General features: G+C 34.4%; 5 protein-coding genes and 1 long non-coding RNA gene across 10 annotated transcripts; 3 read left to right on the top strand and 3 right to left on the bottom strand.

The window, feature by feature from the left end:
• Positions 1-7,932: 7,932 nt before the first annotated feature.
• LOC123563284 (uncharacterized) lies at positions 7,933-17,912 on the top strand. Of its 2 annotated transcripts, none has more exons than XM_045356001.2 (3): positions 7,933-8,084; positions 11,270-12,785; positions 13,352-17,912. In XM_045356001.2, exons 2-3 carry the CDS (start codon positions 11,649-11,651, stop codon positions 14,654-14,656), a joined length of 2,442 nt encoding a protein of 813 aa, XP_045211936.2. In that variant the 5' UTR covers positions 7,933-8,084; positions 11,270-11,648; the 3' UTR covers positions 14,657-17,912. The 2 variants fall into 2 exon arrangements, with proteins under 2 accessions (XP_045211936.2, XP_045211937.2); XM_045356002.2 differs by having other exon boundaries at positions 7,959-8,048.
• Positions 17,913-53,180: 35,268 nt separating this feature from the next.
• LOC123563282 (uncharacterized) lies at positions 53,181-101,983 on the bottom strand. 4 transcript variants are annotated; one of them, XM_045355997.2, is made up of 4 exons: positions 101,599-101,983; positions 74,922-75,057; positions 55,364-57,248; positions 53,181-54,894 (listed from the first exon to the last, which is right to left on the bottom strand). In XM_045355997.2, exons 3-4 carry the CDS (start codon positions 56,552-56,554, stop codon positions 53,605-53,607), a joined length of 2,481 nt encoding a protein of 826 aa, XP_045211932.2. In that variant the 5' UTR covers positions 56,555-57,248; positions 74,922-75,057; positions 101,599-101,983; the 3' UTR covers positions 53,181-53,604. The 4 variants fall into 4 exon arrangements, with proteins under 4 accessions (XP_045211932.2, XP_045211930.2, XP_053386655.1 ...); XM_045355995.2 differs by lacking the exon at positions 74,922-75,057; XM_053530680.1 differs by lacking the exons at positions 74,922-75,057; positions 101,599-101,983 and adding an exon at positions 80,465-80,610.
• LOC123561984 (ADP-ribosylhydrolase ARH1-like) lies at positions 71,118-72,242 on the top strand. Its single transcript, XM_045354645.1, has 2 exons — positions 71,118-71,147; positions 71,709-72,242. The coding sequence occupies exons 1-2, from the start codon at positions 71,118-71,120 to the stop codon at positions 72,240-72,242; spliced, it is 564 nt and encodes a 187-aa protein (XP_045210580.1).
• LOC123561983 (ADP-ribosylhydrolase ARH1-like) lies at positions 94,133-94,654 on the bottom strand. The gene has a single exon (XM_045354644.1). The coding sequence runs from the start codon at positions 94,652-94,654 to the stop codon at positions 94,133-94,135; it is 522 nt and encodes a 173-aa protein (XP_045210579.1).
• Positions 101,984-116,274: 14,291 nt separating the features above from the next.
• Positions 116,275-120,607, bottom strand: LOC123563280 (uncharacterized). Its single transcript, XM_045355994.2, has 2 exons — positions 118,778-120,607; positions 116,275-118,393 (listed from the first exon to the last, which is right to left on the bottom strand). Exons 1-2 carry the CDS (start codon positions 119,963-119,965, stop codon positions 117,104-117,106), a joined length of 2,478 nt encoding a protein of 825 aa, XP_045211929.1. The 5' UTR covers positions 119,966-120,607; the 3' UTR covers positions 116,275-117,103.
• A 9,255-nt stretch (positions 120,608-129,862) lies between these two features.
• Positions 129,863-135,168, top strand: LOC123563281 (uncharacterized). Its single transcript, XR_006688774.2, has 3 exons — positions 129,863-130,026; positions 130,993-132,149; positions 132,670-135,168. It is a non-coding gene; the product is annotated as an uncharacterized LOC123563281 (long non-coding RNA).
• The last annotated feature ends 411 nt before the right edge of the window (positions 135,169-135,579 follow it).

Below are 135,579 nucleotides of genomic sequence, written 5' to 3'. Positions count from 1 at the left end.
GCGTTTTACAAACCACAATATATTTTTGTGGCAATTCCGAAGGGAGTTTTGTAGGAATTTGTTTTATGTGTAATAAATGATTACCATATTTAATTGTCTTCATTTGCGACTTAACAATATATTAATTTTGTAGAAAGGAACCATGAGGTGAACATATTAATCCTGGTTTTGAAAGGTGAAACTTTAATTAAAACTGACTGACTTATTAAGATTAATTCAAATTATCTTTAATCACAAGCTTAGATTGAACTTTCATATTTTGATATTACAGAACTTGTCTGAAAACAATAAACGAACACAGCAGTCAATAATGTATCTATAGTTTTAATCAAATCAGCGATAATGGCACTCTTAAGTGGCCTTACATGCCACAAATGGCAGTGGTACAGTATATGTGTCAGTAAAATACAGGCTTGATACAATCTCATTTTCACATTGCACTATGAACCTTCTACACCATAACAAGAATAAGCTGAGTTTGAATAATACCATGACTTTTTTTGTGACTATTACACCCAGCTTTTACTTTCATGCATACATAAAATACAAAGGACGTGGCCTTGAATATTTTACAGTTTTAATGCACTGAACATTTTGTAAAACATTTTGCAAAACAGCAGAATCTAAATGGTAAATTTCTTCTCACAAAATTCATTGAGATACATTCATCTATTGTTGACAAAATTACAAGTGCACGGGACTACGCATTTCTAACGGAAGTTGATGGTACGATGGTGAAAACGCGATGGTACGATGGTGAAAACGCGATGGTACGATGGCGAAACCACGACGGTACGATGATGATAACGCGATGGCACGATGGTGAAAACGCGATGGTACGATGGTGAAAACGCGATTGCACGATAATGAAAACGCGATGGCACGATGGTGCGATGATGAAAACGCGATGGTACGATGATGAAAACGCGATATTACATCGACATTTCACCATCGTACCATCGCGATTTCACCATCGTGCCATCGCGTTTTCACCATCGTACCATCGTTGTTACATCATCGCCCCATCGCCTTCATTTCTTGTGTTCGAAGCCAATGTGAAGCATTTGCTCACATTTGTTCCGTCTGTGAGACTGCCTATTGAAAAAGAAAAACAATGGCAATAAGGGACACATGTACTAACATGAACCTTAGTTTTGTCTCCATATTTTCAAATTTTTTACTCTTATATACTATTTCATTTATGATTTCGGATGAAATACTGAGATTTAAGTGAAAACAAATCTAATAAATTCAAGGTGAATGATATCAAATATATTTTTCAGTACTCCAGTTGGGACTTAATTAAAAATATTTTCCCTTTGGGTGCCTCAGGCACTGCCATCCATTGTGATAATAACTTAAATAAGAGTAGTTTTGGGTGCACAAATAAAATTCATATTGAAAGCAAGTTTTCCTTAGTTTTCAGCTTCCGACTCGCCGTTATGCGCCGTGTATTAACCAGTTAACAGGAACGAAAATAATATCACAAGTTTAGAATGGTTTTGACTTACCAGTAGCTGTATCCGATAATATATCAAAAGTGTGTGTTCTGTAAGTCTTCTTGCACTAAATTTGAAGATTTTCGGGCAAATTCATGTACAACCCAACAAAAACGTTCATTGAACTAATAAATCACAACAGTATATTGCCAGGCATGTAAACAAATCACCCATTTTCTCATTCAGTGCACATACAGCAGTCAATTTCTCCAGCTGTCCGATTCCAACTACGCTTTCAGTGAAATATTATCCTCATCCGCCATACCCTTGTAAATTTTAACACCTAGAAAGTTTCCTTGTACACGCTTAAATAAAAAGAACAGAAGCACTTTACCCTTGCCACGAATTAAAATAAATCCAGTTTTTGTTTCCAAAATGTCACAAAATTTCTTTCCTCCCGCCGCCTTTCTTGAGAATACTACTGTTTATTCCGTGCATGTGTTAACACAATTAATAGCATCACGAGAATCTCGGGCTAACGAAAGTCCACTATTACGATTGCGAGAAGCACGAGAAAAACGCAATCGTGCATTATGAGAAAAACGTGCGAAAAATTGTCATGAGGATCTTCAGGGTATTTCCTAATCATATAACAACTGTTATTAAATGCGGTAAAGTGAATAAAACCCGAATTAATTTATGAGTAGTTTACGTCAATGGTTTATACGTAATTCTTTATTGGTTATGTCATAAAAACAATGTTTTAAGTAAGATATAAGCCTCAAACGATCCAACGCGCTTCGGACAGTCCAGTATTTTACATATTGGATCGTTTTCGTCTTATATCCTATACTGAAAATATCAATGGACCAAACGAATAATATAAGTAATATTTTTACCTTCTTTTACCTATGTTTAGACAGATAATTTCATGACTTATTGTGCACTTTATCAGCATTTGAACTGTCGGTGAAAAAGCAAAAATATGAGTATAAACATGCAACAAGGCTAAACAAAGGTCACTTTCAAAAATTACCTGAGCAGTCCAAGGCAGTGCCCCGTGCCGTTCCATATATTATGTATGTTGTCTCATCTGTCTGTTATGTTACCCCAATCTATCCATTTTTAAGCTACCCTCTCCCCCGTTCTATACATCCTTTTTTATCCACATGCCCATTTTCAAATCATTTTCATATGATTAGAAAGTATCTTGCCAATGGGTATTTGAAGCAAACCGCCTGCTATATCTTTCTACATCAGTTTCTACTTATTGGGGGCCTGTTTTTTCTGATTGTGTTGGTTTGTTTTGCTCAACGCTTCCGTGTACTCCACGCTTACTTTTCAATTTTATATGCATTTGTTTATTGCTGGTGTTGCATCCATTAACTCAGTGCGATTATGATGGGCATAAAAAGCAATAACACGATCTAAGTTTCAGTCCGTCTTCAGTTTATTGTAATGACGTGTACAACTTGCTGTCAATGCATGTTGCAGTTGCAGTTAGTGAATGACTCGGTCTGATCAATTTTTGGAGCAAACATCTATTTTTGACTTAAGTAACCATTTAGACTGTATTACCTTATGAAAGTTAGATTCTGCTGGAAAAATGTAGTAAATTTAGTGATATAATCAATTTATACGCGCTAATAATGAGGTCCCTCACTATTACGTGGCGCCCTCAGTCTACATTTGTTTTATATTTTAGTTACAACGTTAAACATAAATAATGAAACCGCGTAGAAAAATAAACATCTTCATTTTGTCATGTTAAAATAAAAAAGTAATATTAAAATGAAAAAAAAAGTAATTTGAAAGGACGCTATGACATCATCGGTGCTGGCAAATCAAATCATGTGACACGAAACAGCATTCCTATTGCCATCTTGTTGTTTGTAGACTGAAAATAGTAAGAGCCATTGTAGGGAACTTTCACTAATGTTCCACAAAATTTGCGCCCTATAACGGGGTACAATGCACTGCCATAGCATCTGGACAGAATTCGACATCCCATAAAGCATATGATATAATATATATAAGGAGGTTTATTATGCACCAGTCCCGTGACTTGGCCTTTTTAATTTCTTGTACAAACACATCCTGACCTAAACTCATCCGCAGTTTCTGTTTGATCTTTTAGCGGCGTATTAACATTCAACCTGTCTCAACGCAGTATGAGTACTTGCAGTGTAAAATAGGTTTTTACGATTTGACTCCATCTTTAAACCGGTTTGTGCTATACGAAGTGGCGTATAAAATGCCTTACAGCACAGTGTGAAGCCGTTCAATAAAATGAAAGAAAAGTGTACAGACTACATAACTGATCCGCACCACGAGATAACCAACATAGTGCGTTTTAGACCAGCATTGATCCAGACCAGCCTGCGCATCCGCGCAGTCTGGTCAGGATCCATGCTGTTCGGTAATGGTTTCTCTAATTGCAATAGGCTTTGAAAGCGAACAGCATGGATCCTGACCAGACTGCACGAATGCAGTCAACTTTAATAAAACTTGCACACAACTTGTATTGGCATAATATCTCAGTTCCTTTCGAAAACTGGCCAGATCGCCTCATTGGTTCCAGAGTTATGGCCTCTTAAAGGGCCAAAATTTGCTATTTTGGCTTTTGCAGCCATATAGAGACTTCATTTATGGTTTGATTTGAAAGTAACTTGCAAAATATCTTCAATAACAATAAATTTTGGACTCCAAAATGAATCTGTCAGATCCAATCATAGTTACGGCCCCTGATTGTCCCCTGAAAGAGTAAAAATTTGTTAATTTTTACCTTGTGAACACGCTAGAAGTGACATTTTATATTTGATTTTAACCACACATACAAACAACTTAAGTCACATTAAGATCTCGGTTCCTTTCGAAAACCGGCTAGATTCCATTGTGGGTCAGAGTTACTGCCACTGAAAGGGGCAAAATTTTCTATTTTGGCCCTTTTAATCATATAGAGGTTTCATTTATGCTTTGATTTGACACAAACTTGCATAGAATGATTAGCGTGATGATCTCTAGGCCTGGATCGAAACTGGGTCACGTTGGGTCAAAAACTAGGTCATCAGGTCAAATCAAATGAAAAGCTTGTTAACAGCCTAGAGGCCACATTTATGATCCTATCTTCATGAAACATGGTCAGAATGTTTATTTTGATCATTGCTAGGCCAGATTAGAAACTGGGTCATATTGGGTCAAAAACTAGGTCACCTGGTCAAATCAAAGAACACTCTTGAGGTCACATTTATGACCCTATCTTCAAGAAACTTAGTAAAAATGTTTATCTTGATGAATCCTAGGCCAAGTTCAAAATTTGGTCATATGGGGTCAAAAACTACGTAACCTGGTCAAATCAAAGGAAGCTTGTTAACACTTTTGTTCATTTTATGTGCATGAAACTTGGTCAGAATGTTTGTTCGATAAAATATCGGATGAAATTTTAACTAGGTCACCAGGTCAAATCAAAGAATAAGCTTGTTTACACCCTAGGGGATAAATTTTTTTATTCTGTCTTCATAAAACTTGATCAGAATGTTTGTTATCATAAAGTCTTGGATGATTTGAAATCTGGATTACATGGGGTGAAAAACTAGGTCACTAGAACAAATCAAATAAAAAGCTTGTATACACTCTAGAGGCCATATTTTTGTTCCAATCTTCCCAAAACTTTGTCAGAATGTTTGTTTTCATGAAGTTTTGGACACTTCAAATCTGGGTCATGTGGTATAGAAAACTAGGTCACTAGGTCAAATAAAAGAAAACGCTTGTTTACACTCAAGAGGCCATGTTCTTTGGTCAAATCTTAATAATGAGAATTGGTCAGACTATTTGTCTCCATGAAATCATTCGGTAAAACATATTTACACTGTTATGGTGTATTACTCAGATGAGGGATTTAGGACCATCTTGGCCCTCTTGTCATGTAATTTTGGACAAGTTCGGATCTGGGTCACGTACTGTAAAAAATAGGTCACTAGGTCAAATCAAAGAAAATACTTGTTTACACTCAAGAAGTTTTTTTGGTCCAATTTTAATGAAAATTGGTCAGACTATTTGTCTCCAAATAACTAGGTAAAACATGTTTTACACTGTTATGGTTTGTTACTCAGGTGAGCGACCTAGGGCCATCTTGGTCCTGACCTAGGGCCATCTTGGCCCTCTTGTTGGTTAAGTTTTGTACGTAAGCTGATATCGCAGAAACTTCTAACAATTGTCCATTGTCAAGTGCTGATATGCATTGTATATGTTTCATAACCCTGTTTTGCAATTTTGCAAAATAATGCCCCCTTTTTTTATTCAATCAGTTGACAAGACTGTTGAAAAGCCGAGCTTTGCTGTCCTCCAACAGCTGTTGAATCTTAATGTTTCCTTTCAATTAAAAAGTACACATAGTGTTCATGGCTAATAGTTTACCAGGAATATATAAAATTGCACACACACGTCTATATATAACTTTGTGTGAGAAATGACGCAGTAAACATTTATCTTTGGTATCAGTTATCAGTGAAAGGTATTCTTTTTTTATACAAGTCATGAGTGATATTGAATACAAGGACATGTCTTAACTAGGCGGAAACAATTTCTAGAAACCCGTAAAAATCTTTACTAGCTCGAAGAAACTATAACGAAAGTGAAAGAAATCGTGAATGTAAAATCGAAAATGAACTTCAAAGCTTTTACGATATTTCTGTGACCAAGTGGTTAAAGGTGGAAAATCACATTTAAGCAATATTTTATGATATTTTCCATTTTAGCGTATTCTGTTTTTTAAGATTTGTTTAATGAACACAATGACCCATTACATAGAGTAAGATCCCTATTAGAAATATATGCTTTAAAATGTTTATGAAATTTTGTTATTACTCCCCTTATACAATGTATATGAAAGTTTTCAAAATGTGGACCATTTCATTTGATCTCATTATAATTTCTAGTTTACGCTTGCATTTGATAGACAGTTTAATAATCTTAAACATAAAGTTAAGTTTTAAAATAGCATGAAGCTTCCTAATTCGTTGATTTCTGTGCAACCAAGATAGGTAATGGAGTTATTAAAACTGATTTCTAATGATTTCGCTAAATATATTTGATGTGACCTAACAATATAGATATATGCTGTTAATATATTATAAATTATTTTATATAATTATATTAATATATATATATATAATGTATATAGATATCATATAATACATATTAAAAAAGTCAGTAAAATCCTTGTGTAGGTATAAAATATATAAAAGTTCAATTTATACATTATTTGTACATTATTTCAAAATGTAAACTGATTGTACATTATTTCAAAATGTAAACTGCCTGAAGATATATGTATTGAAAGCGCTTGCAGTGAAGAATTAAAATAATTGTAAAACACAGAAGTCTGCTGCTGTTTATTCCTTACAAATTGAACTTTTATATATATCATTCCTCAGGTAAAGTATTTACATTAAATCTATGCATATGCTAAAATGACTCTATCTTTGTTGGGCAACCAGGATAGGGAAATCAAAGTTTGAAGATACTTCCAGTGAAAATCGAACACGAAATACATAAAAAAGAATAAATGATCGTTTGTTAAACTTTCGATCCAATCCATTACTTGATCAAAATCTGAAAAACCACCTTTAAAGGCACTGACACTGAACCAGAAACGCAAGGGGACCCAAAACTCGTGGATAAACATATTTGCAATATATTCTTATTGAAAGTTTTTTTTTTGCGAGCTATATACTCTGCTCGTATTTGTCGTAGCTCTTTGCACACAATTATCTTTTTTTCTAAAAACCTTAAAATAATATGCCTTAAGAACTATATCCTATTTTGTATAGATCAATGACACACTTAAAATCGACCCGTCTAGCTATTGAATCGATATCGCAAATAGAATAGGCTGTCACGTGTCTGTTAAAACTGATTTTAGAAAACAGCTTGCTAATGTTTCTTTCAAGTATTATATATCTTTTGTTTACTTTGACAAACAAATTACTTTAAAGTTTCATAATGCTTTAAAATCTGATGTTAAAAACAGATGAAATAGCTTTCCAAACAGATGTTATGCATAATTATATGGTTAGAAAAGCGCTATTTTTAATACTGTACATGAAATTTTACATTTAGAGTCATAAAGGGAGGTAATCATAAACAATAGGTTCAATAAAACGTTCTGCTTTGTTCATCAATATTCAAACCTTCGACAAATAATAGAGAAAACGATTATGAGAAATAGGATTTAACGTGAAATTAATAATTTTATGTTCATAAAGGAAAAAATTGGCAGCCACATTTTAAACAAAGGCATTATAAGCCTTTAAACACCATGCATACTTGAAGTGTAAATGACAACATTTTGCAGTCATAAACCCTACCAAGATAATACGATATGCCACATTTTGTATAGATCAATGATGCACTTAAGATTAACCCGTCTAGCTATTGAATTTGATACCAAAAATAGAATAGCCTGTCACACATCTGTTTTTAAACTGATTTCGGAAATCAGATTGCTAACGTTTCTTTGAAATGCTAAATATAGTTTTATTTACTTTTACATTGACATTAACATTCTTGTGTCATATTATTGCGCTGTTAGTGGATTACTTAATGAAAGTCAGTATTCTCTTTTGTTAGATATATGTTAAAGAGGTACGTTGATATATAATATATCTGTATGCAATTCAAATCTTTTCAGCTGTTATATCATTTTGATTAAGAACTAACTACACATTCACTCCGGGAGAGGTACTAATACATTGCAACGTAAATTAATATGTGATAACATCTCATTTGGTTACGATCTCGCTCAGTGTCATCTGGCTGAGATTATTTACATACATATAATAATTAAATTGATTACATGTATTTGTGTGCTTGCATTTAATTGTTGTCAGATTCTAAAAGTAAACGGATCAAGTAATCGAAACTTGAAGATTTCAAAATAATACGTCTGTTTTTTCAAAAACAACAGACAAAAAATGTTTTAAATTACATATTCCACACTCAAATCAATGATCTGACAATCTTTAAACGAAGTCAAAAGTAAGTGTGACAAACTCTCATCGAAGCATTGCGGCTGAATATACATAAATTAAACTTACCAATAAGTCTAAATACGATTAAAAAGAAAAGAGTTATGATGAAAAGTCAGAATCAGTTAAAGTGCGTAATAGGTCATTTTGATATCGTGTTTATTTGATACTTTTATATTTATAACACTTCCAGTTATAATGTATATTAATCTAAAGAACTCTTAAGATATTTTAGACAAAAATTAAGCAAAATGTACGATAGTACAGAAATGACATATATTATTGTGGGCGCAAGTATAAGTTATAACGTGAGTACGTAATAGTCAATACGTGTACATAAACTTACTTATAAACTTACACGTAATAAGTAATATGTGCAACGTATGCACGTAATACCGAAAACATGTGCACGCAATAGCTACTGCGTGCGCAGAGTTCTAAAACAAATGTTTCACTATCCGGATTATGAATGTTGCAATCTTACTATTGTGTATGCACGAAATATTTATTTCGTGCTCACGTATTAGCTATAATGTGCACTCGATTTATTTATTACGTGTGTACGTATACACTTTTATGTGCCCACTTAGCAGCATTTTTGTTGTGTTTAACATAACCCCCAACAGAATTAAAAGTATTATGGCCACGTTTCAGTTTTTGCATGATGAAGGAATACCTCAGGCATCCATGTGAACATCATTTCATGTTCGGGCTGGCACCTAGGTAGAACCACTGATCTTATGCAAACCAACTAGATGCCTTCCTCAAATGAAAGAATTCAACACGCAAAGCAAGGTTGTTCTATCAATCAAACTTTAAGATTATAAGGAAATCCTTTGGGAGCATATCTAACGCAAACAAGGAATAAGTGTTCATACGAATTAAGGAAAATGCAAAACTACACAGAATTGTTGTAATATTATCAAGATTTAAAATGAAAATAGCTTATTTTCTTTCCCTTATAGTATTTCCTTGCAGAGGATCTCTGCAACTTCCTGCAGAATGCTGGAGTCAGCTAGGGTCAGTGTAGCCCCATAAACCTCTACGGTCTGGGCTATCTAGCTGGCAGGGTTAATGCTATCATTTATGAGATTCCATATTGGGAGATAGCTTTCTTTTTTTTGTAGCAGGTATAAAAGGGATTATTTTGATGTTTTCTGGGCTGATTGGAGGGTTTTTATGTGAAGAAGTCGCAAATATGTGAGGGATTGAGAACTTATCGATTTAAAACAATAACTGTACATATTCCTTATTATTAATTTAGTGTAGATTAAAAAATGTAATCAGACTAATTATTTGGGATTTTTGTTGCAGATATTTATATTTTTGTAACAATATTTCAGTAAATTCATACGTTAAAACATTACAGCTTTAAAAACGAGTGAAGAAACAGACTCAATAAGATAGCAAAATCATAAGTATATACAGGAGTCAACTGCGAAAGTACAAAAGTTTTGAGCAAATGCACATGTTTTCACTTCAAAGTTGTTGTTAAAATATGGGACACAGCTAAATGCAAAATTACCAGAGATTTGAATAAATGCACAATTTTTCATGACTTGAAGTTTAAAGACCCCACCGAACCCAGTGATGAAATGAAATGCAAAAGTATCAGAGCATACGTTTCATAAATTGCATTTTGAAACAGAAAGGAAAAAAGAGATGCAATTAGTTGTAAACATATGAACATGAAACAATATTAGTAAATGGATGAGTAGTGTGTGTGTGTGTGTGTGTGTGTGTGTGTGTGTGTGTGTGTGTGTTGTGGTTGTTGGGTAGGGAGGGGCGGGAGCGGCGGAGAGTGACAAATGCACTAAAGTAAAACATATCAGAGAGTTATGGAAATGCATGAAGAGATGTTTATACGTATTTTTTACCATATTTTCAAATGACAGTTTGGATGTTGAGACTTTGCAACACTCTATGTACATTTGAGTAGAGTTTAAAATTTCATTTGTAATTTGTCCATTTGATTTTTGAAATTGTCAGTAATAGTTAATGTAAGTATCTCGCTTCAAAATGGCCTTTTTACTTATGAAAACGTAGAAATAATGCTTTATTACATATAATAGTTGAGTTAAGACGGTCGCACGGAGCGGCACCGTAACAGTTTTCGTTAAGATGTTGTCACATGTTATCAGTGAGACTTAACGTAGGAACGTTCCTCTCCAATTGTAATACTATGCTCGCAAGAAAGATATGAAATCGTTATAATGATTTATGAGACGAAAGTATTCAAATATTATACTACGGACGAAACTGCGTCTTAAATTCATGTCTTAAAATCAGCTATCAAGTTAAAATATGCTATGAATATAACTATAACAAGGTCCTTTGGAAGTGCATAACACAACTAGGTAAAACAATGGAAGACCCGGTTTTAGTAATATAAAACGCCTCGTAGCACAAACAGAAAGCAGGACTTCTTTTCTAATAGACATGAATGAACTCCAAGACCCCGATAAAAGCGCTAAATCCAATTATGGGGCAACGGTGTTTAATTACAGATGGTGTGATATAGTTTTATAAGAAGCTACTTGGGAAGTATCTAACACAATCAAGCAAAGTAACAACATAATTGAATGCATCTGTCCATAGGAGGCAAAGTTCAACTTAACCATTTCCGCTACTAGTTTAAGTATAAACTGAATGGACCCCATGATCCCAAAGAACCAGAAAGAGAACAACGCTGACTTCGAGCTTTAGAGAAATACTTTACCATAATGGATCTATCTAGCTAACAATGTAAACAAGTTTTCAAATCAAACCATACTGTTTTTAAACTGTAACATTTTATTTCAGTTTAGACCGGCTGACGCCATAGCTGGACATTCCGGATATCTTTGACGTACCAATATTTAGCAACACAAAATGGCAATTCATGCAGACATCCTTTCATGATATATATGATACGGAACTTACCGTTCGACAAAACGGAGAACAGCAAATGATAAAAATTGCAATTGCTTTGAGCAGTTGTATCAACTTCAGATCATTATTCTGCACAAGTTCAAAGTCTCAAGTATAGCTAGGTTTACACTTCAAAATCAACGTTAGCAGCGCTTTAGATGTGATTGAATATAAACCATATTCAGTCGTTTAATGGATATTGATTAAAACACTATCAAAACATAACTGCTCGTATGAAATATTTTGAAAGGTAGTAAAATCTCTACTCAGAATGGCCCCTTTGGAGATACGATATGAAGCTGCAATGGTATTGAGTGCCGTTGGTGATTCATTAGGGTATAAAAATGGAAACTGGCTTGAATGTACAAGAGGACCTCATATCTATAAAGAACTAACAGAACTCGGGGGAGTAAAGAGTATAAATATCAAACCTCCGGAGTGGAGACTTAGTTACTGCACCTTGCTGCACAGACACACTGCCCATGCACTTACTATAGACAAGTATAAAACAGCAAATGACTTCGCATACTGGCGTTTAGCGAAATATTATCAGAGTGATATATATGATATTGATAAACGCCATCCGGACGAAACGTTTTTTGCGTCAAGGGAACTTCTCAATCCTGATATTGACGCAGAATGCATGGTTCCTTTCAACGACGATGGTGTAAGTTCTGCAGCTGCTGTAAGGGCAATGTGCATAGGTTTGCGACATCCTAATGATTGGGACGTAAACAATCTGATAAAACTCAGCATAGAGAGTGGTCGAATGACACATCATCATCCAGTTGGTTACCTAGGTTCTCTAGTCACTGCGTTATTTACATCATACGCTATCCAGAAGATTCAAGTTCGACAGTGGGGAAGCAGACTGATGAAAATATTTCCAAAAGCGTTAGAATATGTCAAAGAACAAGGCATTGCTGTAGATGAAAACGTTAGGACATGGGACGAATTCATAGACAAATGGAAAACCTACATAAAACTGAGAGGAATTGAGACCGGCACAGCTGATCCAATCTTTCCAGACGGTTATAATAGTGACATGAGTGAAGAATTTTACAAATCAATTTCCACTGATCGACCTGGTAGAAGTGCTTGCGAAGCAACATTAATCGCATATGACGCATTTCTCTCTTTTGACGGATCTTGGGAAGACTTGTGTGTCAGGTCCATATGCCATGGGGGATTGAGCAATGTTACATGCGCAATAGCTGCTTGCTGGTACGGAGCCATGTATGGATACGATGAGGTTAACAAGTGTAATTACACAACAGTTGAACTGATGAAACAAATAGCGGGACTTGGAGAACTGTTATACCACCACTCAGATCATAGTTTTCTCCACAAAGTAGAAGAACTTCCGTTCACTTTACCAACAGAAAACCCAGTTGAACTTAACGTCGCGGTAAGTTATTAGGTATCTTTAGATAAGCTGGCTGATCATAAGAAACTATTATAATTAATACAATTTTTATAACTGTCCATTAAAGTGAATGCTTCGTGCATTTAATATTATTTCATCCTCATTTGCTCCCACATTAGGATCACATGTTGTAAAAGCGAAGTTAGAACTTCCCACTGTTTGTTAATCTCACTGTAATCAGTTGTCGTTAATACTAAAAATTTGTTTACTAAATTCACGGAATCAATATTCAATGATTTATAATTTAGTAAATCCTTTGTTATGAGGCTAAAACATAAAAAAGTCGTTTGCATGTACTTCTTTGAAATAATATGCTTGCAAAACTATCACTTATTTTGTCCGAATACCAAAAAATAATTATGACAAATATAAAAAAGCAACAAAAACAACAACAACAAAAAACAGCAACAACAAAAACACACACACACACACGCGCACACGCACACACGCACACACACACACACACACAGAGCTTGTTCTTTTATAGTCAAAAGTGTATCAAAAGACTAAATATTATGTTATCAACTGGATTCTTATTCTTATTTCAGTTACCAGAAGTCGATGACTATATATACGTAAGGGAAGGGAAGAAGAATTTGAATAGTTTGATAGACGAGGAGGTCGATGAAATAAGAAAAGATGTTACAACAGATGAAGCTGTTAGCATAGGGAATGCGATTTACTCTCATCTTCGTCATTTCCTTGATGAGCTTGGAACAAAAGACCCTGAGTGCAAGGTGTCAGAACTATTAAAAGTTGGAAGTTTTCATGAGGGCACAAAGATCTTCTCTCCTGATGAGTTTGATTTCATTGCAATTCTTTCGGAACTTTCAAAACCTGGTGCTTTCACCGTTATAAGTAGCTTAAATGAAGATGATAGAGTGGATCTTCACTTTGGGAACGATAGTATAGCGTCAACACTAGACAAAGAAAAAGTATCACATGCCGCTTCCGTAATGGAACGATTTAGTACGAAATTGTACAACACCATTATGACAGACAGAAAATCTAAAGCAAGCGTTAGCCTTTTCTGTCATCACGATCGGACAGAATGGATTGCTCTTCCACCTATGAATAAAACTGAGCTATCGGTGCGATTCTGTGAAGCAAGACTTCCAAATATGGTCTGGGAGTTTCTCTACCAGAATCGAAGAATTTCTGTTGATATTACCATAGCCATTAAGTACAGTAACGTGGACGAATTGTACAATCCAGAGGTTGCCACAATTCCCACAATAGGTAAAGCTGTCACAGAAAGGGGTTCGCTTTTACTTGTAGCATATATTGAAGGATTCAGGAAAACCTTTACTGAAACAGAGGTTCATTATGTCCGCACATGTTTGGGTAAAAATCACAAAACCCTATACATGTTCTTGAAGCACTTGAGTTACAAATACGGGGAACACCCTTTCTTACAGCTGAATGGATATCACCCGTTTTCGTCATATATGCTGAAAACGATATGTATATATCACGACCAAAACTGTAAGGCTGAAACGGCTGAACACGAAGCATGTCTTCAGGATATTGTCGCAATAATGGACGAAAGCATAAACAATGGATATCTTCATGAAGCTGAAATGTTCGAGGAAACCGTTATTGGGTATCTTCCAAGTATGTTCAACAAATCAAAGAATTTGTACAAAGAACCGGAAAAACCTGTAGATCGTCTGAAAGAACTAAGGAAAGTAATGATACGCGATATACGACAGATTTATCTTTCTGGGAAAAAATGGTCCGGCCTTCGTCAATTTATGAAAGAAGCGAATGATGTAACTGCAACGTCTGCAGAAGAGGTATGCAGCAAAGATTGGTCGGATTCACATGGCCTTATTATGATGAAAGTGAAATGAGATCATAAATCAAAATGATCATCGAAAAACATTCTCTGCCGGGACAGACAGTTGTTTAAGCGGGCAAGAAATATTTGTAGACATATGAGAGCATATGTTATTCTATTTTTTGTATCATAAATATGTTAATCGGCCAATACAATTTGATGCATTTTTTCTTCCCTTTTTGCAATATTTTCTGATAATTGTTTCGCAATTTAGTCATTTAAATTATAACTGTTCATTATCACACGAAATGACAATATAAATTTCAAATTTAACACATTTGAAAACAAACTTTCATCACCTACCTGACCATGTCAAATATAAATCTACTAATCATAAAAGTGAATATTTGCTCAGGAACAAGTTTGATTTTAAATTTTATAAAGTATACAGTACAGTAAATTAGCTAATTGTATAACTGTTGATCAGAACTTTAAGGTATGATGCATCCGTCGTCTGTCGTCTGTCAACATTTAGCTTGTGTATACGATAGAGGCTGTATCTTTTAACTGATTTCTAATGAAATTTGGTCAGAATGATTACCTTGATGAAATCTAGGCCGTCTTCGAAAATGGGTCATCTGAGGTCAAAAACTAGGTCACTAGGTCAAATCAAGGAAAAACCTTGTGTATGCGATAGAGGCTGTATTTTTCAATTAATCTTCATGAATTTTGGTGAGAGTGATAATCTTTATGAAACCTAGGGTGAGTTTGAAAATGAGTTATCTGGAGTCAAAAACTAGGTCACTAGGTCAAATCAAAGAAAAACCTTGTGTATGCGATAGAGGCTGTATTTTTCAATTGATCTCCATGAATTTTGGTCAGAATGATAACCTTGATAAAATCTAGGCCGATTTTGAAAATTGGTCATCTGGGGTCAAAAACTAGGTCACTAGGTCAAATCAAAGAAAAAGCTTGTGTATGCGATAGAGGCTGTATTTTTCAATTAATCTTCATGAATTGTGGTGAGAATGAATGCCTTGATCAAATCTAGGTCAAGTTCGAATATGGGTCATCTGGGATCAAAAAGTAGGTCACTAGGTCAAATCAAAAGAAAAGCTTGTGTATGCGATAGAGGCTGTATTTTTTAATTGATCTTCCTGAAATTAAGTCAAAATGATAACCTTAAGGTATTAGACCCGCTAAAATAGACTACCTCCTTTTTGAAGAATTTAATTCATACATTAAACCTACTTTGACTGCAGGGGTGCGTAGGTTCAAGCCCCACTGGGACCAAATTTGTTTTCCTTATTTTCATTTCTTTCTAGTAAGTTTTTACTTCTTTCAAGACTTGATTTATTGTACAAAAAATGACAATTTTCATTTGATAAGCGATTTCTTGCTGTTCAAAGGGAATTTACCTCTGAAACAGAAGGGGTAGAGTTAGACATCTTTAAATATACTGAGTTACATGCGGTTAAAGTTCGCACTTTGGCCTTCACTCTTTAGACTACATATTGTGGAAGAAATGTAGGTAGGTTTTACTTCTGCCTCATGGTTATTTTTGAATGAAGTGAGCAATATCCAAAACAGACCCGCAGGATTCGACCTTAATTTTTCAATGTTGGAGTTAGAATTCTGTCTCATTAAATCCTTTTACTTGAGGTACCCTAAAAAAATGATATTGTTAGTTTTATTTTGTGTTTTATAATTGTTTACCAATAGTTTGATGTCTCTTTTATGAAAATTAATGGTATTATGAATCCTCTGCAAACGTTTTGGATAGTGGCCATCACTTTGAAATTTGTCTCTACTTGAGCTTGAGGAAATACCATAAATTACACAGTTTACCAATTATTTTCATATATGTGGCTGGATAACACCCACGTAGGCATTTTTTGAAGATGCACCTTTTATGTGTTATATGAGAAGTATATGATATAAGTAGTTCAATGATGCCGGTAGTCACAATTCTAAGGTTATATTAATGTCAAGAAATTAGGTCAAAGGTCATTAAGTGCAGTTTTTACAGATTTCACTTATATTGCGTTATATCTTCGCCATTTGATGAAATAAGTGAACAAAAACGGTATTTAATTGAAGCCAATGTATTTAACTATGAAATAAAATCACTATATGCAAATTAGCTCATTTGCATATTTATAAATATTAATGAAAGTGACAAAATCGTACAAAATTACGATAAAAAATTGGCATGTATGTACAGCTGTGCAATATTTTTTTAACAAATAATCAAGGCCTTTGAGTGGTTTATCGTCTAGTTTACCACGGTTCAGAGTTCAGATGCGTAGGATTTTAACCACGATGGCGTTAGCCTGAGTGGTTAAATGAACCGTGGTAAATTAGACGATACATCACAAGAAGGCGTTGGTTGTTTTCATTTTGGCATGCCAATTGACATATTTTAATAAATATTATGCTGGACTTCATTTAACCGAGGAGTAATGTATCGTACGTCAGGCGGCATTTTGACGTCATAGTTGTCGTCATAATTCTCTCTTACCGGTCCGCGCGTCAAGCGTTTTTTATCGCAGAATATGCAGAGCTTGATTTCCTTCTTTGTTTAACTGGAAATCAAATCGAGCCATGTTAGAATGTTTTATATATAATGTTCATGATTTGAACAACAGAAAGGTAACAAATGATATGTGGGATACTTATCTATTGACGCCATCATATGTGTTTTATGTGTAGATACTACTTGAAGTGGATGGGGTGAGCTGACTTCTGACCAACTGTTATCTTCAGCACAAGTGTATATTTGTTTTCACAATTGCAAGGCAGTTATTTTGTATTAGGTACATATCTGCCGGTTTGTTCAAAATGTGAACCTATGTCACACAGCAAATATGACTGCCATTTTTTTCAAGGTAAGAATGTTCAAAAGTATGCATATTATATGAGCGTTTACATATGTTTTAACGTAATGTATTGCAGTATTAACATTGATAAATACAATTGATAATAAGACCATACGCTGCCATGTAAGAAGCCTCAGATAACCAATATGGTGCTAATTTTTCAAAACGACTGCCAAAAGTCAATATGTTAAGGTTTCTTTGCATATGTTATAGAGTCTACAGAGTTGTTTTATGTAGCTTAGTATAGTATTGTGATTAAAAAACAACATTGCTATTTTAAATCAGGTTGACACCATCTCAAACAACCAATAAGACAGCCACTTTTCACAATGGCCGTCAAGAAGTCAGTATGTTCAGTTTTTTTAATATACTGGAGAATGTACAAAAGGTTTTATGTAAGGTTTTACAGTATTTTGACGGATAATTAAACAATATACTTTTTAAAACATATATTGGGTTTACAGACAGGATAGCTTAAATTGGTATCAATAGTATTCTTTGTATAACGACTGGGCACCCAATGTATCTAGAGGTATAGAGAAGGCAACTATGGATATCTTCGGTATATCGGCAGGCAAACTTTGCTTTTTATACAGGCCACTATGGATAATCTTAGGATACAGACAGGCAAACTGTGTATCAGTGATATAAAGTCAGCCATTTTTGATATCATTTGTTTTCAGACACGCCATCCAGGCTAAATAATGATGACACTATCGGTATCGAGGGTATACTGATATGCCACTCTGAGTATCCTGTATATACCGACTGGCCCTTCTTGCTATAATACATACAGAAAGCTAGGGAAAACCTGGCTATAAATATAGTCAACAATAGGTAGCCTGGATACAGTGACAGATAAAATGGGTATCCTAGAAATTCTAGGAAAATTATCCTGGGTACACATACATGTACATTCCACTATGGGTATTTTAGTTATACAATCATTCACTCTGCGTGTTTTATGCATACATGTATAGCTACCCTGGCTATACATACAGTCCTCTAAGGGTACCTTGGCTATAAATTCAGGTCACTATGGGTATTATGGATATACAGAAAGGCCTATCTGGGTATTCTGTACATACAGACAGATCATATTGGCTACACTTGTATACATACTGGCAAATACTGGTATACTGAATATACAGACACGCAATTCTGGGTATTCTGGACATACAGAAGGGCCAACCAAGTTTCCTTCCAACTCTGGATATTCTGGGTATACAGGCATGTCATCCTGGCTATACAGTTGTATATATAGGCTACCAAGGGAAACTTGATTTACATACACGCCATTCTGGGTATCTTTGGAACATAGACATGCTATCATGGCTATACATTCAGATCACTTTGGATGGCATTGATATATAGACAGGTTATCTATGTATCCAAGGTATAAGGCCATGCCACTTTGTGTAGCCTGGATATACAAACATGTCATCGTGGCCATATATACTGGCCATTATGGATATCCCGCTTTCTAGGTAAAAAAAAAACTGGGTATACAGGCAGACCATCATTGCTATACTCTAGGCCTGTATATTCGTTGAGTACGCTTGGTATATAGACAGGTCACCTGAGTGCATCCTAGGTAGGCCACCATGAGTATCCTGGGTATACAAACAGGCCATCCTGACCGTTTACTTAATGTAACTACTATGAATATTCTGGGAATAAATACATGCCACCGGTATACCCTAGCTATAGAGGCAGGTCTATCCAGGTGTCCTTGGCATACTGTCAGGTCTTCTTGGCTATAAATACAGGCCAAAAGTGGATCCTGGCTACCGCTATATGTAAACTTGCTTTACATAAAGACCACTCTCGGTATGCTGGGTATATAGGTCTTCCTGGTTATATATACAGAAAACTATAGGTATCCTAGGTGTACAAACAGGCCTCCTCTCGTGGTATCCATTGTATACATACAGGCTATCCGGGCTATATATGTATGCTAATACGTATACCCTTGGTACACAGAGAGACCGCCAATGTATCCAATGTATACAGATCACTCTGGGTATCATGGAGATACATACAGGTCAGGTTAGCTATAGATACAGATACACTATGAGCGTCCGTGGCATGCAAAGAGGCAACTATCAGTATATTAGGTATAGATGCAGGCAATTTTGGGTATCAGGGTTATACAGGCTGACCACATGTGTATCCTGTGTATAAAAACATACCATCATACCTATATATATATGCCAGTTTGGACATATACTAATTACGCTTCACAACTTTGCATCGATAGTGTAAAATAATGGAGCTAAGTTTGCTTGCATTCAAAGGATACCACGGGTGAAATGTATGACTGTATTTCTATAACACCCAAAGTAATATATCATATACTAATGTGGATTGCAAGTCGAAATGGGGCAGTTAAATGTGCAAATGCTACCGATCCAACCAGGTTTGCATGTTTGAATGTGCATACGAGGCTATTTTTATACCAATTGTAGAAACGTACATGGCAAGGAGGACGTTAAAGTTGTGACATTTTTAGAACAATGTCATCTGGTATTGTGTATTATAGAGAAAAGACTATGAGCAAGATTGAACTGTGTGAACTACGTTGTACAGTATTTGAATAAGTGTTAAATACTCATCATATTCTTAATGCATGGAATATTTACATGCTTTACTTGGACATTTATAAAACTGATAAGATTCTTATCAATGGTTATAAACAGATATATTGTACAAAATGAACGTTTTAACCGCATATTTGATACATTTTAATTAATATTCATGAGTATGCAAATCAGCTGAAAAAGTCTTAATTAATATTTAGGAAGAATATTATTCCAAAATCAAAACATCTTACTATCTCAAAATATGGTTTATATATAATATATATGTAAATATTGTTAGTTTTTTAGATATTTGTTTTTTTAATGATTAACATACCCCACCAACTTTTGACAGTATTTATCCTTACAAACAATGAATAATGCTACAAACAGATATATATTTATATAAAGTAATGTTTCAAACGTATTATTGCTAATTTTTGTCCATTAATAAGCAGAAATAGTGAAGATTTGATCTTTGTATAATCTAAAAATATCATTTTTAATGAATTGTCTCCCCATTTTCTTAATTTTTCATGAATATTCATAAGTATGTAAATTAGATTTTTTCTTGATTAAGTGTTTGTAAATAAATGTTCAAAGCTTCATTTTGATACCTTTATTGTTATTCTACACCGATAAATGTCCAAGATACAAGGTATTTTATGTGCCACGCATGAAAAATGCACCGAATGACCTTTGACCTCGTTTATTTCACTATAAAGGGCCTCTCAAGCGTGACTACCGGGCAAGTCTTTCTTGTGGCACCTAGTAGATAACGTTTAACATGGTAGTCGTCCATCTTCAGAGAATGCCTACGCAAGTCACAATTTTGAAAACTCTAGGCATACTAACACAAAATTTATAAAAAAAACGGCACGGTAAAAGTTGTTTAAAAATTGCAACACAGTGCGAAACACGGTCAACTTTAAGAATATACCAAGCAAATGCCAATTATTAAACATTACTATTAGGGGTCTATTACCTTAATAAAATCTAGGACGAGTTCGAAAAAGGGTCATCTGGGGTCCAAATATAGGTCACTAGGTCAAATCAAAGAAAAACCTTGTGTATGCGATAGAGGCTATACTTTTCAATTGATCTTCCTGAAATTTGAACAGAGTGATTGCATTGATGAAATCTAGGTCAAGTTTGAATATGGATAATCTTGAGTAAAAAACTAGGTCACTAGGTCAAATCAAAGAAAAACCTTGTGTATGCGATAGAGGCTGTATTTTTCAATTGATCTTCATGAAATTTAGTCAGAATGATTGCTTTGATAAAATCTACGTTGAGTTTGATTATGGGTCATCTGGGGTCAGAAAGTAGGTCACTAGGTCAAATCAAAGAAAACCCTTCTGTATGCGATAGTGGCTGTAATTTTCAATTAATCTTCATGAATTTTGGTAAGAATGATTGCCTTGATGAAATCTAGGTCAAGTTCGAATATGGGTCATCTTGGTCAAAAAGTAGGTCACTAGGTTTAATCAAAGTAAAACATTGTGTATGCGATAGAGGCTGTATTTTTTCAATTGATCTTCATGAAATTATTTGAGAATGATAGCCTGGATGAAATCTAGGTCAAGTTCGAATATGGGTCATCTGGGTTTAAAAACTAGGTCACTAGGTCAAATCAAGGAAAAACCTTGTGTATGCAATAGGGGATGCATTTTACACTGGATTTCATTAAATTTGGTCAGAATGGTTGCCTTGATGAAATCTAGGTCAAGTTTGAATATGGGTAGTCTGGGGTCAAAAACTAGGTCACTAGGTCAAATCAAAGAAAAACCTTGTGTATGTGATAGAGGCAGGCTGTATTTTTCAATTGATCTTCATAAAATTTGGTCAGAATAATAGCCGTGATGAAATCTAGGTCAAGTTTGAATATGGGTCATCTGGGGTCAAAAACTAGGTCACTAGGTTAAATCAAAGAAAATACTTATTTATACTCAAGATTTTTTGCTCCAATTTTAATGATAATTGGTCAGAATATTTTTTTCCATGAAATCACTAGGTGAAACATGTTTACACTGTAATGGTATGTTATGGTGTGTTTCTCAGGTGAGCGGCCTAGGGCCATCTTGGCCCTCTTGTATTGTTTTATTTGCTAGAGATCTACATATTACTATGCAAGAAAATATAGTCAATTATATCGGCATGTTGGGACAGGACTCTGTATTTTGGAAAATGACCCTTCAAAATTTAGACCCAAGGGTTCTGGGACCCTTGGGTTTTCAGGTCTAGTGGAACCCCTGGTTAGAGAAAAGCTTAAAGAAAATTGTTGCATATTGCAAAGTATAAAAGCTAGGCATTCATTGAATTTAAAACATCATCAACACGTAGACTGATTCTGTTGGATATAATTCCCATCATGCCGCATATAGTGGAACATCCATTCACTTAGGGCTTTTTCATTAAATGTTGTAAACCAGAATTTTGATACAATTTCCACTTTCGTTTTAAGCTCACCTGAGCGCGAAGTGCTCACAGGTGAGCTTTTGTGATCGCCCTGTGTCCGTCGTACCTCGTCGTCGTCATCAACAATTTGACTGTTAACACTCTGGATGTCACAATTTTCAATGAAACTTGGTCAGAATGTTACTCTCAATAAAATCTTGGACGAGTTTGATATTGGGTTATCTGGGATAAAAAACTAAGTCACCAGGTCAAATCAAAGGAAAAGCTTGTTAACACTCTAGAGGCCACATTTATGACTGTATCTTCATGAAACTTGCTTAGAGTGTTAATCATGACAATCTTTAGGTCAAATTGAAATCTAAGTCATGTGAAGTCAGAAACAAGGTCACCAGGACAAATCAAAGTTAAGGTTTTTAACACTCATGAGGCCACATTTAAGACTATATCTTAATGAAACTTTGTCAGAATGTTAATCTTGATGATTTTTAGGTCAAGGTCAGATCTGGGTCAGGTGGGGTCAAAAACAAGGTCATCAGGTCAGATTTTATTGTAAAGCTTGTTAACACTCTAGAGGCTACATTTATGATAACATCTCTATGAAACTTGGTCAGAATGTTAACCTTGATGATTTTTAGGTCAAGTTAAGATCTGGGTCAGGTGGGGTCAGAAACTAGGTCACCAGCTCAAATCAAAGGAAAAGCTAGTTAACACTCTAGAGGATTTATGACCATACCATAATAAAAGTTAGTCAGAATGTTAATCTTGATGATCTTTAGGTCAAGTTCAAATCTGGGTCAGATTGAGTCTAAAACCTGGTCACCAGGTCAAGTCAAATGAAGAGCTTGTTAACACTCTAGAGGCCAGAATGTTAACCTTGATGATCTTTATATCAAGTTCGAATCTGGGTCATGTGGAATGTGACATACTTGCCTACTTTTTTGTTTTTTAAGATACAGCCTTGAAATTTGGATGACTTGTACAGTTTTGCATACCGATCTTAAAACAGACTTCATTGACCAAGAATGTGACCTACTGACCTACTTTCTTCAGGTGAGCAATACAGGGCCTTCAGGGCCCTCTTGTCTGTACCTGTACAATACTAATATGACATAACTTGAATTTTGAATGAAAGTTAAACAAGAATTCCGCACGTGATGCATAGTTTTAGAATACATTTTACTGTTGTTCTTTCAAAAGCATAATACAACAAATTAAACAATTATCAAACTTCATTTGTTTGTTGTTAACTTTGGGGTTTTGGGGTAGCCGACAAATACTACTTATCCCTCATCGTGGTTGGTTTGCGTTTCTCCTAGCTTTAGATTAGTGGACTGTGTGTAAAGATGCCGTCAAATTTACATACAGAGTTTTACTGATGTATTTTGCTTTGGCTTTATACTCGAAGCTTATGAACATTCTAGATATGTTTTATGAGTACAGAATGAATAAGTGAAATAAATATTCGGTGAAAGACTCACTTTTTCTCACTAAATATTTTCATTATAAGGACACTTTACCAGTTCAATTTATTATTTGCACATATACAAATAGACAAATGTAAAGTATGAAAATGACAAATGATATCGTTCTTTCTCTTGAGAAGGAATATTGTTGAATTGGACTGTCAAACTTATCTGAAACGAATCAATAGGACAACGTTCAAGTCCGAGGAAATTACATAGCTACTATGTTATGAAACAACGCTCGTGTACAGAAAACATTTTTTTGCCATTGAATGTTTACTGCAAACAAAGATAAAGAATTTGAAGGAGAAAAACGAGCAATAGATAAGTGGATACAGATACGGTTTTATGTGAATTGTCCTTTTACACTCATTTTGTATACTGCTTAAATCTATTAAATATTTTACCATATGTAAATAACCATCATGCCATTGTTTTTGGGGGCTAGAAAATTTTCTAAACATATTGATATATTCTGTTGTTGTCGTCGCTGAATAACTACAAAATAGGATTCTAAATATGCCATAAAAAATCCAAGCAGATCTGGTGTAACACAAAAACGTTCTACTGCACGAGTAAACAACGCATTATCGTGATTGCAAACGTTATCGTGCTTTGTATTCTAACAATATGATTTTATCTCTGGATCTATTCATCTCTCTATAATGCCAATCCCTCGCTAGCTACAAGTATGAATATTAATATTAACGTTAAAAGCTGAATAAAAGAACCTGGCAATTGACATTGTCAGGAACCAAAAGACTGGAAAATATAGTATTTCAATCAGTATTTAAACAGTAATGTAATAAGTAAGAAGAAATTAAACTAAGAAGGGAAAACATCTATCACTTCATTTACACTATTTACCACAGCCTTGTTTCAAGAAATGGACAGGGTAGAATATGACAGCAATGTTACTAGATTCATAATTGTGATACTGTATGTGGGAAAACTGCTACTTATGATAGAGGTAACTTGTAGCTGTCATAAGAATAGTGGATGCATTTGCCTGGTTGGTCTAATCAGACCTTTCCAACACTGAGAGCAAAATCATTAAAAAACGAAAATTCGGCGCGTAAACGTGTTTACTTGGAATTAAAAATATAACATTAAGTATATATATGAGCCGTGTCATGAGAAAACCAACATAGTGGGTATGTGACCAGCATGGAGCCAGACCAGCCTGCGCATCCGTGCAGTCTGGTCAGGCTCCATGCTGTTCGCTTTTAAAGCCTATTGGAATTGGAGAAACTATTAGCGAACAGCATGGATCCTGACCAGACTGCGCGGATGCACAGGCTGGTCTGGATCCATGCTGGTGGCATACACACTATGTTGGTTTTCCCATGGCATGGCTCATATTAAGTAATTAACGCACACATTTAACAAAAAGCCATCCCTGTGCGGTATTATTTAATGTGTTCTTTATTTGGCTGGGTTTTCACATGCATTAACACCCGGAAAAAGTTATCGTTAAATGGATCTTGTGACCTCAAAGGTGGAGCATTTCAGAAATAACACCGCCCGATTTTTTAAATCTGTCATATTAATATGAAAATGTGCGATTTCCCCGAAGTTGCCCGTGGAAGGTGTGTTGTGATGCGACGTAAGAACGTTTGCTATTCCAAATGCCGCCGATATTTTCGAGTTTTTAATTTAGAGTATGCAATATTCGATTAAATGAATCCATGTGAAGGGAAAAGAAAACGAAGCTGTAAATATAATTATTACTTGAGGTTATATAGTTACCGTCTGGGTAAAAATCTTTGGGTTGCATAATGTACCAACATACAGTTAACAGTCTAATGTATTTTATTTCCAGACTGGGATTACATAATCACTATTTGTCCCTTAAAAGGTTGAAAATATCAAGACTTATGGAAAACCAACGCAGTAAACAGCTACAGGAAAAATACAAATTAATTGACTTGCCGATAACATTTCGTATCAGAATCTGGCCGTGCGATATTAAACGATTTCTTGAAAACGTACAGGTAAGTAAAATGAAATAAATATATGAAGATAACCTTCGCAATGAAACATAAAGTTGTTTTATTATAAAACTACTTGTATTCCGAGATCAAGCTAGTAGTTAAGTGACTGCCTTTGAATCAGAGGACAAACCTTACTAAACAGTAGGAAATGCGAAAGTCGTGCAAAATATTCTTATTGATCTCGAAAGCTTGTTTTTACCATGAGATGTATATCAGTATGTACATATGTATTTTGCAAATCTAAACTTCAGTCTCCCCTAATTATTGGCAATACCTTTCCTATATAACAAGTAGTACATTTATAAATGTCCCTCGAGTTGACACAGATATGTTGTTAATAACAATGTAAAATTTCAGCAAAATCGAATTATTCAATGATAACATTTCATTCCTATTTAAATCTTTATCCATTTTAAAAAAGCTAAAAAAATATTCAATTGATATGGAGCAGTTGTTTCTTTATTTTTTATATCTGTAAGAAGATCCCATAAAAGCGCAGAACGCAGCCAAGCATAATAATAGCAGACTCGGTTTGTCTGTTCATTAGAGGTAATGGATGTGTAATTGTGCTACACAGATACATTGAATGTACTCCAGATCCCAAACGGACGAGAAATATAACAATTCTGAGTTCAAGTACGTGGAGGCGTTTTACAGCCACCACACAGGAGAATTATATGACCACTTCAACCGTATGCGACAAACTTTGAGATGAATTCAGTATATTTTAACTTTAAATTGTTGTGTTATAATGTGCTACTGAGAACTTGATGATGAGGCACATATTTATACTTTTTGTAATTTACCTGCATTATTTGAGAGAAATGTATTTTTTCTGTAAATTTATGTTTGATTATTTGGCAAAGCCATGTATTTACATAATATTATTTGAATTTATTTAGGGCTACATAAAATGCATGGAATATGTAAGGGTCATTAATGTATTGCTTGTGCCTATTTTATCTATGGCATCTTCGCACAAGATACGTCATATGAGTTATGTACTAGTGTCTAAGATTAGTATAAGTTCATCAGTTAATAATTTTGATGCAAAATGGAAAATGAAAAATGTTTACATTTAATTGCACTACATATAGAACTGTGTAGAAAATGTGATGTGATGCATTTTATATATTACCCTTTACGATAGTTCTTTCTAAAGCTTAAAACTGCAAATTAAAATAATTTATCATATCTCCATTGTTTATTGTTCTTTGTTACTTTGGAGGTTTGAGGGAGCTTACAGGCATTATAAACTTCTGACTATAGTTTGTTACAGTATCTCTAAAGCCGAATTACTTGTATGTGTAAAGTCATCTAGTGTACTTGAAGATTATAACCGATGTATAAGTAACTGCTTTTAACATGTAAAAGCAATGTTTCTTTTCATACCTGACTGGGATTTCGTGGGGACCAGTTTTTGTGGTTCAGCCAATCCACGGAATTAAATCCAAACAAACAAGTAAAGCTCCCGATCATTTCATGTCCAAAAATACACGGATTCATATCCACACGAAATAGTTGTCATGATAAAAAAACACGAAATTAAATGAATTTACAGTATTCAAGTGAGTACCAATTTAGCTGTGTTAGTTTAGGACTGAAAAAAAACGTCTACGCAAAAGGTTTGTGTAATGTAAGGATATGAGATGTATCTTTTTGGAATTTGGGGGATTCCGGGCCGCCAGATATGGACGACCGGGATCATGTTTTAAAAAGGTATGGACCACATATGTTTAATATATTTATTCATGTATTAGTGTGCGCCGGCATTAGGATGAAAGGAAAAGTTGTTTACGATTTTGATGCTTTCTACATTCGTTTCCTGAGAGTAATAAGCACATGCCATTTTCTAGGACTTATTATCAATAAGGTATAAACAGTTTTAACCTTTAGCCAGATTTTGCCTTCCGTGCAGGCTTATCATGGTCTGCACTGTTCGCTATTCAGTCAGTAAATTTTCAGTGAACACCCCTTCAAATAATAAATGGTACTGCCCAAATTGAATTATGGGCCAGTCCATTATAGAAATTTAGCAGGGTAAGGGTTAAAGAAAGTAATTATGCTTGGACTTTGGTATAGAATACACGCACGTGTTTACAGATTTTGGAGGCCAAAGGTGTTACTAAACCACGTTTTATTTACTTCACATTGTTAAGAACTTCTGCAATTTTTCATATTTTTGAAGATATACATATCTGGTCAACTAACGGCAGCTGTAGAGTAGCAAACGAACTAACATCGCGTCACAACGCACGCATTTTGAGTCAATATATTTCATGGGCATTTGACACTGTACCATCGAATTTGTACGTTTGTTTAAAGTTTAATATTAAATGGGTATGTGATACCGGTTTTCACTACCTGGGTTATTTCTTACTCTCTTATCATACAAATTGTCATGAAATCAAAGCAGGTAATTTATTCACAAATTTTGACACTGTTCTTTAAAGCATGAAATATCATATAAAACGCAATTAAACATATAGGCATTGTGGTTACCCCTGGCTATAAATCTTGTTCATACATTTATGATCTGGCATTTTATTCCCTTTCGTGACCTGCATTTTTCTGTTGTTCTGTTGTCATATGCATTATCAATTGTCAATGGGTTTTTCTCAAAAAAAAAAAAAAAAACAAAAAAACCCCACCAACTCAGTAATAGTAGTTTCTTTCTTTAAAATGGAGATTTAGTAGAAGTGTTGATAAGAACCTCATCAAGGGACAAAACTGCAGAAGCAAATCCACGCAATTTTGCGATTGTTAAAGTTTTACATTATTGACAAGCAAATTTCATTTGTACAATAACGTGGAAAATGTACATGTAGGCACTTTTAGAATGTGTTGTCTCTCCTCTCTCTGCAAAGAAGAGCTTATGTCTCAAAATATTGTTAGTAAAGACTGTGAATCATAAGATTTTTGTGCTGCCCGTGAAGCTCAATCGTAGCCGGATTAATTTCGTTTGAATATACACTTTTAAATCGATCTACAGTTAAATGAATTCGCCATTACTTCCAATGATTTAAGGTTGTTCTGATTTTTAAGTTTGAAAACTTAGGTGACTTTGGTGTAATTTAAAACGTTAACGTGATGTTGTCAAACGTGGAATGCGCTACAGAGCAGCCTGTTTAGTATACGTTCGGTGATTACCAAAATATCTGGATGTAATGGTGCTTTCGGTCTTGACCCGTTATAGCATTTTAATAAAATATTTTGAGGAACGCCTACACCTGACAAGAATAAAAGCCGATAATGGATTTAATAAATAGACGTTTATTTATATAAAATATCGGCAAATATTGACAACAATGGTTGTTCATGAGTTTATTATCGAAGTCAACATATAATAACATGTAATGTTTGTACATTTTTGTAAAAATGCGCTGAGAATTTTGTAAGAAATGAATACCAACACCCGCTCGTTGTTTCTCAAAAGAAACAACAATATTGGATCACATTAAATGTATGATACTTAATGAATATCAACGTGTTTGTAAATAAATTGCGAAAATGAAATAATTATTGTATATAGATGAGATGCTTTTAAAATTTATATGTATATATACTGGTATTCAAAAACGACGTGTGGAGTAACAACACTATCGAACCTTTGATTCGATCTTTGAAAACGGTCATAAAGTTTTATTTCTCTTTGTAGACACGTGAGCAATAGTATCTTTAAAATGTCATGACTTAAATTTTGCAAGTGTTATGCAAACTAGAGGCAATTAATATTATTCATATTCAATGTTGACATTTCCAGTTTAAAGAAAATTAAATAATGACCACCATGACTACATTTCTTTTCTCAGAACTGAGAAATATATTTAGAACATAGCTTTCTTGATTTGCTTAAACTAGGAATACATCATTACATATATAAACAATTAAATCGTAAACGTAGATAGTCGGAAAGCACTTAATGACACAAATGTTAAACGAAACCGCACATACGTCCACAGAAATAAGAGCTTTGATCTTATTTTAACTTCACCTCTAAGGCGTATTTTGAATCAGAACATTTTTGGTCACACACCTCTTTGGCTGATGTCATAATTTCGTCATGTGTTACTTTCAACATATCAGAAAGGCATTGCCACTTCCTTCCAGAGAAATGTATCGTTTTCATGTCCCGTACCATAATCTCCCTCAGGGCTTTCAGACGATCTACTGATTTGAATGGCTCTTTATACAGGTTTTTCGTCTTGTTAAATATACTTGGAAGAAAACCTACTACTATACCGTTGACAGTCTCTGCCGGAAACTGATATCCTTTGCCCAAACTTTCCTCCATTATGGCTACGATATCATGCAGACATGTTTCATTTGTAATGGTCTCTTCAGTGTGGGGAATCACGTGACTTACAAAGGTAGATTACACGGAAAAATGGCCGATAATTTCTCCGATTTGTCAGGAAAATCAAGGTATTTCAATTGATAAACATTTGTTTTAGATGTTCTAATATGTCCTATCATATGCCCCTTACCTTCCGATATCCTGTGGTACCTTTCCTTTGTTCCATTCACCTATATTTTCCGAGAACACTTGGGAAGTTTGAATACATTCGCAGTTTTTGGGATGACGGTATCCACGGACCGACTTTATTTTGTTCAGAAAATACTAATTACTGAAGTAAACGACAGTACACTGACATTAAAACTTAACAAAGTATCCAGTCCATCATAAACATGTAACGGACTGGCAAAATCAAAGCTACCAAAAAGAGAATGTCGAAATATACGAAATGGCGCTGAACACGGACATAGTCTTCTAGGGCGCTGTGCACGTACAAGGTCAATGATTCAATCTTATATTATAGAAATACTTATATTGCCACGAGGCTTCTGTGTTTAAAAGTGTTTTACACATTTATAATGTCAAAGGTTGAATCGCATTTTCTGAAAAACAAGATCTACGAAAGTTCATGCACTTAAGCAGGCATGCTCTATATTTGTCCGCATAATTTAATTCTGAACGTGCATGAAAGAACATGCAAATGAAAATAAAAAGAAAACCTTTTAACAACGTCTTTATAGGTGGACTGCAATTTTTCCCATTTAATTACATAAACGCAGTATTTAGAGTAATATCAATGGCAACACAAAGTCATACTTACATAATGTTATATAACGTCTCGGAGACACATATAGACACTTTAGACATATGACTACACATTTTCTTCAAATATGAGAGAAAAAAAAAACACGAAAGTGCCATAAAAATGCAGTTAGAATACGAGGGTGAAAAGGATGATGAATGTTACATAATTTTTCCCTAGTTTATGTAAATTCATATGAAAGTCATGTTTTTATTTACATATTTTCAGTATGTTTGTTGGCGGTAGGAAGAAAACCTTCATATAAGAGCTACCAGTATTACACAGATTCGAAGAATTTTTTCACCTGGCTCAAAAGATGTTATACAGAATCCTAACACCACGTTTCGTCGGTCCTAGAGGGAAGTTATTTTGCGACTATCAAGACAGGAAAAAAAAAAATTCGGCAAGCAAGAAAATATCTGAATCAACAAAGAATTTAGTACAAAGAAAAAGATACGTAATAGGAGAAATAGTAAAGGTTACTGTTGTTTGTATTTAGCAGAATATAGCGACTCATGGATATACGGAAGAGGGTACAACTTCATGGCAATGTTAAACATATTTGCGCAAGATGGTGAAATTCAAAAGGAGCTTTTGGGCAATGCACAGTATAATTTAAACAACAACAACAACAACAACAAAATCTGACAAAACACATATAGAGATCTAATTCAAAATACGCATCTCCTGACATTCAAAATGAGATAATGAGAGTTTGCTTTAATCAAATATGAGAAAAACTGTAAGCGGACTGTATAAATGTTGACGATGCAACTAACAAATCAACCAAAAAACACCTCTCGCTATGCATTAGGATTAGACCGACTGGTGATAAATGTGCCTCTAAAAAGACTTCCTATATGATTTATTGACTGCAAATCTATCAAAGGTGTAAAAGTTAATCGCAATATCTTGGATTTCTTGTAAGAAGCTGATCTAGGTATTCTAAAGTTAAGAGCGCAATGCTATGATGGGACATTAAACATAAAAATACCGTGGTGTGCAAACGCTTATAAAAGAAAGAGCTACGGACGCAACTGATATACATTGCAAAGCTCATTGTTTGAATTTAGACTTAGTACAGTTTTAAAATCCCATGCGTCAAAACCTTGATGTCAGCTGTGCAAGATATAAACTTTCTGTTCGATTACTTAGCTGAATGATCTGTAGAGTTTACCGAAGAACTGGCAAGGGACACAGTTCCAAGGGAGGAATTGGAACAACTCATTAAAATGCGAATCCTTTCTGAGTCTCTGTGGTCAAGTCGGGCCTTCTGCATAATCAAGAGCACGTTTTCAGTGATAATCCATGCTCGGAAAATATTGCAAGAAGATGACACTGACAAGGCAGACTAGTATCTTGCTTCAGTTCTTAGATTTGACTTTGTCATTTCTCTTGTTGAATCTGAAAATGTGTTGAGTATCATCGTAGCGCTAACGAGCCGTTTTCTCAGAAGGAAGATATGGACTTACTAAATGCCGTTACAGAGATAAAGATACAAGTTTTCTCGACTGAGCGGAATGACTCTGCAGTGTGACTTGCTTGATACAAAAATGCAATGCGTATAATCACAGATTTCGGCATCAAGGCGTGTTGGAAGGTAAATGCACACAGACAACCATGATGCAGAATCTGTCTTGGATTACTTTGAGTTTATGATATCAATGTATTTTTCGACCATTTTGTCTAGAAATGGCAACTCACATTCTACAAAACGAAGTCCGTTTTGCTGCCAAAATCTACTGAAAACAAGTCAGAAGTGCCAGTGCCTATTTACACCGAATATTCACCAGATCTTCATGGCACATTTCAGATATTTAAAAATGAGGTAACGAAGTAGAAACTACACTTGAATATTGCCAGTCAGAAACCACAGACTTAAGACCACTCTTATACATCCCTCCGTGTGAAAACACTATTCTGTTTGTGCTTCTGGCTATGCCTCCAACATCTGCATTTTGCGAACGCTCATTCAGTAAAATGAAAGCATTCAAAAACTACTTTCGTTCAACAATGACAAGTGACAGAATGTTTTACTAGTTCTATACACATTTTAAAGGATGTTTGCAAAGATGTAGACCACGTCTTAAATGCTTTCTCTTCAAGAAAATGCTGAATATGGACTTTTTCTGACCCAATGCCAGCTCTTTACGATTCTACAAATTAGACCTTTTCCCTCTTTATCAGACAAAAGTTACCGAATAATTATTATTAAATGCGAACAACATATTGTAGCGGTCGTTAGAAATGATTAATAAATAACTGAACCCAATGGTGAAATTTGAATAGCTAAAAGTCAAGATAATTATTGGGATGCATGGTGTAGTATTTTTAACTGAGGGAAATCAAATGTAAAACTCTAGTTTTTTAAAAGTGTAGTCCAAGATGTTTTTTCAAATATAAAAGAGTTGTGGAAATGGTCGCTGAATTAAATAGAGGCAAATAAAAACCAGGTCAGTTCTGCCTATGTTGCATTGTTATTTCTCAGTGCCTCTAAACCGTACTTAGTCGTTCTTCGGGAAACTGTGAGTGAAATAGGTCAGTACCGGCTTCTGACCACAGTTTCAAAGTCTGGAAAAAAGTCAAAATAAATTTATAAAATAAATTGCCAATTATATGTTACTGGAGAGGTACTCAGATTTGCCCAGAATGTATCACATGGCATTTGAATACCAAACAATTTTCCGGGAGCATGTCACCGAACTCCTAGATTATGTGCCAACACATGTATGGCGGGAAAGGAATGTCCCTGCAAAAGAAAATAAATCTGACAAATCAGTTTCCTTATTCATTACTCGAAGGCATAGTAGATTCACTTTATATGATAAATAGTGTTGTGTATTCAAATGTTTTCCAGTAAATTCTTTTACACAGCTATGACTGAGAGAGTAAATCAGGGTTTTCTGCCAAATTGAATATTCTCTGCTGTGTTTAAACAATACAATCATATTTTGTGCTTTTATCTACCCAAAGACTTTTGAATCTTTGTGAATTCCGAAAGAATATTGTTTGACATCGGTGCGTGAAACAACGGTGAAGTATTAAAACTTTAAAGCTGAGACGACACAATGTTATTTATTACGAAAAACAATCATATAGTGTGTTGTAACTACAGAAGCCTCGCGGCAACTTTAGTATTTCTGTAATATAAAATAGAATAGTTGCTCCTGTACGTGCACAGCACCTTCGAAGACTATGTACATGTTCGGCGCCATTTCGTAGATTTCGACATTTTCTTTTTGGCAGCTTTGCTTTTTCCAGTTCTTTACATGTTTAGGCTGAACAGGGTATTTGGTTAACTTTTCATGTAATTGTACAGTCATTTACTTCAGTAATTTGTATTTTCTGGACAAAACTGTATCCGTCCGTGGATAGCGTCATTCCTAAACTTGCGAATGTATTCAAACTTCCCAAGTGTTCTCGATAAATATAGGTGAATAGAACAAAGTATGGATACCGGAGGAAATCGGAAGGTAGGGGGCATATGATAGGATATATTAGAACATCTAAACAAAGGTTGATCATAGAAATACCTGGATTTTCCTTGCGAATCGGAGAAATTATCGGCCATTTTTCCGTGAAAGCAGTCTTTTTTAGGTCACGTGTTCCCCCACACTGCTCTTTATCTTTAGTACATCGTAGATCATGGTAGATGCACAATGTTTTCAGCATATATGATGAAAATGGTAAGCATCCTAACCTCTGTAGCCAGGTGTAATCACCATATTTGTAGTAAGTATTTCAGATACAAATACAGATGTTTGTGTTTTTTGTCAAGTCTCTTGCGAACATATTCTACTTCAGTCTCTGTTATTGTTAGCCCGAAACCGTCTCTATAAGCCGAGAGTAAAACATAGCCCCTTTGCAAAATTGCTTTTTCCTACTTCGAGTACGGTTGCATTTCCTGGAGTAAACAATTCCTTCACGTTACTTGACCTCACTGCTAGAGTAATATCTACAGATATTATACGATCCTTGTAGAGAAACTCCCAGACCATATTTGGGCTCCTAACTTCACTAAACCGTACCGACAGCTCAATTCCTTTCACAGATGGTAGAGCCAACCACTCTGCACGATTTTGGTGGTCATAAACACTGATAAGGCTTACTGATTTTCTGTCCGTCATCACCGTATTGTAAAGACGAGTACATACTTTTTCTCTTATATTACTAGCTTGTTGTTCTTTTAGTTCATCATTGTCCCAATTTTCATTTACGTAAACAAGGTCGCTGCAGTCGTTGAAACGGATATTAACCTTACCCCCGTCATCACGATTGCTTTCTATGACAAACATACCAGGTTTTGAAAGTTCTGACAGTACTGCGATGAAGTCAAATTCGTCTGCAAAGTAAATTTTTGTACCCTCATGAAAACTTCCAACTTTTAATAATTCAGAAACTCTACAACTTGGAAATTCGTCTCCAAGTTTGTCACGAAAATTTCGTAGGTGGGAGTAAATTGCATCCCCAATGCTCATACTTTCATCCGATGTTACATCCTTTCGCAATTTAGCAACTTGATCATCTATAAGATTATTAGTACTTATGCCTTCTCGCACGTAAATACATCTTATATCATCATTTGTTGACTGCAAAATAAGTGAATAAATATATAATCATTAACTTTAATATAAAAGCTGAAATACATTTCATTGTTTGACCATCCAAAATTTCGTTAAATTATATTATTTAATTTTTTGTATTTTAAAACTGAACTCATATACTGATCTCGAGTATAAGAGAAGATAACTCATTTTGTGACTTAGGGTCAGAAATTTCAAAGAATATTGATATTCATTTTTTCAATTAATCATTGGCTACTTTAATTTGATATCTGCGTCTCAAATGTTTCTGTGCAAAATTTTTCATAATTCATATTTTAGAATTCATAAGAATATTGCCTCATAACTCTTACCACCATGTCTTGATTTTCTGTATTTTCTACCTCTGCAAGACCCTTACAGGTTATCTGCAAACTTGCATTATCCGATTGATAGTACAACTGGTTTACTAGCGTTTTGAAAAGTCTCAAAAATTCTATCTTTGAATAATTGCATTTCTGGATGCCTTTATATCCATACATAGCACCGTACCAACATGCAGTGAGTGAGCATGTGACGTTGCTCAATCCACCGTGGCAAATTGACCTGACACCCATATCTTCACAAGATCCGTCAAAACTTAGAAATACGTCATACGCAATTATCGTCGCATCGTATCCATTGCTGCCTGGTGGTGTCTCGTTTTCTGAGATGGACTTATAAAATTCTTCCCTTATTTTGGTATCATATGGCCATGGGAATTCAGGACCATATTGGCCTGTCTCGATTCTTCTCAATCTGAGATAACTACGCCATTTATCTTCAAAATCATTCCAAGCTGTTAGGTTTTCCTGCACGGCAATACCACGCTCTGTCACATACGACATTGCTTTAGCAAGAGTTTCAATCAGTCCATGCCCCCACTGTTTTACTGGTTTCTTTTGTAATGCATATGACGTGAATAACGCAGTTGTCAAGGTACCAAGGAAACCCGATGGATGGTGATTAAGAAGACGACCAATTTCTATGCTGAGTTTAATCAATTCATGTAGATGCTTTGGATCAGGATGTCGCAGACCAATACACATTCCCCTTACAGCTGCCGCGCTACTTATTCCGTTAACATCAAACGGTACGATTCCTTGATCACCACCAGGATTAAGTCTTTCTCCTGCTGCATAGAATCTTTCGTCAGGATGTCGTGCTTTCATATCCCAGCTATCGGTTGTAGTTTTGTACATCTTGGCAACGTACCTGAGAACGGAGTCATTTACGGTCTTGTATGACACGTTAGTGAGTGCAATTGCTGTGTGTAAATTTAGCAGAGTGTAAGAACTTATTGTCCATTCTGGACGTTTGATATTAAGGTTATTTATTCCCCAAAGTTTCTCAAGTTCCTCATTAATTTTTATGCCACTTGAACAAAAGAGCCATTCTCCATTTTTGTAACCTAGCGAATCCCCTACACCGCTCAACTGCATTGCAGCTTGTTAGCGTGAATCTAGAGGAGCCATTTTGTTTGAATTTCCATTTATAACCTGTAAATAATTTCAATAATTACAAAAGCTGATTTTATTAAATACCTCATGTAATTATTTGTAAGACTGCAAATGTCATACTGGTATAGAGAATATAAGCCCCGACTGTGGCATGTCAAACGTTGCTAAATTATATATGTATGTTATTATTATTGTATGTTTGTTATTGTTATTCAATGTCTTGTCATTCATATTCTAAAAGTCATTATTGTTATTCTATATTTCGTTATTGTTATTGTATCTTTGATATTATTATTCAATGTCGTGTCATTCATATTCTAAGTCTTACCATTATTATTGTATATGTCGTTATTCTTATTGTATGTTCGATATTCTTATGGTAAAAGTCGTTATTGTTATTCTATATTTCGTTATTCTTATTGTATCTTTGAAATTGTTATTCAATGTCGTGTCATTCATATTCTAAGTTATACCATTGTTATTGTATATGTCGTTATTCTTATTGTATGTTCGATATTCTTATGGTAAAAGTCATCATTGTTGTTCAATTTCTGACGATTCTATTTACAAAAAGTGTCATTCTTATTCTATGTTATGTGATTATATTTGTATGCTGTGCTATTTATATCGCGTGTGCTATTTATATCGCGGGAAATCCCACATACAATAAGAATATCAAGCTTACAAAAACAATCATGAATATACAACAACAATAACGTCTTTTACAATAAGAATATCGAACATACAATAAGAATAACGACATATAGAATAACAATGGTAACACTTAGAATATAAATGACACGACATTGAATAACAATGACAAACATACAATAATAATAACATACATATATAATTTAGCAACGTTTGACATGCCATACCCGACTGTATTCAGTTCAACTGGGATCAATTCCTTCACAAAACGTTAGAATTCAGGGTAATTAATGTATACTGTTACATACTTCACTAACGGCAATGTGTTTTAAAATATTCAAACAAACTTGATCAGTCAAAGTACTGCCATATAGAAATATCATAAAAAAATCTTCTTTACGTTGAATCCAAATTTTATTTGCAAATTTTGCCAAGAGATTTCAGAAGAGTAAGTTTGAGTGAAATAAACAAAGACTTCTATTTACGATAAAGATATTAGATCTTTAATTGTTTTAAAACTGTGTTATTATTATCTATACACTTAATGTGCTTTTCTGACGGTTATATAAATCTAAAGATGAGAGACCCGATTGTGTATTTTATCATTAGATAAATGTTAAATGTATAATGTTCTCTTGAACAGATAAAGTTAAGGTAAATAATATTGTGCATACACGAGGCAAGTATTATTAAATAAACAATAGCTTTCATTTTACTATCGTAAAATAACGCTATAGTTGATGGCGTGTGACAAAAAATCGGCCATAGAATCATTTACCGTAAATAAGCACATTTTAAGTAAATACTAGTATCTCATTTACATGCCTTTAAGGCAAAATTTTTCTACTATAGCGACACATATTTGAAAACGTCACACAAATATTAGCATGGTTCTCCTAAAATTTGGAGTATATGCAGTCGTTTGGCATCGTAAATGTTACCACAGACAGAAGAAAATCGATACCTCATGCACAAAAATTGCGACGCGTAGCTCGTCTGTGATTATTCATTGTTAATTGTTTTTACTGAATTCTATAGATAAACATTCTAACTTTTCTCAGTTATTTTCTCTATGATGTATTTGTACTTTGTGTTGTATATCAGTCAAGGGCCAAAAATATAGCTATAGCCATTTATGTCATTCTGTTTAAATAAAGTCATTATAAATATAAGCGATTTAAATTCAGACACCTCGAACCAAACTCTCTTCTTACATAAAAATAAACGCCCTTGTACGTACGCTGAAGGCCGGGCCTATTTATGTTATGATACCTAGAAACATGATGTAACGCAGAAGTACGTGAAATGTTTTCCTCCTTCCTTAACAGAGCGTCCTTCAATGCATGTATTTAGAAACATGATGAGAATAGTGTCCTAGTTTTCCTCATTTGACAAAAGATGAACGTCCTTGAAGATATCACCTTACTTACGTTGAAGTATAAATAAACTGTTTACCTGCACGTTTTTATGGTCTATCCGTGTACGACTAACCTGTTATCTAACCGAGACAGACTTTACATGCGTGATCAAATTAATTTGTTGAAGATTCAGTGTTTTCATCAACAGCAAATATTTACAAACGAGCACATGTCCGTGTTGGCGTGTTGGCGCGTTGGCGCCCTAACCCTAACCCCCGCCAACGCGCCCACACGCCAAGACGACAAGTGAACGCGCCAAAACGACAAATATGGATTTTGTCGTCTTGGCGCGTATAATTGTCGTCCTGGCGTCTTGGCGCCCTGCAAACGCGCTAAGACGCCAGAACGCCAGGACGACAACTTCCCAATTTAGCGTGTTGGCGCCCCCGCCAGAACGACAAATGCCTTGTTTGTCGTCTTGGCGCGTATAATTGGCGTCCTGGCGTTCTGGCGCCCTGCAAACGCGCCAACACGCCAGAACGAGATGGCAGAAATCAGCCACCATAGAATCTAGAACTTGAGTTGTTTGTATTATAATAGGAAAACAATGCATTAGACCATTTACTTTCTGAAAACAAGATAAATACTGTCGTTTCATTAGTAACCCGTGTATTTTCAAATTTGGTCCAGTTCAATGGATGTTTAAATGTCAGAAATGTTTAGATCAACTAAGCTGAACACCTTGCATTTTCTTGCTTCCAGGGATACACCATTCCTAAAATATAGACAGTGGTGTAATGAAGTTTACAGAAATGTTCTCAACATCTATATATTAACAAAAGGGTCATTGACCCTTAAGCGCTGACCTGTGTACAAGGCTTCAAGCGTGTTTGTATAAGTACAGAGTTACAGTAATCGAACGATAATTTGATATTTGTAAACAAACGCAGTCGACCGTATTATTTACCAATTTAGATAAATCACGCATAGACGTTTTGTTTTAGTATCTCAATTTGAGACACGATGAACGAAGTACTGTATTAGCGCAACGCTTTAGGCCGCTAGGTCCGGAGTTCGATACTGGGTTTAAGGAGGTAGGTTACCTTCATATTTGTATGTGCGCATGTCAAACCGGAAGCTAACGTGACGATTTACGGCGACGTTTACGACAAACTAAATGTGTTTGTATATTCATTCTTCTGAAAACAAATCATGAACTTGTCTTCGATCTGATGCTTTATGGTTTAATAATGTAGAAATAATGAATAAATTGCCGCAGAAACGCTTCCAAACAATGTTGCCTTAAAATGACGTCATTGACGTCATGACGTTACGTGTCAGTTACCGCGCAAAATTAATAGCTTTTATCTTGAAAGTACGTAATTCTGTACATTTTCTTTATTTTAACTATTTTCAAATAACCATTATTTGCTGAAATATTTTTTATGAGTCTTTTGCTCTGAATAATAATCAATATTTTGCTTCTTTTATGTAGTTATATTGAAATGTTATGCGGAATGTAAGAAAATGGATGATGGCAACCAATGTTATTTTGAATATAGTTGGGTGAAAGGTTACTTGTTACGGCCATTTTCAAATAAAAAGTCTAGCAGTTTGATTTGTAATACCTATTTTTCAGGTTCCATTGATAATTTGTTACTTACATACTAAAACTAAGATCTAAAATTGTTCAAATTTCAGTAGAAAATTGTGGTTTCTTGAATTGAATTGATGTTACCATGGAAACGAAGCCCGTGACCTATGTATCTAAATGTAAAATTCAAAAGCGTTGACACTGGTCTATTTAAGAAACACAGCTTCAACAATATCCATGAGAATAATAGCAGCACGCTGAACGATTTTTCCATCAAAAATGGCAGACGAGGGGTACTGCTGTACGTATTCTAAGCTGTGAAATTTGTTTGAATAAATGCAAATAACACGAAAATGTAACCTACGTTAGAAATAATATGTTTTAAAGCTACATCAACTAAAAAGATAATCTTATTCAATATTTTTTTTTAAGAAATCACGACAAACAGCAAGATATAAGCTATTTTAAACATCTCTGTTGCCATGGTTACTTTAAAATTTAAGGAAAATAGGGTACCATGTAAAGTGCTTGGTATTTTGCTAATAATATTACCCAAATAGTTCATGTTGGTCATTAACAGAATGGCACTGAAGCCGTCGAAAACCCCTATTTTTATACATAGCTGTTTAAAAATGAGAGAAAATGCGTTACCATGGAAACACGAGCCCCGCGACATACACATTTTAAGCTTATATTAGAAAGATAACGTGCATACCAGTAAAATGATCAATTATGCAGACTTCTACGGATATAAATGAAACTAAAATACACTGAAAAGTGTTAAATATCCGTATTTTCCTTCTTCTTTCAATATGAAATACCTTTGGAGGGTCATGTTCTTCAAACCTAGATAAAAATTGAACTTGAAGGGACAGAGACAAACGAAATTGAGATTGTAACAGTTAAAACTTCATATTACACGAAATACAAAAACATGCTACGGTTCAACTAATTCGAATTTACCCTTGTAACAAGGTATCCTACCTCCTTAAGTAAACTTTTTCAAACATTTTTACAGCATAGATACAATGCGTTTTTTTTCCACTGGCTTTGAAAATTATATGGTAATACAGCATACACGGGTTTTTCGTATAATTATACGGACAAAACATTTGTGCACGTAGCACATACGGCTTGAAATGCTGGCAGTCGGAAGATGTTGTTCTCGCTGTTCCATTTAATAAGGGCGATCGATCCTTCATTGTACATGCCGGATCTGAAACTGGCTTCGTTAAAGGTGCCGGATAAGATTTTAAATCGAAATCACGATTAAACTTGAAATAAGTCTCTTCTCTTGTTGAGGAAGTTATCACCCAACGACTGGAAGTCATACTGCGAACATGTGAAAAGGGTGAAGGAGGAATTTTGGCGACAGGATGTTGCCAGAGATATTGAAATGGAACGGTTGTTGATTTCTGTGAGCTCTGGCAGTGACTGACTCTGACACAGAAATCACCAACCGTTCAATTTCAATATATCTGGCAACATGAAGGTGAAAATTCTGAAACGGACACAGCTGACGATTCTGCAACAGATACAGCGGGCGAGCCGGAAATGAATTGTAAATTGTATTGATCAAAATATCATTAACATAAAACAGAAAAAGAAAATAGAAAAAAAATATAAAAAGTAATACACGTAATAAGAAAAAATAAAAAAGAGAAGACAAACTGAGAATCAAAATGAAATAAAAACAAAAATAAAGCAGGGCTACATAAAACATTTCCTTCGAAAAAATAAACCTGTTGCGAGTTTCGAACTCGTGATATTTTTCGCACTGCATTTGAAAACCTACAGCTTAGCCACCTGAGCTTTTTCACCATTCAAGTAAATGTTAATTTTTATTTGACAATTACCATATGAATGCATATCTAATTTACCGTGATAACTGACCAACCAAAATATCTTTCTTAGACTCGCCTGACATTTTCGCGCCATTTTTATTATCGTTCGCCGACTGTAGGTTAGTCAATGTTATATACATGTCAAATAGTTTTAACCTAGGGCAATAATTTGAATAATTACGGTAGACATTACAAATATGAAATCGCACGCCAAATATCAAGACTCTAGCTATTACTGATTCAGAAAAGAAGATTTTCAAATTTTGTTATATATAAGACCGCGGTTGGTTCGCGTTTCTCCTCTAGTCTTATTACTGGTCTGTATGATCATGCAACCTTTACCGAAGTGTCTGTGTCTGCCCTAATGCCCATAGAAAGTCAAATGGAGTATCTGAAAACAGACCTTTTTGTTGTGTGTATCAAAATAGTTACGTTATAGTTACCGGTCATGTAGCATAAGTCAAATCTCCGTTATTCTAGAGTCTGCCAGCCCTGATGTGTTTGGGCTCCAGACTGAATCATCAATCTGAGAAACGACCAAAGACTGATATGCCGTATTTAACTTTGAGATAGTTGGGAGTTACCTTACGTTCGTTTATTAGAACGTACTTATTGAATAGCTTGCCTGTACGTTGTCAAAAACATTGTCAGAGTTCTGAAGACCGAGGGTCAATAGTTCTGTCCGTTGAAAAGCAATCCATTAAACATGTTCAATAGATATTTAATGACACAGCATCAGAAATTTATTTTCACAGTTTTAATACCAAATTTTTAACTAAGCAGCCAGTTTAACGTGCGTTCAATAAAGTAACGACCTATCCATTATCCCTAAACTCCAGATATTAAATACATCTATGATGTTACTTAGTAAGCTATAATTTTCGCGCATTATTTCCTTTAGCCGATACCGGTGTTCATGGAAAGTTAGCTATTCGTCAGCTTATTTAAAATGATTATAATATCTATTATACATAGTCCATGTTAGACTCACTGAAATACTCTTGCCATCTGTTGCCTACAATCAATGCCATTTCTAGCGAGCACTAAATTTCTATCACACTAGCTTGGCAATGACGTCATTTACTAGATGGCAATTCTGCCATGACAACCATGCCAAGCTAGCCACTATATGCCAATATATACAGACTTGATGATGATCTACTAGATGGTGACTCAATGACAACCCTGCCAAATTAGGCACCATGTGCCAATCCGAGAGTATAGATACTTGGCAGACCTTGGCAGTTTTGTTAGTTCCTGGTTAGAACTCACAGGACCGCTTATTTACACCACACATATAAGCATGCCAAAATACCTTATGAATGTTTTCAAGTTACCTTGATGGTATACAAGAGTCACATTTGAATGACAGTGCTACCTTCCCAGCCACGAAACCATAATAAATCCCTTATAAACTACATTTCTCCTGACCAGATATAACAATATTCTCAAGCCAAGAATTATGTTTCTTATTCCCAATAGACAAGGGGCCCTGAATAAACTGATTACTACTACCAGTACAAGACTACCAGATTCCTTTCAATTATGTAGCTTAACTCATACATCCTAGAGTCAGAACGCAAGACCACTGTTATTTATACTTAATCACAGATTCCTTTCAACTAAACAGCTGAACTCTATTTATCCATCCGAGAGCCAGAATTATCTACCAGATTTCCTGACAAGTCGTATAGGCATGACATGACACTGTTATTGTAAAGCATTTCTTTTAGTATTTCCTGAAGTACACCTAGATTACTCCCTATCATCTAACTTTTTCCCCCATGTGTGTTTGAGAAGACTCCACGTTTGGATATTGATTTGTGCGCGGGCAAGAAAATCTCGTGTACGTTTCAATATTGACCGGTGATGTATATATGGAGTCATGTTATTATATTGCTATCATCAAAATGAGGGTGTTATAGTATCATTAGAATAGATATAGTCCAATAAAGTTGTCAAGGAACTTTCGCTACGTGACAAGTCGATATTACAGTTTTGGCACGGTAGAAATAGTACAGGATTACGATAATTCTGGTCACTCCACAAGTTAGATTTGACAAGCAAGTGTTATGTAGACTTATTGGCCGGCAAGTCATTGAATAAGCGCTTTTTAACATCACATCGGAAAATAGTGTTCGCAATTTCCAAAAGTGTTTAATAATAATCGGTCATACAGCACAAAGTATTGACTGGTGATTTATACAAGAAATCATGTAATAATGGTAACTGTTTACTATCCAGACAAAAACTATGTACAGCTATTGCATTTCATGTCCCTTAAAGGCCATTGAACCGGAAGGTGAACATTTACAAAAATTTTGGCCGTTAGGACATACGATATTAAACGATATCCTGAAAAGGAAAAGATAACGAAAGCTAAAATCACAATAATGAGGTTAACATCAGCAATGAAAACGTAAAGCTTCTGTCTTCACAATGTAAAAACGTGTATTCCGTGATCGAATGGTTAGGGCACTTAGAAGACAAAATCTTACTCAATAGCGGGAATAATTACAGTACATTCGCACTGATGTAACAGTACATTCGTACTGACCTCGGAGAGTTGTTGTTTTTGAACGATGTCTATGTTTGTAAAGAATAAAACATAATCGCTTCAGATGAAAACTTTGGAACATGTGACGAATTATAGACAATAAGAATTGAAATTGCTACTGCAGATCTAGTCTTTCCTAAAGGTTACTATATCAAGACGAGAAAAGACTTTTACAAATCAGTTTCCATTACTTTTTGACCTAGTAGATTCGTCTGCATTGCTTAAGATGCGTTGTTGTTGTTTTTTTGCCCTCGACAAATACTGAGAAGATCTGTGTGATTGTTCCATATGAGATGGTAGATTGAGCAACATAACTTGCGCAATTGCTCAATGCATGCTGATATGGACCAACGAGATGTATGGTTACAGCGGTGTCAGCAAGTGCAATTAACAAAAAAAAGAAAGATTAAATGTAACAGTTAGAGGGCTCTGGAAAACAATTATACTGCCAGTCTGACGATAGATGTCTTCACAAAGTAGAAGAACTTGTACAACACAGTAACGATGGAAATCAAAATTAAAGTAAGCATTGGCCTGAACGTTTATCAAGACCGGGCTGAATGGATGGCTCTTATATATATTTAATATTTCGTTCCCTTTAGTGACTGTATCTTTCTGTTATTCGAGCACAAGCAAAATCACACAATATTTTACATTACTGGCAAAAAAAAACAAAACAGTTTTATAACAACGTCTTACATAAGAAATTTACATGTACGTACTATTAGAATATATTGTCTCCTCTCTGTAAAGAAGCGAACAACTGCTTATACGTCATCTGAAATAGTATCAGTAAATTAGGATGGGAGGTATTTCTGTGCTACACGAATCAGAACTACCGCTCATAAAGCTCGTACTCGGATTAGTCGTTTTCTCAAAAATACGGAAATTTGATGGGCAGGAAAGAAACCGAATATCCGTTTAAGTAGCTATACCGTCATCAGATGAAGGTTAATCTGAATTTAAAGCCGTATAACATAGGACAATGTAGTATAAAAGCTTATCACACTTGGACTAAATGAATAATAATAAATGGATAAGAAATTATTTGCATACAAGTTCCAAGAATAAAATAGTTTCCATATATGGATGGGGTGTTTTTAAACAACTTTGTGTGTATATGTACCGATATTTTAAACGTGTTCAGTAACTTAGCTATCGGACTTTTTGAAATAATCAACGGCTCCGCCTTTTGTTCTTTATTTCACTTTTCCAACTTTTACATAAGACAAGAAGACACATGAGCAAAAGTACCTTTAAGTTAACATTAAGTTAGAACATGAGCTAAATTTTGCAACCTTTATTCAAAATACAAATAATTTTCCCTGATTATTTTCGACATTCCAAATTTTGAAAAGGAGTCGAGTCCACTTAATACGAACTCGCTTGATACGAATTTTCGGCTATAACGAACTAAATCTGGATTCCCCGGCTGAGTCCTTTTATTTCTTTGTAAAATTATTTCGGTAATAGCGAACTCGCTTCATACGAATTTTCGGGAGATACGAACTGATTTTGAAAGTCCCAGTGAGCTAAAATGTTATAAGTTTCCATTTTTTGATACAAACTAATTTTAGAAGTCGGCGGCCATTTTTTGCTACGCTTGATTTTTTAACAGTTTGAATCTTCTGTACAGTGTTGATATTTAATCAAAGTAATTATTACCTGTAATTGATAAATATATAATTAAGAGATTAACACTATGTATGCAGTTATTTTATTCATTACAATCGAGTCAAAGTAATTATGTCTTCAGCAATTGAGCGATAATCACTTTCATTAATACACCTATCCATAAAAATATAATTTCATTGTATGTTTTAGGGCCATGTAGTGTACTGTGTAGTTTTGATATCAGAATGGCTACTCCTAAGTCTGGCATAAGAAGAAAAGCAATTTCTTTCAAATATTGTTCAGAACTAGAGGAATTATGGATTCAGGAACTAAATAATTTATTATAGTAAAATTCAATAAAAAATTATGTTTTTTTTTCAAGTAAAAATTTTAAATGCCATGTTTAAAGTATCTGTTACAAAAATGCATTGACGTATACACCTAACTGTATTCCTATGCATCTATATGTGCTAGATCTATATTTGCTATAAACACTTGATGATACAATACATTTGAACATTAAGTTTATTTTCATACATTTTTACGTGTTTACGTATGAAATTTGTTGAGTTATTTTATTGTAACCTGAATACACTCATTTAATCAGTTTAAAATTCACGATGAACATCCATTATAATACATTTGTACATTAAGTTTATTTTCATACATTTTTACGTGTTTAAGTATGAAATTTGTTGAGTTATTTTATTGTAACCTGAGTACACTCATTTAATCAGTTTAAAACTCACAATGAACATCCATTCACTACTGTTTTTAATACGTCGGAAGCTATTCACCGGCGATACCGGAGATACTGCCGAACTTGCTCGTGCAAATTATCCGGGTGTCATACATTCGTTAATACGAATTTCGTTTGATACGAACACATGTCCCAGGTCCCGAAGAGTTCGTATAAAGCGAGTTTGACTGTATATCCATCAAGGCAACATTTCTCTTTTAAGAACTGAGAAAAAATTTAAAGATATAAGCGTCCTTGTTTTGCTTAAGCGTCGCATCAAATAATTCATATTTCAGGTTAATTTAATTTCATCTTTAAGGCGTATTTGGAATCGGACCATTTTGGTCCATAATTTCGTGGTGTTCCTTGTAAACCTATCAGCAAGGCATTGCTCCACTTTTTCAGAAAACTGTGTCGTTTTCAAGGGCTACTTTCAACGACAAACATACCCGGTTTTGAGAGTTCTGACAGTACTGAGATGAAGTCAAATACGTCGGCAAAGTAAATTAATTTACATTGAGTTAGATAATTAATAAATTCTGCCCTTTTACTATACTGTAGAAGTTAACCCCTCGGAAGTCTTACGTGGTTGTTTTCAATTTACATTAGGTCATAATATTCCTCCAAATTGAACCTTAAGGAATCGTCATCAAACTATATGCCTCAATAAAATTTACGAAAAGTTTTATTCTGGATAATCTGGGGTTGAAAACAAGTACACTAGGTCACTTACACAAGACCATTGTTACTGCTTTAGATGGTACATTCTCTACCTGGTCAAGCCAATGCATATGCAAATTCAAAATCTAAGTCGTGGAAGCGATACAGGGCCTGTGTGGTCCTTTTGTTTGTTTTTGTTTGTTCTTTCTTTCTTTAATAGGGAACAAAGCTTATTTCCCCAACACCAACCTTAGTGCTTGTGTCCCCTTTATTTATTCAACTTCCTACTCTAAAACATAAGGCCACTAGTTCAAACTTTAGAAAAACAAAGATACTCTAGAATTATCTTTATCTACCCGATCTACATAAACCATAGTCAGAAAGCTCATTTAAAGTTCCAAACTGGGTCACTGAACCTCAAGATTTTGAAGTTTAGATCAAATCACAGAATTATATGGTTAACACTCAAGATTTCAAATTTTCAATTTGATTTAAATGAAACCTTCACATATTAAACAACGTTATTTGGGGTATAAAACTATATCATTAGGCTAAATAACAGAAAACCCATGTCTTTACACTAGATGCTACCTTTTAATTGATCTACATGAAAACAAATTTGTGAAATCTAGATTTTAAAATTGTGTTATCCAAAGTATTCAAAGCAAACTAATTAACGGTGTCAAATAAAAAGAACATGCACACCAATTTTTCTGCTTGATATACAAGAACCGTGGTCAGAATATTTGTTTTGATGAAACTTACTTCAGTTTGAAACTGGATCTCCTAATCAGTAGGTCAAATCATGGAAAAATCTCTAGAGACAACATTTTCACCTGATCTAAATGAAACTGTGTAAGATATTTATTTTATATATCAGATTAAAAACAAGGTTACACGGTCAAATCATAGACAATCTTATTAAGAGGCATTGTTTCTACGTAAAACTTGGTCAGAATATTTGTCTTAATGAAGTTAGAAATGAAGTTCAAAACTTGGTCACTTGGAGTCAAAGTAGATCAAAATCACTACATATTAATGTGTTAGTTGAAATATGTTTTAAGTCAGTGGATATTTTCGTAAGCGTGGTAAATCGCCGCTTTTCATGGAATCATTGAAGGTTCCATGTGCACCGCCGTATGAATACATCTGCGGACGACTCTAGATTATAGTCTGGTACTAATAACATTTGTAAATGTTGCGTTCTGCTCAGCCCGGGGCTAGAGGTCGTGGACGGTAGCTTGCACTTCCACTACCGTCCATGAACATGCTCAGTCAAACCGAGCCTGCAACAATTTTGTCAATGTCGTGTTAGGCGACCTGTGGTTTTCCATTTTTTAAATTTTATTATCACAGCAGCGTTTTGTGCCGTGTGGCGGCCGCAAAATGTCTCCCCTTACCTTCAATCAGAGCTCTTATATTTCGATCTCTTCAGATCGTTCAGCACGACATTTATGTTGTGTTAGTACTGATTATATTTTTTCAGCTTGAACATTTTGGCTGGGTGGTTCTAATATTTCCGCTTTAAAATTTTTGGGTATTGTTTAATCCCCCATTGGATGTTGTGACTGCTTTTTAATTTTGTCTTTTGGCAGTTTCCTTGATATGCAGGCTCCATAACCACATAACCCCTCTCTAAATTCCGGTTTGTTTAGTTCTGCCCATTGTTTTCTGGTTTAGGGCATAACCATTATTTTACCTGGGAACCATACGCCGCTTTTCGTGGAATTGCACGCTGTGCATCATTGAAGGTTCCATGTGCACCACCATACGAATACATCTGCGGATGTCTCTAAATTACATTCTGGTACTTATAACATGTGTAAATGTTGAGTACTGCTCAACCCGGGGCTAGAGGGTTCAACTACCGTCCATGAACAGGCTCAAACCGAGCCTGCAATATTTTCGTTTATGTCGTGTTGGGCGACCTGTGGTTTTTCATATTTTTTATTTTATCATCACAGCAGCGTTTTGTATCGTGTGGCGGCCGTAAAAGGTCTCCCTGTACCTTCGATCAGAGCTGTTATATTTCGATCCATTCAGATCGTTCAGCACGACATATATGTTGTGTTAGTGTACTGATTCTAATTTTTCAGCTTGTACATTTCCGCCTGGTTGGTTCCATTACTCCCGCTTTGAAAGCTTTGGGTATTGTTCAATCACCCATTGGATATGGTGCCTGATTTTTTATTTTGTCTTTTGGTAGTTTCTGTGATATGCAGGCTCCATCACCATAGATCCCCTCTCTTTATTCCAGTTCGTTTAGATCTGCCCATTGTGTTCTCGTTTAGGGCACAAACTACACTCTGGTACTTATAACATGTGTTAATGTTGAGTACTGCTCAACAGTGGACTGTAACTTGCACTTCCGCTACCGTCCATGAACAGGCTCAAACCGAGCCTGCAACATTTTCGTTTATGTCGTGTTGGGCGACTTTTGGTGTTCAACTTTTTTATTTAATAAGCTGTCATTAATAAATACTGATGCAGCTTTATATGAATACACTCTTGTAATATCGTGAAATAAATATTTTCTAAGAGCACTAACTGCACATCCAGAAAAAAAACAACAAATATTAAAATAAAAGGATAATGAGATAATTCCTAGAAAAGTACCGGTCATTTGTTTCTTGTAACAATATTAAGAATTGTGATATAGCACTGAGGCTATAACATATCATTATCACATAGAAATGGTAGATTCTACAATTCGTCTACCCTATAATCTTATTTGAAATTTCAGTTTCCAAATATGTATTTAATATTTTACCAAAACTTGGTAAGTTTGAGTTGTAAATAACAATGAAAGGTACAACATATTTAATATAAAAAATATTACTGTTAATTTCTGCAAATATCAAGGCTTCCTCCTGATTCACTGAAGAAAAAAATCAAAAATATTAAAGAAATGTTGTAAGTGTACTTGATTTATAGATGAAAATTGTTAATATCATCTATGATGTTTTATAAGCATTAGCTTGGGAACGATTGTTTTCAAGAACTGAATTTAGAATTATGCAAAGTTTTAACGCGTGTATATTGTCCAACCTTTCAAAAATACCTGTAGGCTCTAATTTAAAAAGTTTCAGTCTATTTGGAATTCGAAAGTATCTATGATGTAGAAAGGAACTCCTCGTATACTGAGTAAATCTATGTATCTAGCAATATTGTCAGATATAAGCAGAGACTATAGGCCTATAAGGTTATCCCTAAAGTAATGGCTCGTCAACATTTCTATGACGTTTTTGGAGAATATAAAACTAACAACAACGTACTTAAGGAATTCTTCTTAAACACTAGAATTGTTCCCTTCCAGTTTTAAGCAACAATGGTCCAACTGGTGATGTAATTATCACTTTCATTTCAGTCTGATATTGACGGACTCTCAGGGAAGGTAACTAGAGTCACTGACTTGGACTAGTTGCCACTTTTCTGGTTTCATCCGTAACGTACCTTTTAAATCGAACCATGTTTGGCTGCAAATCCAATCAGCTGTTTTAAAATTGGTATTTTGAACTCTTTCTAGCATATGATTTACGTTGTATTTCCATTTACGCCCTGACAAATGCACAGTCTATAAATCAAGGAGCATTTTCTTCCTGAACGTAGTATGGTTAACTGTCCTGTATTCCTCTCTCTACAAGTTTTTCTTGACAAGAAAACAGTTCCATAATTTCCAATATATCTTTGAGGCAATCATTCTTCCCTTTAACATCTTGTTTACATCTTTGTTCATGATATATGCATATGGTTTTGAGCATATAAGATGAAAATGACAATAAACTCAGCCTTTTTTAAAAAAAAACCTGTTCAAGATATTTTCCATCAAAATACTTTAAGTACATGTACAATATATTGTGTTTTTTTTCAGGATCTTGTCTCTGACCTACTCCATTTCTGTTTCAGTGAACAAAATGATAAGCAATAAATGGTACCGAACCTTTTTCGTACACAGATAGCTCTATTTCCAGAACCGGTGCTTCTTCTATACCTATCTTTGTATTTAAATCCAAGAGTGAGGGCATCAGGACTCGTTTTCCATTTGAACATTAATTCGATTATTAAATTCGGTACCACAGCTTTCTCGATATCGAATTTATAACTCTATTATCTCTAAACCATTGCGAGAGGGCAGCTGTATGAAATCTGCTTCATAATATGTATCCCCAAGAGCACCATACGGAGCATTCTTCACTTTTTCATCAATTTATGGACTAAATATCGAAGAAACCTTTCAAGTAGTTGTTCATTCGGTGGTTGTTTGTTCCAACTGCAGTTCACGTCAGGGTCAGAAAGCTTTACACGTTCATGATCAAAGCTCAAATACATGTTTTTACCATATTTAACCAGTGACTTTACTTTAACCAAACCGGGTTTGGGCATTTGATCAAGGACTGCAATAATATAAAACTCATCTGGAGATTTTATTTTAGTTTGCTCATGATAACTACCATAGTAGTGCAGATATAAGTCTATGGGTAAACAATTGGTGGTCTCTAACCTAGTGTAGAACTAGATGTCGTGCTTATCATAAACAACTTTCAAACAAGCAAATTCGAAGATATAGATAACTGCACCAGAACGATGGGCGGGTAGGTTATTGAACCCTAAATTTTCTCTTGGGATGGCCTAACAGATTTAAATCAAGGCTAGGTTTACTTACATTTCACTGTAATTTTGACATTTTTGTAGAATAAATGTTAGCGAATATTGTGTTTTCGTGAAGAAAACTGTAATTTGAGTAGTAATATTAGGTCACAGCATTGTACGTTTTTTGTAAATTTGTAGTAGCAAATGTGACAGAAAAATTGCTCACCCTACTTTTCTCTTCATTTTTTTCAGATTTATTTAATTCTGCAACCGAAGTAAGGATTTGTCAAAATTGCTATTTATTACTAGAATATATACTAGTAGTGAATAGTATTTAGTATATTAAAACCTATTGGTAAAGGTTCTCGAAGTAGATTTCTATTTGTTGTTCAAAGATGTTTTGTTTGGAATTCTTCATTTAAATACACAATTATCTGATATTGACTGATAGTATATAGACAAAAAACGATGCTCTTGAAATTATTTAAGCGACAAATTGTTGTTATAAAGATAAAAAATTAGAAAATAATACTTTTTATTTACTATTTGTAGTTAAACAATTTTTACATATCTGACAAGCAAGATTTCAGTGTTACTGCACATAAAAACACAAATAAGCAAAACATTTACACGGCCATTCTTATATCCAGTATTGCAAACATCGGATATGAGCATGGTAAACGCACACACCAAACAACGAGTATGTGAAAGACGACGTTTTTAAAGTCAATGAATCTTACGCAATGTAAACGAAGTTAAATAAACGCTATTAAAACCAGAAGTTGACTATATCTCTATAAATGGAAAATGTATTTCTGCCATCAACGACATTTCAATCTTGAACCCAGAAACGGCCAGAATTTGCAGTTCCAAATGTTAACATCTCTCAGACCAGTCAGTAGCAGTGCGGGGTATGCAGTAACAAATACCGATATCGGCCACTTACGCCGGGGGTTTCCTATACACTGGCAACAAATATTTAGAATCAGACCACGTCTTTGTACAAACAGACTCAACTGACTTTTCAATGTGTAGCTTAATTTCTTTATCGGTTTCCTCAAGATTTTGCCATTTTCGCCCATGTTCAAAAACACTTTTCAAATCACATACCACACATTTCCTTAGCTCCACCAAAATATCAACGGTTTTTCCTGGTTGATCATACAAATTTCTTTTTATGTCAAAAACACTAGGCAGATAGCCAACGCATATTTCATTTACACATTCGGCAGGGACAAGGTATCCATTTTCTATACTTTCTTTCATTATGTACAGAATGGCACTTAAACAGGAGTCGTAGCTTTTATGGTCTGCTGTCGTACAAGTATGCTCGTGGTGTAAACAGATGGTTTTTAACATGTAAGAGGAGAAAGGCTGATATCCTGCTTGTTCCAAGAAGTTATTTCCAGCATACATTCCATTGATATACTTCATAAACATGTATATGGTTTTGTGCTTCTGAAGCATATTGTTTCTTATATATTCGACCTCAACGTGGGTTAAAGTAGGTCTGAATATTTCGTCATATACAACAAATAAAACTGACTTCTTTGCCTGTATTATGCTTATTAACTCATGCACAGGGATGGATTCCATGTTCAGACATTCTTTGATATCAAAATATTCTAATGCAAGTGTTAAATCTACAAAGATCTGCATGTTTTGATATACAAATTGTAACATTATGTTTGGAGATTGTGTCCGGTACATTCTAACTTTCATTTGCAATCCATCTACCGTAGGTAGTTCGACCATTTCATCTTCATCCATTGTAATAAACCCTGCTTGTTTTTTAGTCATCTGTCCTTTGTTCATTACGACTTGGTATAAAACGGAAGCAAATCTCCGAATTAATCTCCTCGCTGGTGTTTGGTGTGTAGACGTCTCTGTTAATATTGAACAGTCACCAAACATTTCATGTTGAATACTTATACTTTCAATCGATGGTCTTTCTCGTTTTATCACAATTGAACCAGGCTTTGAGAAGTCGGCTAACACAATTATGAAGTCAAACTCATCTGCGCATTTAATTTTCGTGCCTTCATAGAAACTGCCAACCTTTATTATTTCAGATGCTCGAAATTCAGGAAACAGTTTTCCTACTTCATCTATAAAACGTTTGACGTGAACGAAGATTGCATTTCCTATCTTTACTCCTTCTTCTGACGTTACGTTTGACCGGAGGGCGCTGACCTTTTTCTGTATTGCTTCCGTGATATCAATTTCTTCATCCTTAAAGAAACAACAATTGAAGGTTATTGGATTTGAATCGAAAAATATGCACGCGTTCTGCAGTGGAAATATCGCGCAACCTTAGCCACGAAGATCTAATAATCCTTTTAATACATCTACACTTAAAATTATTATATAATTGATATCAATTTGTTCTTTAGCCTAAATAAAATTGAAAACATCGTCGTTAAAGAACTTGTACACGTGACGACACACTCACATGAATTCGAAATCACAAATGTCGTCAAGAAACCGATTAATGAGTACATTGTATAATAAAAGGCCTTTATTTAAATTTTGTTGATTTCAATATGACATTTCATACATAGTATTTGCAGTCGTTTTCAACAAATCCCTATCTCAAAGAATAAAAAGCATTGGTATCCGTAGAGAAAATAACTAAAAATTATATATTATTAAAATGGTAGAATTTTCTGAATCAAAAGAAAAGAAAACAAATTTGCCTTACTTTGGAAATAATGACTTCTATGGAAGCGTTGTCATTCGCTCTTTTCTGTACCCGTTCATATATTATGGTTGTTTCTTCGACCATTTTCCCTCCTTCTAAGATATGAATGTAAGTGTCGTAATGAGGATAGGAAAGTCTTTGAATAGTATCTCCTGCGGCTTGTGACTTTGTCTTAAACTCTACTTTCGAGTAATTGCGTTCATTGACACCCTGATATCCGTACAAGGCACCATACCAACACCCTGCGATACACCCAGTAACATTGCTGTATCCACCGTTGCAAATTGCGCCGACACACAAATTCAACCAATTCCTATTGCAGAAAAGAATTGCATCGTAGGCAATTAACGGTGCGTCAAAACCACTGCTTCCTGGAATTCCGTCTAATGAAATTGACCTATAGTACTCATCATTTTTCTCAAAATCAAATCGGTCATAAAAGTTTGCTTGGGAAGTACCACTTGCAATATTTCGCTTTTTCAGATGATTTTCCCATACTTGTGTAAAATCTCCAAACGAAGCTGCATTTTCTTTCACAGCAATCCCTGTTTTCCGAATATACTCTAAAGCAATGGGAAGTGTGTCGAGCAAGGCACGTCCCCATTGTTCAATGGGTTTACGTTGTATCGCAAACGACGTGAATAATGCAGTGGCTAGTGCTCCAAGGTATCCTGTAGGATGATGATGTGTCATCCGACCACACTCTATGCTTTTAGCTAAAAGTTGGTTAAAGTCATCAGGATTGTGGTGCATGAGGCCTATACACATAGTTCTTACAGCAGCTGCATTGCTGAAGCCTTTACAATCAAATGGAACGATATACCCATCTACAGCATCGACTGTTTGTAAAATCTTACACGAATTTAAGCATGTTTCATCAGGATGCCTTCCGTCAATGTCCTCAAAACGCATCTTGTACCATCTAGCTATATATCTAAATAACTCTTTATTTGGTATTTTGTTCTCCTTTCTGGCAAGCGAATATGCCGTAGAAATGTGCATTATTGTACATGCACTTGTTGTCCACTCTGGTGGTTTGACATTTATTTCATCTAAATTCAGCTCCGTTAGTTCTGTGTATATTTGTCTTCCACTGGTACATTCCAACCATTGCCCATTGCGATATCCTAAAGAATCACCAACTGCACCCAAAACCATAGCTGCTTTGTATCTCTCGTTAAAATTGGCCATATCATATGATGTAGAATCTCATGCCTGTGTTATAATCTCACTCGCATGTAGGCAAGTGTGTACTCACAACATCATGATAAATGCTCATTCATATCTGTTAAAACCTGTATTAAGTTTACCATGACCATATACACATATACTGATATACATAAATACTAAACCTATACAGTTCAGTCATTAAATTAACCATATAGCAATTGTTTCCATTGCACACCGTAAATGAAAGAAGAATTGTATCTTTGTAAAAATAGAACTGTTTAGAATAAAAAGACATTCTCAACATTTTATTTCAGTACATTAGTATGTTATCATTTAAACGCCTCTTCGAATATGAATTGCCTGCATAAATCAATAAGATTAAATAACAAATGAAATCCATGCTTGTGTTTCTGTATCATTTCTTTCTGTAGTTTATTTTATATACTTGGTGCTTATCTGGTACGTTTTGGTGATTCTCGTCTCGATCGACTTCCAGTGTTGGTCGTTTCATTGTATATATTTTCTGTAGCTGATTGTTATGGTTCATCTGAGCATCCTGTTCGAACTTCGGCCTCTGGGTACTTATTTCTTCCTTTATGTGTCGCCTGTTGTATTTGTTTCTAGTGCTCATCATTTCCGAATTCTGTTTACATCATTTATCTCTTTATGTTACGCATTTCTCTCTCTTATCCACAAAACGTCACTGTCCTGGTTTCTGCAATTTTGATATAAAGTAAGTTTTCACGGTTAACTTTTCTTCCTAGTTTTTAGTGTTTTAGTGTTGCAATTCAATAAAGTATACGTAAAAAAACAAAATAGGTACCCGGCAGTACTTTCGGGCTTGTCACATAATGGCCAAAAGAAAAAAAAAAACACTTTATTTCAAGATAAAGTGTCATTGTCATTTTTCTGTAAGCTACACCATTTTAAACCTAAAATTGACATTTTGTACAATTTTCCAGAAGACTTTTTGGTATCGATAGAAAAGTAAATGAACCTTTTTACACGTATTCCTTGTAAGGGTTAAAATTGCCAAATTTTGTGTCGCTTATCAATCCTGACTAAACTTATTCTCTATTGTATTTGAAATCTTTTGGCATCATTTTCAAACTGTTTGCATGCAAGTCTACCAACATTTATTGTATGTGCATTCAAATATATGTTGTCATCAAAGTATTAATCAGATACGTTACCTTTATCAGTTAAATTACTATGAAGTGAAACAAATGTGAAAATCTTATCTTTATTAATGATGTGCGCCCATTACATACAACATTTATAACACGATTTTAAATTTTGATAAACGGTATGTTATTATAAAAAAATCACATACATTGTTGAATGAATGACGCATGATTTCACAATCAGCAATCGACATTTTTATTTTCCCTTACAGAACATAAGAATTGCTGATAAGCATTGCACTAAAATGATATACTGTATCTTTGCGTAAATGGAATTGAAATGGAAGGACGATTCAGGTGGTTAAGCCAGATACAAGGTTTTTGATGAACAGATACGTTATTCAGAATTCCAAATAATTTTGCGTTTTACATAAGTGATGGAATAAGTATCATATAATCAGGGAAGGGATGTAATGAATGTTTAGGAAACAACAGTACAACTCAAACAAATTGTCACTATCTGAGTCTGACCTTTGTGAGACCTTTGTAAAGCATAGTGTTATCACAACAACCGATCGGCCTATACCAACTGAGAGATCTTAGACATCATCTTAGACGTCAACTCGACACCATTTATAATGTTCTTAAAAATAATCAGATACGTTAACTTGGGGTTTGATATCGAAATCCGTAAAAAGTTTTTATAAAATCATTTAGGCAATTAATTTCCTATATTTAACAGTCATGTATGGTTTCATTTTTAATAATTAACATTTTATCCAGATTATATCTCGAGGGGTGAATGCGACAAAGTGCTAAGTGCATTTCATGAAATTTTACAGGAGAAGGAAAAAAAATTCCTGTTGCTTTATAATTCTGGCAGCTGTTGTAATATTTTTAAATCTGATTAAAATCAACTTTTTTTTTTTACATCTAGTGGAATTTTTAAAGAAATGTGTGACAGAAAAGAAATTTTAATCAAAATGTCACTTAGAACTTTTTCGCACTCCAAATAGACACAAATTTGCAAAAAGTTACGTGCGACAAAATTCTAAGTGATTTTATGTTTTATTATTAAAGGGACACAAAATTCATCTTTTTGTACCCAGTTTTTTTGTAGTGTTTGAAATCATTGAATAAAATGAACCTTACTAAAACCATGTCACTTAAAGCTTTTTCGCGGTCATTTTTGTTTAACTATTCTAAAACTTTGTGACTTCGAAAAGAGTCTAAGTGACATTATAAGTAAGCCCTTACAATGTATAGGTCATCCAAAGTTTTTGCTTTTGAGCTTATTTTTCTTTAGAAGGAAATATTTTTCATGTATCTAGTAAAACAACATGATGTTTGATGGCTGGACAAAAGAAGTGGGCCCTATTAAAAATTAATCAAAAGTAGCGTTCACTGTACAGAGCATAGCATAACGAATGAAACTGCTTTATCTGCGGATTATCTTTTCAATAATACATGAAAATATTTATCACACTAAGAAACAACACATAATTGTTTTCCATTTTATTTATTTAAAGCTTTTAAACTTCAATAATTTCTCAGACTCACAATTACACTGAACAAAAATGGCTAGCCAATCACAATGTATCTTTATAAAGTATATTCTTTGACTTAGTTAGTGTATCAGTTTTAAGAGAATTATAAAAACTGTATTTCAGACATGATATTTTCCTCAGAGTTAAAAATTCATGCATTCTAATATGACTAGCAATGCATTATTCATCACAACGTTATTATGTTAACATCATGTCAACATGATATTGAGCACCATGTAGTGCTTTCAAATTTGATTCAGTATTTTACCTAATAGCATTTTTAAAACAAAATGTAACACTGCACAACTGTCTAGATTAATTTACGCACATACTAATCTGGTATATTCGCTTTACAGAATAATTTGCCATCATTTTCGCCCAAATTGAACTCTTCCGCAAGACGTATTACCATTTCCAGTCTGGTGTGTATAAACAAAGGAGCGTGATGACACGCCATGCATACACGAGGAAACAGTTCCATAATATTGATCTAAATTTTACGACAAAGACATATTAGAAGCAAATTTATTTATACAATCTGGCAGTAATAATCATTCGAAATAATATCACTCGAGCTGCGCCCTCGTGAAATTATTACACCTGATGTATAACCACCTATCATGCATAAATAATGTTAAAACACTGCTTTGGTGTAAATTATTTCTTAATTACTGTATCACTAGAATTAAATATTTCTAGAAATATTTACAAATGTTGGACAGCTGGTATTGTTCAGTATAATGCTTTGATTCAGTAAAACAGTTCTCTTTCAATAGCAAAATGTTTTTTTCCTGTAAAAAAACTGTTTACAATAAATAATGTTTAAATCATCATGCATTTTTCTATTCTGTACTTAGATTAATGTTGAGTACAAAAAACAGTGTTTCAATTTATTTTTGCCCAATGAAGCTTCAATACTTTAATTATTGAGAAATATACATATAAGTTGGAAAGCTTGTTTCAAGATCTAGCCTCTCAAAACAGTATAATTAAATAACTTAACCTGACAAAATAATCTATAATAAGAGTTTAAGTCTCAGTTACACTACACCGTATAGCGTTAACGGACGTTTAACGTATAACAAAATTTTCAATCCGTTTGTGTCCATTCGCATGCGTTTCTTTTCCGTTTCTCATGCGGCACCTGCACTCCTTGTTCTGTGAAATTTGTTCCATCCAGTGGAAGGTTTTGAGCATGTTCAAAATTTAGAACGTACACTACCGGACAAAGTTGTCCGTTAGATGTACGGTAGCAATGCGCTGATATGCGTTTTGTTCGTTACTCGTGCGTTCCTTATTCTAAACTTAACCGGTTCGCATCCGTTCTTGTTAGGTTCGCATTCGTTCTTGTCCGATGGACCTGATTCACGGCCGGACCACTACCGGATGATGCAACGGATGTAACATATGTTCAACGGACGATAACTGACAAGAACGTTTTGTCAGTTTCTCATGCGTTGCGCTTTTGTTTTACACGGTATAAGTCTGTTACTAGAACGGTGATATCCGTTAATTGAATGTTGTTCGTCCTGTATATATGCGTAAATCTTGCGGTCATTGTGTGTTTTATGCGCCCAATACACCGATCGCGAGAACATCGAGCAGCAGCGGGGAATGCCTTTCGTCACCAGATAACTTTCTGTCAAAGTTTTTATATACATTTGGCATCCGTTAACGCTATACGGTGTAGTGTGACTTACACATAAGGAGTTAATGTCAATCTACTGTAACACCACCACTGGTTGCATAGATTGAGAAAGTCAGCAGTTTTTTTCACACTCGGTTTTATTTACAAGGTTATACAGACGTCAACTATACTAACAGTCAATTCAGGTATAAATACATCAGCTTTTTAAATAGTATTTTCCCGCGTCAAACTTTTAATTAATTTTTATTCTTAAGTCCAAAAGTTCTATAACATAATAGTCAGTTCTAAAACGTCCACAGTTATTTTTAACCCGCTCTTAAACCCGAACCCAAAAATCGAACTTAACCGAGCTGATCTGAACCGATCCGAACTGCCAATTATCCGATCCCATTTTTGTAAAACATTTCTAACTTCCTGATTCTTAACTCAGTCCTCTCTTTTCTTGACTCAGTCCTCCTCTCCCCATTCTCCTATCTTCTCTTAATTCTCTGAGTATTTATACCTGTTTTTACGAACTACAACGCAATAACATGTTAACAAGTATTTCAAAATATTCAAAGCAATTTCAAAAGATGTCAATCAAAACGTCCATTATGTACTCATATAATAGTAAACAACAGATGTAGAATCAATCACCAATGTGTATTTTCGTAAATAAATGACTGTTACTGAAACAAACAAAATGATTAGGATCAAATCTAATAGATAAAACATTCAACGGTGATTCATTTTGTATAAATTGTAAACAACAACAATATGCTGAACAGGTAAACAAAGTAATTAACATTTCTGGCCAATATATGAAAATTCCATCGAAAACAAAAATAAAGTAATTAAGGCTGACCAAATCAATTTCATTTGAGAATTTCGCAATATCTGATCTAATAATAGTAAACAAAGTCATTTAGCCCAAAACGTAATGGATAAAACACTCCGATGTTACGAAATTTGCTTGAGTAGTAAATACCAACAATGACCTACGCATGTAAACAGAATGCGTATCATTTGTAAGAATTATCAGGATTATCTACCAAAATCAATAATAGATAAAATAAACACAATGATGAATTAACGGAAAACTGACCTGCGAGCTATCATTGTGTTACACTACGCCACATTGCCATTTTTTTTTGCAGTGCAGGTCATGCATACTAATATCATACACTACAATTCAGACTGTCATTGTATAACATAGATTCCACTTTAATATTAGGTTTAGATGTTTCTTCAAGATAAATTAATAATTTTGAGTTTTTATTTGGTTACAAATATGAAACAGTTTCCAGAGATATAGCTTTATTTTCAGTGTGGAATTGTCAATCATATTCTCCGTGACATGCTGGCAATTTAATCAACACTCACTTTAGGTGACACTGAACCTTTTCAAGATCATTAAACTTTGATTCCAAAGATTTCATTACATGTTCTATGAAATTCTCCAGATATCACTATAATTATACACGGCAGTTAACCAATAATAAGATAAGATACAAGTGTTCCTAATAATTTGCTGAAAGCCATGGTCAGGCAGTCATTTCAGTTTCATCATTATAGCAGTTACTGTAATGGCTGTGTTAAATGTCATTGAACGCTACTGATGTAAAAGTTGTATTATACTGTACTGTTTGTAATCTAAAAACTCATAACAATATATGAGTAAATTTCTGAATACTTAAAAAGTACACAGATTTTCCTAAAAAAGCTATATTTTTGTTATCCAGAGCAGTAATCACCAGAAGCTCCGATATATGCATTCATTCACTGTTACTGGAGACGTACAGAAAATGTGGTTAAGAAATTTCAAAAGACACCTGACAAGTGTTAAGTTAACTGTGAAATGACAAAATGATGAGCAATCAATCTAAATTCCAGGCCAAGATGAACTTATTCGTATATTCTTGTGATTCAATCATATACTATGAAAATGCTACAGTACAATTGTATACTGTGATTCACATTAAACAAGAACTGTACAACTGTACAAACAGTCATAACTTGCCGATTGGTCACACATTAAACCGGAATCCACCTAAAAACCGGAATACACTTTCCATAACTGGAATACACCTGTATCTTTTTAATTAGAGGTATTTTTGAAGGTTTTTAAATATAATTCAATCATATATATCAAAATAATTACCTGACGAAAGTAAAATAAAATACGTTCACTCAAAACGATAACCATGCGGGAAATTATCATAACTGAAATACACCCTTATTTTATGAATAAATGGTACTTTCGTAGGGTTTATTGCAGAACTCATTTGTATATAATATAAATAATTAATTTACAAAAGGAAAATAAAATATGATGATTTGTCAGTTTCTGCATATTAGTTTTGTGCTAAATTACACGACTGTTCTTAGTATTCATATATTACAATGTAGTTAAGTACTTTTTGTTTTGTGTGGTAGCAGCACATAAAACACATGACATGCTGCTGAAATAAGAATAAGGTCATTGTATTTGGCAGGCATCGTGGGATCAGATTCTCCCTAAGCTGTTGCAACCGAGTATACTGCTTGGATCAGGGGGTGTTTCATTTGTACACCAGACCCAAGAGGCAAGATTTTCAACACGTTAGTCAGAACTAGTGCAGTTGTACATATAGAAATACTTTTTAAGTTCAAATAATTATATTTCACTAATGTATACTTTTCCCTGTCCTCATTTAGATAAAAAATCTTGAGACAAATGTTTGAAATAAAAAAAATCAGACAATTTCATCTGAAGAACATTAAATGCATTCTGTCACTTAGCACTTTTTCACAGTAAACAATACTTGGTTTACAGCCACGTGTTTACTGTGAAAAGTACCAAGTGAAAAAAAAGAAGAATAGAAATCAACTGTTTGTCAAAAAAAAAATAATAATCCTTTATACCAGGTACTGATAATGATATCATACTTAAAAGAAACCAACTAAAATGACACAATTATTGAAAAATATTTGTCACTTGGTACATATACTGAGTGCAAACTTGATATAGTTCGGTGCGAAAAAGCGCCAAGTGACGTAAGGCACTTAGCACTGTGTCGCATTCAAATGGTATATCATTTTCACTTAGCACTTTTTGACCATTTTGTTATAAATTCATTTAATGACTTGCTATAATCTTGATATTTTACAGGACATGGGCAAGGTCATAAACACTTGATATATGAAAAAAGTGATTTTTTCAAAAAATGTCACTTAGCACTGTGTAGCATTCACCACTCGATCTGTTTAGATAGTGTCAGATACGTTACTAAATACCTCATGTATCGATGCGTGCATTCGTGTAGTGCATAAATATCACATATTGAACTGTGATATTAATAATACTATATAATGATGTTTAAGCTGCTACTTGGCATTAAGATCTTGAATTTACCTTATTCTATTAAATGTCAGGCTGTCAAAATTACTTGACCTGCTGTATGCTTCAAGTCTATTTCTTCCTTTAACATGAGAGCTTAATAAAACATAAGCATAGCTAGAATTGAAAAAGTAAGACATGCATACACAGTTTTGTTGAAGAAATCCGGAAGTAACAAATAAAATGTTTTATTTTATTTATAGATGATACTCAAAACAATGTCTTATATTAAAATTTGATTGATAGTAACGAACCTGGAACCTGGTTTTGGAATTCCCAGTATTATTAAATAATTACACTTAAAATGTATTTTTAACTAGCGCCCATGTAGAGTTTTACCTCATACAGGCTTGATACTTTCAATACTACACAGATGAAATTTGATTTTTCACCAAAGTGAAAGGTTTAAAAAGTGATATGTGTTGTAAGTTTTTCACCAATAATATACATTTATATTTATCAAATTCTAAACTTGAATGTTCAACTAAGAGATGTCGTTTTCGTGTAAACACCGCTTTTCAGTGAATATCTGATGTTAAATCCACTTTTGCATCCCTAAAGCACAGAACACATTCCTAATTTAAAATATTGGTAACGTATTCATTCTTCACGTATCTCGTTTTAACATCTAAATTCCTGTTCCTATTCAATTTCATTTACTTAAGAATTTCATGTTAGTGAAGTGCTTATCAGCAATTCTTCTGTTCTGTAAGGGAAAATAAAAATTGTAAAAATTGTGCAATCATACATCAATCATTCAACAATTTATGTGGATTTTCTATAATAGTACCATACTGTTTAGCAAAATTTAAAATCGTATTATAACTGTTGTATGTAATGGGCGCACATTATCAATAAAGATAAGATTTTCACATTTGTTTCACTTCATAGTAATTTAACAGATAAAGGTAACGTATCTGATTAATGCTTTGGCGACAATATATATTTGAATGCACATACAGTTAAAATTACAATGCAGAATAAGTTTAGTCAAGATTGTTAAGAGACATAAAATCGGGCAATTTAAACTCTTACGAGGAATAAATATAAAACGGTTCATTTACTTTTCTATCGATACCAAAAAGTCTTCTGGTAAATGGTACAAAATGTCAATTATAGGTCCAAAATGGTGTAAAAAACAGGGACTAGCTTACAGAAAAATGACAATGACACTTTATCTTGGAAAAAAAGTGATATTTCTTTTGGCCATTATATGACAAGCTTGAAAGTACTGCTGGACTACCTAATTGGTACTTTTATGTATATTTTATTGAATTGCAACACTAAATCACTTGTAAAGAATCATTATCATATTGAAGATTGGAATTAATTGCTATATACTCCATTTACTAAATTTATTGGACACAATGTGACCATGACGTAATGTAACCATTCAGACATGAATCACTGGAACGTTGTAGAAAACACGCATAAACATTCAAAAGTCGCATGTGAAGCAAAATACATGATTACGGTGTATTGTTCAGCTGATTTCTACCAATAACGGCCCTTTTAAAATGCATTTAATGTCTTGTTTGGAATTTGAGACTCAATATGACCACATTATTTCAAGAGAAAAATCACCGCTTCGAAATTCTCTGCAGGGTAAATGAAAAATCGGCTACACTCACATAGCAAAATAATACATCGTTGGAACCGGAAAGTTGTTGGCTGGAACATGGTCGGTAAAATATATTCAAATATGATGAAAAATTGTAGAAAAACACAAAAAAAAACCTTCAAGTACATGGGCGCAGCCATTAAGATCGACACAATGTAATCATAAACAAAAGTCACGTGATCACCCGCCCTGGGTACAGAAAGCTGGATTGCTTGCTATTTAGTAGTGAAAAGTATGACATTTGACATTCTACAGCTTACATCTTGTGACATAATACTGTTATTTCCACTGCATCATGTGAGTGAGTTGTTTGTATTCTAACACTTTAGTAAATGCATTGCAATATGAAATTTAATAGTTCAATTAATTGTCTATTGGTTTATTATTTAAACTTGAAAAAATGAAATAATTCTAAATATCAAAGACAATAAAGTTATTGTGAAAAAAGCACACAAAGGTGATTATAAAATTGGTCTTCTTTCAAATATCATAGCCTAAAACATTTTGTATTGTTTCTGGTTCCCTACGGGTTTTATGAAGTAAAATGTAAACATAGAAATGCATTATACACCTTTTAAAACTGAATGTAAAATTAATGTTTCAGTTGAATAACACTTTTGTGAAGGCGACACCGACAATGCATACAGAGGCTCGTGGTGTTTCATATGATAGTATTTTTACGAGCCCCATTTTCATCAATAAAAGGTTTGTTCAACAGGGGAACCATGGAAAACCATGGTAAGATATATGCTTTATTGTAGCGCATTAACTCAATGTTTTAATTTATGCTGAAGTTTTGATTATTTAGTTTAGGCAAGTGTCCACGAAATGGTTTCGACGTAAAGAGGAGATGTGCATACGTATTTTCTACCATTTCAGATGACAGATTGGATGTTGAGACAGTATATTAGACACTGCCATATTCTTTCCATTATCGTTGCGAGATTGTAGAGATAGACCTTAACATTTTCATTGATAGAAATACATTAAATAAAGTCTAGAAATTGATTTCCAAGTCCTTGAAATTAACAAAAATGATTTCACAAATGTGCAATGTATGATAGTTTTGCTAATATCAATAACAGAAATTCTAATATTTAATTCAAAGTTGTGATCCGCAAAGAATGTCAACTCTTGCCTTGGGCTAGTACTTTAAAGCAGAGATATTTATTAGTTTACTTCCCTTGCAATTACACAATAGGGTAGTAAACGAAAACGGTTTAATACACAATAATATACATTTTTGCACAACAAAATCATTTAGGATTTATTAATATGTGTTTGATTTAACCCTGAACCACTGGTTCCTATTATTTTGTCAACTTACTTATGGTAAAAAATAACTTTTAACAAGCCGATAATAAAATGAAATACCAGTAAGTATTTTATATTGCAGATAATACAGTTTTGATTGTATCGAAATGTCACAGTAGAAGCACTTTTGTAATACAGAACACCTGGTAGGATTAGTAAAGGTGCAATTATATTGATCTTTTTTTCCTATGCCTAGAGATTGCTTCATTTGAGTAGAGTTTGAAATTTCATTCGTAATTAGTTCGACCGACGTTAAAAGTTGTACGTAATAGCTAATATAACTATCTCGCTCAAAATGACCGTATTACTTACGAAAACGTAGAATCAATGCTTTATAACGTTTAGCAACTGAATCAAGGTCGTCGCACAGTGACACCGTAACAATTTTCGTTGAGATGTTGTCACATGTTATCATTGTCAACTTACGTCTCAACGTTCCTCTCCCATAGTAACACTGTGTTCACAAGAAACATATGAAATGGTTATAATGATATATGAGACGAAAGTATTTAAATGTTATACTACGAATTAAACGGCGTCGTTTTTTGTTTGTTTTTGTGTGTGTGTGGTGGTGCGGGGGGGGGGGGGGGGGGGGTTAACGCCGTTTTTCAACAGTATTGCAGTCATGTAACGGCGGGCAGTTAACTAACCAGTGTTCCTGGATTCTGTACCAGTACAAACCTGTTTTCCGCAGATAACTGCCAACATCCCCACATTAATCAGAGGTGGAGGACTAATGATTTCAGACACAATGTCGTTTATCAAAAAGTCACGTAGAACATACGCCCCGCCCGAGGATCGAACTCACAACCCTGCGATCCGTAGACCAACGCTCTTACCTACTGAGCTAAGCGGGCGGGGGCGTCGTAAATTAATGTCTTTAATATCAGTTTTCAAGTTTAAATGTGATATGAATATAACTATAAGAAGATCACTTGGAAGTACATAACACAACTAAGCAAAATAATGGCAGACCCGGTTATATTGTGTCTATTCACGAGAGGTTATCAAAAATGCAAAAGCCCGCATTCCTCGTAAAACAAACAGAAGCAGAACTCTTTTATGAATAGACATGTTAGTCAAACCATTTCTTAAGATACCAAACAAGGGTATATTCCGAAAAGTCATAGAGAAGAAATCAACATTTCAGGCATGAGTAATTTTATTTCAAGTTGAATGCTACCCATTGATGGTTCCCGTTGAACGCTTTCGTTTGACACCAAGATCATCAAAATGGGTTTATAAATAAGGAAGATATGGCATTTTCAAGATTTAAGTAGTCCATTTTGAATTTAGCACCAAATGATGACGTCACAAATGTGAACACTACCATTTTCAAACTTGAATATCCCTGAAACGATAAGAGACAGGCATGTAAAAGTATATATCTACGTGACAAGACCTTCCAAGTGGTGCGCATTACAAGAGCAAAATGCCGAGTTTTAGAAAAAGTTTAGAAATCGCTGTTACGTCATAACTCGATAACGGTTGAAAATTGAAACGAGAATGGGGTTGTACATGAAAGATTTTTATTGAGTCTATCATATGACATTAACATTTCAATATTGATGAAAAGAAACAGTGACACGAAATTGGAAAACCCGTGTGTCAATATTTATTGTACTGTTACCTATCAAAATGCTTCTCGATCTTCTAGAACGGTCAAAATAGATTTTTCACAACCTATTTTTACTTTAGAAATAATATTAAAGGCATACAAAAGTTTTATAACGCAAAATGCTCGTTTCTTTAAGTTTTGCCTAAAAGTCACAAAACTGATCAAATTTCAGTCCGTTACCATTGTTGTTATTGAAAATAATTCTGTCAGCATTGGCCAGCTCCTTTCGAGCACTATCTTTAAGCTGATCTCATGTCAAAAATATTGACTTTTAAATGGTACTAGACCCTTTAGCTCATGAAACTTTAAAGGGATCATTGGAAATTCCATTTTAAAGGGGATGTATTGTGAATGACGTTAACAAAATAACGCCATACATTAGGGCGACTTTTAAGAGATTAAATTTGACAGTTGAATAGGCTATTATTAAAGTATCCGATCTTAAATAAATATACGCCGGATATTGTGGTGACTTAAAAGTTATTAACTTTGACACGTTTGCTTTTTATTATCCATCCATCCGTAGTTAAATCAACACACGCTAGAAATTGTGACCATGATATAATTTGATTTACTCGTGACATTATCTAAATATAGCATATGAAGTCATTGTAAAAATAGACCCGAGGATGCTCATTAAGGGAAAATACATTTATGATTGGAGCCATTTTGTCACTGGGCGTCAAAGAGGAAAATCGTCAACAAAAACGTAATCTTTTATTTAAAGTTTACGTTGCGTCTTTCGTATCTATCTTTAGTAATGCTTCAGTGTTGTTATATTTTCTGGTCCTTTTGGGATCACGGAGTTTATTCAACACATGTGTATTAGAGTTCCGCTTAAGCCGGTGCTAGGGGACGTAAGTGGTGTTGCACATTTCATTACCTCTCATGAACAGACTCAATCAAACCGAGTCTGCTATTATTCTTCTTGGTTGCAATCTTTGCTTCCTAAGGATCTTTTTACAGATTTTATCCCTACCCATACGGGGCTGCATATAGTGACTTGACCATTCTTCTGTTTTTCATTAAAAATATGATGAATATTTCGTTTTAAAAAATTATTAATTTGTTCTTCGTTTACCATAAAGTATATTTATTCATTTAAGTCATGGATAAATCTATATGATAATTGATTAAACATAATTAATACATAGTTATATTTGATTTCTTTGTAATATCTTGTTTTTGTTTTCATGTTATCTTCCCGTCTAGGTCTGAGCACCTGACCCTAAATGTATTCAACCATGCTCTAATTATACAAGTCAACTCTGTATACCTCCGGGAGACATTTCTATTAATAGGACATTCTAAAAATAAACTTCTGATGTCATTCAAAAATTAAATATTTATATCATTCTAAAAAGATTAAAAATGGCTGCCGTGCATGTGTACTGAGTACATTTTTATTTGCAAATGGATCATTATCTATAGAATCAAATATTACTGCCGCTCACCTGCTATGACGTCATTCCAACGCATGCGCAGTCCTAATGCCAAACCGACGCCTATACTACTCCTGACATTTTGACCTCTAAAATTTGTATATCAAGGTCATAAACATGTTGGTGACAACATCCAGATGGACTGAGGATCTTTATACTTTAATAGGGTTATTACAACAGTAGCTTGATCTGGGATGCTGTATTCGGCTCGAGTGGATTTTGTCAGATCGAATCTCACGAGGCGCACAAGCGCCGAGTGTGATCCGACCTTGCAAAATCCACGAGAGCCGAATACAAAGTTCCAGATCTAGCTGCTGTTATAATGACCCTTTTATTATATACCTTTACCATTTTGATTCTTGTTCTGTTCTTGAACGAAATCTTCAATGTTTATCGATATTAAATGGAACTTAGTGAAGTTTTTATGTGCGCTATTTATAGAACTGTGTCAGGTCACGCATATTACTGAAAATAGTCTGGCAGCATACAATACGGAAGGTACAATACGGTATTTAAAAGATACAATACGGAATTTTTGTCTGTCTGTTCATATTTAATTGTGAAAAACAAGCCGATTTTTTTACAGAATTTATATAGGTATATGATAAAATAAGGTCTTTGTCTGCAAGTATTATTTTTTTCGGCACTCATTTACTTTTTTTCAGGAGCAAAAACCGCCTGACCATGAATGAACTCAATTACCAAAAATGATAAAAGTCCAATTACGGAGCGACCATTTACAGTCGACGGTGTTTTATGATTTATGGTGTGATATTGTATTTATAAGAAGCTGTTTGGAAAGTATTGATCGCAACAAAGCTGAGTAACAGCATACTAGTATGTGAATGCGTATGTTCATTAGAGGTAAAGTTCAACAACACAATTCCCGCTATTAGCAACTGCTTAAGTAAAATGAATGGATCATATGATCCCACAGAACCAGTAAAAGAACATCAGTCTTCTAGCTTTAGAAAAGAATTTTACAACAATACATGTATCTAGCTAACAGAATAAACCAGTTTACAAATCGAACCGTACTGCTTTTAAACTGTAACACTTTATTTCAGACGCCATTTTGGAGATCTTACAAGTATCCATATTTAGTGACACATAATTGGCAATTCATGCACAACATTCTTTAATATGATATAAATAATACGGGACTTGCCGGTCAACGGAATGGAAGACAGCAATTGATAAAAATCGTATCGCTTTGAGCATTTTTTTCAACTTTAGATAATTATTCTGCACAAGTTCGTTTGGCTTTGATGTCTTAAGAAACTGTTGTAGCTAGCTTTACACTTCAAAATCAAACGTAAGCAATACTTTAGATGCTTGGATATAAACCCTATTCAATCTTTTCTTTTAATGGGTATTGATATAAAACACTATCAAAATATAACTGCTCATATAAAATATTTTTAAGGGAAGTGTAAATCTCTACTCAGAATGGTTTATAGATAGAAGCTGCAATGGTATTGAGTGCCGTTGGTGATTCATTAGGGTATAGACACGGGAAATAGCTTGAATGAACATGAGGATCTCATATTTATAAAGAGACTTACAGAACACGGGGGAGTGAAGAGTATAAATATCAAGCCTTCGGGATGGAGACTTATTTACTGTGCCTTGCTGCATAGACAAACTGCGCATGCTCTTACAGTATTTGAGTATAAAACAGCAAATAACTTCGCATATTGGCGTTTAGCAAAAAATTACAAGAGTGATATATATGATATTGATAAACGCCATCCAGACGAATCTTTCTTTGCGTCACGGAAACTTCTAAAACCGGACGTTGACATTGACACAGAATGCATGGTTCCTTTCAACGACGATGGTGTGAGTTCTGCAGCTGCTGTCCGGGCAATTTGCATAGGTTTTCGACATCCTATTAATTGGGACGTAAAGAATCTGATAAAGCTTAGCATAAAGAGGGGTCGAATGACACATCAACATTCAGTTGGTAACCTAGGGTCTCTAGTAACTGCGTTATTAACATCATACGCTATCCAGAAGATTCAAGTTCGACAGTGAGGAAGCAGACTGATGACAATATTTCCTAACGCATTAAAATATGTCAAAGAACAAGGCATTGCTGGAGATGAAAACGTTAGGACTTGGGATGAATTTATAGATAAATGGAAAACCTATTTTCAACTTAGAGGAATTGAGACCGGCAATGCTGATCCAATCTTTCCTGACGGTTACATGAATGAAGAATTTTACAAATCAATTTCCACCACTGATCGACCTGGTAGAAGTGCTTGCGAAGCAACATTAATCGCATATGACGCATTTCTCACTTCTGATCTTGGGAAGACTTGTGTGTCAGGTCCATATGCCATGGGGGATTTAGCAATGTTACTTGCGCAATTGCTGCTTGCTGGTACGGAGCCATGTATGGATACGACGAGGTCAAAAAGTGTAATTACGTAACAGTTGAACTGAGGACACAAATAGTGGGACTTGGAGAACTGTTTTACCACCACTCAGATCATAGTTTTCTCCTTAACGAAGAAGAAATACGGGCTATTCCACCGGATGAAAACACAGGTGAACTTTCCGTCACGGTAAGTTTAATCGAATGGAATATATTTTCAAAGTATTGAAAAAAAATTATTAAAACGTTCCTTCTTAATCGCCAACTAAATCGAACAGTTCATGCATTTGCCCTTTTTGTGATCCACAAGTGCTATAGAAGTTGGATCTCTTTTTGTACAAAGCGAAGTCAGAACTTTCCAAAATGTATGTATTTGTCCTTCTAAGTGCAAGAATTTGCCGTTAACAGTTTTACTAAATTCATGGAAAATAAAAGAAGACTTAAAATCTATTCTTGCTTTAGAAAAGTTCTACATAAAATCATGTAAGATTCGTGATAATTCTATCCCTTTCATTAAGTAAAATTTTAATTCCTATATATTAACTTGTTTTGATTCAGACAACTTTCTTTTCAGATATCCATGTGACGTAGTCAGATGTTTAGAGCGTATATAAAAAACCAGTCATCAAAATCCATTAAACCAATCATTAAATCTTAAGAAAGACACACAATTAGATAAAGCCTCATCTTTTATCGTAAAAAAGGTTAGTATCAAAAACTATGTGTATTGTGATATCATTTGGATTTACTTTCCAGTCAGAAGATGTTACAGACATATACGTTCGGGAAGGGGAGAATAGTTTGATAGATCAGGAAGTCACTGAAATCCGCAAAGATATAATAACAGATGAAGTTTTTCGCATTGCGAAGCTATTTACACTCATTTCCGGCATTTTTTTTGATAACCTTGGAGACAAAGATCCCGATTACAGCATATCAGAGCTTTAGAAAGTTTCAATGAGGGCACCAAGATCTGCTTTGCAGACGAGTTTGATTTCATTGCAGTGCTAACAGAATTATCAAAACCTGGTGTTGTTATCGTTGAAAGTAGTTTGAAGAATGAAGGAGATGAAGTGGACCTTACTTTTTGGCCCAAAACTGTAAAAGCGGTAAAATATCATATGCATGTATAACTATGAAACTGTTTCGTTTAAGATTGTATAACGCCTTGATGACGGACCGGACATATGCTAATGTTATACATGTGGACCATAACATTCATGATTACATTTTTATTTACCGCAGACATAATGATACTTCTATTATTAACGAATTTCTTGTATTTATACAAACAATTAATCAATTGTCAATCAATTACTACGGTAAATATCGGTAAATGATCAAGTTGACCGTCACACTCTACCATACGGACTTGAATTTATAGGGAGTTCTCTCCCTTGTTATGTATATGCATCGTCCGTAAAAGCAGTTAATTGTTTTTCCTGTATATAGTCCATCCATGTGCTAGTTATCTTTTTACACTTTTATCTATAAATGTGTAGAAAATATACAACTGTCAAGTTATTGCCTAATATTAACACTGTATTATAATGCACACACTGTATTATAATGCTTTTTCACTTTGAAGTTATTTTCTAAGGGGCATATTCAAAAAACAAAACCCAAAAACGACCTGCTTTTTTATTATCTACTTAGTGCAAAACAGTACGTTACGGTAATTATAGGCAACCGCTCACTTATAATTACGGAGTTTCTCATCAATAAAGGGAAGATAGCAAACCTTCTTATTACCACTGGAAAATATACGAATTCTTCCCCTTGTTATGTATACATATGACAACCCGCGCTTTCTCTGTATATAGTCAAAATATATTTTTATAGCTCCTTAATATAGTGACTCACATGCGCCCGTTTATCTATACAATCAAGTTCTGATGTATTTAAATCAGTATTAGAATTTTTACACATTCTAGCTATATAAATTATGTATGGATTATAATTACACAACTGTTTAAGTAAAAACCTAACACTGATGCTTATAACATACTTAGAAGTTGTTTTCCATGGGCATTTTCCAGCCTTAAACCTGTAAACTTTTTTCTGAATGGAGTCTCAAAAAATGTCTAGTCTTATTTGTTTTAGTAATAAAATTACAAAATTTATGAAATTAGTTCACTAAGCTACTGCTTAAAATTATACTACAAATAAATCCAAGTGAAATAAGTTTTTCACTGTAGATATTTAATATGATGCACTTATTATTTACTATAAACAAGTATATAGTCCGAAGTGTGATTACCAGGTATGATGCATTTATTATATTAATTTTCTTAAAATAAATACATAGTTTAAAGTGTGTTTACCATAATTACATTTCCCATGTTTGTAATCTGTTGCAAATTTCAAGATTTAAGATTTGCATCTTACGGGTAATCAGTCTACTGCATTGCGTTTGTTTTTTTGTGTTGCTGTTTTTCTTTTTTTGTTTTCTTTCTCACTGTACTACAACTGCAAAATTTAAAATGTTTTTGCCATAACTTAAGTCTATCATCTATTATGAAGTAGCATATCTTTTAAATATAGTTAGTTGCTAAAATTCCTATTCAGTCTATCCAGGAAATGATCTTTCAAAATTTCATTTTTCTTCGAAAATGTTCATACATAGCATTTCTTTATGCTTTGTTTTCTTACTGTTTAGTTTTTTCATTGTTTGTCTCCAACTGCCAAATAGTTCCCTTTTCTGCCGGTTCCCTGGGGTATTACCCATCCCATTTAATACAAAAGCCCGTTGTTCATTCTCCATATCTATTGACTTAAAACTTTTACCTAATAGGTAATGACATAGCTCCATTGAGAGTGACAATAGGGCTTTATTACAATGGAAGACAGAGAGTTTCTATACAGTAAGTCTTATTGTTTTGTTTCTTATTCAATCCTTATTGTGACCAGTTATTTCATGTGGATGAAAAATAAGCTGGTTAAATATGTTAATAAGTTTACTTCAGAGATTGTTCATCATATTCAGTGTGATTTGATTTTAGCTATTGTTCTGTATAGCTCTATAAATCTTTATGAAATATTTTACCAAAATAGCAAATTTATGAATGTTCAATCACCTGTACACAATTCACATATTGACTTATTGCCTAGTTGTTTTTGTTACATGGTTTTACTCAGATTAATACTGTTGTCAGGTGATATTGAGCTTAATCCAGGCCCTGTTAATGATACGGATCATTGCCTTTCAATATTACATCAAAATATCCGCAGTATAAGAAACAAAATTAACTACATCAAAGAAAATTTTATGGATTATGACATTCTATGTTTCACTTAAGCACACTTAACTACTGAAGTAAATAATAGTATATTGTCTCTGGATGGTTTTGGTTATTTATTCAGGAAGGATAACACAGCACATTCAGGTGGATTTCTTGTTTATGCTTCATCTCATTTAAGACCCCAAAGATTATTAGACTTGGAGAATTTCCTCCCAGAATCAGTATGGATTGAAATTAAAGATAAAAGTAGATCTTTTTTGATATGTACAGTCTATAGACCATCAAACTATACTGTAGACTGCTGGGACAAACTAAATATTTGTATTGAAAAGGCTTCAGAGAAAATAAATAACATAAAATTAATTTTAAAAGTGCTCTTTTTAAGCGGCGTCTTTGGAACTATAAAAATGCAGATTTTCAGACTGGTCATTTCTTTTAAATGGTTCAATTGATGAAGCTTTCTCATCTTTTGTCAGTAAACTTCTTGACATGGCAAAATCATGTATTCCAACCTACTTTGTAACAGTACGTCCCTGTGATAAGCCATGGTACAACTCCGAAATACGCAGACCATCAAGAAAACGCAATAGACTTAAACAAATGTAATATTTCAGATTGGAATTGTATATAAGTAAATTAACTGAAAATTTCCCGCTTACCTTAAAAACTTTCGAAATAATTAATGTAATCCGAACAAGAAAACAAGGAAGTTACATGTACACGTGTTACCGTAAATCAGTTAATGTCGTTAAAAGAGTACGAATGTACCTTAAAATTATCGTTATCGTCTCGAGTATTGAACTTTGTCACCAACAAACGCTTAAACCAGGTTCGGCAGTATTAAGGGGCATTTGACAAACAGACAATCTAATCCTCATTTTTTCTTTTCCTACTCTCATTTTCAAAATTAATTTATCTTGTCATTACGTAGTTTTCTACGCTGTAATAGATCTACCATACAATATTTGCAAGACAAGTATCGAAACAGATATATATGTGAAATTGTGATGTTTTGGGGAGTGCTGTCGCTAATGTTGTTAAAACTTGTAGCCCGACCCATTTGCACTATATATATGTATACATATGTATTGTTTTCATTCATGTTTGTAATAGATGCAATAAAATATTATTAAACTAGACATTTGCTAAAAACTTTTCCTTTACCAGCATCAAAATAGGGATAAGTGGATAGCTCTACCGCTAGTAAATAACATAAAACTGTCTGTAAGATTTTGTGAGGCAAGACTACCGAATATGGTTTGGGAGTTTCTTTATCAGGGCCGCAGAATTTCTGTCGACATTACTATAGCCATCAGGTATAGTAATGTAAAGGAACTTTACAATCCAAAGTTTGCAACTATACCAGAATTTGGGAAAGTTTTTATTGAAAGGGGTTCGCTTTTACTTGTTGCTTATGAGGAAGGATTCAGAAAAACGTATACTGAGACGGAAGATCAGTATGTCCGCACCAAAATAGGCGAAAACCACAAAACTTTGTATATGAAACATTTAAAGGCAAAGAAAATCTCCTATATAAGTGACCCCCCCCCCCCCCCAAATACCAGGCTTTTTAATCCCCAATATTCAAGGTTCTGTCTGGTCCAGTCTGATAAGGGTCCATAAAACCTCTGTAGACTTGACATGTAGCCAAATTATTGTCAGAGAATCATAAATTTTATTGCCTACAGGTAAATTGGTTATTTCCTGTGTTTTGCATTTTATTAAATGCTGTTGTTTTCTGTACACAAAATTATTTTAATTGATAAGATACTAATTTTGATTGCTCAGTCATGTTGGGTAATATCCTGACCAATTAAATTATAACTCTTATAGCAAAGCATTTCTCACTATAAAATAGTTATTCAAAACTTAATAAGAGAAATTACAAGTTTGTTTATTCAATGATTATGATCTTTTTATCAAAAGTAACAAAATAAAAACGAAAAAAAAAGATAATTGCTGGATTTTATTAGAAATTAAAGAAGCGTCCAGTTGCATTTTTAATAGATAAAGAAGGTATATAGACAGAAGGATGTTATATATTAAAAATGCTTAATTCCTCTTGTGTTGTCTAAATAATGTTAACTTTCTTTTATGTATAATAAAATCCAGCAATAAAGATATATCATTGTTCAAAATACACAATTTATTACTTCTAAAAGCTATGTGTCTGAATGCATTTTTTATATTTTTGATAATAAAAAACAGCAATAATGAGATGTAATTGTTAAAAAACTTACTTTATTTAAAATATGATAAAACACTGTTGTATCTTATCACTTTGTTTATTTAGCCCTAATTCAGTCAAGCTTTCTAAACTCGTTATAAAGGTGAGAACTGATTTGCTATAAAGGTGAGAAATATCACTTGCAATTTATTTACTGCACAGTAGCTATACAGTAGCTTATTATGATAAACAGAAGCAAGTCTACCAATGGTCCTGACTTGTGTATTGACCCTTATCGCCAATACGCAGACCTTATCATCTCCATAGGCCACATACCAGGCATACCAGAATCAGTGTCTTTAAATAACAAATACGGGGAATATCCTTTCTTACAGTTATATGGATACATTGCATTTTCGTCATATATGCTAAAAATGATATCTATCACGATCAAAACTGTAAGGCTAAAACTGCTGAACACGAATCATGTCTTCAGGAAATTGTACAAATCATTGATGAAATCATTAACAGCGGATATCTTCACCAAGCACAGATTTTCAACGAAACCGCTCTTGGGTATCTTCCAAGTATATTCGACAACTCAAGGAGTTTGTACAAAGAATTGTACAAACCGGTTGATCGTCTGATAGAACTTAGGAAAGTAATAATATGCGATAAACGTCAAATATTTCTTTCTGGAAGAAAATGGTCAAATCTTCATCATTTGTTGAAAGAAACTTTTGATGTTATTTCACCGTCCTCAGAAGAGGTTTGCAGGGAAAAAATGTCGGATTCACATGGCTATATAGACCGAAACTGAAATGAGATCATAATTCAAAATGATCAACGAAAAACATTCTCTGCCAAGACAGACACCTTTTCTGTGATAATTAGAGATAACATCTGCATGTTTAAGCAGGCACGAACTATATGTAGATATTTGGGGCATATGTTATTCTAATGTTTGTATCATAAATATGTTAACCGGCCAATACAATTTTATGCTCTCAAGTTTATTCATGTTTGGCCTATAAATGTTACTGATAGTGTTTTCGAAGCAAAAGATAAACAATTTAGTCTGTAAAATATAATTATAAACAGAAAACGATAACGAAAACTTTATCGGAAAAGTCGATGATGCCTTTATTAGTAATTCAGGGTTTACTAGTTTTCTTTATAGTCAATACGATTCAAAAGTAGTACAACAATTTTGTCACGGATAATAGTTTCACTAACCGATTCCCTTTTTCTCAATAATATCAAGAACATGTTATTGTTACAAATACCGTGCGCGAGTAGTATTGATTATCATACGAAAGATCAGTATGCCTTACAAATGTTATACATTTTAAAACGAATTTCCATTGCTTGCCTGACCATGTCAAATATAAATCTACTAACTATTAGAGTGAATATTTAGTTTATACTAATACGTTTTAGCTCGAATGTGATAAAAGCTTCAAGCTTATTGGAACCACTATCGAAAACCAATACTGGTGTCATATGAGAAGTCATTGTCGTGACCCACGACCCCTGGATTTAGCTGCCGACACCATATCCACCAGACCACCACTCCCCTTTTGCTCATGAACAAGTTTGATTTATAAAATACAGTACAGTAAATTATCTAATTGTAAAAATGTTTATCAGAACTTAAAGATGAGATGCTTAACTATGCATTTTGCAGTTTAGCTGGATTTTGACAATGTGTTTTCTACTCTAAATTCATTTGATATCACTTACTTTATAAACACTAGCGTATTTCATCGGTCTTTTCAAAAGATACATAATCATGTTTGCAGTATCCTACATAATTTTTCATTACATGTTTCGTCACAACGACGAAATGACTACCACTTTGATCTAAATATAGAGGAAACTACGTAACTGTCCTATAACTTATCATTCATTAGACAAAGTGAAATTTAAATACAAATTTGGGCTTTGTCCAAATTTGCATTTTGATAGACGCGTGTATTAAATACAAATTTATAAGAACTGTAATCTAATGTTCTATTTATCGTACCTTCTGTTATTCATCTTTAAGTAAACCGACACAACTTCTCGTACCTGTCTGAAACAACAGTTTAGTCTAATTTATTTTTGCTATCCAACTGGCTTACGGAAGGTCGGTGGTTCTACCCAGGTGCCCAGTTCATGATTAAATAATGCACGGAGGGGCACCTGGGGTCTTCCTCCACCATGAAGGCTGGAAAGTTGCCATGTGACCTATAATTGTGTCGGTGCGACGTTAAACCCAACAAAACAAACTAATTTATTTTAGCTTGATTGTGTTGAAAAATTCAAGCTTATTTGAACCGCTCTCGGATGGTTTAAAAACTAACAATAATTTATGTTGTCTTAAACTTCCGTACATGTGTTTGGTAATTTGAACTGGAAAAATTCTCTAAATCCCTATTATTATAACTGACAGGGGAAAAACTAGGAATAATCTTGTATTTTGTACCTGAATTATGTGTACTGTGAAAGATTATTTATTTTGCTGCCAAGTGGAGTTTTATCTAAATTTGATTTGCAATTCGGAAACCCGTCCTCACAAGCGAACATCATCAGGCCTGGATTAAATTTATACAGGCCATAACGCCGCTTGATTCTGAAAATAGAAAACCATTTCCTCTATAACATTCAATTCCAGATGCAAAATTCCTTGAGCAGAAAGCAGTACAAATCTTGTGGTAATTGCATTGTTTGTAAAAGCAATAAAAACATGATGACCTCGTTTTGAAAGAAAGTGAAACAAGAATTCCGCAAAAATGTTTTCGTCACTGACCTAATAAAGCAGAATGTATTATACCCCTTGATTTTGCCTTTTGTTTTGCATGAAGGTATGATAAAACGCAATATACATGTATTTTAATATAGTTAAGTATCAACGACTAAGATTGACTTAAATGTGAGTGAGTCGAATTTTACGGCGAATCGACACAAAAAGGTCATATATTGCCGAAAAGAAGTTGTATTAGAAACGTGAACTGTAAAGCATCTTTAAAACATCTATGAAAAATGTATAAACATGTAAAGGGTTAAAATATTAGTGGCAAACAATATGTGAAACAAATTATGTGAATGAAAATATGCGAATGAAAACATATGATTTCAATTATTTTTATGTAATTAGTGAAAATATTTATTAATATTATATAATATCAGCTTTTGTGATAACTGTCTATCTGCTTTAAAAAGGTTAAAGTATTGCCGATTGAAACTTTTTGAAACAACGCATTCAAAGATTGAACGTCGTAGTATGTACTGCGCTGTGGAGCGGAGTCCACACAGTCGATTAAAATATGTTTGATAGTAAGCGGTGTTTGACATGGAACACATTCAGGTTGTTCTTCTTTGTTCAGAAGATAAGAATGAGTCAAACGGGTATGACCTATTCGACAACCAGAATTTGAACGAAACATTGTTCAATGATGATTGTCATTTAGATAAAAAATTAATGTATTTATTTTTTATTTGTTTTTAAATCAGTATATGGTTAATTTCAAACTAGATTGTGATTATAAAAGTGATTTCTTTGTATCAGTATCAACATCCTCGTTTCCATTAATACCAACATGACTTCAATTGACTTGGTATCTAACAAATTTGATTGCCTTTTAAAAAGATAGTGCAAAGAATATTTCGGTTACGAATGGACTGTAAAACTGAAAGCGAGTCTGAAAAGATACAAAAATGTAATAATCTTTTCTTCACTACACTTTGATACAAAATGTAGGGCCAAATTCGTAGCTTTTGCCGCAGCTGAAAATATTGTTGCGTTATTTGTTGCAAACGTTATTTTGATCGATGATGGTGATTGACTGCAGCGCAACTAACCTTCAAATCATCTTTCGAACCGTCTGTGTAAATTGGGAAATACTTCTTGTAAGTTGAACATGTTGGACATGTTAATTATATTAAACATAAAACTGTACTGGTTAGTTGATGCACATTTTAGAAATACATTTAACTGTTGTCCTTTCAAAAGCCTAATGTAACCAATTAAACAATTATCAAACATCATTTGTTTGTTATTAACTTTAGGTTTTTAAGGGTAGCTTACAAATATTACTTTTCCCTCACCATATTTGGCTTTCATTTCTTCTAGCTTTAATTTAGTGGACTGTATGTGAAGAAACCATCCAGTTTACATACAGAGTTTTACTGATGTATTTTGCATTGGCTTATTACCCGTAGAAGCAATAATTGTACAAGTGAGATGGAGTATTCTTTATAAAAATAATTGCCCTTTAAGTTGAAATCTCAAAGTAAATATCAAAATAGTTATGTTATGTTAGCAATATGACATTAGATTGTATACTCTGTGAAGTAAGAACACTTTTAGTGTCAAAGAAGCTTATGTACATTCTAGACACGTTTTATACCGACAGGATGAGTAAGCCAAATAAATATTCGGTGAAAGAATCTCTTTATCCTACAAGATATTACCACATAAGGACACTTTACCAGTCCTAGTTATTATTTGCACATATACAAATAGATACATGTAAAGTATAAACTTTTTAAAGATGAAAAATTACATCGCTTTTATTTTCTCTTGATAAGGAAATCATAATATTGTACTTTCAAACTTTGCTGAAAAGAATCTATTGGACAATGGTCAAGTTCGAGGATACGACATACCATTGTCGCTGCTATATTAGGCAACAACGCTCGTGTACAGAAAACATTTTTTTTGCTATTGAATGTTTACTGCAAGCAAGGGTATTGGCGATAAAGAGTTGTATGGGAAAAACGAGCAATAGGTAAGTAAATACAGATAGAGTTTTATGTGCATTGATTTTTTACACTCATTTTGTATACTGACAAATATCTGTTAAATGTTTTTATCATACCGGTATATAAATAATTACTATTGTTTTTGGGACTAAAACTTTTTTCTAAACATCATTGATATGCTTGGTTCTTGTCGTCTCCGAATAACTACAGAATATACTTAATATTCAATAAAAATCTCAAAGTACATGTAGATTTGGGGTTACCGGAACACACAAATTTCTACTGCACGAATAAACAACAAAGTATCGTAATTGCAAATGTTATCAAGTTCTCCTGAATTGTATATTCACAACATGATTTTATCTCTGGATCTATCAAACACTATATACTGCCAATCTCTTCCTCTTTAAGTATGAAAATAAATATTAAGGTTAAAAGCAATAAAAGAACCTGACATTGAACATTGTCAGGAACCATAAGACTTGAAATTTTAATATTTCAATCAGTAGTTAAAAAAGAAATATAATAAGTAAGAAGAAATTAAAATAAAAACGCAAAAACAACTATAATTTTATTAACACTATTTATCTCAGCCTAGTTTCAAGATAAGGACAAGGTAGAATATGACAGCAATGTTACTAGGTTTAAATTTGTGATGCTGTTTGTGTGAAAACGGCAACTTATGATAACCAGAAGTAACTTGTAGCTGTCATAAGGATAGTGGATGCATTTGCCTGGTTTGTCTAATAAGTGTGTGTGTGTAAGGTATATAAGGTGGGAGGCAATGTTTTGCCTGAAGTCACAGTCCTATTCACACCACCAATTTGATTGGACATATAAGTATAATGATAACTATTTACAGTCGATGAAACTATGAGAAGCTGTTGCATTCCAATTCCCTTGAAGTGTATTGACATAGAAAGCGGAATATTTACAACAGTCGGTAGAAGGCGATTTGTTTTTGATTTAGAGACTTATATAAAACACAAAATTATTGAAAACAATGCGAATAGAAACGAGAAACTGAAAATTTAAGATATGCATCCCCGTTTCAGTGATTTCTATTTGGGCATGAACTACATTATTGTGTGTAAATTGTTTGCCAAAGACCATGTTTCTAAGTGGAAAGCACTTATTCCGATGAACTTTACAAATGAATACAAACTGAATGCGTTTTCAATTTGATTTGAAAACATTTAATGTATTGTATAGATGATAAAATTATGCGACCACCAACACAGCGTATGAGGATATACCGAGACAAATTCGTATGCATTAAAGAACTATGCCATTCTTTATATGGACTAATTTAAAATCAACGATTAATTTCATAGTCTAAACGATTTTCCTTAGATGAAGTTATATAAACAGCTAATGCTGACCAACCCCAAATATTTTCACTATATTTATCCAAGCAATCTGATTGGTTTAGCCGAGACGTTCACATATCAATGATTTTTTTTATTTTTATATTCATGCGCTTATTTAAGCGTTGCGTCGATAGCAGTAATATGCAACAACATGAAAATTCAGCGCGAAGACGCAGGCGTTTACTTGGAATTATAAGGATAAAATCAATCATTCGTAAAAGTAGTTTGCTCACATATCTAACGTAAAGCCATCCACGTGCGGCATTATCTTACGAGTGGATTAGTCGGAAGGATTTACTCATGCATTAACACTAGAAAATAATTAATCCTATAATGGATCTTGTGGCCCCTAAAGGCAGAGCATTCAAGGGATTGTTTACAACTATCATATTGCTATGAAAAAATGTGCGTTTTTCCCCGAAGTTGTCCATTGAAAGTGTGTGTTGTGATGCGACGTAAGAACGATTACTATTCCAAACGCCGCCGTTATTTGTCGATTTGCCGTTTCATGCAACTCGAATTTTACTTAAAATATATGCAGTATTCGATTGAATGAATCAATGTGAAGTGAAACGAAAACGAAACGTTATTACTTGTGGTAAAAATATAGTAACCATCTTGGCAAAATACTTTGGATGGCTTTACGTACACGTGAAGGCCTCCGGCAGCCCCAACATACAGTGAACAGTCCAATGTATTTTATTTTCAGATTTGGACTACATAACCATAATTTATCCCTTAAAAGGTTGAAGATATCAAAAATTGGGATTTACCTTCTCATGACCATAACATTTTTATTATATTAGCAAATGTTCCCTTTTGTTAGATTTTGTATGCTAAAGAGGATGGGTTTTGTTTGCCATTCAAATCTTTTCGATTCAATAAACAAGTACTCAGTGCATTCATGATATGTATTTCACAAGGAAAATAACGATTCATCAGGCAAGAGTATAAAGTATGACAATATGGAAAAGCTAACGCAGTAAACAGCTATCAAGAAATTAATTGACTTGCCGATTACATTATTTCGTATCAGAATCTGGCCGTGCAATACTAAACGATTTCTTGAAAACGTACAAACATGAGGAAAAGAATTTAAAAATATTAATATAAAGTTAACTTCCGCAATGAAACATAAATCTTTTGTATGATATAACTACGTGTATTCCGAGACCGAGCGGTTACCACACAGTAGGAAATGCAAAAGATGTGCACATACGTTTACAAAATGTTCTTATATAGATCCCGAAAGCTTGTTTTTACCAAGAGATGTATATCAGTGCTAATCAAAACTTCTAACACCCCTAGTTATTTGCATATTCTTATATAACAAGTAGTTCATTTATAAATTTCCGTCACGTTGACACGAAAATGTTGTTAACAACATTGTAAAATTTTAACAAAATCGCGTTATGCAATGGTAACGTTTTATCCATTTTGCAATCTTCAGCCATTCAAGAGACAAACTAAAATACATGAATTAATAATCGAAAGGTTTTTTTTTAAAATTTGTAAAAAGATCCCCAAGAAGTGTAGAACGCAGCCAGACTTAGTTTGAGTTTGTTAGTAAGACGTAATGAATGTGCAATTCTGTTATACAGATACATTGAATGGGCTCCAGATTCCAAAAAGGACAAGAAATAGAACAACAGTGAATTCAAGTACAGTGAGACGTTTTACAGCCACCACACAGAAAAAATTATATGACTACTTCAACAGTAACCGACATTTTACAAGCTTTAAAATAAATTCAGTATATTAAAATTAAGTTGTTGTGTAGTTTTATGCTACCGAGATATTGATGATGATGCACATATCTATACTTTTTGCCTTATTTGAAAATGTATTTTTCTGTAAATATGTTTGAGATTTTGGCAAAGTCAAGTAGTTACAGGATACTTTTTGAATTTACTAAGGGCTACATGAAATGCATGGAATTTGTAAGGGTCATTAATTAATTGCTTTTGTCTATTTTATCAAGGATGTTTTCGCATAAGAGACATCATACAAGTGGTACCTAAGACAAATATAAGTTCATTAATCAGTTAGTACATTTGATGTGATATCTAAACATATTATGAACTTGAATATAGTTATAGAATTAGTGATGTGAAATACGGACCTGAATCTACTTTAGATAGATATGTATTTTTTTCATTTATTTTGTTAGGTTTAATATCGCACAGACACAATTATAAGTCATATGGCAACTTTCCAGTATTGATGGTGGAGAAAGGCTCATGGTCCTCTTCGTGCATTATTTCATCACGAGCGGGCACCTGGATAGAGCCACCGACGTTTCGTAAGCCAGGTGGATTGCCTCTCACATGAAGAATTGAACGCCCCGAGAGAGGCTGGAATCCACATTAATGAGGGGCAATTAATTTGAAGTCGGAGACCTTAACCACTTGGCTAAGGAGGCCCCACCTTAGATAGAAAACCTGTACATATTACCTGTACTACATATAGAACTGCACAGACTATGCAATGCATATCTATATATTAACTTTTATGATAATTCTTTCAAAAAGCTTAAACCTTCAATTGAAAATGATTATCATATCTCCATTGTTTATTATTCTTTGCTACTTTGGAGGTTTGAGGGAGCTTACAAAAATTATAAACTTCTTATTATAGTTTGTTACAGTATTCCTGGAGCCGTATTACTTGTACGGTTGTGTAAAGCCATCTAGTATACTTGCAGAGTATTACCGAGATATAAGTCACTGCTTTTAACATGACACCTTTAAAGTCCCATACAGTCCCCGTGTAAACTTTAACAGAGACATACACAATCCCTCCTTTGGGTTTGTATTCAATTATTCCCAAATGGGGATAAATTCATTCCGTATTCAAATAGATAATTATCATCTTAAAATTGTTAGTTTTTCATTTCTATTGATCCTTTAATTTCAAAGCTTTTATTTCACAATATTAAGGTGATGGGGTTGTAATCGCAGCAGTCAAGTTTAACAGAGAACGGGCGGGAAGCGGAAAAGGGTCTTCCACACTCACATCCTCTGTCTGCTGTTAGATCATGATTTTTTTATTGTGCGGAATTTAAGTTTATTATAATTATTCTGTTAATTGACGGTTAATAATTCTGCGCGCAGTACATTTTCGATTGTATTAAGAATATGAAAATGATCCAGATCTTATGAATTAAGATTTATATATATATATGATCATTGTTTAAAAGGGAAGTCCATCAACGTTTCAAAGGATTTTCTAATAGATGTTTTATCATGTCAGTTGAATAATACTGTAGTTACGTAATCATTTCCCATATATAACTTAAAAACTTCAACTTTAGTGACAAAGAGCCGCATCCCCTAACAATCTATAACAGATGTCATTCAAATCGGAGAAAAATATATACAACAGCTATTGCAATGTTGAAGAAAAAACTCCTTTGGCAGATAAAATCAAATAAAATGTGACATTTTCAAATGTAAGGATGAAGTTTTATATTTGTTTTGTGTGTGGATTTAGACTTGGAAATGCTTGTTCTTTTCTGACAAAAATAAGAATAAAGCCGACTTCTCATGTACGATATGATTAATAAGATATCTATCTTCATTCAAGTCATTCCGTACAATAAATTGGGTGATCAAAATCTTCTTTGTTGTAGCAAAACAATTCGTAATATAATGATGATTTTATGTAGGTTTACTTATTGTTAAGCAGTCTTTTTACGTGAAGACCACATGCGCATTAAAACCAAAACATTCGGTAATACATCATGGCAACCAATAGCGTTGCTAATACGTCTATAGAAGACGCGGACGTGTTTTCAGATTTTAGAAGCCAAAGGGGGTTACTAAACCACTTCAAAATTTAAAATTGTGCATTTTTCATATTTTTGAAGATATACATATCTGACACGATAAAATTGACAACTAACGACAGCTGTACTAACATCGCGTTCATGGGCATTTAAAACTGTACCATCGAATTTGTACGTTTGATTATAATTTAATATAAACGGGTATTTGATAATGGTTTTTACTACCTGAGTTATTTCTTAATTGAAGACGTATTCTTTATTGTAAACTGAGTAAAATTCGTTAACATTCACAATACATTCTTTTTTTCACACGAGTGTTCTTAAACGTAATAATTTTTTCCATTCCCAATTGGCTGTTACTCAAATGCGATTTGTATCTTTATTTACGGTATCGTTCCGCATTGCTTTAAGGTAACGACAGGCGTTTAATATAATTTTATACCCTCACATTTTTAAAGATTTGTATATTTTTATTATTGTCAGAAAGTATGTTGGGCGGGGCGTATGTTCTCCGTGACTATTTGATAAACGACATTGTGTCTGAAATCATTAGTCCTCCACCTCTGATTCATGTGGGGAAGTTGGCAGTTACTTGCGGAGAACAGGTTTGTACTGGTACAGAATCCAGGAACACTGGTTAGGTTAACTGCCCGCCGTTACATGACTGAAATACTGTTGAAAAACGGCGTTAAACCCAGAACAAACAAACAAACAAAAGAAAGTATGTTATTCTACATAAATTTTTGAATGGTGTCCTATGTCCATAAACTAATGAAACAAATATAATCATAGCACCGATGACTACAATGCCCCTTATTAAAATAAAATATTTCACCCATCATCAAGGCTTACAGTTAATGATATCCTATACCTAACCGTAATAGCCTGTTTGCATCTATTTTCGCGGTACTAACAAAACAAACGAAAAACAGAAAAAAAGAAAAAATATCTTTATCTTATTTTGTTTTCAATTTATTCGTCTAAGTCTAATACAGGTTTTTTTTATTTTCAAAACTTGATACATTTAGCTGTTTGACATGTCGCGCCATTTCAAGTTCGGTGACCTTCATTTGTGTCAACAGAGTAAATTGTATTGTCGCAAAACCAAATCCTCTACCATACTCTTTACTATGTTTATGAACAATGAACAAATCAAAACTGATTTTTTTAAACAAGTTCCACTAGCACACTTTTAAATCATTCAATGTGAAAAATAACAAATAGTAACATGTTCATTTACACAAACATTCATACACCAGTTTTTTTTAAATATTTTATTCAAGGGTACAATGAGGACATCTAAAAATAGATGCCCTTCTAAGTACCTTTACTGCAGTGCATTAGTTCAAATGGACCCAGAGTGTGGGCAAAAATCACATTTGCTCCATTTCACAAATGTAATACTGGTGCATCCTTTTAATTCAGTTGGAGACCACATATTACATACACAACACTTCATCATCAACTTCAAAGTAAGAATACCTCTCATCAGTGAAAATTGGTGTCTCAAGGTTGATTGGATCTCCAGATTTAGATGTACCAGAAGTATTTGGTTATGGAGATTTATGTTTCTTAACCTTTGATTGGTCACCAATTTTGCATTTTGTACTTTTTTTAGTTTTGTTGACTGACTTGGTCTTCCCTGAAGAGGTCTGAGTATGGAGAATACCCATATTTGTTTCGTTAGACAAATTTCCACAAATGTATGGTGGCTTAAAATGCTTTTTTGGCCTTTGTTTAACTGATGTTATAGTTTTACTGTCAAAAAGATGAAGAAACATGTAATGGTACATCTTTTGCAGCTGACGGTGAAGACTTGAACTCATGGTTACCACCAGAATTTTCAGGTTCTCTGATAATTTCTGGTGCTTCGACTTCATCATTTACAGAACAAGTTGCTGACTGATCTTTTGGATATATAGAAATAGGTATATAGATACTGCAGGTGCATTATCCTCCACTGAAATACATCTGTCATCAAACGGATATATACCAGACTTTCTAAATGCAGATGGGATATTTTCTGGACAAAATCATTTCAAGTAGATTTGGCAGTTAAATGAGCCACTCCGTATTTGGTAATATAAATACCAGGATTCTTCTAAAGGTATTGCTGGGATTCCGAAAAGTAAAAGGACTTCAACGGTCTGAATACATCAACATCAAGAGGTTGGGTAAGGTTACTCGTGTGTTGCGGCAATACAAACAGTATCAATAACATTTCACTTCTTAGCCAATTCTGTCAGTGTCAATGATATGTGGGACCTATGACCACCATAAACGATCAAGGGTGCAGGTTATCAATAGAAGTATTCAGAGAAGTGTGCTTTGCAAGATGCTCTGTGACATATGTTTAAAAAATTTCTGAATTTGACCACCCGCTGTCTGACTTTGACCTATCTGTGCCTTGTGGTGAGTCTTCAGATTTTATTCAATGAACTTCTCATTCTGGCGTTTGCCCGGAAATATATAGAAGGGTGGTACAAAGTTGCAAAGCTCATTTGCTCCACCTATTATTGTTACATTGGATGATTTAGGGGATGTCACTGTTTGGGGTTTCGTCTCCTTACCACATACAATACTTGGTGGTGTATGCTGCGTGCTGATACCAGTTTCATCTATATTAAAGTTTCTTTCTGGGTGATTACGAAGACCATTGTCACTCAAAATAAGTTCATTGAAATTATCAATCTTTTTTTGAGATGTACCTTTTGCCCTTGATAATTCTAACTTTTGGGGATCAGGATTTTTCAGATCAGGATGCCTTCTTAAGAATGCATAGAACCAAACAGTACTTAAACCATCTTTAGCCTTAACCTTTTTGCCAAGTAAGCGTACATAGTCTGCTGCAAGGTATCTTATGTTTGTCCTAGTGTAACCATGGCCAATATTTGCCATGTATTTAATATGCTCAGCCAATTTATCTTCTTCAGTTTTATTGAACAGTGTTACAGGGCCCATCTTACAGTCAAGAATCACATTATTCCTGGTCCTGTCTCTTAAAGTGGAATCAGGTACACAGTATACCCTTGACGCTCTATAAACTGACATGCCTGACAAAGTTGCATCGAAAGTTCTTTTCAAATTTTCCCTGTCATAAGGCTTTCTATCTCTTGAAGAGTTTTTGCCCTAGAAAATAAAAAAATCATACTTTTTAATTGAAGGCTATGGTATGGTACAGGTTTTTGAAAATCATGTCAACAGTTTTTGACGCACGCAAATTTCAACCGAAAATGTGGAGTAAATACCAATGAGATTATTGGAACACATAGTGTTATTTTGATATAATTTCATTGTTTTTCATGAAAAATTTACCCAAAGGCGATTCATCTTGCAGTTTAATCCAGAAAAAATAACCGGCGTGAACACTAGGTGACGTATGTTTATTGTAAGTGGCGCTGCAACTTGTTGAGTTCACGAAAACAAAATACCGCGAAACTGGATGTAACGCGAAAATAGAAGCAAACAGTATACTACATTTAATGTACCACATTCCCTGCTCTATGGGGGAACTGTGTCACTAAACTTTGATATTTGCCTGCAGTGACAGGGGGTTATACTCTCTAATTATACAAAATATCATAAAAGTAAAGCAGATAACTTATTCACAGATTTTGACACGGATCTTTATAGCGGATTATAATATATAAAACACATATAGATATTATGGTTACCCCTGTCTATAGATATTGTGCAAAATAATTATGATCTGGCATTTTATTCCCTTTCGTGACCTAAATCTTTCTGTTGTTCTGTAGTCATAGGCACTATCAATTGTCAGTGGGTTTTTATTACAAAAAACACCACAGAAATAGTAGTTTCCTTCTTTAAAATGGAGATTTAGTAGTGTTGATAAGAACCTCTTCAAGGGACAAACTGTAAAAGTAAATCTAAACAATTTTGCAAGTGTTAAAGTTTTACATTATTGACAAGCAAATTTCATTTGAATAGTAACGTAGGAAATGACTATTACCGGATTAATTTTGTTCTACAATTAAATGAGTTGGCCAGTACTTCCAATGGTTTAAGGTTGTTTTGAAAAAAGACTTAGGTGACTTTGGTGTAATTTAAAACGTTAACGTGAAGGTGTCAAAGGTGGAATGCGCTACAGCGCAGCCTGTTTAGTATACTTTCGGTGATTGTACAATACCAAAATATCTGCATTTAATGGTGCTTTTGGTCTTGATCCGTTATAGCATTTTAATTAAATATTTTGAGGAACGCCTACATCTGACATTAAAAAAAAGCTGATAAGGGATTTGATAAATAGACGTTTATTTATGTAATATACCGGCAAGTATTGACAAGAATGGTTGTGTATGAGTTTATTATAGAAGTCAACATATAATCACATGTAATGTTTGTACATTTTTGTAAAAATGCGCTGAGAGTTTAGTATGAAATGAGTTCTAACACCTGCTCGATGTTTCCCAAATGAAAAAAAAATATTGGATCATATATGCAAATAAGTTGCGAAAATGAAATAATTATTTTATATGGATGAGATGATTTTAAAGTTTATATGTGTTTATACTGGTATTCAAAAACGACGTGTGCAGTAACAACACTATTGGACCTTTGATTCTTGTTTTGAAAATGATCATAAAGTTTTATTTCTCTATGTAGACACATGAGCAACAGTATATTTAAAATATCATGACTTAAATTTTGCAAGTGTTATGCAAACTAGAGGCAATTAATATTATTCATATTCAATGTTGACATTTCCAGTTTAAAGAAAATTAAATAATGACCACCATGACTATTTTTCTTTTCTCGAACTGAGAAAAATATTTAGAACATAGCTTTCCTGATTTGCTTAAACTAGCAATACATCATTACATATATAAACAATCAAATCGTAAACGTAGATAGCCGGAAAGCACTTAATGACACAACTGTAAAACGAAACCGCACGTACGTCCACAGAAATAAGAGCTTTGAGATTATTTTACATTCAACTCTAAGGCGTATTTTGAATCAGACCATTTTTGGTCACACACCTTTTCGGCCGATGTCATAATTGCCTCATGTGTTACTTTTAACATATCAGAAAGGCCTTGCAACTTCCTTCCAGAGAAATGTATTATTTTCATGTCCCGTATCATAATCTCTCTCAGGGCTTTCAGACGATCTACTGATTTGAATGGCTCTTTATACAGGTTTTTCGTCTTGTTAAATATACTTGGAAGAAAACCTACTACTATACCGTTGACAGTCTCTGCCGGATATTGATATCCTTCGCTCAAACTTTCCTCAATTATGTCTAAGATATCATGCATGCATGTTTCATTTGTAACGGTCTCTTTATCTTTAGTACATCGTAGATCATTGTAGATGCATATTGTTTTCATCATTGTCCCAATTTTCAGATACGTAAACAAGGTCGCTGCAGTCATCGTTGAAACGGATATTAGCCTTACCATCGTCATCACAATTCCTTTCTATGACAAACATACCAGGTTTTGAAAGTTCTGACAGCACTGCGATGAAGTGAAATTCGTCTGCAAAGTAAAGTTTGGTACCCTCATGAAAACTTCCAACTTTTAATAATTCAGAAACTCTACAACTTGGAAATCGTCTCCAAGTTTGTCCAGAACATTTCTTAGGTGGGAGTACTTTCATCCGATGTTACATCCGTTCGCATTTTAGCAACTTGGTCATCTATAAGATTACTAGTACTTATGCCTTCTCGCATGTGAATACATGTGATATTATCATTTGTTGACGGAAAAATAAGTAAATAAATATATAATCCATAATTTTAATGTAAAACTGGAATACATTTCATAGTTTGACCATCCAAAATTTCGTTAAATTATACAATTTAAATTTTTATATTTTAAAACTGAACTGATATACTGATCTAGAGTATAAGAGAGGATAACTCATTTTGTGACTAAGGATCAAAATTTTTTAAGTTAACATGATAACGATACTCTATACTCATTTTTCAATTACTCATTGACTACTTTAATTTGATATCTGCGTCTCAAATGTTTCTGTGCAAATATTTCATAATTCATATTTTAGAATTCATATGAATATTGCCTCATAACTCTAACCGCCATGTCTTGATTTCCTATATTTTCACCCTCTGCAAGATCCTTACAGGTTATCTGCAAACTTGCATTATCCGATTGATAGTGCAAATGGTTTCCTAGCGCTTTGAATAATTGCATCTCTGGACGCCTTCATATCCATACATAGCACCGAACCAACATGCAGTGAGTTAGCATGTGACGTTGCTCAATCCACCATAGGAAATTGTCCTGACACTTATATCTTCCCAAGATCCGTCAAAACTTAGAAATACGTTATATACAATTATTGTCGCATCGCATTCATTGCTGCCTGGTGATGTCTCATTTACTGAGATGGACTTATAGAATTCTTTCCTTATTTTGATATCATATGGCCGTGGGAATTCCAGGCCATATTGGCCTGTCTCTATTCTTCTCAATCTGACATAACTACGCCATTTTTCTTCAAAATCATTCCAAGCTGTTAGGTTTTCCTGCACGGCCATACCACGCTCTTTCACATACGACGTTGCTTTAGCACGAGTTTCAATCAGTCCATGCCCCAACTGTTTTACAGGTTTCTTTTGTAATGCATATGACGTGAATAACGCCGTTCTCAAGGTACCAAGGAAACCCGATGGATGGTGATTAAGAAGACGACCAATTTCTATGCTGCGTTTAATCAAATCATGTAGATCCATAGGATCAGGATGTCGCAGACCAATACACATTTCCCTTACAGCTGCCGTGCTACTTATTCCGTTAACGTCAAACGGTACTATAATCCCTTGATCACCACTAGGACTAAGTCTTTCTCGTGCTGTATAGAATCTTTCGTCAGGATGTCATGCTTTCATATCCCAGTCATCGGATGTATTTTTGTACAACTTGGCAACATACATGAGAACGGAGTCATTAACGGTCTTGTACGGCACTGTAGTGAGTGCAATTGCTGTGTGTAAATTTAGCCGATTGTAAGAACTTGCTATCCATTCTGGACGTTTGATATTAATGTTATTTATACCCCAAATTGTCTAACGTTCCTCATTAATTTTAGTTTCACTTGAACAAAAGAACCATTCTCCATTTTTGTAACCTAGCGAATCCGATACACCACTCAATAGCATTGCATCTTAGTAGCGTGTATCTAGAGGAGCCATTTTGTTTGAATTTCCATTTATAACCAGTAAATAATTTTAATGATTACAAAAAAAACCTTATTTTATTTACCACTGCATGTAATTATTTTTTTAAGACTGCAAATGTCATACTGGTATTGAGAATATAAGCCCTGATTGTATTCAATTCAACTGCGATCGATTCCTTTACAAAAAATTAGTATTCAGGGTAATAAATATGTACTGTTACATACTGTTAAATTCTTTACGTTGAATCCAAGTTCTATTTGCAAATTTTGTTAAGAGATTTCAGAAGAGTAAGTTTGAATGTAATTAACATAGACTTCTATTTACGATAAATGCATTAGATGTTTAATTGTTTTAAAACTGTGTTACTATTATCTATACACTTAATGTGCTTTTCTGGCGGTTAGATGACATACCCGATTGTGTATCTATCATTAGATAATTGTTAAATGTATAGTTTTCTCTTGAACAGATAAAGTTAAGGTACTAGTAAATGATATTGTGCATACCACGAAGCAAATATTACTATACAAACAATAGCTTTCATTTTTCCTATCGTAAAAATAACGCGATAGTTGGTGACTTGTGAAAAAAATCTGACATAGAATCATTTACCGTAAATAAGCACATTTTAAGTAAATATCTCATTTACATGCCTTTAAGGCAAATTTTTCTGCTGTAAAGACACATATTTGAAAACATCACAAAAATATAAGCATGGTTATCCACAATTTGGAGTATATGCAGTAGTTTGGCATCGTAAATATTACCAGAGACAGAAGAAAATCAATACCTCATGCGCAAATATTGCGATGCGTAACTCGACTGATTATTCATTGTGTTTGATTTTACTGAATGTTATAGATAAACATTTTTACTTTTCTCAGTTATTTTCTGTATGATATATTTGTGCTTTGTGTTGTATATTAGTCAAGGGCCAAAAATATTGCAATAGCCGTTTATGTTATTCTTTTTAAATAAAGTCATTTTAAATATAAGCGAACCTCGAACCAACCTTTCTTCTTACATAAAAATAAACGCCCTTGAACGTATGCTGAAGGTCGGGCCCATTTATGTTATGATACCTTGAAACATGATGTAACGCAAAAGTACGTGAAATGCTTTCCTCCCTCCTTATCAGAGCGTCCTTCAATGCATGTATTTAGAAACCTGATGAGACTAGCGTCCTAGTTTTCCTCATTTGACAAAAGATGAACGCCCTTGAAGATATCGCCTTACTTACGGTGAAGTTTAAAGAAACTGTTTACATTTTTTGTGGTCTATGAGTGAGCAAATTGAATTGATGATTCAGCGTTTATATTACTAATCGAACACATGTCTGAAAAAAGCTTGTGAATCAAATGACTGAACATTTTTGTGTTGTTTGTTACATCATTCTATTGTAGTAACCAACGTTTGACTCTTTTTAATCCACCCATGATGTAGATATGTTGTCATGTACGCTGCGCCCCGAGTAATATTAATTTATATATTATAATCTTCCTTTTACCTTTTACTGTTTTATTTCGGTTTCATATTTACCTATTAACGTTCACTACGAAGTTAGTGTGCTGTATATTAAAGCAGCCGCGAATATAATGCACGAATATACAAATAATGTATACAATTTTTTTCTTTGGCATTTCTTTATAACATACTGGATCAATATAAAAATGTATCACAAATGACCAATATCATATAAATAAAACATATAGGAAAATGTTTTGAGAAGAATTGGTAAAAAGTACGACTTAGGTATGTCTCAAACTTCAACCTTGTTGTAGTCTTAGTGAGTGAGTGAGTTAGATTTTACGGTGACCCGACACAAAAAGGCCATATATCGCCGAAAACAAGCGCTTTGAAAACGTAAATTGTAAAGCATCTCTAAAAACAATTATGTAAAAATGTATAAACATATGAAATGTAAAGTAAATTGTAAAGCACGTCTAAAAACATTGATGCAAAAACGTATATAAAGGGTTAAAATATTATAGACAAACAACAATATTGCAAAATGTGTAAAGAAAAATATATGATTTCAGACTCTGTGATAAATGTCTATCTGCTTTAAAAAGGACAAGATATTGCTGACTGAAATGTTTTCAAACAACTCTTTCAAAGATTGAACGTCATAGTATATACTGTGCTGTCCACACAGTCGACTAAAATATGTTTAATAGTAAGCGGTGTCTGACGTGGTACACATTCAGGTTGTTCTTCTTTGTTCAGAAGATAAGAATGAGTCAAACGGGTATGACCTATTCGACAACGAGAAAGAACAACATACTCTCTGCAAACAGATCTGTTCCCTTGGTGTCATTCACCTAAAGTAGGTTTAACATCATGAAATTTATTGAACGAAGCATTGTTCCAGGACGATTGCCATTTAGATAAAATGTATTTCTTGACATTTGGCCTAAAATCAGTATATGGTAATTAGATTGTGATAATAAAAGGGATTTCTTTGCTGCAGTATCAGCATCCTCGTTTCCATCAATACCAACATGACTAGGAATCCAACAGAATATAAGTATTGGATAACTGTATTATGAGATAACCTCACTGACTACTCCAATGGCCCGATCACGATCAAATGAGTTCAGTTATAAAAAAATATAACATTATTTTTACACACATAAACATATTTTTTTTCGTAAACAATTATTTATTATGAAATGGATTTTTCTATGGTCAAATTGGATAGATTGTGTTTATTAAATGAATTAGATTGTATGATTCAGTCTCTAAAATAAGTGAGTGTTCGTTGTTTTATCAAAGTTATTTCTATTTAAGAAAGCATACAAAAATACATGAATGGGTTAAGTCGTAGCTGCAGATTTGAGAAAAATGCACTCCTTCTTTCGGGTCTCAAGCATTATTTTTCACGAATCCACAGTTACGCATCGTTTCTTCTATACATGATTATTGACGTTCACCTTGCAGTTGTGTATAAATTACAATTAGGATTGTTAACAAGTTGTGTGTTGTCATCTGGCTATTATACCAGAATCACGCCGGTAATTTGAATTTCAATGTTGTGTTATCAGAGGACATATAATATTAAGTTTTGTCACTAACTAAATTTTCAACTGGAAGATTGCATCAAATTATGTCTGTCTCAGTTTACGATTCAGCGAGTTTGAAGAAAAGTGACACCTCATCATTATGCACAAAAATAGCTATGCGTGGCGGTTGATTTTATCTTGTCTACACTGTAATGATTGCATTTGTTTTGCTATTATATATCATTACATTTGCTTTACTATTAAAACCGAGAATGTGTTAGATATGCTTGAAAGAGAAATTGTCACAATTTTAGCTTAAAATACATAACCCGTTATGAGAATTTATACACGTATTAACTCCCTGAGGCCGATATCGTAACATACCTGCTGCGGCGGGATAAGAATTACCACCTGACGTCGAAGAACATTATCTAACCTTATCATAATCACACTCGCGTGCAGTCAGTTGAAAACATGCAGGGAACATTTATTAACTTTGGTGAAAATTAAAATATACTTACAAAGTACTCGAAGTTTGAACAAATATTTTTGTGCCCCCCCCATGAGTGGTGGGGGCATATAGATTTGCTCTTGTCCGTGCATCCGTGCGTCCGTCCGTCTGTCCGTGCGTCCGTCCGTCCGTCCATCCGTCCGTCCGTCCGAAGTTCGTGACGCGCCTAGCTCGAAAAGTATTTGATATAAATTGATGAAACCTTGCATGAATCTTTATCATGATATGAACTTGCGCACCTCCTATTTTTCGTCTGGCTCCACCCCCTATTTTCAGAGTTATGGCCCCTGAATTAGTCAAAAATGCACATTTTGACCTTGTGACACGCCTAGCTCAAAAAGTATTTGATATAGATTCATGAAACCTTGCATGAGTCTTAATCATGATATGAACTTGCGCACCTCCTATTTTTCATCTGGCTCCGCCCTCTATTTTCAGAGTTATGGCCCCTGAAATAGTCAAAAATGCACATTTTCACCTTGTGACATGCCTAGCTCAAAAAGTATTTGATATAGATTCATGAAACCTTGCATGAGTCTTAATCATGATATGAACTTGTGCACCTCCTATTTTTCATCATGGCCTCCGGGCCGTTCTCTTAAATTTTCATCGATGGTCGATATGGCCCACCTGTAATAGGTTTAAAAATAGGCACATTCTTCTCACCATTGTGAAATGCCATAGCCTAAATTTGTCTGCACGTTAAACCCAAAGATAAATAAATAATAAATCATTTTCAGAGTTATGGCCTGAAATAGTCAAAATGCACATTTTCACTTGTGACATGCCTAGCTCAAAGTATTTGATATAGATTCATGAAACCTGCATGAGTCTATCATGATAGAACTTGCGCACCTCCTATTTTTCATCTGGCTCCACCCCTATTTTCAGAGTTATGGCCCCTGAAATAGTCAAAAATACACATTTTCACCTTGTGACATGCCTAGCTCATAAAGTATTTGATATAGATTCATGAAACCTTGCATGAGTCTTAATCATGATATGAACATGCGCACCTCCTATTTTCCAGTTGGGTCTGCCCCAAATTTCAGAGTTATGGCCCCTGAAGTAGTCAAAAATGCACATTTTCACCTTGTGACATGCCTAGCTCAAAAAGTGTTTGATATAGATTCATGAAACCTTGCATGAGTCTTAATCATGATATGAACTTGTGCACCTCCTATTTTTCATTTGGGTCCGCCCCCTATTTTTAGAGTTATGGCCCCTGAAATAGTCAAAAATGTACATTTTCACCTTGTGACACACCTAGCTCAAAAAGTATATAATATAAATGGTTGAAAACTCGCAAAAGTCTTTATCATGATATAAACTTGCACACCTCTAATTTTTTTATCTGGCTCCACCCCTTATTTTTAAAGTTATGGCCCCTGAAATAGTAAAAAAATGCACTTTTTCACCTAATTATATATCTAGCTCAAAAAGTATTTGATGTAAATTCAGACAACCTTGCTGGAGTCTTTATCGTGATGTGACCTTGCACACTTGGCATTCTTCTTGAGAACCTTAGCTCTTATTACAGAGTTATGGCCCTTGAAATAGCCAAAATAGTGGATTTTTTGTTTGTGATGCTCATAGCTCAAAAAGTATTGCGCCTAGAATAATGAATCCTTTTCATAAAATGTTTGTTGAGGCTATACCCCATTAAGACTGCAAACATTTGAATTATTGCCACTTATTTGTGACAAATGTACCATTGGGGGCACACCCTGTGTCCTACAGACACATTCTAGTTTATATCAAATTTCGTCCGTAGCTTATATCCAAATAGAACAAAATTTTCACTAAACAATTTTAACACACCTATTGCATTTAACAGATATTTTAACATTAAATTCTAATAAATAGAAATGCATCACTGAATATTTACATCAGCATTACATAAATTTACACCCGTTTTTGTGTGAATATCAGTGGTTTATTTTGATGTATAATCTATTTCTAAACATGTACACAAATGTTGTGTGTCACGCGCTGAGACAGTTAAGTTGTAATATTTACATCCATCTTTGAATAATTATTAAATTTACAAACATGCGTTTATTTACATATTCTTTTGTTTTTGTATTTTATGAAACATGCTTCGTTGTGTTATTTTTATCTATTTGTATCGTATGTGATGTAAGTGTACCAATATTTCAGCCTTCTAAACTTAACATTTTCTGACCATTCATTTGTCTGATAATGGAATCGCATCGAATCATCATCCGACGGAACTGATATATCAGAACCAGCATGATAATAAATAAATATTTTCTTCATTTTAAGAAAGTCCTCTGGCCGACGACATTATTTTACTCTTTTGAAATACAGCATGAACGAACACAGCGGAGATCGTGTTTCTTTTTAACAAGGGAACTAATTATTAGCACAACTAGTAGTTATTACAGCAAAAAAAACCAGTATGCAAAGTATCTTTGCTTTTGTTAAGATTATCAAAAATTAACAAGTACTTATCGCAATTATCATGATCTCGGTGCCGCGACTATACTCGTCAATCGCCATCCTGGGGAGTCCTGACAACGCGCGTATAGTCGCATAACGACGCAACAGGGGTAGAAAATATAACGCCTATAGTCGCATTTCGGCCCCAGGGAGTTAATGACAATCAAAATAAATGGCAGGTGTGAAGATTTCAAAAATGAACACCTGTACGGTTGTACGTAACGTCATTATTAATGTGCGAGATGTTTATGGTGCTGACCTACCAAAGAAAGTAAAAATATGATAAAAACCGCTGTATTAGTTATCAACATTGTAAACAATTACACAATATGGATACTGTAATGCAAATATATAGCAAAACATGACGTTATCCGCGCAATTCATATGTTCCTAGATTTGTTTTTCAAGATTCATTAAGTTATTGTAAATGATTACCGATACTGAATAAATATTGAAAGATAAATATACGATTTATGCTTTTAATAAGTAAATCTGAATTTTCACTTTAAAATAAGCAGCTGTAGGAATAGATAAACATTTTAGTAACATACCGAAAATTGTCATATTCCATGTAAAACCGCAGTTGGTCGCAATTCAGATAATACTTGCCAGCTGTAATAGTATCATGGTTTTAACATTCCGTATGCTTTTCTCTTAGTTGCTGAAATAGGTTAAAAACTAGCTCCTCTAGATTTAACTTTTTATATTCGTCATATCATAACATTTTGCTATTTCAAACGTCCGTGAAAATCTGTCTAACATTATTGGAAAAGGTTTACAGTTTTTATTACGCAACACATCAAATAGCTAATACACATGTTTAGGTTATCCAACTTGTCTTTCCCAAAGCTGTGTTATAACTGATATCTATTTAAACTTGTATTTACATATTTGCTGTCTTGCCATACATGTTATATTCATTACTTTGTATGTATATTGAAGCTATGCTGGTGGATCTTTGTTTAATCTTCTTCTTCATACATGTATGTAGTTCAAAATTAAATCGATAAAGCGTAGTATGTGTTACTTAAACACAAAGTTTTGAAGTCAAAATTTTTAAAAGTGTCGACCCTATCGGGAAAATGAAAAATTCTCTTGGAAAAGACGAAATGCCAATTTTGTAAACCGAGAACATGTACTATTTCGTAGTGACCAAAGGAGAAAAGAGACAAAATTCGTTCTTTCACTTTTATAGTGAATGAGGAAGTAACATGAAATGAAACCTGTAAGAATGAAGATTTGCTTTCAATAAAAGCACAGGAAACGCTCATGAGCATGGCTAAAGAGAAAAAAGAACTAAAATATAAGACTTCATCGTGAATATTCTCTCTCATGAAAAGCTTCCCTATCAGCATATTATATAATTGGATCTTTTTACAGATTTTATTAACTATCACAACAGCAATCTAGTACCGTGAGGCGGCTGTAAAAAGTCTCCCTACTTGGATTCAGTGTAATTATATTATCTGGTTCTTTGGGATCATGGAGTCCATTCATTTCAGATTCTACTGTTTTCATATGTTAATTATATCAGTGCTGGAATTTTTGGGTAGCTGTTACCATCAAGAAGCCGATAAAAGTAAATTGCTGATGCAGGATCCAAATTCCCGTTTAAATATATAAATTCTTCTTTAAATAACATTAGTATCTGGTAAGAAAATATCATTATTATTTAGAATTTGAGTTGCTTGTATCATAATAGCATTAGACTATTTACTTTCTGAAAACAAAATAAATAGTCTACTGCCGTTTCATTAGTAACCCGAGTATTTTCCAATTAGGTCCAGGTCAATGGATGCTTGGATGTCAGAAATGTTTAGAACAACTAAGCTGAATCCTTTCTTTCAGGGATACACCATTCCTAAAATATAGACAGTAATGTAATGAAGTTTACAGAGATGTTCTCAACTTTTATATATTAACAAAAGAGCCATTGACCCTTAAGCGCTCATCTGTGTACCAGGCTTCAAGTGTGTTGTATAAGTACAGAGTTAGATTTCTTCTATGTTAGCCTATGTTATATACATGTCAAACATTTTTAAACCTAGGGCAGTAATTTGAACTATTACGGTAGACATTACAAATCTGAAATCGCACACCAAATATCAAGACTCCAGCTAGAAGATTTTCAAAGTTTGTTAGATAAAAGATCGCGGTTGGTTCGCGTCTCTCCTCTAGTCTTATTATTGGTCTGTATGATCATGCAACCTTTACCGAAGTGTCTGTGTCTGCCCTTATACCCATAGAAAGTCAACTGGAGTATCTGAAAACAGACCTTTTTGTTGTGGTCAATCTGTTTGCATCAAAATAGCTACGTGATAGTTACCGGTCATGTATCATAAGTCAAATCTCCGTTATTCTAGAGTCTGCAAGCCCTGATGTGGTTTGGCTCCAGACTGAATCATCAGTCTGAGACACAACCAATGACTAATGCCGTATTTCAATTGGAAATAGTTGTTAATTACCTGACTTCGTTTATTAGAATGTACTTATTAAATAGCTTGCCTGTACGTTGTCGAAAACATTGTCAATAGTTCAGTCTGTTGAAAAGTAGTCCATTAAACATGTTTGATAGATATTTAATGACACAACATCATAAATTTATTTTTACAGCTTTAATACTAAGTTCTTGACTAATTAGCCAATTTAACGTGCGTTTAATAGAGTAACGACCAAACCATTATCTTTTTAACTCCAGATATCAAATGCATCTAAGATGTTACTTAGTAAGATATCATTTTTCGCGCATTATTTCTTTTGGCCGATACCGATGTTCATGGAAAGTAAGCCATTCGTCAGCGTATTAACAATGCTGCTAATATTTATTATACATAGTCCGTGTTAGACTCACTAAAATACTGGTGCCATATGTTGCCTACAATCAATGCCATTTCTAGCGAGCACTAAATTTCTTTCACACAAGCTTGGCAATGACGTCATTTTCTAGAGGGCATATCTTCCATGACAACCCTGCCAAGCTAGCCACTATATGCCTATATACATGTGTATATATATATACAGACTTGATGGTGATCTACTAGATGGTGACTCCATGACACCCTGCCAAGCTAGGCACCATGTGCCAATCCGAAAGTATAAATACGTTGCAGAAATTGGCAGTTTTGTTAGTTTGTCCTGGTTAGAATACACAGGACCGCTTATTTACACCACACATATAAGCATGCCAAAATACCTTATGAATGTTTTCAAGCTAATTGATGGTACACAAGAGTCACATTTGAATGACAGAGCTACCTTCCAAGCCACGAAATCATAGTAAATCCCTTACAAACTACATTTCTCCTGACCAGATATAATATTCACAAGCCAAGAATAAAATACTGTTTCTTATTCCAAATAAACTGATTACTACTACCAATACAAGACTACCAGATTCCTTTAAATTATGTAGCTTTATTCTATTCATACATGCAAGAGTCAGAACACAACATCAAAGTGAATTATACTTAATCACAGTTTCCTTTCAACTATACAGCTGAACTCCATTTATCCATCCGAGAGCCAGATTCCTGATAAGTCTTATAGTCATGACATGACACTGTTATTGTAAAGCATTTCTTCTAGTATGTCCTTAAATACGCCTAGATAACGAACTTTTACGGGCCTCGACAAGTATTTCTGACCAGAGGCAGACGAGGAGAGAGATCTGTAATATTGATAAACCATATCTAATTATATTGTTTGTGAAATGACTTTAGTATATAAATGAAATATTGTATTTCAACTTTATTTCAGGTGTCCGTTTAATTTATTCCCTTTCATGTAACTATTTCCCCCATGTGTGTTTGAGAAGACCACGTTTGGATATTGATGTGTGCGCGGGCTAGAAAATCCTGTGTACGTTTCAATTGCTCAATGCATGCTGATATGGACCAAGAGATATATGGATACGACGGTGACAACAAGTGCAATTTACAATGAAAAATGTTTTAACGTAACAGTTAGAGGGCTCTGGAAAACAAACTATACTATCAGTCTGACGATAGATGTCTTCACAAATTAGAAGAATTTATGATTATTCTACAAATGGAAACCATAATAAGATGTACTTAGTACGATCCTGTACAACACGGTGACGATGGAGATCAAAATTAAAGTAAGCATTGGCCTTTACGTTTATCAAGACCGGATAGAATGGATAGCTCGTATGTGTATTTAATATTTTGCTCCCTTTAGTGACTGTATATTTCTGTTATAAGAGCACAAGCAAAATCACACACTGTTTTACATTACTGGCAAAAAATCAGTTTTATAACAACGTCTTACATAAGAAATTTACATGTACGTACTATTAGAATGTATTGTCTCCTCTGTGTAAAGAAGCAAATACCTGCTTATACGTCATCTGAAATAGTATCAGTAAATTAGGATGGGAGGTAAGTCTGTGCTACACGAATCAGAACTAGCTCGTACTCGGATTAGTCGTTTTCTCAAAATTAAGGAAATTTGATGGGCAGCAAAGAAACCAAATATCCGTTTAAATAGATTTACCGTTATCAGATGAAGGTTAATTTGGATTTTAAGCCGTTTAAAATAGGACAATGTAGTACAAAAGCTTATCACACTTATTTGGACTAAAAAATGGATAAGAAATTATTTGCATGCAAGTTCCAAGAATAAAATAGTTTTCATATATGGATGGGGTGTTTTTAAACAACTTTGTGCGTACATGTACCGATATTTTAAACGTGTGCAGTAAATTAGTTATCGGACGTTGGCTACGCCATTTGTTCTTCATTTCACTTTTCCAACTTTTACATAAGACAAGAAGACACAAGATCAAAAGTATTTTTAAGTTAACATTAAGATAGATCATAAGCTAAATTTTGCAAGCTTTATTCAAAATACAAATAATTCTCCATGATTATTTTCGACATTCTAAATTTTGAAAATATTAATCAATATCCATCAAGGCAACATTTCTGTTTTAAGAACTGAGAAAAATGATAAAGATATAAGCTTTCTTGTTTTGCATAAACGTCTCATCACATAATTCATATTTGATGTTATTTTTATTTCATCTTTAAGCCGTATTTGGAATCGGACCATTTTGGTCCATAATTTCGTGGTGTTCCTTTTAAACCTATCAGCAAGGCATTGCTCCACTTTCTTAGAAAACTACCAAGTTAGAAAGTTCTGATAGTACTGCGATGAAGTCAAATACGGCGGCAAGATAAAGGGGGAGGGGGAGGGTTGTGTGTGTCGGGGTGGGGGGGGGGGGAGGTCACCATAAGGCTGTTTTCCTGGTAGAATTATGTCTTAAGTGTGGGTAGGGTGATTCCATAACTGTCCTGCCTTACAGAACAAGTAGGTTGAGTTCAATGTTTTTCTATTAGCTGAACTAAAAGTAAAGGGATGTAATGTGTACACTATAAACAAATACTGACATGATGTAAGACATTTGATTCTTCAGCATATCTGCCAAAATATGCTTCTTCACATACACTTTGTAAAAATATTAAAAACAAGGTTACATGGTCAATTCATAGAAAATCTTGCTTAGAGGCGTTGTTTCTACCTGAGCTACATAAATCGTGGTCGGAATATTTGTCTTAATGTAATCTAGGCCAAGTTCAAAACTTGGTCATTGAAGTCAAAGTAGATCATAGAAAAATTGTTAATAAACACGAATAAGCATTTTATATTATGATCTATTTGATACCTGGTCACAATGTTTGTCTTTAAAAAGTCCGGGTAAAGTTGGAAAATGCATCACCTAAGCTTAGAAAGAATGTCAGTAGTTCACATCATATGAATGCTTTGTTAAAACTTAACATGTTTCATTATCTACCTGATACACATGAAATATGGTCTAACATTTCCTTTTATCAAAAGTGAATGGGAGACAAACCGTATGTCGCCCCAATCTATACTTAAGTGTTTGCGTCCCTCTATCTGTGCAACCTCCTTTTATTTGTGAAAGGGTTGAAGGATTACATTACCATAGCCGGAGACGATGTGAGATACATTGATAGTAATTTACTTGTCTGAACATTTCTAAAGTAAATAAAATGTTACTTAAAAAGTTTAAAGCAGTGCAATAAACTTCTCTCAAGAACAGTTAAAAACTGTAAAACAGAACTAACAACACAGAATTCCACTTTAAAACAATACAATGTGGTTAAGATATACGTGCATTTTTTTCTTGAAACATGTAACACAAGAGCTCGTAACAGTCAGTGGATACTTTCGTGAGGATGGTAAATCGCCACTTTTCATGGAATCACTGAAGGTTCCATGTGCACCTGTATCTGCGGACGTCTCTAAACTATATTTTGGTACTTACAGCATTTGTGAATGTTGTGTTCTGCTCAGCACGGGGCTAGAGGGCGCGGGCGGTAGCTTGCACTTTCACTACCGTCCATGAACAGGCTCCGTCAAACCGAGCCTGCAATAATTTGGTTTATGTGTTGGGCGACCTACGGTGGTATGTTTAGGACATGCAATTATTTTGTTAGGATTAAATTATCTTGAGCAATCAACATCTTATCTCGTGTGCACGACATCTTATCTTGAGCGATCAACATCTTATCTCGAGCGATCAACATATTATCTTGAGCGATCAACATATTATATCGAGCGATCAACATCTTATCTCGAGCGATCAACATCTTATCTTGAGCGATCAACATCTTATCTCGAGTGATCAACATCTTATTTCGTGCGCACGACATCTTATCTTGAGCGATCAACATCTTATCTCGAGCGATCAACATATTATCTTCAGCGATCAACATATTATCTTGAGCGATCAACATCTTATCTCGAGCGATCAACATATTATCTTGAGCGGTCAACATATTATCTTGAGCGATCAACATCTTATCTCGAGCAATTAACATCTTATCTCGTGCGCACGACATCTTCTTTTGAGCGATCAACATCTTATCTCGAGCGATCAACATATTATCTTGAGCGATCAACATATTATCTCGTGCGCACGACATCTTATCTCGAGCGATCAACATATTATCTTGAGCGATCAACATATTATCCTGAGTGATCAACATATAATCTTGAGTGATCAACATCTCATCTCGAGCGATCAACATCTTATTTTGAGCGATCAACATATTATCTTGAGCGATCAACATATTATCTTGAGCTATCAGCATCTTATCTCGAGCGATCAACATGTTATTTCGTGCGCACGACATCTTATCTTGAGCGATCAACATATTATCTTGAGCGATCAACATATTATCTCGAGCGATCAACATCTTTTCTCGGTCATCTTATCAATATATATTAAGGACCTTTATGTGAATTCAGATCATTAGTAAAAACATACGGCTGCCACCGTTTTTGTTTTGTTTCGATTATACTTATAACCGTTTCACATGTTTGCAGGGTTAGAAATTTAAATACGCAAACTGATAAAAAGGCAGCAAAAATCAGTGATGATGCAAAGAAATAAATTTAAGTCCTTGACAAAAAAGGAAGAATTAGTATGTAGGCTTCGTCCATATATTAAAGAATTTCCTTGTTTTCCCTTGATTCATGCATTCAATATTTCTGCGCGAGTTTATCAGTCGAACTGAAATTTCTTGCAATTGTAACATGCAGTATGCATCATTGGTTATGTTCATTTGATTTTGAAGATAGGATGACCAATTATATGCATTGCTCTCCCAAATGATGTGATAAACTTGTACATGTACTTGTTGAAAGTTTAAATAACAGCGGAATAGGCGGGACCCTAATTAACAACTTGTCCTTATGTTTTACTGATGACCTAAATGCACACACAAAGGGCCTTAATATATATAAATGAGATGTCGTGCGCTCGAGATAAGATATTGATCGCACAATATAAGATGTTGATCGCTCAAGATAATATGTTGATCGCTCGAGATAAGATGTTGATCGCTCAAGATAATATGTTGATCGCTCGAGATAATATGTTGATCACTCGAGATAATATATTGATCGCTCAAGATAATATGTTGATGGCTTAAGATAATATGTTGAATACTCGAGATAAGATGTTGATCGCTCAAGATAAGATGTCGTGCGCACGAAATAAGATGTTGATCGCTCGAGATAAGATGCTGATCGCTCAAGATAATATGTTGATCGCTCGAGATAAGATGTTGATCGCTCAAGATACGATGTTGATCGCTCGAGATAATATGTTGATCACTCGAGATAATATGTTGATCACTCGAGATAAGATGTTGATCGCTCAAGATAATATGTTGATGGCTTAAGATAATATGTTGATTACTCGAGATAAGATGTTGATCGCTCAAGATAAGATGTCGTGCGCACGAAATAAGATGTTGATCGCTCGAGATAAGATGCTGATCGCTCAAGATAATATGTTGATCGCTCGAGATAAGATGTTGATCGCTCAAGATACGATGTTGATCGCTCGAGATACGATGTTGATCGCTCGAGATAAGATGTCGTGCGCACGAGATAAGATGTTGATCTGCTCGAGATAAGATGTCCTAAACATACCACCGTAGCTTAGACATTTTAGCCTGGGTGGTTCCAATACTCACGCTTTAAAAATTTTGGGTATTGTTTGATCACCCATTGAATGCGGTGCCTGTCTTTTGATTTTATCTTTTGGCAGTTCCCTTGATATGCAGGTTCCATAACCACAGATCCTCTCTCTAAACTCCAATTTGTTTGCTTCTGCTCATTGTTTTCTCATTTAGGGCACAACCATTATTTTACCTTGATCTTTATTATTTTTTCATAGAGTTGCACGCTGTGCATTATTGAAGGTTCCATGTGCATTCTGGTACTTATAACATGTGTAAATGTTGAGTACTGTTCAACCCGGGGCAAGAGGGCATAGACGGTAGCTTTGAACTTCCACTACCGTCCATGAACAGGCTCAATTAAACTGAGCCTGTAACATTTTCGTTTTCGTCGTGTTGAGCGACCGACCTGTGATTTTCCATCATTTTATTTTATTATCACAGCAGCGTTGTTTATGTCGTGTGGCAGACGTATAAAGTCTCTATGTACCTTCAAACAGAGATGTTATATTTTGATCTCTTCAGATCGTTCAGCACGACATTAAATTTTGTGTTGTGGTAGTGTACTGATTTTAATATTTCAGCTTTCATTTCGGCCTGAGTGGTTCCAATTCTCCCGCTTTAAATGCTTTGGGTATTGTTTAATAAGCCATTGGATATGGTGCTTTCTTTTTATTTGGTGTTTTGTAGATTCTGTGATATGAAGGCTCCATAACCACAGATCCCCTCTCTTAATTCCAAGTTCATTTAGATCTGCCCATTGTTTTCTTCTTTAGGGCACAAACATTATTTTATCTGGGGACCATAGGCCAACGCCACTTTTCATGGAATTGCACACTGTGCATCATTGAAAGTTCCATGTGCACCGCCGTATTAATACATCTGCGGATGTCTCTAAATTACATTTTGGTACTTATAACATGTGTAAATGTTGAGTACTGCTCAACAGTGGACGGTAGCTTGCACTTCCACACACCGTCCATGAACAGGCTCAGTCAAACCGAGCCAGCAACATTTTCGTTTATGTCGTGTTGAGCGACCTGTGGTGTTCAACTTTTTTATTCAATAAGCTGTCATTAATAAATACTGATGCGGCTTTATATTAATACATCTTTTCATATTGTGAAATACATATTTTCTAAAAGCAGTAACTACACATCCAGAAGAAAAAACAAATATCAAAATGATATGATGATAAGATGATAAGATAATTCCTATAAAAATTGTACAACGCATAAGTACCGGTCATTTGTTTCTTGTAATATTATAAAGAATTTTATTACATGACTGTATTCTATTGTTTCTCAGATTGGCTGAAAACAGTTCGAAAAGTAATGAGAACATATCATATCTTGGGTTATAAATAGTACGAAAATAAAAATAGATCGAAGTAGGTGCTTGGAAAACCAATATCACCCTGATTTGGTCTAAATTTATTCCTTTTTTCTTTATTAAAGATACAATTGTAATAACAAGACTGACTATACATTTATTCATGTAATAAAACAATTATCGACTTTTTCATAGGTTGATATCAGGATTTATCAACACGAAAAGAGTTATATTCACCGAGCCTGCCTTCGGCTCGGTGAATATAACTCTTTTCGGGTCGATAAATCCTGATATCAACCTATGAAAAAGTCGATAATTGTATAGTGATATTGCACTGAGACTATTAGATATTATTATCACATAGAAATGGTAACTATTATTCTACTATTCGCCTACCTTCATAATCTTATTTGAAATTTCAGTTTTGTCTCAAACGTTCCAAATATGTATCTAATATTTTACCGAAACTTGGTAATTTTTAGTTTTAAATCAAATTCTAGTATGACTTACAATACTTTAATAATCACAACAATATAATGTTATTGTCATGTCGACGTGAAATTTAGCGTCATGTGTACATCTAGAAATAGCGCTTTCAAATTTTATCAAATGTTTTACTTAATAGCATGTTTAAAACGAAATGTCACATTGAACAACTGTCTTGATTAATTTACACATATATGTAGTTGGTTATTCACCTTGCAGTATAATTCGCCATTTTTGCGCCTAAACTGAACTCTTCCGCATATCGTATTACCATTTCCGGTCCTGGCGTGCATAGATAAAAAGCGTGACGACCTAATAGTTGGCGCCATGCATGCGAAAGAAAGAGTTCTGTTATATTTGATCTAAATTCTACAATATAATTCATATTAGAATCGAAATAATTTATATAGCAAAATGTTTTTATCACCATTTATACACTTTGGCAGTTATACGTCGTTCGAAATAATTCATTCGGTCTGAAATTATTACGCCCGGTGTATAACCGCCCATTGTGTATAAAGCACTTTTTTTGCTATAAATTATTTCTTAAATGCAAGGTACAACTTTTTTAAATATAAAACTGATCTTACTGTTCAATCCTGCAAATATCAAGGCTTCCTCCTGATACATTGAAGAAAAAGGTCAAAACTGTTAAAGAAATGTTGTAAGTGTACTTGATTTATATATGAAAATATTATCTATGATATTTTATAATTATAAGCCTGGGAACGATTATTTTCAAGAACTGATATTAGAAGTACGCAAAGTTCTAATGCGTGTATATTGTCCAACCTTTCAAAACTACCTGTAGGCACTTATTTAACAAGTTTCAGTGTATTTAAAATTCGAAAGTATCTATGATGTAGGAAGGAACTCCTTGTGTAATGAGTATATCTATGCATCTAGCAATATTGTCAGATATAAGCAGAGACTATAGGCCTATCAGGTTAGCCCTAAGGTAATGGCTCGTAAACAATTCTATGACGTTTTTGGTGAATATAAAACTGACAGCAATGTATTTTAGCTTTTATTCTAAAACACTAGCACTGTTCTCAACCAGTTTAAAGCAACAATGGTCCAACTCGTGATGTAATTATCGTTTTCATTTCAGTCTGATATTGACGGACTGTCAGAGCAGATAACTAGAGTCACGGAATTGGACTTATTGCCACTATTCTGGTCTCAACCATGTTTGTCTGCAAATCCAGTCAGTTCTTTTAAAAATGATATTTTAAGCTTCTTCCGGGATCTTGTCTCTGACGTACTCCATTTCTGTTACATTGAACAAAACGATAAGCAATAAATGGTACCGAACCTTTTTCCTACACAGATATCTCTGCAGAAATGGTGCTGCATCTATACCAATCTTTGTATTTAAATCCAAGAGTGAGAGCATCAGGGATCTTTTTCTATTGTATATAAAGTCGATTATTAAATTCGGTACCGCAGCATCTCGATATCGAACCTATAACTTTATTAGCTCTAAACCATTAAAAGATGGCAGCTGTATGAAATCTGCCTTATAATATGATAATATGATCCCCTAGAGAACCATATGGAGCATCCTTCACGTTGTAATCAATTTATAGACTAAACTTCGAAGAAACCTTTCAAGTAGTTGTTCTCCCGGTGTTTTTTTTATCCCAACTCCGGTTCATTTCAGGGTCAAAAAGCTTTACACGTTCATGATCAAAGCTCAAATACATGTTTGTACCATCTTTATCCAGTGACTTTACTATAACCAAACCGGGTTGGGACATTTGATCAAGGACTGCAATAACATAAAACTCATCTGGATATTTTATTTTAGTTTGCTCATGATAAGTACCAACTCATAGTAGTGCAGTTACTTTGTAAAACGTATGTGTTTTTCCAGAGTCTTGTAACAAATTTCTCAAATGTTGGAAAATAGCATCTCCGTGAGGTATTGATTCCTCTGAAATTACATTATTTCGAATAGAATTAACTCGTGCATTAATAGGCTCGCTGATGTCCCTTACAATGTCTTCCATTTCTCCGAGATAATTCCAGAAAACATACAAAATGTTTTCTTCTAAAAAGTGTAAGATGTTTCATAGACACTGAAATAAAACTGCCAGGTACTAAAATTGACGGCTTCTTCTAACACATCAAAATAACCACATAATTTATGTATTAGTTGAAGTATGTTGTAAGTCAATGGAAATTTTCGTGATTGCCTAGTCTTCTTTTTTATTCTACCGCCCTTCTAAATAAATGAACCACAAAACGTTTAAAAAACTGGCGGAATACTTCCTTACACAATGCGTAAGAAATATGTGTGTTTTCAATTTAAGTGATTAACAGTTTAAACTTAAAGTTTCAGAACATAGTTTTGTTCCCCTTCCAGATATAGGATCGTTTTACGTATCGTCCTTTCCTTGTGTTCAGATTAACGAAGTTTGGGCACTCCAAATTTTTTTTTTTGGATTTAACGTCGCACCGACACATAATAGGTCATATGGCGACTTTCCAGCTTTAATGGTGGATGAAGACCCCAGGTGCCACTCCGTGCATTATTTCATCACGAGCGGGCACCTGGATAGAACCACCCACCTTCCGTAAGCCAGCTGGATGGCTTCTTTACATAAAATTTAACGCCCCGAGTGAGGCTCGAACCCACATCGTTGAGGGGCAAGTGATTTGAAGTCAGCGACCTTAACCACTCGGCCACGGAGGCCCCTGGGTACTCCGAATTAGAAACAGAAATGCAACAGAAGCCACAAAACCATACCTATATTTTTAAAGTTCCCAGGGAGACCCCACTGACCCTTCATAAAAGGACGAAGGGGGCACTCTCTCTTGTACTGATTATAACTTTATATCGGATATCTACAGTTTACAGTGAGGTCATTACATGCACTGGTCTCTCCCTGCCTCCAGACTAATTTTATTTGGGTACTCAGAAATGCACCAGAGACCCACATTTCATACTTGTGATTTAATAAACTTTACTAAACCGCATGACTTGCTACATTTATATCCAAACGCTTCCTGTTTGCTTCTCTCATTTTACGAATGTAGCTAATGTGAATATCTATCATTCTTATACTACAGTCTGTAGCTGGGTCGGGAAATTCTGCACCGGAGTCAGAAAAGTCATAAATGTTATACACCATCTGCTAATTTCGGGACACTATGTGTTATTAGTCCTACTGAAATATGTCACAAACTGGCACAATATTAGATGGATATAACGTCTAACTAATGTAACCAGTCAGGAATTTTTTTAATTTGTTTTATTTTTTCGTTAAGTTAAGCTACAAAAAGCTTGATTGATGGCTGTTTCCGTGTTGTCTGAATTTTGACATGTGAGGTTAGTATTTCATCCTGAGCCGTCATTAACGAGCCAGGACCTAAGCATAATTTACTAAATTTTACCCATTCTCGGGACTCTTTACTAAAATAATGATTATCATGCAATGATCATTTATATGTAAATTACAAAACCAGTTTTATTTAGAAAATCGACAGGATAAAAATACACAGAAGAACATGAAGTCAGCGCACACACCAGTGAACACAGTGTGACACCTCTTAAATTTGGAACGGTTAGTTTGCAGACACCTATGGAATGTTTAACTATATATAAAGCATAAATACTGTAATCCGCATCGTGTTGTTATGTCACTGAACAAAATTAAAGTGTTCCCCGTAAAGTAAATCCCCAACTAGATATCACACAGTCGAGAAACAAAATTACAAAATTGTTCTTTTGAAAAACGGACAAAGGCATATATATACAGAGTCTAACCCATAGTACGCGTGCGCAACCCCCACCCCCGACAAAAGTATGTTAATCGAAGAAAGGCTAATAGAAGTATATATTTAAGAAATCTCGACGAGCTATAAACGCATAAACTCAATGATTTTGCAGACCTGATACCTGATATATATTAAAAATAATGTATGCTGTAAGAAAAGGTAGTATTAATAATCAGCAGCAGTTCAATCTGTATAAGTGTACTATATACTGATACTTTTGTTTACTGGTAATATTGTGAACAAAATATGATTGAATGACGTGATGAAAATTAATAGAATAGTGCCAACGCTTGAATTTTGTGTTTGGTAGTGGCCAGACACCACGAATTCAAAAATGTACGGGTGACGTACTGGGATTGAGGTAAGTGTATACCTGGGAATAAGGTAACGTCTGTACGTTCTGACTGGTCAGTCATGTTAACAAACCCAAGGAAGGATTATTTCTTTCAACATTAAGATTTTTCACTGCATTTACAGTATTTTTTGATAATTTTGAAAACAATTGACACGCTTTATGTGTATTGAAAAACAATGTTTTATCGAACGAATTTCTCCCACCATCAGGGGTCATCTCATTCATGAGAAAATTACATAAAAAGTAGTATCGCTATCCATATATGTTTTCGTCCAATATTTCGGTAGAACTAAGATTGTTCTTAAAAACATGTAGTTAGATCTACATGTTTCGATGCATGGACGGCCGCACACGCTATAATGTTAAAATATAAGTCTATGGGAAAACAATTGGTGGTCTCTAACCTAAATGTCGTGCTTATCATAAACATATTTCAAACAAGAAAATTCGATCCCAGATAACTGCACCAGAAACGATGGGCAGGCACTTTATGGAACCCAAAACTTTCTCTTGGGATGGCCTAACAGGTGTAAGCTAACGCTAGGTGTGCTTACATTTCACTGTAATTGTGACATTTTCGTACAATAAATAAGAGCTAACATTGTGTTTTCGTAAAGAAAACTGTACTTTGAGTAGTAATGTCAAGTCACAGCAGTGTACGTTTGATGTAAATTTGTAGTAAGCAAATATGACAGAAAAATCGCATACACTACTTTTCTCTTCATTTTGTCAGATTTAGTTAATTCTGCAAACGAGGTAAGGATTTGTAAAATTGCTATGCATTAATAGAATATACAGGGAATAGTATTTATTACATTACAACCTATTTGTAAAGTTTTGCGAAGTAGATTTCTATTTGTATCTATAGTGTTTAAACATTTATGTGGTTCAATTTTACTTGTTACCGCTCAGATAGATGTTTTGTTTGGAATTCTTCATTTAAATACATTACTTTCTGATATTGACTGACAGTATATATAAAAAACGATGCTCTTGAATTTATTTAAGCGACAAATTGTTGTTTTAAAGATAAAAAATGGGAAATCGTACTTTTTATTTTATGATTTGTAGTTAAACAGTTTTTAGATATCTGTCAAATAAGATTTCAGTGTGTAACTGCACATTAAAACACATAATATAAGCATAACATTTTCACAGCCATTCTTATATCTAGTATTACAAACATCTGATATGAGCATAATAAACGCACACACCAACCAACGAGTATGTGAAAGACGATGTTTATAAAGTAAATGAATCTAACGCCATGTAAACGAAATTAAATAAACGCTATCAAAATCAGAAGTTGATTATATCTCGATACTTTGCGAACAATAACTCGCAAACGGCAAAAACAAAACAAAACAAAAACAAAACAAAAAACACAAAAAACAACAAAAAACAATATCATTTTAGCTGTCACTTTGTCTAGTTCATTCATTAATGGAAAATGTATTTCTACCATCAATGACATTTCAATCTTGACCTCAGAGAAAAGGTCAGAATTTGCAGTTCCAAAGGTTAACATCTCTCAGTCCAGTCAGTAGCAGTGCGGGGTAAGCAGTAATAAATACTGGTATCGGCCACTTAGGCCGGGGGCTTCCTGTATACCGGCAACAGATACTTAAAATCAGACCACGTCTTTGTACAAACAGACTCAACTGACTTTTCAATGTGTAGCTTAATTTCCTTGTCGAAGTCCTCAAGATTTTGCCATTTTCGCCCATGTTCAAAAACACTTTTCAAATCACATACCATACATTTCCTTAGCTCCACCAAAATATCAACGGTTTTTCGTGGTTGATTATACAAATTTCTTTTTATGTCAAAAACGCTAGGCAAATAGCCAACGCATATTTCATTTATACATTCGGCAGAGACAAGGTATCCATTTTCTATACTTTCTTTCATTATGTACAGAATGGCACTTAAACAAGAGTCGTAGCTTTTATGGCCTGGTGTCGTACAAGTATGTTCGTGGTATAAACAGATGGTTTTTAACATGTAAGAGGAGAAAGGCTGATATCCTGCTTGTTCCAAGAAGTTATTTTCAGCATACATTCCATTTATATACTTCAACAACATGTATATTATTTTGTGCTTCTGAAGCATACTGTTTCTTATATATTCGACCTCAACCGGGGTTAAAGTAGGTCTGAATATTTCGTCATATACTACAAATAAAACTGTCTTCTGTGTCTGTATTATGCTTTTTAACTCGTGCACAGGAATGGATTCCATGTTCAGACAATCTTTGATATCAAAATATTCTAATGCGAGTGTTAAATCTACACAGACCTGCATTTTTTTATATACAAACTGTAAAATTATGTTTGGAAATTGTGCCCTGTACAGTCTAACTTTCATTTGCAATCCATCTACCGTAGGTAGTTCGACCATTTCATCTTCATCCATTGTAATAAATCCTGCTTGTATTTTAGTCATCTGTCCTTTGTTCATTACGACTTGGTAAAAAACGGAAGCAAATCTAATATATAACCTACTCGCTGGAGTTTGGTGTGTAGACGTCTCTGATAATGACGAACAGTCACAAAACAGTTCATGTTGAATAGTTATACTTTCATACGATGATCTTTCTCCTTTTATCACAATTGAACCAGGTTTTGAGAAGTCGGCTAACACAATAATGAAGTCAAACTCATCTGCGCATTTAATTTTCGTGCCTTCATAGAAACTGCCAACCTTTATTATTTCAGATGCTCGAAATTCAGGGAACAGTTTTCCTACTTCATCTATAAAACGTTTAACGTGAACGAAGATTGCATTTCCTATCTTTACTCCTTCTTCTGACGTTACGTTTGACCGAAGGGCGCTGACCTTTTTCTGTACTGCTTCCGTGATATCAATTTCTTCATCCTTAAATAAATATCAATTGAAGGTTATTGGATTTGAATCGAGAAATATGCACACGATCTGCAGTGGAAATATTGTGCAACTTTAGCCGCGAAGATCTAGTAATCCTTTTAATACATACACATCTACACACAGAATTATCATATAATTTATATCAATTATTCTTGAGCCTGAGTAAAATTGAAACAATCATTGTTTCAGAACTAGTAAACGTGACGACACACGTTTAGACACTTCATACATAGTATTTACAGTCGTTTTCAACAAAACCCTATCTCAAAAGAATAAAAAAGCAATGGTACCCTTAGTGTAAATAACTAAAATTGTATATTATTAAAATGGTATAATTTTCTGAATCAAATGAAAAGAAAACTAAATTTGCCTCACTTTGGAAATAATGACTTCCATGGAAACGTCATTTGCTCTTTGCTGTACCCGTTCATATATCATGGTAGTTTCTTCGACCATTTCCCCTCCCTCTAAGGTATGAATATAAATGTCGTAATGAGGATAGGAAAGTCTTTGAATAGTATCTCCTATGGCTTGTGACTTTGTCTTAAACTCTACTTTCGAGTAATTGCGTTCATTGACACCCTGATATCCATACAAGGCACCATACCAACACCCTGCGATACACCCAGTAACATTGCTGTATCCACCGTTGCAAATTGCGCCAACACACAAATTCAACCAGTTCCTATTGCAGAAAAGAATTGCATCGTAGGCAATTAACGGTGCGTCAAAACCACTGCTTCCTGGAATTCCGTCTAAAGAAATAGACCTATAGTACTCATCATTTTTCTCAAAATCAAATCGGTTATAGAAGTTTGCTTGTGAATTACCACTTGCAATATTTCGCCTTTTCAGATGATTTTCCCATACTTTTGTAAAATCTCCAAACGAAGCATCATTTTCTTTTACAGCAATCCCTGTTTTCCGGATATACTCTAAAGCGACGGGAAGAGTGTCCAGCAAGGCATGTCCCCATTGTTCAATGGGTTTACGTTGTATCGCAAACGATGTGAATAATGCCGTAGTTAATGCTCCAAGGTATCCTGTAGGATGATGGTGTGTCATCCGACCACACTCTACACTTTTAGCTATAAGTTGATTAAATTCATCAGGATTGTGGTGCATGAGGCCTAGACACATAGTTCTGACAGCAGCCGCGTTGCTGAAGCCTTTATCATCAAATGGAACGATATACCCATCTACAGCATCAACTGTTCGTAAAATCTTACACGAATTTAAGCATGTTTCATCAGGATGTCTTCCGTTAATGTCCTCAAAACTCATTTTGTACGATGTAGCTATATTTCTAAATAACTCTTTATTTGGTATTTTGTTCACATTTTTGGCAAGCGAATATGCCGTAGAAATGTGCATTATTGTACATGCACTCGTTTTCCACTCTGGTGGTTTGACATTTATTTCTTCTAAATTCAGCTTCGTTAGTTCTGTGTATATTTGTCTTCCACTGGTACATTCCAACCATTGTCCATTGCGATATCCTAAAGAATCACCAACTGCACCCAAAACCATAGCTGCTTTATATCTCTCGTTAAAGTTGGCCATATTATATGATGTAGGATCGCATGCCTGTGTTATAATCTCACTCGTGTGTAAGCAATTGTGTACTCACAACATCATGTTAAATGCTCATTCATATCTGTTAAAACCTGTATTAAATTAACCTTGACCATATACACATAATAATGATATACACATGTACTAAACCTATAAAGTTCAAACATTAAATTAACCGTATACTGCATTCATAAAATTCATCATCAGTTCTTTCGTTATAGCTTTATATTCTTTTCGTCGTCTTTCTTAAATCCCTGTTGCGACTTCTCTTTGAATAGCCTATATCGTTACCATGTTACTTCGTTCTGCATATCGCTGCAAAATATTTCCACCCCTCGCATTTGTAATATTGCTATCCGTAAGCTTTGAACGCTTCCCGTTTATTAAAAGAATGCAAACTTCCACAGTGCCTGTATTTCCTTGTATTCTATACTCGAGATATCGCCGAAAATCTGCAATGGAAATTATAAGATTATTAGCGACAGGAAGTTTGTTTGTTTTGTTGACTTTAACATCGTAACAACACAATTGATATGTGTGTGTGTGTTCGGGTTAAATGTCTTCTTCAACAAGTTTTCAGTCATATAAGGGTGGGATCAAAATAATGCAACCAATGCTGTTAAATGACAACTAAAGTGGGAATTACGGAAATCCTTATTTCATACCTTCAAAATACTCTCCTTTGACAGATAAACAATGTCATAATCTTTTAATTCCATCCTTGAAAGTAGTTCTTTTCAGGTATTATATCTCTTGAGAGGTGAAATATGACGACTCCCAACTTTTGGTGGGATATATATTTTCTACCGGCAAGCTTTTTCTTGAAACGAGGGAACAGGAAAAAGTCACAGTGGGCTAGATTATGAGAACAGGGCGGGTGTTCTAGAACACAGATCCCCTCTACATTCAGAAACAATTTCACAATTCTAGCCTTGTGACTCGAGTCATTGTCATGTAACAAATGCATGACTCTGATTCCCGTATTTGGTCGACCTTACTGAAGAATTCGACAAGCTTTCTAAGAATTTTTTTCTAATAAAACCTTGCATTCATTGATTTGCAATGGTGGATACAGCAATGGGTATAAGAACATGAATTGTTATACTGGGCATTTGTTCATCTTTGTAATTAGCGAGTACGTTTTGCACGTGACTGAATGCAAGTAACCTTTGTATCAGTCAAACTGACAAAAAATCGAGCCATAATGTTTACGGTTTGTGGACTTGGAAAAGTGTTCACGATGTTAAAACAGATTTTGAAATCATACATGTATGTTCGTAATAAATACAGTTACATCAACAGTTAAAATAAATTTTCTTTTTATCTGACTGAAATTCATTAAGAGACCATTTCATTAAGAGACCACTTCTTACCAGTCCCTTGGGTGGTCTCTTAATACAATGTCGACTGTATATTTTATAATGTCACAGGTACGGAAATGATATACCTACACAATTGGAGTCTACTATTCAAAATATGAATGGGTATATTTTCATATGATTAATTCTTCATTTAAATGTGTATAAAAATCTATTTTTTGGTCACTTAACATTTACGAATATATTTTTTGAGGATGTCCAGCTATTAAATACGGTGGTATGTTTAGGACATACGTTATTTTTTTTAAGATTACATTATCTCGTGCGCACGACATCTTATCTTGAGCGATCAACATCTTATCTCGTGCGCACGACATCTTATCTCGAGCGATCAACATATTATCTCGTGCGCACAACATCTTATCTTGAGCGATCAACATCTTATCTCGAGCGATCAACATATTATCTTGAGCGATCAACATATTATCTCGAGCGATCAATATCTTATCTTGAGCGATCAACATATTATCTAGAGCGATCAACATCTTATCTTGAGCGATCAACATATTATCTCGTGCGCACGATATCTTATCTCGAGCGATCAACATATCATCTTGAGCGACCAACATCTTATCTTGAGCGATCAACATATTATCTTGAGCGATCAACATCTTATCTCGAGTGATCAACATATTATCTTGAGCGATCAACATCTTATCTCGAGCGATCAACATATTATCTTGAGCGATCAACATCTTACCTCGAGCGATCAACATATTATCTTGAGTGATCAACATATTATCTCGAGCGATCAACATCTTATCTCGAGCGATCAACATATTATCTCGAACGATCAACATCTTATCTTGAGCGATCAACATATTATCTTGAGCGATCAACATATTATCTTGAGCGATCAACATCTTATATAGAGCGATCAACATATTATCTTGAACGGTCAACATATTATCTTGAGCGATCAACATCTTATCTCAAGCGATCAACATCTTATTTCGTGCGCACGACATCTTATCTTGAGCGATCAAGATCTTATCTTGAGCGATCAACATATTATCTTGAGCGATCAACATCTTACCTCGAGCGATCAACATATTATCTTGAGCGATCAACATCTTATCTTGTGCGATCAACATCTTATCTCGAGCGCACGACATCTTATTTATATATATTAAGGCCCTTTGTGTGTGCATTTAGGTCATCAGTAAATCATACGGACAAGTTGTTAATTAGGGTCCCGCCTATTCCGCTGTTATTTAAACTTCCCACAAGTACATGTACAAGTTTATCACATCAACTGGGAAAGCAATGCATACAATTGGTCATCCTATCTTCAAAATCAAATGAACATAACCAATAATGCATACTGCATGTTAGAACAGCAACAAATTTCAGTTCGACTGATAAATTCGCACAGAAAAGTTGCAAGTATGAATTAAGGGAAAACAAGGAAAATCGTTTAATATATGGGCGAAGTATGGAAGCCCTGGAGGGACAATTGATTTCCGTACTTCCCACTTCTGACTTCTAACTTTTGCACTTCTCACTTCCAACTTCTTGACTTCCTACTTCCTACTTCTAACTTCCGCACTTCTGACTTCTAACTTCCACACTTCTGACTTCCAACTTCCTGACTTTCGACTTCTGATTTCAAACTTCCACACTTCTTACTTCCGCACTTCTGACTTCAAACTTCCGCACTTCTAACTTCCAGATTTTCGACTTCTGATTTCCAACTTCCACACTTCTTACTTCCGGCTTTTTGACTTCTTACTTCCCTCTTCTAACTTCCGCACTTCTGACTTCTATCTTCCTGCCTTCCGACTTCTGATTTCCAACTTACACACTTCTTACTTCCGACTTCTTGACTTCTTACTTCCCTCTTTTAACTATCGCACTTCTGACTTCTAACTTCCACACTTCCGACTTCTAACTTGGTGGAAGTTGGAAGTCGGAAGTATGACGTCAGGAAGCTGGAAGTCAGAAGTGCGGAAGTTAGAAGTCAAAAGTGCGAAAGTTAGAAGAAGGAAGTAAGAGTCAAAAGTCAGAAGTAAGAAGTAAGAAGTGTGGAAGTTGGAAATCAGAAGTCGAAAGTCGGGAAGTTGGAAGTCAGAAGTGCGGAAGTGAGAAGTGCAAAAGTTAGAAGTCAGAAGTGGGAAGTACGGGAACCAATTGTCCCTCCAGGGCTTCCATAGCGAAGTCTACATACTATTTTTTTGTCAAGGACTTAAATTTATTTCTTTGCATCATCACTGATTTTTTGCTGCCTTTTTATCAGCTTCAGTATTTAAATGTCTAACCCTGCAAACATGTGAAACGGTTATAAGTATAATCTAAATAAAAACAAAAACGGTGGCAGCCGTATGTTTTTACTAATGATCTGAATTCACACAAAGGTCCTTAATAGATATTGATAAGATAACCGAGAAAAGATGTTGATCGCTCGAGATAACATGTTGATCGCTCAAGATAATATGTTGATCGCTCAAGATAATATGTTGATCGCTCGAGAAAAGATGTTGATCGCTCAAGATAAGATTTCGTGCGCACGAAATAAGATGTTGATCGCTCAAGATAATATGTTGATCGCTCAAGATAAGATGTCGTGCGCACGAGATAAGATGTTGAGCGCTCAAGATAAGATGTTGATCGCTCAAGATAATATGTTGATCGCTCGAGATAAGATGTTGATCGCTCGAGATAATATGTTGATCGCTCGACATAAGATGTTGATCGCTCAAGATAAGATGTCGTGCGCACGAAATAAGATGTTGATCGCTCAAGATAATATGTTGATCGCTCAAGATAAGATGTCGTGCGCACGAGATAAGATGCTGATCGCTCAAGATAAGATGTTGATCACTCAAGATAATATGTTGATCGCTCAAGATAATATGTTGATCGCTCAAGATAATATGTTGATCGCTCAAGACAAGATGTCGTGCGCACGAGATAAGATGTTGATCGCTCAAGATAATATGTTGATCGCTCGAGATAAGATGTTGATCGCTCAAGATAATATGTTGATCGCTCAAGATAATATGTTGATCGCTCGAGATAAGATGTTGATCGCTCAAGATAAGATGTCGTGCGCACGAGATAAGATGTTGATCGCTCAAGATAAGATGTCGTGCGCACGAAATGATATGTTGATCGCTCAAGATAAGATGTTGATCGCTCAAGATAAGATGTCGTGCGCAGGAGATAAGATGTTGATCGCTCAAGATCATTTAATCCTAAAAAAATAATTGCATGTCCTAAACATACCACCTTAATTAAAAGCAAAATTGAAGCTTTTTAATATACATTATTGTCAATGGAAAAACATTTTTGGAAAATTCATCGCACAGCTGTTTATATCAACATATATACACATTTACGAATTTTGCCATAAAGCAGGTGTTACGCTTATTTTATCAAACAATTTGTGGCATTAAAGCATCCATGAGATATAAATCAACGTTGAGGACATAAGAAGACATTCCTCAATTAAACAATAACAAATTTGAATTCAAAAATTCTCAAATTACTTACGAAATGGCCACATTTGGCTGTTTTCTGATTATAAATGGTCAAATGAATTGCTTTACCATTGAAAACAACTTTAACAGTTGAAAACAATTGATAATAATTTTCTTATCAAACTCAGTCTAAAGATCTTTCAAGAAAGAATTAGTCTGTAAAATGTTATGCATATTTTTGAAATAGGCTACGCTAATTCGATCATTAATGCATCCATGACTTATAAATCAACGTTTAGGACTTAAGCAGACATTCCTGAATTAAACTATACACATTTTGAATTTACAATACAAAATGCGATATTGAGTTGTTTTCAGACAATAATTGGTCTAACGAATTGTTTTCCCACTGGTATCAACTAAAGATCTAAATAAAACAAATAATAATACTTTTCTTAACAGATACTAAAGATCTCTCAAGAAAGATGTAGTTTTAATAAAAACACTTATTTTAACATGCAATTTCTTTAGTATAAACTTATCCTATTTAAAAGTGACAGAATCTGATTAAGGATTATTTTAGGAAATGTTTTTGTTTTCACATATATTTATATTTAAACGGAAATTTGCATTATATACCAGTCCTGACCCTTCTAACGATTGATTGGTGATAACAGAAAAATAAAGAAATATACAATTGGATAGTTAGAATGACCAATTCGAAATGAATGTAATTACCTCAACATTTTCCATCTCTGAATATGCTTGAGTTTAATTTTAGACAATGACAGAAATCTTTTGAATACTCCGAGCATTTTGCACTTACTTTTAGTCAATAGAATAAAAAAAATCGGCGTTCAGGCCATACCTAATTGATTAATAGTTCTTCGGAAAATTTTCAAAAAAAATAGGAGCGGGCGAGCGAAATTTTTATTTTATTTTTTTTTCTCAATTTTGATTTTTTCAGAGGCGGGTAGATTTTACATGGAGCGAGCGGGCGTTTTTTATTTTTTTTCCCCAGCTTGAACCCTTGAGGAGGCGGTTATGATTATATATAAAGTTAACATTTCTTTAGAAATAACACAGAAATCAAACATTTACAGTGTGGGTAACACAGTATATAGCTTTTCTATATGTTTTAAAGACTACATGAATGATTTTGCAAATAAATTCATGCCAAAACTCACTGAATCACTTTATTTTTTTATTTTGTAATTTTAATTACTAAGGAATGGGTGTCTTATTTTTAATTTTGATTTTTCTACATTAATCTGAAGACGTGCCTATTTAATGGCACAGGATGAGGAATATTTAAGACAAAACAGGCATATGATTGTGTGGAATAACATTTCTTCTGAAACACAGTTAGATGGCTTTGACACATGAACAAATTTGTGCCCGTAGTGGAACTCCAACCCATAGAGGTGAGGGGAAGTAATAAACCACTTGACCAGTGAGACCAAACGGAGTTGGGCATACAGATGCTTCGACATTGCTCGAATCCCTTTGGAATAATTTCTTAACAGATCATGATCAGGCTAGCTTAAGCTTTTGTGGTAGAGATTCATTTCAGGCAAAAATAATAACAGACGGACAAAGAATGATCCCAATATGGCCACCCTTAAAAGTGTTGTTTGTTGTGCTTTGACTGAACTAGAAATTTAGAGTTGGGGAAGTCTGTTTTTTCAGTTTCTTTCGTTCAATCAATTTACAGCCAATTTTAAATATATCCTGGCGTCATGTGTACAAACAGGCAAAACTGGGGTTACAAATTATTTTCATATCAACACTACTTATTTGAAAAGCTAAACAATTTTTAAATTGACTAAATGCGTTTTGATAGAATATCTGACTGCTGTACTAAAGAAGTTACGTTCAAAAAGATTTGGGCCGAGACAATGTGATAGGTCGGTCAGGATATGTGAACAAATATTTTTTTAAGATAGTAGTTGGCCTCAGCTTTCGGCTCTAGATCTAACATGCTGAATTAAACAACTGATAACAAATGGTTTGAAAACTTTATATCTGAACAATATTTCCAAATATTTGTTAACTGCATCCCCGTGCACGTCTTACAAGTCGGGCTTCGTTCTTTTCACTGTATTGAACAAAAGTAGAATGTGCCTATTTCATTACCTACCGGCACATCGAAGGCCATGTGTGGCACTAGCACAGACACTCCAGATTTAAAACAAATGATGAACAACACCATAATTCCTGACTTTTTGAGTTTGGATCATAAGCTACATGTATTACGGACGCATGAAATCCGATCAATATCACTTTGACGCATTAAAACAGCGATAAAACCTGTTTTGCCGTTATTATTCCGGACCGCGTAATCGAAAAAAAAAAAAATTTTTTCGGAGATTTTTATGTACGTGCGGGCGGGTAATTTTTATTTTTTTTTCTCGGGAATGAAATTATTGATGCGGTAGTTCCGACGAACGACATATCAATTTGGCATGGCCTCAAGAAGGTTAAGAATCTAAAGAAAATTTGACAAGATCTGAGTAGAGAAAGGAATGTGCCCTAAGATACACAGAAGAATGATATCCCTTTGACTTTTTATGATTTTTTGCAATGACTATTCTATAATGTCAAGATTCTAGAATGTTAAAAACATGCACAACAGATTCTTTAAAATACTTTAAAAATAACAGCCGCCACATAGATAACCATGATATTCATTTTGTACAAACGCGAAAGAACAGAACAAAACAGAAAAGAACACCTTTCATTCGTCCGGCAGTAAATAGAAGACAAACCTAGAATTGTGCATAACACTGCTCCGAGTTGCAAAAATTGCCTGTATTATCGTCAAGAATCTACAAAACATCATACTATAAGTACCGCACAGTATAATTAGCGTTTTGTATATTTGGCAGTACTAAATTAGTAGCGGTCTCGTTTTTGTTGCCGCAGAGAATGTGTGAATGAATATATGATCATTTTGTAGTGTTACTTTTGACGGTTTGGATCTTGCATCCGTTCCTTTTTCTACTTTGCATAATATAGTTTGTGTAAGATTGTTTTTCTCTGGTTTCTTAATCATTTTTATGTTCTTATTGTCGTATAACGTCAGCAGTAGCGGTAAATTAATCTACACTACAATTATTGCCAGTTAATGCTTTTGAAAGTGAAGTATAAGATTGTCATGTAAATTATAAACCTAAGCGGTTGTGCTTTAAAATATTACAGTATAGCTGCAGAAAATATTACTTCAAATTCAAGCCGGAGCACATTTAGACATAATCACATATTAATGTAAAAAAGGTAAATTTAAGTTAGTGGCTTCGTTGGACCTTATTATTAAAAAATCAGTGGAGTTTCAAAATTCAAAAAAATGTATGGGTCGTGTGTGTTACCGCTCGGGCAAAGAGGATATTAGTGTTTGCATCTAAAACGATGTATATGGGTTTACTCTTTTTCTTTTGTGTTTTTTTTTTTTTTTACATTTCAAACCGCAATCATACTGTGCGATACTTTTTTGTCGCAACAAGTAATAGTGGGATTGGTCAATAGCATAGAGCTGTGAACGAATAACTATAAATTGCGGTAGACAGTCGATATCAGGTATCAACACAATATGTTCTAAGAGTGTGGGTCGTGTCCAAATTAACCAGTGAAGTCGAATGCAACAGAAAACACCATTTCATACACCTACCTGTGTTTCGAAAATAACCTTACCCCTGTCCAGATTAATTATATTAGGCTACCAAAATGCATCAGGGCGTGCCCAAATTCACCCGAGAAGTCGGATGCAGCAGGAAACACCATGTCATACATGTACCTGCGTTTCAAAAATATCCTTACCCCCTGTCCAGATTAATGATAGTTTGGTACCGAAATGCATCAGAGGCCAAAATTTCAGACAAACATCTAAAATTTCAAGGGGTAAAGATAAACTCTACCGACCACTTACAGGACGGAGGAGGTAGGGGTATGGATCTTTATCTCTCGTACGTACCCAAAGTTCTACCAGAGTCTACAGTCTAAATTAAAGCTGATTCATGCCTGGTTTCTTCCTGTGTCTAGGTGTATAATGTTTGGATACTCAAATTTAGGTACAAAACTGCAACAGTGGCTACCGTTTCATATTTGTATTTCTAAAATGTTCCGAGGGAGTTCAGGAGGAATACCTTACCAACATCCTACCCTAAAACTACACCTTCAAATTATACCCCACCCCACAGAAAAAGTAATCTGGATCTGGGCCTAATGGTTATTTTTAACGACGTAGTTAACATTTACCTTTGATATTAGTTGTATCAGTGAAAGGTAATTTTTTCATGAGTGATGATGAACTTGCCGATAAAATACAAGGACGTGTCAGAACTAAGTCAAAACAATTTCTAAATACCTATAAAAGTCTCTTCTAGCTTGAAGCAACAATAACGAAAGAGAAAAAACACGGACCAAAATCTCACAATGAACTGTAAAATGCCAAAGTTTACTATGGCATGCATCTCTGTGTTCGAATGGTTAAAGGCATTGACTTCGAACCAGAGACTTAAGGAAATCCAGTACTTGTGGATAAATTATTATTATTATTATTTGCAATATGTTCTTATTGAACGTTTTTTGTGAGCCATATAAACTTCTTGTATTTGCCAGAGCGCTTTGCACACACGTATCTTTGTCTGAGGAGCAATGTTCTACAGAGTGTATAGTTCGAAACAGAAAAGACAATTGAAGGGAAGGTAATCAAACAAATTACTTGAAACTGCGATGAACGCTAGTCTTGCAGTATTGCAAGTACCTTATAAAATATAAAACTATGTCATCAACATATTAACGTAACGTAAGTAAATGCCAAGGTAAAATGATATGCCTTAAGAAATTTGGCGTATTTTTGTTTAGATAAATGATACTTTTAATATTTAAGAATCGATATCGAAAATAGTATATTCGGAAAACACATTGCTAATGTTTCTTTGAAACATTATATATATTTTCATTTATTTTAACAAACAAGTTAATATGATATGTCATATTTTGTATAAATCGATAATGCCCCCGAGGTCTACCCGTCTAGCTATTATATTGATACCAAAAATAGACTAACCTGTCACCCGTATGTTTAATCCGACTTCGGAAAACAGACTGACAACGTTTCTTTGAAGTATAAAATATAATTGTATTTACTTTTACATGACATCAACATTCTAGTGCCATATTATTGTGCTGTTACTGGATTACTTAATGAAAGCTAATATCCTTCTTTGCTAGATATAATTATGTTAAAGAGGTTCGTTGATTTATATTTGTTTGCGATTCATACTTTTCAGCTGTTACCGCTGTTTGACTACAAATTACACACTCACTCTTAGTCTAATGTTTATATTATGTGTGTGGTGGTTGTATGTTTTTGTGTAAGGGTGGGGGAGATGGGGTAGGGGACCGGGGTCGGAGAGTGAAAAATGTATAAAAATGAAAATGCATTAAATTAAAACATATCAGAGAGTTATATCAGTGTAGGAGAAAACAGTTTAGATTTATAGTCTTTGCAAAACTGTATGTACGTTTGATTACTTCATTCGTAATTTGTCCATTTGATTTTTTTTAATTGTCAGTAATAGCTAATACAGTTATAATGATTCATGAGACGAAAGTATTCAAACATTATACTACGGAAGAAACTGCGTTTATAATTAAATTATGTCTATTATGTCAGTTATCAAGTTAGAATATGATATGAATATAACTATACCAAGGTCATTTGGAAATACATTACACAACGAAGAAAAATAATGGCAGGCCCGGTTTAACCGTGTCTACTCAAGAGAAGAAATAATAAAATGCAAAACCCTGCACGCCTCGTAACACAAACATAAGCAGGTCTCTTTCTGAATAGACATGAATTAACTCCATGACCACAAAGGACCAAAAATGATAAAAATACTAAGCTTGATTACTAATGGTATGATATTGTTAATTATACTTACCAGCCAAAGTAACAGTATAATTGAATGAGTCTAGCTAGTTTTAGGTAAAGTTCAACAACACCACTCTCGCTATAAGAGTTCCTTTAACATTGAATGAACCCGAAGAACAAAAAAAAAAAAAAAAGAAAAGAAAACCAAACACTACTAACATTAAGCTTTTGGGAATACTTTAGCACAATGCATATCTATAACTAAATAACTAATAGTGTAAACCTTTTAATTTTACAAATTAGACCACACTGCTTCTAAACTGTAACATTTCATTTCAGTTTGGATCGGCTTGCGCCATGGCTGGACTTCCTGGATATCTTACAGTTACACATATTTAGTGACACGTAATCTCTACTTAGAGAGTCCCCTTTGGAGATACGATATGAAGCTGCAATGGTTTTGAGTGCCGTTGGTGATTCATTAGGGTATAGAAACGGGAAATGGCTTAAATGTACAAAAGGATCTCATATTTATAAAGAACTTACAGAACTTGGGAGAGTAAATAGTATAAATATCAAACCTCCGGAGTGGAGACTTAGTTACTGCACCTTGCTTCATAGACACACTGCACATGCACTTACTGTAGTCATGTATAAAACAGCAAATGACTTCGCATACTGGCGTTTAGCGAAATATTACAAGAGTAATATATATGATATTGATATACGCCATCCTGACGAAACGTTCGTTGCTTCACGAGAACTTCTAAATCCTGACATTGACACAGAATGCATTGTTCCTTTCAACGACGATAGTGTGAGTTCTGCAGCTGCTGTAAGGGCAATGTGCATAGGTTTGCGACATCCTAATGACTGGGACGTAAACAATTTGATAAAAATCAGCATAGAGAGTGGTCGAATGACACATCATCATCCAGTTGGTTACCTAGGTTCTCTAGTCACTGCATTATTTACGTCATACGCTATCTAGAAGATTCAAGTTCGGCAGTGGGGAAGCAAAGTGATGAAAATTTTTCCTATAGCGTTAGAATATGTCAAAGAAAAAGGCATTGCTGTAGATGAAAACGTTAGGACTTGGGACGAATTCATAGAAAAATGGAAAACCTATTTAAAACTTAGAGGAATTGAGACCGGCACTGCTGATCCAATCTTTCCTGACGGTTATAACATGAACATGAGTGAAAAATGTTATAAATCAATTTCCACCAATTATCGACCTGGCAGAAGTGATTGTGAAGCAACTTTAATCGCATATGACGCATTTCTTGCTTCTAATGGATCTTGGGAAAACTTGTGTGTCAGGTCAATATGCCATGGAGGATTGAGCAACGTTACTTGCGCGATTGCTGCTTGCTGATACGGAGCTATGTATGGATACGTTGAGGTCAACAAGTGTAATTACATAACAGTTGAACTAATGAAACAAATAGCTGGACTTGGAAACCGGATGAGTCATAAGTGAACTTTCCGTCGCGGTAAGTTTAATCGAATAAAATATATTTTCAAATTATTGAACATAATATTATCTATATGTTTCTTCTTAATCGCCTACTAAGTCGAACAGTTCATGTATTTGGATTCTCTCATCCACAGGTGCTCCAATAAGTGCGTATCTTTTTGTAAAAAATGAATTCAGAACTTTCCAAAATATGTGCAAGATGTTGCCATTAACAGTTTTACTAAATTCATTGAATATGGTAAGAATTGTAATATAATTTGGCGGTAGAAATGTTCTACACAAAATCATTTAAGATTCGTGATACATTCTATTCCTTTCAATACGCAAAATTATAATTACTATATATTAATTTGTTCTGATTCAGACAATTTGCTATTTCAATTGTACTTATTCAGCGTCATCAAATATTTAGATTTAGAAAGTGTATCAAAATCTAGTCATCAATAAATCTTAAGAAAGACACACAATTCGATATAACTTAATCTTTTGTCGCAAAGTCAATGTGTATAATGATATAATTTTGGTTTACTTTTCAGTCAAAAGATTCTACATACCTATACGTTCGGGAAGGGGAAAATTTGAATAGTTTGATAGATAAGGCAGGCTCTGAAATACGCAAAGATATAATAACAGATGAAGCTGTTAGCATTGCGGAAGCCATTTACACACATATCCGGCATTTTCTTGATAACCTTGGAGACAAATACCCCGATTACAAGGTGTCAGAGCTTTTGAAAGTTTGAAGTTTTCACGAGGGCACTAAGATCTGCTTTGCAGACGAATTTGATTACATTGCAGTGCTATCAGAATTCTCAAAACCTGATGTCGTTACCATTGAAAGTAGTTTAAATGAAAGAGATGACGTGGATCTTAATTTTGGGCCCAAAAAGGCTGAAATATCATATGCACTTATGGAACAGTTTTGTTCAAGATTTTACAATGTGGCGTTGACGGACAGGAGAGCTACCACAAGCATTGGCCTTTACGACCATCAAGATAGGGCTGAGTGGATGATTTACCACCAGTAAATAACATAGAGCTGTCTGTACGATTCTGTGAGGCAAGACTACCAAATATGGTTTGGGAGTTCCTCTACAAGGGCCGCAGAATTTCTGTCGACATTACTATAGCCATCAGGTATAGTAATGTAGAGGAACTTTACCATCCAGAGTTTGCAACTATACCAGAAGTTGGAAAAGCTGTTATTGAAAGGGGTTCGCTTTTAATTGTTGCTTATAGGGAAGGCTTCAGGAAAACCTTTACTGAGACGGAAGTACAGTATATCCGCATAAAATTGGGTGAAAACCACAAAACTTTGTATATGTTTCTGAAACATTTAAAATACAAATACGGGGAACATCCTTTCTTACAGTTAAATGGATACAAACCATTTTCGTCCTACATGCTAAAAATGGTTTGTATCTATCACGAGCAAAACTTTAAGGCTGAAACTGCTGAACACGAGTCATGCCTCCATGGTATCGCACAAATCATAGACGACAGCATTAACAGCGGATATCTTCACGAAGGAGAGATTTTCAACGAAACCGCTATTGGGTGTCTTCCAAGTATATTCAACAACTCCAGGAATTTGTACAAAGACATGTTCAAACCGGTGGATCGTCTGAAAGCACTTCGGAAAGTAATGATACGCGATATACGAGAAATATTTCTTTCTGGGAGAAAATGGTTGAGCCTTCATCATTTGTTGAAAGAAACAAATGATGCTATTGCAGCGTCACCAGAAGAGGTGTGCAGAAAAGATTGGTCGGTCTCACATGGCCTTATTATGATGAAAGTGAAATGAGATCATAAATTATGATCAACAGAAACATTGTTCTACCTTTCTGCAGTATTTTCTGGTAATATTTTTAAACAAGAGATAAGTAGTTTAGTCTTTGAAATATCATCATTAATATTCAACATCACACAATAGTGCAATATGAATTAATGCATTTTAAAACGTATTTTGATCCCCTGCCTGACCATGTCAAGCCGCAAGAGTGAATATTTCCACATGAACAAGTTTGATTGCACTGTAGTAAATTAGCTTATTGTATTAATGTTGATCAGAACTTTAAGATGTGATGCATTATTATACATTTTGCAAAATAGCTACATTTTGACAATGTGTTTTATACAAGATTTCTTTAGCATTCCTTACTTTATAAACTTTAGCATATTTCGTCTTGTTTTAGCTGGCAGTACACAAGTAACTTGTAGTAATATGTCACTACTTAGATAAAGATTAGGACTACTGAAAAAAAAGATTAATTTATTGCTCATGCCGGTGTCTCTTTTCAAAAGATGCATTAGAGTTGTCATTATCTAACATAAACTTCTACTGCGCGTTTTGTGTTATAAAAAGTCACCTCTTAAAAATAACGACCATTTTGATGTGAAAAAAGAGGAAATTAGGTTAACAAATACATACTTGGGCTTTGTCGAAATTTGTACTTTTTTGTAGACGGTTGTAACAGAATTTTAACAGTAATCTAATGTTCTATTTATTATACCTGCTATGTAGAATCATTTTAATCAAACTGAACAACTTCTAGACTGTAAAACATAATTAACTATGCTGCCAAGTTACTTTTTATCTGAAGTTCATTTGCAAGTCGGAAACCAATACTTACCAAGCAAACGTTAGGAATGGGTTAAATTTATATAGGCCATAAAGCCGCTTGCTTCAGAAAAAATAAAAAGTCCGTTTCCTCGACGACTTTATTTTTCCAGACGCAAAATTCCATGTACAGAAGGCTGAAATCCTGCACGAACGCTGCGGATTAATCAACTTCCGTTTCCCTGAGCGATTCCGTTGTACCATTTTCTTGTTGTAATTGCAAATACATACGTTACGGTCTCATAATCCTGATAAAAACTCATTCATAAAAATCGTTACAAAATATATCATTAGTAGTGGTTTTCAAAAATAAGATGTTTTTGTTTCTTTTTTTTAATGAGATTGAAACATGACGTCGGTCCAAATTTTAGTTCATCACTGACGTAATAAAGCAACATTTATAATACTATTATTGTATGTTTTTAACTTCGGAGTATTGCGATAGCTTGCAAATATTACTCACCCCTAACCGTTGTTGGTTTGCGTCTCTCCTAGCCCTACATTAGTGGACTGTATGTGAAGAAGCGATCAAGTTTACATACAGGGTTTTACTGGTGTTCTTTTGCCTTGGTTTTATACTCGTAGAAGCAATATTTGTATAATTTGAATACGGACGGATAGCTAAGTGGTTTGCACACTGGCCTTCCAATCCTGAGGTCGGGGGTTCGATCCCTGGCAGCATCTCGGGAATTTTCAGAAACGCGTTTCAGTGTTTCCCACCCAACTAGAGGTGTACTGGTCAGGAACCCAGGCAATCCTTGCGTGTATCAGTGCTATACACTTGGCACGTTAAAGAACCAAGCTAGGCTAAGTTAGCCGGACA

This window comes from Mercenaria mercenaria, chromosome 2, assembly GCF_021730395.1.
Source record: "Mercenaria mercenaria strain notata chromosome 2, MADL_Memer_1, whole genome shotgun sequence".
In the NCBI taxonomy this organism is placed as follows: Eukaryota; Metazoa; Mollusca; class Bivalvia; order Venerida; family Veneridae; genus Mercenaria; species Mercenaria mercenaria.
Note: the sequence above shows the minus strand (reverse complement) of the source record. Positions and strands in the feature narration are given on the sequence as shown.

What these genes read in the sequence shown, in the direction of transcription:
- LOC123563284 (XM_045356001.2), top strand. Translation starts at nt 11,649, where the DNA reads ATGGCCCCTTTGGAGATACGATATGAAGCTGCAATGGTATTGAGTGCC. An exon ending in CAGTTGAACTTAACGTCGCG is followed by an intron (nt 12,786 to 13,351) that starts GTAAGTTATTAG and finishes TTCTTATTTCAG; the next exon opens with TTACCAGAAGTCGATGACTA.
- LOC123563282 (XM_045355997.2), bottom strand. Translation starts at nt 56,554, where the DNA reads ATGGCCAATTTTAACGAGAGATACAAAGCAGCTATGGTTTTGGGTGCA. An exon ending in TAGAAGTCATTATTTCCAAA is followed by an intron (nt 54,895 to 55,363) that starts GTAAGGCAAATT and finishes TGTTTCTTTAAG; the next exon opens with GATGAAGAAATTGATATCAC.
- LOC123561984 (XM_045354645.1), top strand. Translation starts at nt 71,118, where the DNA reads ATGAATGGATCATATGATCCCACAGAACCA. An exon ending in CATATGATCCCACAGAACCA is followed by an intron (nt 71,148 to 71,708) that starts GTAAAAGAACAT and finishes GTGATTCATTAG; the next exon opens with GGTATAGACACGGGAAATAG.
- LOC123561983 (XM_045354644.1), bottom strand. Translation starts at nt 94,654, where the DNA reads ATGTGTATTGGTCTGCGACATCCTGATCCTATGGATCTACATGATTTG.
- LOC123563280 (XM_045355994.2), bottom strand. Translation starts at nt 119,965, where the DNA reads ATGGCCAACTTTAACGAGAGATATAAAGCAGCTATGGTTTTGGGTGCA. An exon ending in TGGAAGTCATTATTTCCAAA is followed by an intron (nt 118,394 to 118,777) that starts GTGAGGCAAATT and finishes TATTTATTTAAG; the next exon opens with GATGAAGAAATTGATATCAC.